Source organism: Giraffa tippelskirchi, chromosome 13 (assembly GCF_054371585.1).
Source record: "Giraffa tippelskirchi isolate mGirTip1 chromosome 13, T2T-mGirTip1v1.2.pri, whole genome shotgun sequence".
Classification (NCBI taxonomy): Eukaryota; Metazoa; Chordata; class Mammalia; order Artiodactyla; family Giraffidae; genus Giraffa; species Giraffa tippelskirchi.
Window position 1 is genome coordinate 37,448,329 of NC_137287.1, and position 102,883 is coordinate 37,551,211.

The window sequence follows — 102,883 nt, forward strand, 5'->3', positions numbered from 1 at the left end:
TTGGATGACTTGTGTGGCGTTTCACTGACAAAAGGCAGGCTCCCAGGGGGCCTTGCCCATTTTGCCGTCTGCTGGCACAGCAGGCACTCGGTTCACAGCAGCGGGATGAACCGGCAACGGGCACGCTGATGCCACTGGCACACCTGGGGGCCCGGGGCTCCGCCAGCCGCTCAGGAGGCAGGGCCGCAGTCCGAGGGTCCCTCCCTCCTTTGCTCCGGGCCCACAGTCAGTACGGTGACGGCCAGAAGAGGAACAGCAGCCGTCCTCACGGCCTCCTGGAAGCTGGAGGTCGCCGGCATCTTAGACACGAGGGAACCGGGGCTGCAGCCACGAGTGGGCTCCTGCACCACCATGGGGGCGATAGCTGCCGGCCGCCACCTGGCCTCCCAGGAGGCGACCCGAGCCCGGCGAGGCTGGGCACAGAGGGAGCGGGCGGGATACTGCTGTGCGGTTTTATTACTATAAATATACAGTAAAAACAAACAAAAACTAGCCAACCAGAGTACGTCAAATGACAGCACGTGTGAGTCCAAGACAGGCCAGTCTGCACCCTGCCCTCCAGAATCACTGACACCAACACAGATGGTGAGAGATTGGGGTGCTGACTGTGAGAGGAGTGAGTGGTGGGACACGGCCTCCCCACCTGTGTGTGCAGGTGTGCGTGTGTGCATCACCACATGTGCACCCAGGAGCACACGGTGGCTGAGAGGGGAGGCATGCAGGGAGCCAAGGGGCTGGGGCAGGTTGCCCTGGCCGTGGCCTCTGCTCACAGGCTCGACCGGAGAGCAAAGGGGGCGTCCACCCCGAGTACCCCAGGCGGGGCTGCCGGCCACCCCAAGACCATGCTCCTCTCGCTGGCCGAGTGTCGGCTCCTGGGTGTTGCAGACCCACTGGCCAGGCTCAAAGCCCTGCGCGGGCAGCTGGTCCAGGGCACCAAGGCCAAGCACCCCCTTGGCCTCTCTTCTGCCCAGAAAATGTATCTTTAAAAGATGAGGTCACCTCAGATGGGACCCACAACCCCCCGGCAGGTCCCACCACAGGAGCCCCAAACTGAAGGAATCAAGGAGGGACGGTAAGTCATGTATACATGGCAAAGAGAGAGCAGAGAAGCCCAGAGGCCTGTCACGCCCCCCTGGGGGGACAGCAGTGCCACCGGCAAGTGGAACCCCCACCCGGAGGGTCTGATAAGGTGGGCGAAGCTGCCTCTGAGAAGGCGCCGGGCTCAGAGAAGGGCCTGGACAGAACCACTGCCAATGGCCGGGCCCATGGCGGGTCTGGCTGCCCGAGCTGAGGGAGGTGCCCCACGGGGCCAGTGAGGAGGGGGAGGCCACACGCGCGGTGAGGGCACAGGCACTGTTTGCTTCATTGGCTGAGACTCGGACCCACTTCTTTCCCTCCCACAGAGTCCCACGTCGTTTTCCTGTCAAGGCTTGGGGGCTGTCAAGACTTGGTCCGCCACCAAATTCTCCACTTTGCTGTGTTCACTGGCACCGACGGGCCCCTCACGGGCTTGGGGGCTGTGGAGGCCCGTCCGGGCTTCTTGTGGGCGACCAGCCCCCTGGGGCGTGTGGGGGGAGCCCCAGAGCTCGGCGCCTGGGGCAGAAAGCCACCGTCCTTCATTGTGTACCATTGCAAACATGTCAACCGTGGAAAAGGAGGGTGGGCGGAGGCAACAGTCAGCTGTCCTCGCGGATCGAGAGTCACACGGCCCCTCGGAGCTGGAGACCACACCACCACACCGCCGTGCAGATTGGAGAGGCCAGGGTCACGCTGGGGTCTTGGCGGGGTCTTGGTGGAGCTGAGGGCTCCGTGCTGCCAGCCAGGCCAGGCTCTCAGAGCAGGGTTAGCTCGGCGGCCCTGGGGTTGGGGCTGGGGCCACCAAGCGGGAGCCGGGGGTGCCCAGTGGTGTGGAGGCTGCGGGGCGTCTCCATGGAGGTGGACCATCCTGCAGGGCGGGAGGGCGAGGGTCAGCAGGCGGCCCGCGGGCTCTGGGCTCCCGCAGCCGCCCAGCGTGTCCGTAGTGGGGCACACAGCGGGCCCGGTGACCTCGGCCAGTCGAGGGGTGCCAGCCTCTGGGCCCCCACCCACGCCCATGCTGAGCTTCCCCACTTCTGCCGGGCCACCGTCCCATCACCGCTGGGTTTGGCTGGAACTCGGCCCCCCGGCGGAGGGGCACATGCAGCAGGGCCCAGGGCGCCCTGGGAGGCCAGCCCTCCTGCTGCTCACTCGGCACCCCCAGGGTGCTGTGAGCTCCCCAGTGCTCAGGCCACCCCTCAGCGCTGGTGCCCGGGGGGCGGCACACCTTGCAGGCCCTGGGTGGCTTCAGGGGCAAACCCAGCTGCCCCCGGGAGCCGGCGACAGACCCTCAGGGACCCGGTGAGGGATTGTCTTCTTAGGAGCCATGGTGGCACATGGGAAGCCAGCTCTGCCACGCAGCCCAGAGGACAAACGCGGTTCTCTGCAGCCAGGTCTGACCCGTGTCCTGCTTCTGGAAGTTTTACCCAAGTGGCAACACTATCTCCCAAGGATGAGGCTGGGGCCAACGTCATAAAAGTGCCAGGTCCTATTTCAGTTGAGGGTAAGCATTGTCACAAAAAGCAACCAAGGAAGGTGAGAGAGGTCTGTGGGAGGAACGTCGGTGGCGGACCCCGCGGTCTGGGTCAGCACAACTGACTGGGAGGGGCGCCAAGTCCTCCAAGGCCGACAGCTTGGGGTGTGACCCCACCAGATTCATCTAGAAACCCTGGGCCATCGAAGATGCCAGGTTCTCTCTCTCCACACTTCCCAGCGGGCTGATGTCACCTGGAGGAGGAGCAGGGGTCTCCCAGTGCGTCCCCCTCTTTGGGGGTGCTCTCAGAACGGCTTTCAGTAAAATGTCCGTTTGGGCTGTCCATGGAGAGGGAGGTGGGGAGACCACTCACAAGCTGACCCCAGAGCATGCTGGTGTTCCAGAAGGTTCCAGAGGTGGGGGCAGGGACAGGCTAGTTGTCAGCAACAGCACGGTCCTGGCTAGTGCTGAGTCACTGATCCTGGGACCCTCGAGGCTACAAGAGCCTGACTGGCTGCCCGGTCCAAAGGGAAAGTCCTCCGGTTCCAAAGGCTGGTCGGAACCTCCCCAAGGACCACCTCTCTGGAGCACCCCTGCTGTGGCCTTCAGAAGCCTCTGGATTCAGAATCCAGGGCCCCGGAGAAGACGCAGAAGTGGAAGCAGCCCCCCGCCCCACGTGCGAAGGCATCACGTACCGGCTTACTCCTCTAAACCACCGGAGCAGGAGCCGGGCCCCAGGGCTGCGCAGAGGAGGAGAGAGACGGAAGCTCGGTTAGCAGGGCGCTCCAGGGCAGAGGCGCCGGCCGCGGACAAGGTGCAGGCATGGGGGCAGGGTGTGATAGGAACAGGCTGATGCAGAAGAGAGGTGCCAAGCACCTTTCCCGAGGGAGCGCCCGGGCCTGGTGCTAAGGCAGAAGACGCCAGGCCGGGGAAGGATGCGGGCAGCTGGCAGGGACGAGGGGCTGGGCGCGGCAGAGCCGCTGAGGCGCCTGGCATCACGGGTCTCTCCATTTTATGGGTTTGCCTGCCCCCACTTAATTCTATCTGGCAGGTTACACTAAGATCCACTAAACCACGCTCCCTCCATCCAGAGGACGCTGTGCAGTTGCTGAAAAGAAGACCCCTCCCCATCACCCCCGTGTGGGGGCTTGCGTTCTTAAAGCCACACAGCGCCATGGGAGATGTTCAGGGTCTCTACTGAGGGAGGAAGCTGGGGGACAGAGGCAGCGGCGGGGGGGGGGGGCGCTGGCGGTCACAGAGGCAGTGGGTCCCCGAGGGCCCCGGCCCGCCCCCAGGAGCAGGCAGCCGAGCTGGGGGGAAGCGGGAGCAGGACAGCCCAGTGTGGCCCCCGCTCCCCTCTGGATGGAGAACCAAGCCCACCCTGCTGTCTGGTTGCGCACCAGGGCCAGCCTGTGGCCTCTGCCGCTCTCCCCGTCCCCGCAGCTGGCCGAGATCCACAGGCCGAGATCCATCTGAGACACGCTGGGGGTCCCGATCGTCAGAGGTCCCAGGCCCACCTATGGGCCAGGCCAGGCCTGCAGACGCCTTGATGCTCTGTGGGCCACTGGAGGGGTGAGCAGTGGGAGGCGGCCCTGCACTGGCTGAGTGTGCTCGAGGTGCCCCCCAGCGGCACCCAGGGGCCAGCATGAGAGGCCGTTGGCAGGATCAGGATCCGCTCAAGGCTCCGGGAAGCGGTGTCTCTCCTGACCCCTCCTCCCCACCCTGCCCGACCAGGTTTTCATCCTCAGGAAACACCAGGTCCTCTGGAGTCCCGAATCACTCTAATGTGCTGGACACAGCTTCACCTGTGGGTTCCTCTGGGGGGGGCCTGTGCGTGTCAGTGACACGCTGCCCTGCTGCCCTGCTTCCTCACACCAGGACCCCGACCGCCAAGCCCCCTCTGTCTGCACAGGCTGCCGCTCAGCCGGAAGCCCCGGGACAAGAGGCCCTTCCACACCAAAGCCCGTCTCAGACCCCCTGACGCCTGGCCATGGCTCCCGGGGCAGGCGGGGGCAGAGAGGAAGGCCTTCCCTGCTCCCAGGAAGGAACCAGGCTCTGAGGGCAACGAGGCTACTCGTCTTGACTCCAGAACCTCAGGTGTGGCGCCCTTACCTGGCAGGTAGACGTCAGCAGGTGCGCTGGGCTGGCTGCGGCTGCAGGGCTCAGGGCTGCCGTCCTGCAGGACATTCTCAATAGACGGCACGCGGCTCCCTGCGGAGGACAAGGCAGGTGGGGGGCCTGCAGGCAGGAGGTGGTCCAGCCATCCCCCAGAGCCCAGACCCCACCCCGACTCCCCCCTGCTCTCCCGGGACCCAGAGGCAGACGGTCTATTATGTTTCTTCCTTTTGCCTTTTCTCTTGCCCCCACCAGCATGGGATTCTGTTTTGTTTTTATTAGAAACACATCTCATGCCTACATTGAAAAGACCGTCTGCTATCTTCCAGGAGGGGCAGGTGGGCGCACAGCTCCAGGCCCACAGTGGGGAGCTCACGTGGGGGGTGGATCCTCCTCCTTATACATCAGACCTTAGCTGGGACCTGCCCTGCGCTTGTGGGGCACTCAGAGGGACCTGGATCCCATGACAGGGCCCTGGAGGTCCCCGGTCCCAGCGCAGTATGCAGGCAGGAAGGAGCTGCCGCCACCGGGGGGGGGTGAAGCTGAGGCCTGAGGGGCAGAGGGGCCTGCCTGCATGGTGGACAGGAAGCGACAGCACGACTCCCAGGGGGACACCCCCGTCCTGGCACCACTCCCAGTGGCCTGCAGGCCATGGTCTCCCAGTGACCCTCGGGACCAGGGGCCACGCAGCCGGGAGGGCTCACAGCGCCAGAGTGGCGGCAGGGTGCTCTGGGGATCCTGACCACACCTGGGCCTCCCCTGGTGTGGTCAAGACCAAGCCTGAGCCTCTGTCTCCTTGTCTGGCGCAGGGAGGAACCACCAGGACAGCAGAGGGACCGCGTCTCCACGTCGCATCACTTCCCTGGAGCCCCTGCGGTGGTTTGGGGGGTCCCTGCCCCACCCAGAGCCAGTGCCTGGCAGCGGCGGCCGGGACTGGACCCCAGGGGCCAACTAAACCCTCTGCTCAGGAAGGGCGCCAGGACCCCCGCACAGGAACTCGGGGGACATGCAGGGGAGGGGCTGGCTGAGCTGTGCCCGCACCCCGGCCATTGGCCACACCAGGCCCGAGTCCCAGAGGCCCTGGGGGGACCCCGCCCCAGTGGGACAGGCATAGCCCCAGGCCAAGAGCGTGGGGCACCAATCACGGCAGAACCGTCCAGGTGGGAAGAGAAATGGGTGTTGCTACTAAAGGACGGGCAGGCAGAGAAACTGGGGCAGCTGAGGGCTGTTCTCTGGGAGACCGTGTAGGAACCATGGTGTGTGGTCGGCCCACACGGTTCGGAGAACCCTCAGAGGAGAGGGAGGGAGCACGGTGGGGCTCAGGCTGAGGAGGACTCACCTTGCTTCAGTGACGAAGTCTCATCCACCGTCTCCGTCATGAAACTCTAAGACACACAGGGGAGATGTGCTTGGGCCCTGGTGTTGACAGCCGGGCCCCAGGCACGGGGGCCCCCATGGCCTTCACCCACCAGCGCCCACCCCACAGACGAGGAAACTGAGGCTAGGGGAGATCATAGCAGTCATGGTTGCCGAGTGAGGGAACAGCGGGGGCTGGGAGGCCAACAGGCAGGCAGCAGGGACAGACGGACAGGGCAGGGGCCTCACCTCAGGGGAGCTGCTCAGCGCCAGCCCCGCCCCGCCCGGTGGGGGCAGAGCCTCCGAGTCGTCCTCCTCGTGGATGGGGGATGACGGGGACCGGAGGGTGCTGGGGACAGAGGCAGCAGAGAACAGGCGGGTGAGCTCAACCAAGCCAAGCCCCTGGTGGGGGGGTGCCGCCAACACCCTGGGGGGGCCAGCACCGGTGCACCAGGCCCGGGGGGTGCGTCGCAGGAGGCCCCTCAGGGCCCGCACACGCCCGTGTGCAGAGGGGAAGGGAACCGCATGGGCAGAGCCGGGGGGAGCGTTGGGCAGCAGCAGGACAGGCCCAGGGCCTCCCCCATCCTTGGAGCCGTTCTGTGACACGCAGAAGGGGCCATGGGAGTTCTACAGAACCTGTGCCTCCTTCATGCTTTTCTAGAACACCAGAGAGCATCTGAGAAAAACAGCCCAGCAGGGATGGTCACCAGCACCTCTAAGGGTGGCCTGGAGGGACCACGACTGACTTGTGGCCGGACCCTGGGCACTTGGCCCCCGTCGGCGATGGCAACCCTGTGCTTGCTGAGCGGGCCGGGCTGGCTCACAGGGCACGGGCCGGGTGGGGAGGTGCAGCTGGCAGGGCCGCATGCCCACCGCAGGGGGCTGCCGGCGCCGGCTCACCTGTCGGGGGACTTGCTCCGGGGCTTGCCCTTCTGCAGGCTGCTTTCCACCATCCGATCGATCCCGGCAAGTGGACAGCTGGCCTGGGACAGGCCGTCTGAGATGCCAGAGTACGTGATCTCCTCGTAGAGGGGAGCCGTGGGGATGGCCGGGGGGACGGCCGGGGGCATCGCTCGAAGGCCGTTGAGTGCCTCGAGCAAGGAGATGGGCTCGTAGCCTGGCGGGATGCTGTCGGAGCTCTGCGGAGGGAAGGGGGGGTGAGGCGCCAGCCAGCCAGGAGCCTGCCCACTGCCCACGGCACCCCCAAGACGGTCTGCTCCCCAGAGCCTGCTCTCTGACCATCCCCTGTCCACTCCACCTTCTAGGATCTCGTCCCCCGCCCTTGGAGGGGGGCACCCCTGCCCAGGAAGGCTTCGGCCATCAGCAGCGGCCGCAGCCCTGGAAGTCCAAGTGTCCAAGTGGCACCCAGAACGGAGGCAGAGAAGGCATCCAGAAGGCCGCCCACCCCGGCCTCGGCCAGCTCCTGCCTGGCTTTCTGTTCCTGCCCGGTGGGCACAGAGACTGGGGGGGTGGGGGCAGTTAGTAAGAGGAAGGGCCGGAGCAGGAGGGCAGCAAAGCTGCGGGAGAAGCCGGCGGGAGCGCGCGGTCTAGGCCAAGAGGGCCTGCCCGACACAGGGTTGGGCCTGGAGACCCTCCGGGGCTGCACAAGCACTGCTGGGTCGACACAGGCTCCCGGGAGTCTAATGGGCCCAAGACCAGTACTGCCCGCGCTGGGAGGATCCAACCAACGGGCTAAGTTCAGGGCTAGAGGCAAAGGGGGTGGGAGGCCAGGCGCCGGGGATGTTAGTTGGGCCTCTGGAGCTGCGGGTGGGACGGCCGCCTGCCGTCAGCTTGTGAGTGAGGTAAAGGGCAGCGCGCTCTCCTCGGAAGCCCTGCTTGCCCTGCTGACCTACAGGAGGTGACAGGGTGACCCTGGGGGCCAGGGGTGGGGGGGCAGAGGAGCCGGCTGGGGCTTCCTGTCCTCAGCAGGCACCTCTGGGCCACCTGGGACCACGGCGCCGGCATCTGCTCCCAGGCTGCCTGCAGGTGCAAGTTATTACACTGATCTCCCTCACCCCTTGGAACAGGGAGAAGAAAAGGAAATCCCTGTGCCTAAGCTGACCCTCGGGGACCCCGACTCTCTGCCTTTTACCAAGGGGGGGGTCCAGGCAGAGGCCCGGCCCGGCCACCACTCACTAGCTGACCCCGCCTGTCCCCGCCCCGAGATGCAGGGAAAACAAGAGAAATATGAGTGTCGGCCCGCAGAGCAGGGGTGGAGGGCGAGCAAGCGTGAGGGGCATTTGCAACAAGAGCGGCAGCCTTAGTTCCACCTCCGACATCATTCCACTGCCAGCAAGAAAAAAAAGGGAAACAGGGCATTCGGGAGGAAGCAGAGCTGGCGAGAGGGGTGCCCGGGGCTTCGTGCCGACAGACCTTGTGTTCTGCTTGTTCCACAAAACTCCCTTCCTGGGCGGGCACGCTGGGACTGGGGAGAGTGGGTCTGACAGGTTAAAGGAACTGGACACATTGGCCTGGGATGAAAGTGCTTCCCCGTTCCTGTCACTGTGCAGTCATCAGGGCACGGGGCAGAGACGAAGCCACGGGGCCAGACACACTTACTGTTTCCCTTTTAGGTTTCTTGCTGGCCAGTGAGGTGGGGTGCGACTTTGATTTTTTAAAGGGACACTGTCAAGATAAAAATCATAGGTTTTACTGCTGCCACCCCCCGTGCGGTGCCGAGCTGGCTGGACGGGGTCTCCCTGGCCTGCTGGCCTCCGGGCGGGCTGGGAGCCAGCGCTTTGCAAACTCTACCAGCCTCTGAGCTGCGGGGACCTGGCTGAGCACAGGTTCTACCTTGGGGCCTGGGTAGGCTGGGCCTGCGCATCCTCTTGACACTGGAGGATCCGGTCCCTGTCCCCAGCAGCCACTCCTGGTCTGGGCCACACCCCCCCCACCGCTGAGCAGCAGGTCCTGGCTGGGGCAGGCATGACAGTGGCCAAGCACTCCCCACGAGGGGGCCCGGCTGGGCACACAGAAGGGACCTGGAGGCCCCAACACAGCCTGGTCGACTCATTGCCAAGCCTGACTCCTAAAGATGGAGTTAAAGCCCCCGATCGCTCCATTCGGTGCTGATCTTAAGATTCACTGCAAAAAATGGCTCACGTGGGCTCTGGTGCTTCGTGAAAACTGCTCATGCAGGGAATGTGGTGGAGAATGAGAGCCACTTACTTGGGATCATAACCTCTAGAGAAGGTGGCGCTGGCCCTTGGGAGCGTGCGAGGTTAACCATCCATGCCCTGGGCTGCCCTGCACTGTGGGAGGCGCCTTGGCCCTCCGGACGAGAGGGACAAACACGGGAGGGTCCCACCTGACCCTCGGACACCAGGGCAGAAACCGGGAGTGGCGGCAATAAGAACCCACTGCCCGAGCCCACCCTCCATGGAGCAGCCAGACTCCTGCCTCGGGGTGGGAACCTCAGCACTGTTCTCTCCACCAGAAACACGGGCGGTGCTGGAGAAAGTGCCCACTGCTCTGAAATCAAATCCACCGTTAAATAGCCGAGGGCCTGGTTTCCAAGCTGGAAGCCCTGGTGCTCATGGGCCTTGTGGGATCAACAGCATGGCTGGCCCAGGAGAAGCGAAGAAGATGGGCAGCCCCCCTCAAGAGGCATCCTTGCCCGTGATCCAGGGGCACACGGCACCTTCAGATATTGAAAGAGAAGCCAGAAAGCTGTCTCTGGGAGGATTCTCAGACTTAAACACTGGCCCAGTTCTCAAACACTGGGGCAGAACTCGTCACACCTGCTGGCCCAGGGCAGGTACCATCTGTGGGGATGCCAGGCCAGGCGGCATTGACTCATCTCCCTTTCAGAGCGTTGGTAGGGCCTCTGAGAATCACGAGATCCAAACAACTCAATCGAGAGCCAAGAAAACAGGCTCACAGGCCAACAATGCTCGAAGCCAGCGGGGACCCGAGAACTGGGCCTGCCCCACGTCTGTCCTCCATCTTCTGCCCCTCTGCCCATCTCGGCGACCCCTGAACCCCTGCCCCGTCTGTGTCTCTCTCCACATTCCTTCTGCTTCTCCGCCTGCCCTTCTCTCAGCACCTCCCTGTCGACCTTCATCCTCATCTGCCTATGTCTCTGCATTTCTGTGTCTCTCTTCCTCCCCATCTCTCTCAAGGTCCCTGAAGCCTGATCTAACTCCCCTTGTCTGCTGCAACAAGGTCTGACCCATGGTTCCTCGGGAGCAGGTGTGGTGGATGGCTGCGGGTGCCCTCCTGTGTGCCTGGGCAGGGGCTAGGAGGGCAGGGAGCAGGCGAGGACGCACCACTGCCGCCCTTTGGAGGAGAACTCCCTTCCTAAGAGCACACGATGCTCCTGGCTGTCTGGTGTGGTGGAGCAGAGGTGACTGACACCACGACTCAGACTCAACCGAAGGTCACCTGAGTCTCAGAACCTTGCTATTGTCAGAAGCAACGTCCTCATGGTGGCCGGCGCTCACCGGGCTGGGCCAACCCCCCAACTCAGCCTCACCGCTGCCCCCTGGGACCAGGCAGGTGAGCCAGGGGCCCCAAGAGCTGGCAGATGGGGGTGCTGGCCAGACAGTCTGGGTCTTGGCTGGGCACGGCCCTAAGGGCAGAGCCTGGGCAGCCCCTGCTGACCGACCAGCCCCACCAGGAGCCCTCTCAATCCGAACTTGAGGGCGGGCCTGTACGGTGGGTGGGGCTTCTTCCAGGCCCCACCCCCCGCCCTCTCCAGCTCCGACACAGAAAGGAAGAAGCACTTACAGAATGTTCGTCGTGGTCCATGCTCTGGGCCAAAACGGGGCTGAAGGAGATGGGGGACAGGGCCCCCGGCTTCTTGCGTACCGCCCGGATCTGCAGAAGAGCCCGGAACGCTGCGGGGGAGGGATGGGTTCAGGTTAGGTGGGGGCAGCACCCTGAGACCCTTCCGAGTTTCGGGGACCTTGACGACCGCCCACCCCACAGTGATCCCAGGAGAGGCCCTGGTTGAGGTTAAAGGAGAAAAAAAAGAAAAGAAGGGAAAGAATATAAGTAGATTCCTCCCAGTAGAAAGCCAGAGGCTCAAGGGAAACATGCCACCTTCTTGGAATCGAATAGTAAGAATGACTTCCTAAAGACCATGATTCTCAGACACTGAGGAATTTCACTTAGTCCAATACAGCTGATGAAATAGATGACCACCATTCTATTTTAGTTTTCAGGAGGATGAAGCATGTGTTTTGTGAAGAGTATGGTAGTCATGAAATAATACTTGTTATTGAAATCGAAACAGAAATGATTTAATCACAACAAAGGCCTTCAAATGCCCTGCCTTGTTCTCCTTTGACTGTATATACAAACAACTGAACACCATTAAGCTGGAACGCAGTTCACTAAAAACAAAAGTAAATCCAACTGGGAAACAAAGTAAAATGACATGTTGTTAATAGGATTTACTGAATGTAAGTTAGGTTTTTGAATATGCTAAATGATTCCATAGGGCAAAAAGCATTTAGTTACAAAGATCAATTTGCATTAAAAAAAAACAAGCTAGACTTTGTTTTTTACCAGGCCTTGGGGCACCAGCTTGTGGGATCTCAGTCCCCACCAGGGATTAAACCTGGGTCACAGCAATGAAAGCCTGGAGCTCTAACCACTAGGCAACCAGGGAACTCCCTGAGCTTTGCTATTTGTAAATCACACTTTCTTTTTCTCTGCCAGGGTTTCCCAAGGCCATGAATATTGATTAACTGGTCTGAAGCATGATTTTAAGGTAGCTATAAACTATCCAACAAAAGAGCTTTCCAGTAAACAGTCACCAACCAAAGAATTAAACACAACAACAAAGACATGTTTTTACGAACTGAATTTCAAATCTACCGATGCATTGCTTCTGAAAGCAACAATACACCTGACAGCCATCTATGACTGGAAAAAAAAAAAGCCACCCTTTATTTATTCAGAGAAAATGTCCCGCAGCAGCCACAGGAGGGCATCCTCACTGCCCACACCCAGCACCCACTGGGACCAGGCCAGGACCCCGGAGCCACCAGCAGGACCCACGCCCTGAGGAGGTCCTGAGGATGCTCATTCTCTGCCAGAGGATGGATGTTTTCCTCAGAATTAGGCCTGATGTGACAACTTTTTCCAGATGCTCCAGGAAACCAAATTTAACTCTGATCATTTACACTCAGCACACTTTCCACTTTATTGTCATCTTATCAGACTCACTTGAAAAGACTCTGATGCTGGGAAAGATTGAAAGCGGAAGGAGAAGGGGACAACAGAGAATGAGATGGTTGGATGGCATCACCGACTCCATGGACATGAGTTTGAGTAAGCTCCAGGAGTTGGTGATGGACAGGGAAGCCTGGCATGCTGCAGTCCATGGGGTCGCAAAGAGTTGGACACAACTGAGCGACTGAACTGAACTGAACGGCTCCGAGTCCGTCCCACATACTCTTTGAGGAGAGGCTCTGAGTCGCTGATTGCGTCTGTGCAGCTCCCTGCACACATGGGCCGCCAGTCCCTCCTGGACCGGGTCTGACCTCCCCCAGAGGTGCTGGCCGTGACCGCAGGGACCCTGCCTGTGCCCCCTCCGCCCATCCCACTCACGCAGCCGGCAGATCGGGCAGTTGCTGGCCTGGTAGCGCAGCGTGTCCGCACACGAGTTGCAGAGGCAGAGGTGGCGGCAGGGCAGGATCAGCGTGTCCCGCAGGTCAGACAGGCACACCACGCACTCGTTGCTGTTGTCACTGTTCTCCTCGTCCGAGGGCTGAGGGGACACGAGGCGCCCAGGGTTGGTGGCTCCTGTGGTCAGAGGTTGGGGGCTGGGGGCCTTTCCCCCGGGCGCTGCGGGGGCCAAGGGAAGCCCCCGGCGGCAGAGGAAGGTCATGGAGGAGCAGGACGCCCCCCCCAATCACCCCCGAAATCGAGAGAACTCAGGTATGTTCCCCACAATTGAGGGGGGCTGTGCCCGGGCTCTGTGGGCCGCCAGGCTCCTCTCACGCGAGCTGAGCCGCTGCTGTGAGCGGGGAAAGGCCAGGGCCGCCTGGGCGAGGTCTAGGGGCGGGAGTGGGCCCGGCGTACCAGGCTGCCCTGACAGCCGGAGCCCAGTGATGGTAAAGGGGCAGCATATTTGCTGGGAGAAGGACAAAACGTCCCACAGACTCTGCTAACTCAAGAATGAAGGAAAAGCAATGGAGCCTGGGGTCCTGGGGGCCTCCAGGGGAAGGCACCGCAGGGCCTTGGCCAGGATGGGGCCCCCAGGCAGGTCACCACCTCTGAGCAGCCAGGGGAGCACAGGGAGTACGCTGGCCTGGACCGCCCGCGGGGCTGCGAGCACGCACCTTGGTCTCCTGGTTGTTCTTGTTCTCGATGCCATAGATCTCCTGCAGCAGGTAGCTAACCCGGTCCACCTGGAGGGCAGAGTGGCCTCTGGGCACCCGCCCCCCCGAAGGGCTTCTCTGCACCCCCCAGCCTGACACCCCTCCTAGGGGCCAGGCTCAGGTCCTGGGGGCAGGCGTGGGCGTCTACTCTGTCGAACACCCCCCACTCCAGGGAGCAGGCACTGCTGGAGACAGGCAGGGCGAAGTGCCCACAGGAAGCATGGACACTGGGCTCAGCCAGGTCCTGCCCAGCCCGGAGGGCGTGGAGCCAAGCTCTTCTGGGCCCGGTGACCACACCTTCTGCTCACGCTATCAGGCCCAACCCCACAGGAAAACGACTCCGGACCCTTCTATCACACACCCCCCCACCAGACTGATCAGAGTCAGACCTCAAGCTGACTATATTTCAAAGTGGTCTGAGTTGCTGCATTTCCCACCACTCACAGACCACAAAGACTCTCCTGAGAGCCATGGTGTGCCGCCTGAAACCCATGCCTCTGGGGTCTCCTGCCCTCCGGCCACCTCCAGGCGTTGGCCCTGCCAGGGTTCTCTCAAGCCCTCTTAAAAAACTGAGCACCGCCAGCCCCAGGCTGTGGTTGACACGCCTGAGCAGCAGTACACAAGGGCAAACTGATCATCGTAGCCCTGGAGACAGAACCCATCCAGGCCCAGTTAAACCAGCCTCCAGGCTCGGCTCAGGGGACTCTGGCCTCTAAATCCTCACAGAGAGCACGGAAGCAGGAGGCCGTGATTCTTCCTGGGGCTGGAACATGGAATTACTGACTGCAAAGAAAGGCTGTACTGGTCTACAGCTCCCATGGGTGCCAAGAGATTCCATCCTTCCCTTAAACATGGATCAAATCGATTCAAGTCTTTATTCAACACAGAGGTCATTTCAGCAAGTTGGAAGGAAGAAGACTGCAGTGTTTATTTCTTAATTTCTTTCTTCCTTCCCTCCCTCCCTTCTCTCCATTCACATGTTCAGCTAACGTTTACGTAACGCTAAGTTTAAGCTGGACAAGACTCAGGGCTACAGTGGTCAACGCAGGTACGTGGTGGGTATGCAGGACACACAGACACATCCAGTGACCCTGACCTTGACTTCTGGAGCCCAGGGCCCACTGCAGTGGTGTCACCAGCTAATTCTGCAGCAGCCATGGTGGCCTTGCAGAATAACCCACAGAGACCACAGGGTCACGTGTGTGCACGAGTCTCAAATCAAAAGGGCTCCCGGCGTTCCCTCTGACAGACTTACGATTTGCTTCTGCTTTAAAGGCTTCACGGAGAAGCTGCCGTCCATGTGCTGCGGGGGAGAAAGACCCAGAGATTAACTCGGCCATGCTCAGGCCCACCCTCGGTCAACCCATGTCCCCGGCTGAAAAAAGGAAGGACCCCATGAAGACGCGAGAGTCAGGCCAGGGATTCTCAAATCAGCCCTCTGACCTGGCTTCGAAACTACCAGGAGAATCTTCTAAATATACCGCCACCTGGGTTCCACCCTGATCGACAAAACCCAACTCTCCCTGGGTAGTTAGTGCTCAAGTAGGCTCAAATTCACCACCATCAGCCTAGTCCCGATGACGGACAGGTGCCTCCCTAGGGGCGAGAAGCAGCACTTGGACTGCAAGAACTAAGGCGGGTGGCTCCCGCCCTCAGAAAACCTGGTCTAATCGCGAAGACAGCAGGAGGACATCACACGCCCGCGTCTGCAGGAAAGCCCAAAGCTCTGAGAACCGTGAGGACAAACGGGTCAGGTGGGAGCTGGGGAGGCACACCGCTCTGAGCCCAGTTAACCAATCACAGAGCCTGATCTGAGCTCCTGCTCCCCAAACACCCCTTCTGAGTCCGAGACCAGCACCCGGCCTTTTCTGTAAGGCTGGTAGGTTCTGAGCGAAGTTTCTAGTATACTGCACCCCCAAAATTAGGCCGTTTCTCATGGGGCTCTAGACGCAAAGCACAGAATGGGACGTCTGCCAGCGACGGCACCTCACCGGCCAGCGCAGGCACCTCACTGGCCAGCGCACATGGATGGGTAAGCAGCCACCGTCCCCTCTGATGAGGCCAGCCCGGGGAGTGCAGCCAGGGGCCCAGAGAGGGAGAGGCCACCCCTGACCCCCCCCAGAGGGGCCTCAGGCCGGCTGACCGACCCCGAGGGCATCGGCAAAGGCCCAGATCACAGGGAGGAGCTGGGCTCCCACGGGAGGCTCTTGGGGCTGCATACGCACAGGCTGAGGGACCAGGGTCCCGCGGGACATGCAGAGGTCAGAGGCCGGTGTCTTAGTGGGGTCCTTCCTCAGCCACCTGGGCCACAGGCTGATGCTGAAACTGGCCCAGGGCTGGCCGATGTCCACTGGGAGACGGGGGTCGGCCATGGCCTCTGCAAACAGGGGCCACACCCCACGACTTCGAGCAGAGCTCTCAGTGAGCAGGCACCCTGTCCCAAGACAGCCAGGCCCTCGCTCACTGCGTGGACAGATACACGGAATTGCCTGGCCCCCAGGAACAACAGGGCTGGCGAGAGGACCATTCTGAGACCCCAAGACTCCCTCGTGCAGAGTCAGCAGTGAGGCTGACTGTAAGTACCCCACCACATACTGAACACGTGAACAGCCAGGGCCTGGGCACTGGGGTCTGGGTGGGAAGAAAGGGGCAAACACCTAAGCTCAAACACACATAACACTAGTAAGTGAATCCTTCAGTGTAAATGGTGTCTTTCTATGCGGGGCACCCCCAACTCGGGGCCCCCAGGAGGGCATGGGCCTCCGTCTAGGGCCATGCCAGGCAGACAACAGACCCTCAGCCACCCCACCAGCATTCACTGGGTGCTTACTGTGTGCAGGACATGACAGTAAATGAGAGGTCAGCAGGGCAGTAAGGGGCAGGACGGGACTTACCTTTTCAAAGGCAGCCAAGAGCACGTGGGCGTGGCCGGTCACTTCCACGACTGCCCGGGAGAGAGGAGGGTGGTCAGAGCTGGCCTCCGCCGCCCCGGCCCCAGCCCCAGCCCTGGGCTTCTTCTCTCCGGACGGCGCTTCCCCAGCTCACAGCCTGCACGTGGAGCCCACCCTGCTGGGGCCCACGGCAGCGGTCAGCGTGGTCAAGGTGCTGATGGCTTTCGCCGCTCCCCCACGGGGTGGACGCCAGCACCGCTGGCCTGTCTGCCCTGCGCTCCGCCCCGGGGTCAGCACTGCCCGCGGGCGACAGGGCACCTGGAACCCTCAGCCTGCTGAGCCACGTGTTCTTGGACTGAACCACCACCACCCCCCCGCCCTGCCCCCGACAGATGGGGTGAGAAGGTTCTCGTGCCTGGAAGGGGTGTTGAGGGGAGACACCACTCACCGTCCCCTTCGTCCACCACAGCCTGGATGACCACTGGGAACACGCCCCGGTCCAGGTCAAAATTCAGCTGAGGAGGGAAGGAGGGGACAGTGGTCAGAGCGAGCTGGGTAGAGCAAGTGTTGTGAGCGGGGTTGGGGGGGAGTGGAGGCGACGGGGCCAAAGCATGTACAGACGCCCAACAGAGTAAAAGGGCATGCTTGTGTTCTGCATGTAACTCGGGGTCGCTGGGGATGTACCCGCCACCTTTTCCAGAATGTCCTCACCCGCCCTCCCCGGGACCTCCACGCTGCCTGCGCGCGGCCCCAACCACCGTCCTCCCCCACAATGGTCCGAAAACACAAGCGGGGGTCAGCCCCCTGCGGCGGGCGCCCCCACACAGCCGCGTCGTCACAGCGCAGCCGCCGCCCAGCGAGGCCCGGCCAGGCCGCGCCGTCTCCTCCACCTGCTCACAGATGCAGGGCTGCGTGGGGCGGCCTCTGCCTGACCCTGCTCAGTGAACCTCCAGGCACTGGGTGCCGTGGCGACCCCGCGTCTAAGCCTGGGAAGAACAGCTCCCCGCCTGGCCCCAGCAGAGACGGACGCATAGTGGAGGAGCCCATGTGGCTGTCTGGGCTCACGGAGGAGGCTCCTCTTGCCGTCCCTCCCCTCCAGCTTCAACCGCCTGCCACCCCCGCTGCCCTCCGGCTGTGGGCCACGCTCCGCCCACGTGTCCACCCGGTGCAGCCCATGTCTGCAGCCGGTGGGGCCTCACACGGCGCCCGCGGGGCGTCACACAGAGCCCACAGGGCAGAGGCGCTCGGCAAACACACCTGCCTCAGGGGGGTGCCCGGCGGGTCCCCAGCTGCGGGGGGCGGGGGGAGCCAGGGCTGGGACGGGGTAGACAGCATGGCTGGGTTCAGGTATGGCTCTGCAACCCGAGCCTCTGGTCCCGGTCCTGACCCAAAGACTGTGAGCTGGGAGGGCACACGGGCCACGGCTGGAGAATGGCACGTCCCCCGAGCACCATGGGACACAGGCCAGGACCACACACCTCCCCTTATCTCAGGAGCCAGCTGAGAGTGCGGTCAGCTCAGCAGGGGCACACCCGTCCTGACAACATGGGACCTGGCACACTGCCATCCAGCTTTTCATGATCGATGCCACTAAGTTCCTGATTTTCTTAAGCCAGACTGAGGTGCTTCTGCCACTTGTGAACAAAGAAGTCCTGACAGAGACCCGGCTTTGAAGGCCCCTGCAGCCTCCCTGGTGCTCCCATGAGCACTCAGTGCCAGGAGCGCGGGGCAGCACCCATCACAGGACAAATGTCCAACAAATGGACCCTGCAAACCCCGAGGGTGACTACACTGGCTGACCCGGGGCTGAGCCAGGGGACTGGGGTGGCGGCGACAGGGCACTTCAACCCCACCGCCCCCCAGAAACAGGGACCTGGTAGGGTCCCCAGGGAGTGTGGGCACCCAGAGAGCAAGGACCACCTCCCCGGAAACTCCTGCTTCCCAGAGTTCAGCACGAGCCAGAGCCAGGCATCGGGAGAGGACACAGACATCCGCCCACCCAGAGGGTCTGCGGGAAATGGTTCTTTCCTTAAAATTCTTTTTTGTCATGCCACACGGCATGTGGCATCTTAGTTCCCTGACCAGGGATGGAACCTGCACCCCCCTGCGGTGGAAGCATAGAGTCTTAACCACTGGACCACCAGGGAAGTCCCGGGAGATGCAGATTTTTAATGCAGGGGGCGAGGCTTTCTTAGGGAAAATGGGGGCCAGGTGAGGAGCTGGAGCAGCAATGAAGGCCAGAGGGAATCCCACTAGGCTCTGCTGTCACAGAGGAGCCACCGGACAAGGGTCTGCGAGCCCCAGGCCAGGCGGACGCGGGGAAATGGGGGAAGGCGAGGGGTAGGGGAGGAGGGGAACACGGCTGTGACTGAAATAAACGGAGGCCCATGAGGGGCTGGTGGGGAAACTTTGAAGAAGCCCCGCCAGCCACAAGGAGACCTGCAGGTACCGACTTGGAAAGACCACAACGTGGTGCAGGAATAAAAGAAAATGACACACGTGCGTGGCAGGGGGCCACGTGGGGAATCTATGCCTTCCTCTTAATTTTGTTGTGAACCTAAAATCACTCTAAAAAGCCTTTAAAAAGCAAACTAAAATAAAGATAAATGAAAACACACATCTAAAGACTTGCGTGCAGATATTCACAGCAGCATTATTCATGATAGGCAAAAGGTGGAAACAACCCAAATATCCATCAGCTGTGAATGGATAAACAAAACAAGGTCGCGTCCATCCGCCGGGATGTTATTTGGTCACACAAAGGGATGAAGTACTGATACGTGCTACAATGTGGATACAATGTGGACAAGCCTTGAAAACGTGATGCTGAATGACAGAAGCCAGACAGGAAAGGCCACATTGTGTACAACTGCGTTTATGAGAAATGTCCAGGACAGACAAATCTGAAGAGACAGAAAATGGACAAGTGGTTGCCAGGGGCTGGAGGAGGAATGAAGCGGGACTGCTAATGAGCAGAGGGTTTCCCTTGGGGGTGACGATCATGTTCTGGAGCTAATAAGGCAGAGACGATAGCCACACAAGTCTGTGAAAACAGTAAATTCCACCCAACTGTACACAGGCTTCCCAGGTGGCGCTAGTGGTAAAGAACCCGCCTGCCAATGCAGGAGATGTAGAGAGATGCAGGTTCGATCCCTGGCGGGGAAGACCCCCTGGAGGAGGGCATGAACATCCAGCGTTCTTGCCTGGAGAATCACAGAGGAGCCTGGCGGTCTACAGTCCACGGCAAAGAGTTGGACACGAGTGAAGCAACTTAGCATGCATTAATATTGTTATAATCTTTAAATAAGCAAATCTGGGCAAAAATGGCTTAAAAAAGGGAGGACGGCCAGGTTTCTGATGCCACAGTGCTCGCCGCCGAGGGGACATCTGGCTGCATCTGGAGGCACTTTCAGTGTCGCTATTGCAACAAGGCACGCTCCTGACACCCGGCGAGTAGGGGCCAGGAATGGTGTCCCCACAAGGACCCAAATGTCAACAGCACCAAGGCTGAGAAACCCCGGCACAAAGGAGAAGCCAGGTTTGGTGCCAGAGTATCTGTCATGTCCCTAACACCTGCCGACGCCCTGTTCCACGCCCTCAGTGGGCAAGGATGTCATGCCAGGACGTGACAGCATGGCTCTGTTCCCCATACAGCCTAACTTCCGGAACCTTCTATTTATGGCAGAGCTGAGCCGTTTCCTAGCTACAGTGATGACTGATGAAATTTCCACTTAAAAATAATACACGTAACAGAGGGAGGCATGGGCGTGACTGCGAGTGGGCGCAGGGCTTCCCTCCGGGTGATGAGAATGTCCCAGAACTGCCCGACGGTCATGCCCTGTGAGCCCACTGTGTGTCACTGACGTAAGTCTATGCTGTGTGTATTTTATCACAGTAAAAAATACGTGCAAGGGGCCCAGCCCGGCAGTCCAGTGGTTAAGACTCTGCACTTCCAATGAAGGGGGCACAGGTTCAATCCCTGGTCAGGGAACTAAGATTAAGATCCCACATACTGCACTCCACGAGCAAACCAAACAAACAAAAAAACCACATGTAAGAAAAACTGAGCAGATTTCAAGAACATGTCAGCTGAGTTAATAATCAGAAAAGGAGAGATGGGGCTAGGGTCCCAGGATAACAGTGCTGGACAGGTCAAGTGTCCACGCCCTGGACCCACTAGGCCACACGCTGACAAGTCAGGGATATGGATTCCCTGACGCCCCGAGGGAAGGAAGGGGGCAAACCTGGGAAGCACCCAAGGCCGGCCTGGTACGGAGCCTCTAACGGCCGCAATCACCCGGTCCAGGCACCCGGCGGGGCATGAGACCCCAGTCAGCAGCCACAGCCGACGCTTGTCGATCACCGAGGAATCTGAGCAACAGGCCACTGCACTGGGCCCCTGTCAGGGGCAGGAATGCGGGGTCCAGCTGGGAGGCGCGTTACCTCGTCGTCCTTCCACTCCGAGAAGTCGATCTTGAAGGACGGCAGGGAGAACTGCTGGCTCACGCCCCGCTTGTAGTGGACGGTCTCGGATTGCAGGGCCGGGCTCCTGGGGCTGTACCTGAGGGGGCAGCACGGGAGAGGACGGTGAGACGCACCGCCGTGTCCCCGAGCCTGCACCCGCCTGGTGCCTGCTGCCTCTCCGGTCGGGGCTGCACCTCTGCATGCAGCTTTCATGGTTTGTGCACTTTTCTGAATGAATAGGGGACAAAAAATGCACAGTGACCCCCGTCCCCTGCCTCATGCTCATTTCTGGCCACCCGCCCCCTACCCGCCTCCCTCCGGCCCACCCACACCCACTGTCCCCAGGGCCTCACTCCCTCCCCAGGACAAAGGACACTCCCGAGGGTCTTGGTACGTCTGCTCTGAGACTGGCCTGGGGGTGGGGGCAGGGGCAGGGGGCTGCTGTTACGTGATCAGGGACTCAAAGCCTGGGCTCTCAGAGCACTGACCACTCCGCCCTCAACCACATCTGGCCTCCGAGGGGACTTCTCCAGCAGGATGGGGCGGGGGGTACGTGTCTGCTGTTCTTGCCGGGGTCTGGCCCTGCAGCCTGGAGGCAGCCCTGCCGTGGTCCTGCTGAAGCTGCAGACTTCAGACTCTCGGGGCCAGCAGGACCCTTATTTCCAATAAAACCTCAAACAGCTAGAGCACAGGACACAGAACAGAGTGCCTGGGCCCCGAGCCACGGGGGGACTCACGCTGCAGTCCCGTTCAGAAACTCCTCCACCGCCTGGCAGTAGACGGTGATAGCCACCCGGGCATCGGCATCGAAGGTGAACTCCAGGCTGTAGAGGACTCGGGGCTTCTCGCCGTCCCCAGTGGGGCTGTCGGCACCGTCCTTGTACCTGCGGGGACGCGGAGGGACAGGGCAGGTGAGGGGCCCCGCCTCCAGGGCGTCCCCACCCTGCAGGGGACAGGACTCCCCTCCCTGGGGGGCCTGGAAGCAGGGGTCCCCCTTTCGGGGAACGCGGAGGCCATGCCGTATTTGGACAACGAAGCCCAGCGTCGCAGGGTCCCCCATCCCTTGCCTCCTGCCCTGGACAGGTAGACTGACACGTCCTCATGGTTTGGGTACAGCCCCGGCGCCTCTGGTCTCCCAGGTTGGAGGCAGTTCCTCAGGCCCCCGAGGTCTGTGCTACATCGCCCAGCACAGTGGGGGCATCCTGTGAGCTGTGGGGTGCTGAGCAGCACCCCAATTCCTGCTTGCCAGGGGCCGGCAGGACCACCCCCCACCACCCACAGCTGTGACAACTAAGACTGTGCCCAGGCCTGGCCCATGGCCCCGGGGCACAGTCGCCAGTTGCGACCCTGGGTTACAGGCTGCAGCCCCACAGGCTGAACCCGGCAGCCCTGCCCCACCCTCAGCTGGGCAGCTGATTCCAGGCCTGATTTTGCACGCGGGCGGGCAGCTGGGAACCACTCTCTCCCAAGCGTAGGGTGCCCCTGGGGTGGGGCAGGGGAGCCCACCTCACAAGCCTGAGGGAGTCTTTGCGGATGTTCACCAGGCTCCTCAGTGTCTTCACCGGCTCGTGGGGCGCGGGTGTGACGTAAGGGAACTAGGAGGGAAAGAGAATTGCAGGTGACTCCCAGGGCTCAGCAGAGGACAGAACACAGGGCTTCATCAAGGGGACGGTCACAACCCTGCCTGGTCAACCCCAGGCCCTCGCACTGACCACAGGACAGCACCACCCTCATCCGCATCCGAGGAAACCACAGGTGACGCGGCCAGCACGGGGCACAGTTGGGACCAGAACCGCCCAGAGGTTTCTGGGTCCCCAGTTCCGGGAAGGACCCTCCGCTGAGCTCCTGGGGCAGAGGTTAAGGCTGGGGCCAGGACAATGGTCAGTACAGATTCTAGTAGGGACATGTGCTCACACACACACACACACACGCTGTAAAACTGGCAGTCTCTGGAAGGCGTGGGAGTGAGGTCAGTCTTGGTGACAACACAGAGTCTTGGGAAACGCTGTCACTGGGAAGCCAGCATTTCTGCATTAACGCAGGTGATGCTACAGTGGTCTCGAGATGAAAGTCTCATGGGACAACAGGTCTGCAGGACGCCTGCGGGCCAGGCCCTGAGTCAGAGCCAAGGCTGCAGAGACACAGAAGGTGGGTCTTGCCTGCTGTCATGGACGCAGGAGGATGGGCAGCTCAGTGGGTCGTGGAGGCCCCGCCAGCTCTGAGAGTAGGGGGCCGGCGCTCTGGGTCCCCCTCACCCCCATCGGTTAAAAGAATCAAGACTTAGTGTCAACCACAAGTTGGCTCCATGGCTAAAACAGCCTGGAGACCCCTGGCCCAGGGGACGCCGCCCACCAGGCCCACAACTCTGCAGCCTTAGGGGCTGAGTCATGACTCCTGAGAGAGGGCCCCCACCTGACACCCCCCCAGTACCGGGGACCATCATCTCAGGATGCAAAACCCAGGGCAGGTCCCTGCTCAGTAACCCCCCATGGCCCTCTTTCTCTCGCTTTCTACTCTCCATCCATCGAACATTCCCTTCTTTATCGTCTGTACCCCTCGCGCTAAACGGGGCAGGGTCTGTCCCCTGCCTCCAGCCCCTGGGAGAGTCCTAGGCACAGGGCAGGTGCCACAAGAAGTCACTTCTCTGGGGACTCGTGGGGGCAAACTTGCAGAAATGGTGCTGGCCGTTTTTCTGCGTTTTTGTTTGGATCTCGTCTCTCGCTCACTGCTCCACGGAATGTGGATGAAAAAAATACAGTCACCCGTGGGGCCTGGGATGAAACCCAGAGACTGGACGTGCCAGGTTCAGGGATGGCTGCTCTGTCCCCCAGGGACCCACCCTCGGCTGTGCGGCCTCCAGGGGGCCCAGGCTTCACGCACACATCTCGGTGGCACCTCTGTCCCGTGGAGAAGACTTGGTGCCCGCTGGCAGCCGGCAGCCTCACCACCACCGCCCACATTCCCAGCCCCCCTGAGACCCACCTGGACTGGGCGATTGCCCAGGAAGTTCAGGTCCATGTTCTCTCCAAAGAGGTAACCTTCAGGGTGAGGGGTGTCGAATTTCTCACCTCCCATGAAAAAGTGCGATGCGAAGTAGTTTCCTGGAGAAAAAAGGAGACACGGCTGTAGATGATGAGCCCCAGCACAGCCCATTGGGAGCATCTCGCTGCTGAGCAGCTCCGCCTGAGAGGGCCCGGCTCCAAATAGGGCCTCAGCCCCTCCAATGGCCCGCACGGCCCTCCTCGCTCAGGGACTCATCCTGCTCCAACACCACTTCCTTCTGCAGCAGGTTGAGCTCTGTGCCCGGCAAGGACATGTCCCAGCCCCAATCCCTGGCACGTGTGTGCCTGACCTTGTATGGAGATACGTGCAGATGTAAATAAGTTCAGAAGAGGTCAGACAGGACAGGGGTCCTAAACCCAGAGATACCGGTCTCTAAGAGAAAGAGGGAGAGGTGGACACAGACACACAGAGAGGCGGAGGCCCTGTGAGGACGGAGCAGAGACTGGAGTGAGGCAGCCACAAGGCAAGGAAGCCTGGAGCTGCCGGAAGCTGGGGTGGGGAGGAAGGTGCCTTCTGCAGAGCCTTCAGAAAAAATCAACCCTGTGGACACTTGATTTTGGATCTGTGGACTCCAGAGCAGTGAGCATAAATTCTGCTGTTTTAAATCACATGGTCTGAGGCACCTCATTACAGCAGCCATAGGAAACAAGTGGGCTTCCCTGGTGGCTTAGACGGTAAAGAATCTCCTGCAGTGCAGGAGACCCGGGTTCAATCCCTGGGTCAGGAGATGACAACCTACTCCAGTATTCTTGCCTGGAGAATCCGGTGGACAGAGGAGCTGGGCGGGCTGCAATCCATGGGGCCGCAAAGAGTCGGACCTGACTAAATGACTAACACACACACACACAAACACCCCGGAAACGAGTACACCTTCTCTGACCCCCAAACTAAGTCAGCGCTCCCCTCCACCTCAAATCTGAACCCCAAGGACCTTTTTCACCTCGGTACTGACCACAGTATAAATTGTGTGGATCTGAGTTATCTCATTTCTACCCAACTCCCTACAGGAGACCTAAGGCTATATATCCCTGGAACACCTAACCACTAAATCCATATTTCTTATAAAAATAGACCCTCGGACATGGGTCAGCTTCAAAGGACTGAGCTCACAGTCTCACTGGGGAAAGGCTGGAAGTACCACCTCTCCCAAGCTCTCTGATCGGATACCTGCCCACTGTCCCCCTTCTCTCTCTGGCACAGAGAAAGGCAGGGTGACCACAGGACCCTGTGGATTCTGTGAGCCAGAGGTAATTCTGGGCCCTCGGGCTCTGCTGGGTGCCCTGCGTGGATCCCAGTGTCCCTCCTAAGAAATGCAGCCTTGGTTACGGGGGACACAGCCAAGGCTGCCTAGGCCAGAAGTCTCAGAACCAGGAGTCCAGCCTGGTGGCTCCAGCCTGTAGGGGACACAGCCAGGACGTATGAGGCCACGGTGTACTCCCAGCCCATGTGTGGACCAGGAACCAGAGTAAACCGCGGTAAGAGAAAAAGAATACAGAGGTGACAAGTTAAATAAATATAACACCCCTGATTTTATGGAACATCACATGCATGTGCTCAGTCACTCATCATGTCCAACTCTTTGTGACCCCATGGACTCTAGCCCACCAGGCTCCTCTGTCCACAGAAGTCTCCAGGCAAGAATATTGGACTGAGTTGTCATTTCCTTCTCCAGGGGATCTTCCCGACCCAGGGACAGAACCCAGGTCTCCTGCATTCCTACCAACAATGTAAGAAGGTTCCCTTTTCTCCACACCCTCTCCAGCCTTTGTTGTTATAACAACTATGTGTGAAAGTCGCTCAGTCAGCGTCTGATTTTGCGACCCCATGGACTATATAGTTCATGGAATTCAACTTCATCAACTATAGAATATCAACTGTACTTTTTAAAATTATGGCTAAAACAAATCCAGGCCTCTGTCCCCTCTCTGCTGCGCGGCTGAGGGACACTTGGCCTCAGACGGCTCGCCCTATCTCTGCCCGAGGGACTCAGACTCTGCCCAACTTACGGGCGTCCCAGTGACCTGGATGACAAACAGATGAACGGCCACCAAAACAGAGACCCAGAGCGCCCTTCCCAGGAGGCTCCCGGCACCTTTGTGCTCAGCTGTTTTCCTTTACACATGTCAGGCGTGGAAGGACAGGTCATGTGTAAAGCCTATTCGTGTTCACTATCTTCCAGGATGAGGAAAATCATGGCTGTATCCATGACAACCCGTGGACGCGGGCAGCGGACTTCTGGGGTTCCTTTCTGTGTTGTGTGTTCACTTTCACATGTCTGGCTGTACACACGTGTGTGACCATCATTTACAAATGAAAATTGGAAACATTCTAGTTTCTTAAACGAACTAACCCTGCTAAGGAGCTAGGTGCCAGGACATGCAAAGATCTCCCTGCGATCAGAGTCAAAAGGTGAAGTGCTGGTGAGCATGGAGAGTGAGCCTGACTCAAGTGGAATGAAAGGGTTGTGCAGGATCCACACCAAACAGTCAGGCATCTTCAAGGAGGTGCAGAGAGTGGGAACGTAAACCACACCCTCAATGTTCTCCACAAAACATCGGCTGGGCACCCAGAGTGCTATCAAAACCCGAGTTTACCAAGAGACCAGAGTCTGAGACCCCACTGCAGAGTGAATGTTCATGTCCCCCCCCCGAATTCATATGTTGAAACCCAAGCCCCAAGTGATGATGTCAGGACGTGGGGCCTTCGGGAGGTGATCGTGTCATGAAGACGGAGCTCTGATGAACGGGCAGTGCCCTTGTAAACGAGGCCCCACAGAGCCCCCCACCCCTCCTGCCATGCGGGGACACAGAAGGCGGCCGTCTGTGAACCAGGAAGAGGGCCCCCCAGACAAGCAATCTGCTAGTACACCGTGTTCCAGCAGCCCCAGGGGACGAGGACAAATTCCGCCCCCCTCCCCGCCAGGCCAGAGCGTCCAGATGTCTGGACCCACGTGTGAGTGGGCGTGCTCAGCTGCTTAGTCTTAGACTTTCCAAAGGTCACCTCATTAATATAAACTCGAGTGTGGTTGCAAAGGGTCTGTTAAGAAGATTAAAAGACACCCATTACACAGTATCACTCTTCCCCGAGGAAAGTCCAAGGGTTTGAGGAATTCTGCGCCAGAAACGGATGAAGAATAAATGTGTATTTCTTATTACAAATCATGATGCCCCTGCCAGATGAACTGTGATATGGACTGAGATACCTGGGAGCCCTGCTAAGAAACACAGCTGCCCTGGAACCTGGGAGGCCAGGTGTGGGCTTCACTCAGCCGCCCGGGTGTCTGTTCCACTCGGACAGAGGAGAGCAGGAAAGGCGAGAAGCCTGGGAACGGTCCATCCGTTCCCCTGGCCGAAAATCCTTTTCGCTTTACCACCGCACAGAAGTTCCTGGCTTGCTGACATCCACTGCCGACAGGCCCCAGCCGGGGCTGCCCCCCAGGGGTCAGGACAGCACCGTCCGCAGAGAGGGCTGAACGTGGAAAGCCTCTCCAGGCCCATGAGATCACCCACCAGGTGGGAGATAGTCCCTTGGGCTACGAGCCTGTGCCCCAAAACTCAGAGGCACCGGAACCCCGGGGCCCACCCGCCGTGATCGGCCTGCCCAGGGAATGAATTCCCAGGGTCGCGGTCACACGTGTACACGGAACATCTCCTCTGCTCCCCACACTCGGGGGACTCGGTGCAGCCCAATCTCCTGGGGCCTCAGCGTCCTCACTGGGGTAACACGAGGCCTCGATCAACAACACCGGCTGCGGATGGGAACACCCTGAAGACAGAAGGAGCTGATCGTGCAAAGGAGCTTCGCGTGGGTGAGGAGACACCTGATAAACACCGGTGCTTCCTGGCCTCCCTGCCACGTGAAAGCCGTACCAGAGTAGACAGGGTAAGTGAAAAGCTCACACTCGCCCTCCACGGAGGGAAGAACAGTGAGCTGGGAAGGGTTCTGACCGAGCAAAGCCTCCGCTTTGCTGAATCCCCACCTCTTTTGGGGGGAGGGGTCCTCCCCAGCTCACATACACACCTCTTTTGTGGACACGGCCTCCACACACAGAGCTGGGCCCCGGCTGCCACCAGCACATCCAAGTCCCAGTCACTGGACACAGCTAGGGGCTGCAGTGGACACCTGTCTGTGCCGAGCCAGTCCCAGATTCTGCCCCCACCCCCGGGAGCTGGCCCAGGACCACAGGACTTGGTCCCTGAGGGCCCCCAGGGGGTGAAGCCGGCTCTGTCCCTGACACGGCAGCACGACACTGAGGCCAGAGTGGACGGGGCTCCGTGTCCTCCTTCTGGGTTCCCCATCCTGGGTTCTGCAGACCACCCCCCGCCCCCACCCCCGCCCGGCTGTCAGTGCATATTCCACTTGGGAGAGCTGGTGTAAATGCCAGTCTCCAAAGAACTCACAATGAAATAAACAGCACTTAGGAAAACGCTCCTGCCACTGCGTGAGAAGAGAGAGGAAATCCAGTATTATTTTTTTTTAAATATGCAAAAGATCCCACAAAAAGAGGAAGAGAAATGAATGGCAATTTATATACAAAAACATACCCTAAGTAAAAATAAATAAATTAAAACTACAAGATATTCATAGCTAACTTAAAAAAAAAGCGACATCACACACACACACACACACACACACACACACACACACACAGGCATGAGCGCGCACCCACGCACAGGTGAGAATGCAGAATCCCTGCAGCTCTAATGGGGGTGTGAACGGGCTCCCACCACACTACAAAAGTTTCGGACTTTGCACACACGCATGCGAGAGTGCCAGACCCACGGCCAGGAATGAAAACAGCCCCAGATGGACAGGCATTTAGGGTTATCAGGACCAGACACAGAAAGCAGCGTGGGGGCTGCCAGGGGCCAGAGGAGGCGGCGACAGCACAGAGCTTCAGCTTCACAGGATCCCACACAGCCGTGGACATGTGCTTAATGCTTCCGAACTACACACTTACAATGGGTAGGATGGTAACTGTCACATGGAATTCACCGCAATTACTTTAAAAAGTGAAAAAACCAAGGGCACCCAAGGAAATCAGACTGGTGGGCACAGAAGCCAGTCACAAAAGTGTCCTCAGCGGCATCACTCACGAGCCCAAACTGGAGACCACCAGCGCCCTCCACGCGAGCTCAAGGCTGAACACACGGCGGCGCCCACAGATGCCAGGCCGTCACGTGGCAGAGACGGGAAACTGGCTGCCGCCCTGCTCACAGCCTCACCCTTCGCATTGCCTGACGCGCAGCCAAGAGCACCTGCTTCCATTCATACCAAGTTCAGGAGCAGGCAAGACTCACCTCTGCTGGAGCCCAAGCGGGCCTCCCAGGGAGGAGGGGGCAGAGACTGGGGAGGGGCACGGGGGCTTCAGGGGCTGCAGCTGCTCGGGTCCATCAGCCCGCCCACCGGGTGACAGCCCAGCACGTGGGAGCCCCTGTCCTGTGCGTCTCCTCAGTATGTGACACTGTGAGTGCGGACAGACGTGTGCATGTGGACACACGTGTGTACACACCGCATGTTTCTGCAGCACTGAACTGAACACAGTTCCTCCTTTTGGGTCCTCCTAAAGCACCGAGGGCATCCGGTCACTCAGGGCCACTGCAGGATCGCAGGGACAGGACCCCTGGGTAACAGAAAGTGGAGGCTATCTGAACAGTGGACCCCAGGGCTGACCGGGGGAAGCCAGCACCCTCTCCGGAGGCCAAAATCTCAGGCACTGGGCATCCAGGACCAAGCCAACACCGCGTGGGATGAAAGGATGAGAAACCACCATTCCCCAGCTCAGGGACAGTCGGCCAGTGATTTCTAGATAGCGAGGGACCCCCACTCTGCTCCACACCATCAACTCGTCTGCAGAGAGCCGGGCTGCGGGCCGGGCTCCCCCAGCTCCCAGGAGCCGAGCAGACGCTGGGACAGTTGGCAGAACTGAGGGATTCCACTGCTGTTCACTGAGCCCGTGCCCAACACTGCAGGGGTGGCATGCAAAGCCCCACTGCCCTTTATTTTACAAAATAACATGGAAATGAGAGGCTCAATGCCTGTACCAGACCACACGGAAACACACAGGAACGGCCCACTGGACGGGGCTCCATGCCAGCATCTGGCTGCTGGCGGTGGTCACCACCCAGCAGGTCATCCAGGAAGTGAAGGACTTTCCCAGGAAGCTGCCAGGCCTGGGAACACTTGGGCCAGGGCTGGGTCCCGCCCGCCAGCTCCCATGGACTCGCAGAGTCTGGACTGAGGGGCCTGGGCACCAGAGGTTAACTTAACCCTAGAGGCGCGGAAGTGGGGCCTCAGAGCAGGCGACCGGCCCAAGGTCACGGGGCAGCTCAGGGCGCAGGGCCTCTGGACCCCAAATCCAGGGCCCCTCCCGTCACGGCTCCACAGGCAGGAGGTGACTCCCTCTCCCAAGGCTGGGCCGAGCTCTGTCTGTGCCTGCCTGGTGCATGTGGGCAGCACAGCTAGGCCACCCCAACCGTGAGGAAGAACACACAAGTGCACACCTGCACCCCTCTGACCATGGGCAGCCGGGCCCACCACGCCACGGCCAACCTCCAGGCACAGGGTGGAAGCCCACTGGTCAGCCAGCCTGCCCAGCACAAGCCCGGGCTTCCTCCCCTGGCACCAGCTGACGGGACAGCACAGCGGAGCCCAGGAGCCATGTAAAGGATACACGGACCCCCAGGCCCTCAGAACCCCGAGGGCAAGCGACACGGCGAACCGCCACCCCAGCGGCCACAGGGCACACGCATCCGCCGCAGGCTTCTAGACCCAAGAGACCGATGGCTTCTCCTTCAGGGAGACAGGTCCTCGGATGCCCACCGCCACCCACAAGGGTTTTTGTTTCTGCTTTTACCTAAAGCAGAAAGGTTTGTTGTTGCTGTTTTTACCAAAAAATGTTAACCACCGAAGCTCGGAAGATACAGCTTCTTTATATAGCTCTTTCAATGACAGAATCCAAACCAAGTTCACGTGAGCCGAAGCTCAGAACTAGCTCTGCCATATGAACAGTGCAAGGGGCATGATGCCAGCAACGGTGGCACGGGGCTCTGAGCGGGAAGGTGAGACCACCGAGAGCAGGTGCAGCCCCTTCCCCACCCCTGCCCCTCCACCACCGACCTTGGGGCTCCAAATACAAGCTCACTGCCCCCGGTACAGTGATGGGGTCCAGGGACCCAGAGGGTCTCCAGTGACAGAGAACATCCTGGGGGACACAGAGAGTCCTCCCTCATCTGGAACACCTGCCTCAGTTCTTTCCTTTAGGCACCAAACTAACCAGAGTCAGCAAGGCGCCATTCAGAAAGGGCAAACCCACCACAGTTGGCAGCGGTCACAAGTAGATGCCTCTAGATGCCACCAACACAGAAGCACACACCCAAAGTCTCCTGGCACGCACAGCGGGCCCCTCATCCCAGGAGTCCGTGGACCCCCAACTGCCACCCCAGGGAATAAGATGCAGCCCAGCAACTCCTCTGGTGGCCCCGTGGCTAAGTCTCTGAGCTCCCAATGCCTGGGGCCTGGGTTTGATCCCTGATCGGGGAACTAGACCCCACATGCCACAACTAAGACTTGGTACAGTCACATAAATTATCTTGAAAAAGGAGAAAAGGTGCAGCCCAGTCTGAGCAGCCTGCACACTAGAGAGGGGGGTGACTTCTACAAGGCCGGCTGCACAAGCATTTATTAAACACCTACCATGTGCAGGCCCGGGTGCTGGGAGACAAAAGGCACAGTCTGATTTCTAGCTCCTTTGCCAAAGAGAACAAAAGTCTAGTGTCACGAGGACATGGCAAAGTTCCAATGAGATAGCGAAAGTGCTAGTCGCTCAGTCGTGTCTGACTCTTTGTGACCCCAGGGGCCGTAGCCTGCCAGGCTCCTCTGTCCCTGGAATTCTCCAGGCAAGAATACTGGAGTGGGTAGCCATTCCCTTCTCCAGGGGATCTTCTGGACCCAGGGATCAGAACCGGGTCTCCTGTGTTACAGGCAGATTCCTTGCCATCGGAGCTACCAGGGAAGGCCCTCTGATGAGATAAAGGAGGTGAAAATGCTCTGATAGGACACACACCTGATACACACAAGGTTCAGGTCTGGGGTGTATTTCATGTCCACCTGAGGGGCTGGTGGGTCAGGTGGCTGGCGGCCCCTCCTGAGACTCCTCCTGGGTGTCATCCCTACCATGACCTCCCTCATACACCAGGGCAGGGCCGCAAAGACACACAGGGCTGGAAAGACATGTGAGTAACCCAGAAGGAGGAACAACCAACCGTGGAGCAGCAGCCCACGACCAGGCACTTCTGTGGTGACCCTGTGCGTCCCAGGCTTCCCCTGGCAACGGCAACCTTCTCCTGGCAACGGCAACCTTCTCCTTAAGGGCTCGAGCCAGGACTCCTAATGCTTGCTCTAGCCCTTGGCTGAGGACCGGCCACCTGCGTGATTGGGGCAAGGGACAGCAAGGCAACGGCGTGCAGAAATTTACCCTCAACTGATTTCTGATGAAGGTACAAAGGCAATTTGATGGGAAAAGAGAAGTCTTTTCAACAAATGATGCTGAAGTAACTGAATATCCATATGCCAGAAATAAAAACACAAAAACCTAGATCTTTGCCTCAAACGACACATTAAAAGAATTAACTCAAACTGGACCACAAACCTTAATGTTTCAGCTAAAACTATAAAAGTTTAAGAAAAAAAATATAGGAGGAAAATCTCTGTGGTTTTGAGCTAGGCAAAGATCTTTAAGGTATAACTCCAAAAACATCAACCGTCGAAACAATTAGGGAATTCCTTGGCATTCCAGTGGTTGGGACTTCACATTCTCATTGCCAAGGGTCCAGATTCAATCCTTCCTTGGGGAACTAAGATCCCACAAGCCACAGGGTGTGGCCAAAAAAAAAGAAAAATGATAAACTGGACTTCACCAAAATTTAAAACTTCTACTCCTCAAAAGACACCATTAAGAAAATGAAACAAGACAACCGCAGACTGCCAGAAAACATTTACAAATCACAGAGCTGATACATGAATTGTATCATTGTATCCAGAACCTATAAAGAACTCTCACCACTCAGTAATAAGACAATCCAACTTCTCAAAGTGAACAAGCCTAATAGAGCCACGTCCACCCCATCCCTAACCTGCACCCCTGTGTTTGGGGTGGCACACAAGGATATACAAAGGCCAATAAGCACATGAAAAGACCTCAACATCATTAGTCATCAGGAAAATGCAAATCAAAACCACAAGATACCACTTCACACCCACTAGGACGACTATAATTAAAAAGGTAGACAATAATAAGGGTTGACAAGAATGCTGAGAATCTGGAACCCTCATACACTGCTGATGGGAATAAATGAAGCAACCATTGTATTATGGAAAAGTCTGGCAGTTCCTCAAAAGGTTAAACAGATGACCCAACACTTCCACTCCCAGGTGTATACCAAACAGAACTGAACACACTACACAAATGTCCATGAATATTGACAGTGGCATTATTCCTAAGAGCCACAAGGTTAAAACACCTTAAGTGTACATTAACTGGTGAACAGATAAACAAAATGCACTACAACCACACAGTAAAGTACAACGTGGGTGAGCCTCAAAAACATCATGCGAAGTGGAAGAAGCCAGACACACACACAAAAGGCTGATTCCACCATCTGAAATGTCCAGGAAGGGCACACTTTAAAGACAGAACACAGATCAGGGATGGGGCAGGGGTGGGGGGTGACGGCGGAGAGTGCCTGTGAACAGGCACAAGGCAAGGAAACTTTGAGGGGTGATGGAAAGGTCTGAAACTGACTGTGCTGACGACGTCACGATTCTGTAAGCTTACAAAAAATCGCCAGATCACAGGTTTACAAAGAATGAGTTGTATGGCACAGGATTTATACCTCAATAAAGTTGTTACAAGTAAAATAAATAAATACAATGAAAACAAAGTGAATGCTGTTAAAGTCAAGCTACGTACTGTTACAGTGTGCGCTGAAAGTTTTGAAGTAAAAGAAAACTGGACAGGAGATTTTTAAAAGTCTTCACCTCACCGGACCCCCCCCACACACACAGGTAACCATATTGCAATAATCATTTCCCTGATATATACCCATATCAAATCCTTACACTATATACTTAAAACTTATACAACGTTATGTGTCAATTATATCTCAATAAAGTTAGAAAAAAAATTAGACAGTGTTACAGAGATGTTAAAAATAAATATTAGCAGGGCTTCTTGGGTGGCTCAGTAGTAAAGAATCCACCTGCCAATGCAGGAGACATAAGTTCAATCCATGGACTGTAGCCTGCCAGGCTCCTCTGACCATAGGATTATCCAGGCAAGAATACTGAAGTGGGTTGCCATGTCTGGAATGTCAGCCTCCAAGGAATCCCCACACCAGCCTGAGCTGCCCTGTCCTTGTGCCAGGGACCAAGAAGGCATTAAGGTCTCCCATGCCTATCAGGGAACAGGGCCCTATGCCCAGCTCTGCCTGGCCCCAACTGTGCTAGTCCCCACCCTGTTTATTTCTGGTGGTCCCAGACACCAGAAGTCTGAGGCAGGGCCCAGGGAACACACCTTAAACAAGCTTCCCCATGGTCCTGGACCATACTCAGGGGAAACCTGGCCTGGGGGATGCCCGCAGGCCAACTAGGAAGCCAAGAAACCACCAAAGGGATGCAATGCTTCAGAAGCCAGAATCAAAGGCCCCAGTCTGAAAGTCCCCATGATGCGCAAATGCCCCGTCCTCCTCCGGGGCAAACGACCAGACAAGGAGATGGAGTGTGAGGAACCCGAGCTAAACCTCTAGGTCAGGCCACTCTCATCATGAGAGGCAGGAGAACAGTGTGTGTTGGGGGGGAGGCGGGGGGGGGGGGCTGGAGGGGGACAGCTGGCCTGGGAGTTGGACTCCTGGTCCAGCTCTGAGACCCTGAGAAAGTCACTTCCTCCCTGGTGGCCCACGTCTCTCAGTCACAAAAACGGGAGGCTGGAGAACCGGGTAGGTCCCCTCCAACTATCCCTCGGTTCTCCAGCAGGGACTCCGAGCCCCTCTCCCAAGGACAGTAATGCCTCCTTGGGCCCACGCCCACTCCCCAGCTCCCTCCCACCCACCCACCCACTAAACACACGCGCCAGGTTACAGGAGAGTTAACTCCTATCCAGACGGGACGGGAGAGTGTGCAGAACCCTGGCCGGGTCTCCACACAGCGCCACCAAAGAAGGCGAAAACCCGCGATGGAGTGATGTCGATCCCTTTGACAATGCCTACTTTGTAAGCGCAAGCAAAGCGCCGGGCACGGGGTTAAGTCCTCGCCAGCTGCGCGCCCCAGAACCTCACCCCGGTCCTTGAGGAGGTTTCCTATCGGGTGTCTCCCCGGCGTGCAGCCATGGGAGTGTGAAGCGCGCAGGGGCGAACTGACTGACCCAAGGTCACCCGACCGGGCCGCGGCAGTCAGCGCCTGGACGACCCTCGCCTCAGGGTCCGGGTGGAGGGCGCGTGGAGCCCCAGACAGGGAAGCTGCAGGGAGGGCCGCGGGGCCGAGCAGAGCCCCCAAACCCACCCTCCGCCGAGGAGCGCCCCGGCCCCGCCGCCCGCCCCGCGCGCTCCAGCCCGCGCGCCTCGCCGTCCGCGCCCGGGGCCCGGGCCGGGGCCGGAGTCGGGGCGGCCACTCACCGGACTTTGGAGGGTAGCGATAGGCCGAGTTCGCTTGGATGTCGATGTCCTCCACGCCCGCGATGCGGCGGCTCAGGATGGAGCCCATGGTGCGCGGCGAGCCCGGCCGAGGCTAGGGCGACGGTGGCGGCGGCGGCGTCCTCACGCGGACACGGCCCGGCCCAGGCCGCACGGACGCTCGCCCACGGCCGCGGGCGCACGGCCTCCCGGAGCCCCTACCCCCGGCTCGGCCCGGGGCCCGACGCCACGGCAGCCCTCCGCCCCCCCCGGGGCGCGAAGCACCTCGGGAAATGGAGTCCTCTCGTCGCAGAGGGGGCCGAGAGGCGGCGTGGAAAGCCCGCCTGAGAACTACATCTCCCGGGAAGCTCCGCGTCCGGGCTCGCCGAGGTGTTGATAAGCGCTTCGGGACAAACCAAATGGACCTGAGTCCAGAGGGGAGGGACCATCAACCGCCATGCAAACTATCCATCCCTTTGCATTCCAGAGCACAAGACTGACATCGTAATTCTTTGGCTTTTTAATAGCTTGTTCGTACATACACCTTTCGAGGAACCGACGCCTTCCATTTACTCCCTCTTTGAACTACATCCCTAAGTTACCATGGTTCTCCCCACTTCCCAGGGTTTGATCTCCTGGCCCGGCCAGCAGAGGGCAGACCCTCACCTTCCACCCAGCCAAGAAGAGCTAGGGGTGGAACCCAAGATTGCTTGGAGGAGTGCCCACACGGGAAGCGAAGCAAGCACCTTTTCCAGAACTTAAGGCATCTCTCCGCCTCCACGTCCAGAACAATTATTTTGAAGACGTCAAGTCCCCCGCAGAGGCAGTAAACCTCTCCCCATTTTAGAGACAGGGAAACTGAAGCACAAAGAAGAGAGGGCTTAAGGGTGCTTATGCCAAGTTCAAAGAATCCAGGTTAGACTCTAACTGAACCGCCAGGGAATTCCCCAACTTTCCATTTGAATAAATATTTATAAATAAACAAAAAGAATCAGGGTTAGAGTTAAAGCCCCCTCGCAGGTTGTAAGGTACTTTCCTGGCTTTTGAGTCACACAAAACTCTGTAAGCAGGCAAGTGAGGATCTGTTTTTTACCAACTTTTCAGTTGAGAAACGGCTCTTCTGAGAAGAAAGTGGCTTCCCAAGACAAGCCTGTTCTATTAAGAAAGGAGCTGGGGGACTTCTCTGGTGGTCTGGTGCCTAAGACTCTGTGGTCCCAATGCACAGGGCCTGGGTTCCATCCCTGGTCAGGAAATTGGATCCCACATAGTGCAACTAAGAGTTTGCATGCCTCAACTAAAACACTACACATGCCTCAGTGTAGACTGAAAGATCCTCTGTGCCACAACCAACACCCTGCGCAGCCAAACAAATAAATTATATATACATGTATATGTATAAAGGAACTAGGGAGGGCAGAGGCTGGCTAGGAGTCTTAGACGGTAAATTCACCACTGTCAACATTAAAGTGAGTCTTAACACCTTTCAGGACTCCAGAATCCAACCTTCCTATTTTCAGGGGGCCTGGGAAGCCAAAAGTCAAAGGAAGTGAAGGACTTGTGTGATTGTAAGGGAGAGTGTAGGTCTTGGGGGAGCCTGATCTAATTAGTTAGAGGTTAGCCTCTCTGCCGTGCAACCAAGAACCCCATTTACTGAACAGCTACTATGTGCCACATGTTGGTATTGAACACTATCCACATATTCTCTCTTCTAATTCTCTGCTGTAGGTTCTGTTTTCATTCCCAATAAAACAGAAACAGGAACGGGAAAGAAAGAGGCTGGCAGAAGTGAAGTATCCCACTCAGCTTGCATAGTAGATAAGTGGCAATAAAGCTGGAATGTGAACCAAGCCACTCCTTTTAACGTCACATTCCCCTGCCACCCCCAGCCCCCATCACCCAGACACAGGAATGCTCCAGTACCAGATTTCTTGCCTCTTGCTCCCAGATGGGCCTGAAGATACCCCCACCCCATGCGACCATTCTTCCTTCACTTCAAATTTCTTTCTGTTGAATCACATAACACTGTTGACTCATATATACACAAACAGGTAATACCAACACAGCATTCAGTTGATCCGTCTCCCTACTTGCAGGGAGGGAAGGAGCGTATTGTGGTTCTAGATGTTCCCACTGACAATTCTAAGAGAATGTCCTCCCTACAGATCGTGCCCAGGGCAGTCATTTCCAAGGGCTGATGTTAGATCAATTAAAACACTCCTCTTAATAGAGCTTTGGACTTTAGGTATACTTTTCTGTGCTTATCCATGCCCCAGTGGGAGACGGGCACTTTCTGATTTGATACTGGTTCTACTATCAACATCTTGGCTGATTCATTTATTTACTCAACAAATATTTATCATGCAGCTACTATATGAAGAGCAGTGAGCCAGGCAAAGAGCCAGGCAATAGAGATTAATTGGTGAAACCACCAGATACGGAACATCTAGTGAAGAAACAGACACTAAAGATGAGTAAGTATATAAGTAAAATACAGTGGGTGGTACAGGGGAGTGGCCTGCGGTGCAGTGAAATACCAGGAGAGACCTACCATTGCTAGGGGAGTCAGGGAAGGTTTCTCTGAGGAGGTGACATTTAAGCTAGGACTTGAAATACAAGGAAGAGCCAACCAGGCAAACTCTGAGGGAGTGGGTCAGCCCAGGTTCCAGGCAAGGATAACCACCTGTGCAATGGCCCTGAGGCAGCAGGCCCTGAGAAGCTGAGTAAGATGGATGAGCTCAAAGGCCAGTGCAACTAGAATCTAGTAGGCATGGAGAGTTCAGGGACAGGGATCAGAGGTCAGGCGGTGGCCACATCTCAAGGCCCCTCAGTTATTCAGGGATTCCCTGATAGCTCAACTGGTAAAGAATCCACCTGCAATGCAGGAGACCCCAGTTTAATTCCTGGCTCGGGAAGATCCATTGGAGAAAGGATAGGCTACCCCCACTCCAGTATTCTTGGGCTTCCTTGGTGGCTCAACTGGTAAAGAACCCGCCTGCAATGTGGGAGCCCTCCGTCTGACCCCTGGGTTGGGAAGATCCCCTGGAGAAGGAAACCGCTACCCACTGTAGTATTCGCAAAGAGTTGGACACAACTGAGTCACTTTCACTTTCAGTTAGGCAGCATTCGGTCCTTTGAAACACAAAGACCCCAGCCACACTTCAGGGCCTCAGAGTGTAAGTCCCTCAAGGCCCTAGACTTCTCAAGCCTTCCAATGGTGCACCTTCCCTGACTAATTCTAGGCACACTATGGATGTCTGATAATTACATCTGTGGGGTGATTGAAAGAATGAACTTGGAGAGGAGGAGGCTGGGATCCCAGGCCTTCCATAAACTGGCAATGCCAACTTTGCCAAGAGCCTCAACCTCCCTGGATCTCAGGTAAAAAGAAGGCACTGCCGGAAATGCCCTTTATACCGCCCTCCCCCCATCTACTGGCCCCAGCTGTCAGGCCCCATCTGAGCCTGCTAAGAAATCCAAAGTCCACTCTCTAGCCAGCCTAATCCTGGCTGAAAACAAGATTGTTTTTTCCCTTCCCCACTGCCCCTTGGAAAACAAGTTGGCTGGGGGGCCACAGCGGGCAGAAGTGGGGGCCACAGGGGGGCAGAAGGGTGACCTTTGCTCCTGCTGTCCCCACCTGCCCCACCCCAGCCAGTGGGATGGCCTGGAAAAGTGCCTTCTGGGCTGGGCAAGTCTGGGCAGGTACCTGAATGGTGCTCAAATGAGGGTGAGGGACGCGCAGGAAGGTACTTCCTGCCTCTCTAAGCAAGAAAAGTCCCCAGTGGGCCTTGCCAGGACAGCACCCACCCTCCTGTGCCAGGAACACAGGGCCCACTGGGCCCACTGGGTGCCTGGTCCTCTCCACTGGCTCTGAACACTGTTAAGAGTGTAAGGAGGTCTGGATCCCAGCCTCAGTTTCCTTATCTCTAAAATGGGGCTTGGGTTCCCTACAGTTGTCCAGATGGAAGCACAGAGGTGAATGCAAGAAACGGTGTTCTAAACACCACAGGCATTAATGCCCCAGAGTAGTCCTGGGGCTCAGAGCCCTCCATTCAGTCCAATTCTGCAACAAGGCCCTGGGCAGGGACGGGCTCCCCTGGAACCAGATAACACCCAGAACATCGTCTAACCGTACTGGACCTCTCTACCACCATTTGGTCTCCATACTGTTCAGCCACAGTGATTCTAACGCGGACAACAGATCAGATGTACCAAAACCCCTCAATGGCCTTTAACCCGCCATCTCCAGGGCCTGTCCCTGCTTCCTGAAGGCACTTTCCACACTTGCAAATTCTACACCTGTCCTAGGAATTTTCGACACACGTCCCACTCCACCCTAGGCACCACCCAACCCTTCTACTAGAGTTTGTTCTCGGCATGCTTGGGGCCAGGTGAGAGCCAGAAAGAGTAAGGACCCAATAAAGAGTTGCTCAACTAATGAGACTGGGGTCCAGGCAGCGCGAGGAACCGGAATAAGGTCAATCAGAGCCGGGGCGACTGAGCCCCCCACCCCAGCTCCAAATATGCTGAGCACCCTCCCCCCGCCCCGCACACCCGACCCGCGACCTCAACCGGAAACGGCGTGTGTGGAGCTGTAAACATAGCCCGCAACCCCCCCACCCCCCCCGCGCTCTTCAGCCCCGCCCCCGCCCTCCACGTGATGCGCCCCCGCCCGCCCCTACCCAGTGCCCGCCCCCGCCGCTGCCTCATTGGGCGGCCAGCTTTGTTTACCTTATATGGCCAGGTCCTAACACCTCGCGGCCATCCATTGGCCAAGGAGCGGCCTCACTCACTTGACGTCATTCGGGACTGAAAGATGCAAATAAACCGGGGCATCCTGGGAATGGAAGTTCGGGGGCAGCCCCGGAACTGGCTCCGAGCGGTCCTAGCGCCCTCACACTAAGAGTCGAAATTTCTGGCCAAGCGCATGACATTTTGCGTGGGAAAGTGAGAACGTCGCGCGGAGGGGTACCTCGGGGATCCAGAGCCTGCGGGCCTCCCCTGTCAGTCCCAGCCCTCAGCCTTTCCTCCAGCGTTCTTCAGGCCTCCTGTGCCTGGCCCAGCGTCGGGCCAGGAAGGGACCAGCGTCCTAAGTGGGAGACGCAGGCTTCCAGTCCACGGGTGTTGGGGAAGATTTGGAAGGCTCCCTGGAGGCGGTGACTCGAAGTAGAACCCTAAAGGGCAGATTCATTGATTCACTTAACAAGTATTTGTAGGCGCCTGATGGACAGGGAGCCCTGGCATGCTGCAGTTCGTGGGGTTGCAAAGAGTAGGATACGACTGAGCGACTGAACTGAACTGAGTGTGCCAGGCTTTCGGGGCCTTACGGCCCTCGTGTTGATGATTTGTGGGAAAATAGAGCGCCTAGTCAACACGGGGGATGCCAACCACACTGGGGTTCGGGATCCTGGGGTCTTGGCAAACAACCCGCGGCCAGCGTTTGCGCCCGTGCACGGTCTGTAGCCCCCGCCTCCTGACCACCACCGTCCCCCCCCTCGCCCCAATCGGTGCAGTCACGACTTGGGCACGCGCCCGTCCAGCTTCTGCACACTAAGTAGGCGCTTAACACTCAGGACACACCCTCGGGCCCGGAACGGCCCGCACGCCCGGCCAAGCGCGGCGGAAGCGGCGCGGGACTACATCTCCCAGCATGCCGCCCGGGGCCCGGAGCAAGGCGAGGCTCGGTGAGTCAGAGCCGCACAGTAAATATTTGTATTAGCCGGAGCCGGCTCGCTAATGGTGGACGCGTGAGGCGGAGGAGAGCGCCGTGGCGGGAGGCTGGAGCGGGCAGGCGGCGGCGGCGCCATGTCCGTGAACATGGACGAGCTCAAGCACCAGGTCATGATCAACCAGTTCGTGCTGACGGCCGGCTGCGCGGCCGACCAGGCGAAGCAGTTGCTGCAGGCGGCCCACTGGCAGTTTGAGGTGTGCGGCTGGGGCCGGCCTGGGGCGCGGGGTGGCCGTCCCGCGTGGCGGCGCGTACTGTGGGGCGTGTGCGGGCGGGTGTGGACACGTGCCGCGGCGCGCTCCACCGGGGCCGGGCCCGCGCTCTCGGCCCCGGTGTCCCGGCGGCCGCGCGCCCCGGCGGCCGGGTCCCGGCGCGCACACGCGGCGTGCGGGTCAGGCCCAGCGGCGCGGCCGCGACTACGCGGCCCCCGGAAACGCCGCCCGCGCGGGGTGGGCGGCAGGGGCGGCCTGCCCTCGCCGGGCCCGGAATCCCCGCCCCTCAGATTCCCGGGCGATCGGGTTCCGGGGACCCCCTTTTTTGTTTAGTAGCGGCCAGGGCGGGGCGGCGCTGAGGCTCCGACGGACGGTCGGCCCAGCAGCCGGAAGGAGGACGCCCGTGGCCTGGGCCGAACTGGGCCCGCGCCGCCCCCGCCTTGGAAGCCCTGAGCCCGCGCGGGTGGAGCCGTCCGGTGTGTGTGGGTCTGAGGGTCTGCGTGCCCGGTGGGCAGCTCGGCAGCGCGTGTCCACGTACTTGTGCATTTGTATTTACGCACGCGCCACGCTACGTGTGGGCATGTTGGCGTCTGTGTGTGTAAACACGCAGTCCACCCGCTGCGCGGGTGCGGGCTGTGTGCGCTCCGTGTACACACAGGTCACCGTTTTGCAGACGGTACTCAGGCGTGCCCAGGTGGTGTGTCAGAGCCCCACACGACAGCTAAGGGTGTGATCTGTGCACCCCGCTCCGGAGGCGTATCCAGGTGCCCTGCTCGGCTGGCTGCCGAATCTGCCTGCACAGCGCACGGCTTGGTGTACACGGTTCAGTAGCTTTCGGCCAGCTGGGCGGGAGGTGGGGCTGCCTCAGCCCGGCCCCCACCTCCCCAGGTCTCCCTAACCCATAGAGCACTAGTGCCCAGGGCTTGTGCTGCCAAAAGGCCACCTGGCCTTCCCAACTCAGCTGCCCCAGAAATAACCCTGGATGGTATCTAGGGATGAGGCCAGAGCCCCTTGAGCTCCACCCCTCACAGGTGTAAGGTCACAGTCATAGTCTGTAGAGTCCGTGCCCAGCCTGGGCTAGGGAGCCTAGTTTCTAGATGGGAAGCCGGCCCAGGGAAGGTACTCCGGCCAGAGGAGGGACAGGGAGCCTGGGGGCTGTGGAGTTTATCTTCCTGCGGGGGTGGGACGGAGATCATAATTCCTGCCCCAAGGTTGGAACAGTCTGGGGAGGCAGTGGCCTGTCCACTCAAAGGAATCCTTGCTCACTTGCCCACCAGAGATCTCGGGGACCCGAGAGCTAATCCTGGGGTGGTCCCATCACAAGATGGGACACTGCTTGCTCTCTCTGGGCAGGTCCCACCCTGGGGCCTCAGTTTCCTTCGCTGTACCTGGGTGCCGTGAGCTGACCTCCAAGGAGTGCATGGGCAGCCCCCCTTCCCACCCCGGCAGCCCCACCCTGCAGGAAGCTTCCTAATCTAGAACTGGATGTGGCAAAACTTGCAAAACCACATTCATGGTAGTTTGCTGGAGTTCCACATCGGCATACACGTTCCCCCCCCCCCCCCCCCCCCCCGCTCTGGCTGGGCGGGCAGGTGTCCGGTGGGAAGTGGCCCTGCCCACAGAGCCTGGCACAGGCCGGCAGTCACTCAGGGTTGGTGTCTCCTGGTCACTGGAATTGAAAATGTATCTTTGAAGATTAAAATGCCTGGGGAAGCTCTAATCTCAGGAAGGGCAGGAACAGCTTGCAGACTGGGGGGTTTTGATGGCCCTCACAGTACAAGTCCTGGGCTCCCTGAATCTCAGCTTCACCATGTAAAATGGGGACGTGGTTAGTAGGGAGGTTCACTTAGGGTAAAAATGGGGTGTGAACATCCAGCCCTTAGGTCTTCCTGGGAGTGAGTGGGGTTCCTTGCCTCCACCCCCAACTCTGTGCCCTCTGCCCCCAGCTGGCAGCCACTTGGGCTGAGGGCTGGTCCAGCAGGAGGCCTGTTTTTGGGTCATATTCTCTGTGATTCAGGTGTTAATGGGGACAGAAGGCAGGTGGGGGAGGGGGACCTGTGTGCTCTAAGTTTGGGGATGCTCTAGGAAGGCAGGAAAAGGGCAGCCGCCTCTCCCTGGAATGCTCACACACTGCAGCTGCCTGTGGAGCTGCTGCTGGGGGAGGAATGGGTTGGTGTCCCTTGGGGCTCCTGGCCAGGGAGGTGTCACCAGGAGGTGCTTAGAGACTGAGGCATTCTCTCCCCCCCAACCCCGCCCCCAGCTCCCACACCCCTGTTCGGGGACATTGGGATAGGGCGTCTCCAGCAGGAAATTCCCAGAATAATTCAGTTGAATTTACTCTAGTAATAAAACCCCTAGGGTAAGCCTAGGAGCCAGGCTGGGTTTCTGGGTGTGTTGGGAGTGGGGGAGGGGCTAACAGCACTGGGCCGCGGTGGGCAGGGAGCCTGAGGGGGGTGGCGTGGAGGGCAGAGCTGTCCGCAGACCCTTCACATACTTGACGGGCTCCCTCACCCCGCACTTTCGCAAGAGCAGCTGGTTCCCTTATTTTCCTGGACGCCTGTCCTGCAAGGGGCCGAACCAGGACACACCAGTACCAGAAGCCACCGCCCTGGGGGCCCCTCCTCCCAGCCCTCCAGGGCCACTTGATGAGCTGGTTTGACCCGGAGTGGCTGCCACCCCCTTTCCCGCTTCTCACAGTCCTGGGCGCGAACCCCACTGTGGCCTTCCTCTTGCTCCACCACTTTGCGGGAGGTTCAGACGACTGGATAGGAGTGTGAAACCCACAGCACACTACTTAATCCCAGCCCGCCGCATGGACCTCAGGAGCACTGCTGCCAGGGAGGGAGGCTGCCAGCCTCCTAGTCCAGTGTCCCTTTGGTGCAGAAGGAGAAACCGAGTCAGGGCAGGGTCCCTTGGCTAGCCCAGGAGAGGAGTGGTGGGTTACACACTCTCAACATCGGCGTGCCTTTGCCATCCTCTGGTTCATAGATGAGGAAACTGAAACTCAGGAAGGAGTAGGGACTTGCCACCCAGGGAGTTGGTGACTGTAGGGCCAGAGTCTCCTGGAGGCCTTTTCCCATGAGACAGGCCCTCATGTCGCTCATGGGGACGAAACCAGGTAAGCTGGAAGCACCTGGCAGCCAGCTTGCAGGCAGTGTCCTAAGGGTCCTCCCCGCCCACCAGCCCAGCCCAGGGCTGGACAGCACCTCTCTAGGCGGTGGTGAGAGTTGAGGAGGGCCAGGCCAGGCCAGGGCCACTGGGGTCCTGAGGGTAAGCGTGGGCCTTTCTTCCTACAGACGGCCCTCAGCGCCTTTTTCCAAGAGACCAACATCCCCTACAGCCACCATCACCACCAGATGGTAAGTGTTCCCTGCAGCCCCAGGGTCATCTGTGTGGGACTTCTACCAGTTCGGGCGGTGGGGTGGGGGCAGCCGCGAGGGCCTGAGGAAGGGAGCTGGGAACCGGCAGCAGGCACCGTGGGCCAGCCCACGTGGGCACCACTCCGCTCCCCTGTGAGCTTTTGGCTGGTGGACCGCCCCCCGGGGTGGGGTGCACTGGGGAAGGTGCCCTTCCGGAAGGGGCACTCACCCCCCACCCTCTTCCCCCCACAGATGTGCACTCCCGCCAACACCCCCGCCACGCCCCCCAACTTCCCCGATGCCCTCACCATGTTCTCCCGCCTCAAGGCCTCCGAGAGCTTCCACAGCGGAGGCAGCGGCAGCCCAATGGCTGCCACGGCCACGTCGCCGCCGCCGCATTTCCCGCTCACCGCCACCGGCAGCTTCGCGGCGCCCGGCTGGCCGGCTCACCCACAGGCCTCACCCCCAGGGGGCGCACAGCACCAGCAGCCGCCGCAGCCACCCCTGTGGACTCCGGCCCCCTCTTCCCCGGCGTCAGACTGGCCGCCCCTGGCCCCCCAACAGGCCGCCTCGGAACCCAGGGCCCACCCCGCCATGGAGGCCGAGAGATAAGGGAGGCCCCTCCCCCCTCCCGGAGGCCAGGACCCCGTGGGGCGGGGGAGAGGACGTCTCTGCGGGCCCCCTTCACCCTCCTCTGTCTGCACCCCCTTTCCCCGAAGCCCTGGAGGGGAGAGACTGGACCCTCGAGCCAGCCCACAGGCTGCCCGCACGCGTGCCCGGCAGCACAGGCCTGCGGCGCCCCGCTTCCGTGGATTCGGTTCCGAGTCACCTGGGTGCTGGTGGACAGAAGCTCGGAGAAGAAGCAACCTTCCCCAGAGGACTCGCCCGCCTTCCCCCGCCGGCCCCGGGGGCAGCGGAGCATCGCCACGCCGGAGATTCCGCCGGCTCCTTCGTTGGAGCTCCCGGGGCCTGCGGGCCTAGATCCCCACCCTCGGGAACGCAGAGCCTTCTCCGCATGTGTGCGTGTAGCTGTGTCTGTGTATTTATACGTATGTCGCTCTTCGAGAAGCAACCTAGTTTATGGGGCAGCTGGACTTTGCATGTTAGAGTGAGCCCCCGTCGCCCGCCGCCCCTCCCCCCAGGGCCCTGCGCCTCTCCCCTGCTCCCTGGGCAGCCAGCCTTGCTCTTCCCTGCAGAGAAAAGGATTGTGGGAAACTCCAGGACTCTTCCCACCCATCCCCCAGCGCCTGCCTGCTGGGGCTGCCTGCATGCATCCCCAGAGCCCAGGGGTACCCCATCCCCAGTTCCTTTCCCCCTTTTAACAAAGGAGAAGAAAGAGTTCCAAACCACCAGCAGGCTCTGTGGTCGTGCCTCGTATCCTAAAATTTGCTGCTAGCTGGCTCCACGTGGAGGGGGAGGGTGCCAGCAGAGGCCAACCCCCCAGTCTTGCCTGGCTCCACACCGCTCATGTCGGTCGCTGTCTTTTTCAACCACAGTGTGCTCCGGAGTCTTCCTGCCCACCCCAGGCTTTTCCCATGAAGTTGGTTTTTGCCCTGTGTTCCCAGAACCCCTGCCTCTTCTCTGCTCACCCTTCCCCCGTCTGACTGGACAGATCCCGACCTCCAGGGCTAACAGCTGCCTTCTGGTCTGCCTGGGTTTCACACAAGGACTTTTCTCGCTGTCTTTAGAGCTCCAGCAACCAGTTGCAGGCTGGACCCTCGGCCCCACCTCCAGCAGCCACACTGGGTGGGGCAGGGCCCTTCCTTGGGGGAGGCACAAGCCACAGCCCCCTGCTAAGATAGCGGGTGTGGATGCAGAGCTCATGGACCAGCAACAGGGACCGGATGAGGCTGGGCAGAGTCCAAGCTGCAACTCAAACCTTTGGTTGCTAAGGAGACAAACCACTCAGGGGCAACAGACAGTGGATCCCCAGCTGCTCCCACGCCAGGCTGGGCAAGCACCTACTCTTCCTCTAAGGGAGAAGCCAGCCACGACTCTGCCCTGGGCAGCCTGTACCAGGGAAGGGTAGGTGTCCCTGGGGCAGCTTTGGGAGAAGGCAGCCTAGAACTTACACCCCTTGGTGAGGAGCTGAAACTTGGAGTAAAGGGGTGTGGGCCCCTGTGCAGATGGTCACCAGTGGCGTGACTCCCTAGTCAGGAGGCCTACCCTACTCGGCCCACTGGACAGTGCCTGGGGTGGAGAGTTCTGTTCTGGAAGATCTACCTGGCAGGCGCCTCAGCACCTGCCGGCAGCAGCCCCGCCGCTCCCACTCCCTGGGGTCACCAAGCTGCCATGCAGCCTGGTCACTGCCCTGTCAGGTCTGGACAGCCTCTGTGGACCACTGGAGGCCCCCACTGGTCACAGGACTGACTGCAGCACCCCTGCAGCAGCTGCTGCTTGTGTCCTCACCTTGAAGCCCACCCTTCTAATGGCCTTCGGGGGTGGGGGCACAGTTCTGCTTGAGGTGCCTGTGGGGAGAGGGAGGAGGCTGTCCTGAGCTCCTGAACCTTCACTGCAGCTCTTTCATACTTTTGGAGGGAAGACAGTTCTCAGGAAGCTGCCACACCGGCCTCCCAGTGTAGGAAAAACCTGTAGAGGCAAGGAAGTGCTTCTGGGGGTGAGTGAGCTCCCCAGTGGGCAGACGACTGAGGCGGCCATACCCACTGGAGCCACGCAAGAGGGTGCACAGTCCAGAATGTTCACTCCGGCTCCCCACCCCCAGGCAGGCCTTGGGGTGGCCTGTGGGAACTACACCCTCAAAAGTGTGGTCGCCAAACCAGCAGCATCCCATGGGAGCTTGTCAGAGATGGGGGACCTCCTCTCTAACTCCAGCCCAGACCTCCTGAGTCAGAATCTGCTTCGAACAGGATCCTCATGTGCCCCGTGGACATTCAGGGTTGAGAATGTCCCAACCTGACCAAGCCCACTTCTGTCTCCAGAGGCCAGCGGAGGCCGGGCCTGGAGGCCCCAGGAGGAGGTCTTGGAAGGACCTAAGTTTCCTGTAGATGAAGCTTTTCCAGTGTGGGCACTTTGGACACTGTGGACACTTTGGACACTGGGGCGTCCTGTGCAGCACCCCAACCCCTTTCCACGAGTTCAAACCAATAGCAGCGCCCAGTTACGACAACTACAAGTGTCTGCAGGCAAAGGTGCCGCAGTGGAGAGCCGCAGGGCCTCTGGGGAGCCCCCTGGGGCCCCACAGCATTGGTCTCTGGGGTGCGGCCCTGACAATACAGTTTTAAACATTCCCCAGGGCATTAGTGATCAACTTGTGAATGTACTAAAAACCACTCAATCATACACTTTAAAAGGGTAAACTACGGCACGTCACTTATGTCATAACTGTTCGTTGAAGCAGCTTCCAGGTGACTTATGGGACACAAGGCCCTCGTGGCAACTGGGAGCCCACTAGACTCGTGACCCTACAGCCTGTAGAGCACAAGTGTCCCCTGGGTGCTTGAGGCAACTGTTCCCGAGGAGGGCCCAGGAATGGGATTTCTAACAAGGGCCCCAGACATGGTGGGAACCAGAGCAGGAGGGAGCGGAGGGCGGGGCTGGAGCTTTCCATCACTGCCCAGGCCCTGCCAGGTGTGCTGGAAGCCCCACGCAGCTGAGCATCTCCCAGACAGGCAAAGGGCTGCAAAAGGGGGTGGGAAATGTGAGGGGAGGCAGAGGTGGGCCCACATAGATGTCAAGCGCCCCAGACAGAACTCAAGGGCAACACAGAACCTGGAACTTCAACTTCCCCAAGCCTGGAGGCTCAGAAGCAAGACCGGAGGAGTCAGTAACCACCTCCCACCACACGTTCAAGTGTAAACTGGCTAAAATGCAAAGATGAGGTACAAACGGAACAGTAACATTTACAGCCATTCTTAGCTGTCCGTTTCGGCACTTCCTGGGAGCCGCCTCAACAACACATGGAGAAGACCAGCCTGTCAAAGTCTAGCCTGTCAAAGTCCAGCCTCTGGGCTTCATCACCACCCACCTGACCACCAGTCTTGAGCTCCATTACTTTGTTTCCAAAAATTCCACTCTGAAAACACCATTTGCATCCCAGAGTTTCCTGGGAAGAATGTGATTGGAGCTCTCCTTTCTGAAGAGGGAATGTGACCGCAGGTGGGCATGGAGGCCTGGCCTCCCCATGTGACTTGACCTGGGTGGGCCCTGTTGTTCAATGATTGTGAAGTGAAGTGAAGTCATTCAGTCATGTCCGACTCTTCACGACCCCATGGACTGTAGCCTATCAGGCTCCTCCGTCCATGGGATTTTCCAGGCAAGAGTACTGGAGTGGGTTGCCATTTCCTTCTCCAGGGATCCTCCCCACCCAGGGATCGAACCTGGGTCTGCTGCATTGTAGGCAGATGCTTTTACCGTCTGAGCCACCAAGGAAGCATGTGCACATGTACAAAGTCAGTCATGTCCGACTCTGCGACCCTATGGACTCTAGCCTGTCAGGCTCCTCTGTCCATAGGACTCTCCAGGCAAGAATACTGGAGTGGGTTGCCATGCCTTCCTGTAGGGGATCTTCCAACTCAGGGATCGAAACCGTGTCGCTCATGTCTCCTGCGTTGGTAGGCAGGTTCTTTATCAATAGTGCCTCCTGGGAAGCCCGTTAAATGATTGGGCCCGGCTGTCTTAAGGGTTTTCAGACTCGGAGGCCCCTGGTGTGTGCCGTTGGGCTCGGTTTGTCTGCCAGCACTCTAAAATCAGTTTACATGAAAAGCTCCACTTCGGCTTACCTTGGACGTTTGTCACATCTGGCCCAAGTTCCCTTAAGGCCCGAGCTGGTTGGGGTTGACCCATCACGCCGGGGACACCTCCCAGCCTGGCCCTGGCTGACCAGCCACCCCTCTGGCCACCATGGTGGCTGTGTCCGCCTCGCACCTCAAGTCAGCTGGCATCTCTGAAGGAGACTTGCTCTTCACCAGGAGCATCTGTGAAAGGAGATGTCCTGCTCTGTGAGGGGAGAGGGGACCGGAGGGGTGAATGGAGGCTCTGAAACGCATTCTACGGGCAGGCAGGGCACCTCCTTCAGAGCTGTGAAGAGAAGGACTTGTTCTGAGATTCCCCTGGATGGAGGCAGACACTCAGGGCCCCTGAGAACACACTGTGGCCGAAGCAGAAAACCACGTGGCTCCCAAGACTGGCCCCCCAGCCCGGTGGCCGGCGGGGCCACTGTGGCCCTGGAGGTCTCTTAGGGTCTTTTCATAGCCGGGCTCCTCTAAGGACAGACGAGGGCTTTGACTCCAGTTCCTCCTGGTGTCTGTGTTGGGGAGGCCACCCGGGTTGGCCAAAAGATCTTTTGAGGCAAGGGCTATTTCCAGTTCCTGCATTTGGAAAGGTCTCCGGTTGCTTAGCCACAGCTGATGTTTGGGAAATATATGTATTTCAAGTAAGTCTTAACGCAGCTCTTTTAGGGGTGTAAGGGTGCTGGGTCCTGCTGGGGAGGGTGGGAGAGGGCCCACTCCCTGGATGGCCAAGGCCTGTCAGCAGCCCAGCACAAGGCACCAGGAGCCTGCTGGCAGAGTTCTGCTCGGCTTTCTGGCCATTTCTCAGCTCCTGGGAAATATGAGGTGCAAATATCGGGGGGTGGGGGCACTCATTTTCTATGGATCTAGGGAAGTTGAGAGCAAGAGGAAGGGGAGAGAGAAGAGAAGCCCTTCTCTGGAGGTTGTGTGTGTTTGGAGGGTCTCTGCCTAGAGCTCTCTAATCCATGGAAAGTCAGGGCTCAAGCCAGCCAAGGGAGTAGTGCCAGGGAGACCCATGTGCCGCTAAGATGTCCCTGCACAGAAGGCCTTCCCTCCGGTGCCCCCTGGTGGCCTGCTTTGGGGTCCCGAAAGTGAAAATCCCTCAGTCTTGTCTGATTCTTTGCGACCCCATGGACTATACAGTCCATGGAATTCTCCAGGCCAGAACACTGGAGTGGGTAGCCTTTCCCTTCTCCAGGGGATCGTCTCAACCCAGGGATCGAACCCAGGTCTCCCATGTTGCAGGCAGATTCTTTACCAGCTGAGACACAATGGGGGGTCCTGGTGGTGCCTTTTCCCAAGGCAGACCATCTTGTTTGGGACACACGTTTGCTGTCGTCAGTTGTGCATACCTTAGGGTTAATGAGTTTGTGGTCTTTGAAAGGGAGAGAACATTCAGTGACCCTTTCACTTGCATTGGTGGGTTGTGGGGCTGGGTTTGGGGTGCAGAGCAGTCACCATGCAACGCTCCGAGGTAGGACCCTCTGCTTGGCCAGAGCCATCTCATCTGTGCCCCTCGTGCCAGGCCAGCCCACACACCTCCCTCTGCACAGGGCTGATTCATCTCAGTCTTTTTTCTCTTGGGTGCGCCTTGGGGATCTTAGTTCCCCGACCAGGGATTGAACCTGGAATCTTTGGCAATGAAAGCCTGGAGTCCTAACCACTGGACCTCCAGGGAGGCAAGTTTTAATGTGTTTTTTTTCACAGCAACAACACCAACAAAATAGCCATTATGGGGAATTTGCATTCCTGAAATATTGAAACCTAGCAAATGTTTTCATAAACAATTTTCTTTTTTTTTTTTGGCTGTGCCACACAGCTTGTGGGATCTTAAGTTCCCCAACTAAGGATTGAACCCAGGCTTTCGGCAATGAAAGCCTGGAGTGCTACCCACTGGCACGCCAGGGAATCCCCTCATCTGAGCCTTGAAACAAAAAGTTCCAGGGATCCCCCTTCACTCGAAGGCAGACCAGGACAGTTGGTCACGCTACTCTTTGTCCAGCCTGGCCCAGCCAGGAACTGTGGTCCCCTAGCAGAGGAGAAGGTGGGACCCAGGGCCTTCAAAAGTGCCCCCTCTACTGACCCCACCCCCGGTTTCATCTGCTCCCCAAGCACCTTCCCCTGCTGGAGGGGGTGGGCCCCCTGCTGAGCATCGGCCCCAGGAGGAGATGCAGCACTGCCCTCCCAGCCGCCAAGGCCAGCGGGTCCCCCCACCCCCGGGGGCTGGAACAGGACAGGGGGGTTTCTGCCCTTCTCCTTGGCAAGGATTCTGCCTCCAGCTCCCACCTGGGATCAGGCCAAAGGCTGGCTTCCCCACCAGCCCCCACAGGGGACAGAACCGTCATCTTCAAGACTGTTCCCGGCTGGCTGCAGGGGGCTCACCGCCCCCCTCCTTCCTGAGCACCCAGGAGACCTGTCCCTGGACACCGGGTTACCCAGGGCCCTACCTGGCTTACCCCTCAATCCCTGGTCTGCAGGAACCCACTCAAGCACTGACTCCATCGGTAAATCGGAAAAACGGGCTGGAAGGCAGCTACCAGGGGCTAAGAGAGCAGGGCTTGGCTGCTGTGAGTTCCCACAGGTCGAGGCGGCAGGAGACAAGCCTGACCGCTCCTGGCTCAGGCGCCTCCCCCGGGGCCTCCACCTCTCCTCTTGCCCGAGCCCAGGCCACATGGGAGAGGTGTTGAAAATTGGACTCCTCACACCAGTGTCCGGCACCCAGGAAGTACAGCCTCCTGGGCAGGTGGCCGGAGAGCTGAGGCCTTAACCGTATGAGCGTGGGTAAGTCACACCACGGCCTCTGCCCGGGGGCCATGCTCTGCCCACCCACCACTCAGGGCCGGGGCTGCACGGGGCACTCTGCCACGGGGGTGTGTGTGATGGGGGAGGGGAGGTTTGTCATGATTCTCTGTGGAGACTCACCCCCAGTGGGGTGGTGGCTGGAGGGGTGGGTGACAGGCCCACCCACCCATGTGGGACAGGCAAGGCCAGCTGCCGCAGAGGGCATGGGGCCAGTCACCCTCGTTCACAGTCAGAAAAGTAAAATATTTTATTCTGGGGAGAAGCTGATAAAAATACTCATCTCTACCAAGGGGGTGGGGCTGGGGCCGCACTGGCTGGTGTCCCCAAGGCAGCGTAGGTCATGGGGGTCAGGAAGTGCCCGGCTTCACTTGGATGCAGTCCTTGGAGAAAGAAAAGAGAAGTCAGGTCCAGAAGGGGGTGCGTGGGAGGGGAGGCAGGGCTGGGGGACCACTGGGGGTGGGGGGTAGGCACTGAGCATCCAGGACGCCTTTGGCCACCGGTCCAGAGGATCCTCTGTCATGCCAGCACCCTGACACCCCCAGGGTGGATCCCCGGGGCAGCTCGACCCCCACTCCCTGACTCGCTCCACCACCCCAGGGGCCTCTGGTGGATGCTAGGGGGAGGTGTGCCCCAAAACCAAGCAGAAGGAAGTTTTCTTTTTTAGTCTTTGTGGAATGTGACAGAAGTGTCAGGAAGCATATAAAGGGTAGAGGGTGCAACTGGACAACCTAGGGGTGAAAAGGGAGAAACAGCCAAACTGAGAGGGAAAAGCGTGTGTGCTCAGTCACTTCAGTCGTGTCCAACTCTGTGTGACCCTCTGGACAATAGCCCGCCAGGCTCCTCTGTCCATGGGATTCTCCAAGCAAGAATACTAGAGTGGGTTGCCGTGCCATCCTCCAGGGGATCTTCCCAACCCAGGGATCGAACTTGTGTCTCGTACATCTCCTGCATTGCAGGCGGAATCTTTACCACTGAACCACCAGGGAAGCCCGAGAGGGAGAAGAGGGACCAATAAACCGTTCAGGGACTTCCCTGGTGGTCCAGTGGTTAAGACTCTGCGCTTCCAATGCAGGGGGCAGGGGTTCGAACCCTGGTCGGATAACTAAGATTTCCCAAGCCCTGTGGTGCAGTCACACACACAAAACCATCCCAGGGGCAGAAACCACATGGGCTGAGGGACCCACCAGGCAGGTATGAGCGCTTCGCTCTTCTCCCCGGGGCCAGTCACAGAACCCCAGATGAGCACGCTTTGCTGGTCAGTCCACCAAACACACAGACAGTGAGCACATGAACCAAAGAACCAGCAAGACGCCAAACAGGATGGAGTGGTCCTGGAGGATTCCAGGGCTTTTGCTCCAAGTGCCTCGTGGATTAACCAGAAGTAAATACAAACAATCAGATTCTTTAAATACCCAACTCATAACAGTGATTACTAGTGGAAACAATCAACAGACAGTAAAAAGGCACACATGCAGTAAAATCTGGTTCCCATGAGAAAACCAGTCCTGGTAGAAATAACACTCGCTAAAGAAAATGGACAGCAATATTGGCTGTAATTGGAAAGCATTCTGATGAAATCATTTCAGCAAAATAAAAAAGGAAAGTGATTGTTTTTTTAAAACCACTGTAACTGTGCTGTATTGAAAACGGGTCAAGGAATTAAATTGGTTTAGTGGAAAATTCAGTCTAGAAAGAAAGCTGTATCTCCATGAAATGTAGCATGAGATGGATTGTGTTGTGTGTATCCATAGGCAAGTTAGAAGCAGCTACTGGATCAAAATGAGTCCCTTATGGAGACCCCTCCCCTAAGCCCAGGACCCGGAACCTTTCCCAGGGCAGTGTTTCTGCCTTGGGGGGAGGGTGGAGATGCTGGTGGGGAGGGGATGGCACAGGGCTCACAGGTTGCTGGGCTCCTTGGTGGACTGCAGGCTGGCTCGGGACTCCAGGCGCAGGGACCGAGGGTGCCTGGCAGACCCTGGGGCCGGCTGGGGGGCCGGCTGGGGGTCCTGCAGAGATGGCGTCAGCGGTGGCAGCAGCAGCACGGGCAGGAGAGACGGAGGCTGAGCGGGCATCGTTGGCGGAGGGCCCGAGGCGGCTGAGCCCATGCTGGCACAGGGGGGAAGGGCTGCGGGGGGTGGGGGAGGGCAGGAGAGACCCACGATGTGTCCCAAGAACATTCTGGAGAGAGGCTGGCCCGACAGGGCCATCCCCACTAAGGAAAAGAGAAGCCCCAAGACTGGAAGTGTTCACCTCTGATCACCCAGCCCAGGCATCTGACACTTCCTGGGTGGGGGCAGGAGTATCCATCCTGGGGGATGGGCAGTTTCATCTATCCATCGGGCCCCCAGTGGAGAGGCCCAAGGGAATGAATGGCCCCCTTATCCCACCCCTAAAGCTGGTTGGACTCCTGGAATACAGACACCAGCCCTGGGCCCCAGGGATGGCGCCTGGACCATGAGGCCTGACTGGAGGGTGAAACTGGAGCCCTCGGTGGCTGGGAGCCCCTGCTCAGGGCACTGGGTGCCACGAGGCAGTTATTCAAGGGACCTTCTCTGGCCCTGCGGGTCTGGGTAGGGGAGAGGTGGGTGAGGTGGGGCAGGAGAGCCCCAGGCTGGGACTGGGGGCCCAAACAAGCTGCTGGAATCCCAGCTAGGCCAGGGAGTTGGAGGGCAGCTACTCACTGGAGTAGATGGCACCGAATAGGGTGCTATGGCGCGCACCCTCATACGGGCTTCTGGCCGGGGGATGTGGGACCTTCACAGCTTAGCGGAGAAGAAAAGGGAAGAGACAGGTGTGGGTGGGGGCACCACCAGGGCTCTGCTCACCTGGAGGCCCATGTCCTGTCCTCTGGCGCCCGCAAAGGCCGTTCACTCCGGTGGGACCTGCCCTGCTGCCCCTACCCCACCTCTTCACATACCCAACCCCACCTATTCGTGCACAGAAGTCCCTTCCTCCCTCCCCGCCTCCCCTTCTTAAGGCTGAGGTGTTAGGAAAACCCTTTCTGAAAGTAACTCAAGGCCGGGGAGGAGAGAGACCTTATTTTAGCATAGAAAGATACAGGCGGTGTGCTGGTCGGCCTGCCAGTTCTCAGCGATTCCCACCAGGGCCGGCCACCACAGTGCCCCACCCCACTTCCTGTCCTTCATCTCCTGTGAGTGCATTTTTTTTTTTTAAGGTACATGCATGCTAAGTCACTTCAGTCATGTCCAACTCTTTGCGACCCCATGGACTATAGACCGCCAGGTTCCTCTGTCCCTGGGATTCTCCAGACAAGAATACTGGAGTGGGTTGCCATTTCCTCCTCCAGGGAATCTTTCAGACCCAGGGATCGAACTCATGTCTCAGATCTCCTGCATTGCAGGTGGATTCTTTACCACTAGCGCTACCTGGGAAGCCCTTTTTTGATGTAAAATTCACATAAAATTAATTATTCAAAGTGAACACTTCGGTAGCATCAAGTTCATTCACAAGGCTGTGCGGCTGCCAGTTCCCCATCCAGTTCTCGAACATCTCACCACTCCCAAAAGAGACTGGTACCCACGAGCCAGTCACCCCCGTTCTCCCCTCCCTCGAGCTCCTGGTGACCACGAACCTGCTTTCCGTCTCGTGATCTGCCTGTTCTGGACACTTCATAAGAGGGTGTCGCACAATACGTGGCCTTTGGGGTCTGGCTCCATCCTTCACTTCTGAACCCCAGGTCACCCTTTCTGAACGGGGATCCAGCCAAGAATCTCCATGGCTGGCCACCCAGACCAGAGGCCAGTGCATGAGGTGGGAGCATGCAGGGAAAAGAGGCCGTGAGAGTGAAGGTGCAAGAGGATGAGGGGATGGGGAGGGGTCACAGACGGCCGTTCACCCAGGGCTGGTGAGGACAGCAGCTGGGCTGGTGAGGTGCCTCCGCCTCCATCTGTGACCCAGGCGCCTCCGCCTGCCTCAGCCCTGTCTGTTCTCAGCCCTTCCTGCACTGAGACTTCTCTGGAAGTCCAGCCTCCTGCTGGGGGCACTGTTCACTAGGCACTTGGGGTTCCTCTGGCCCGCCTGAGATCCTGGCCACAGTGTGGGCATCGGAGGGGAGGGCATAGGCTGGCTGGATGGCCCTCAGTGGCCCTGTGGGCAAAGGACAGATGGATGCATGAGACCAGGCTGGACCTGGGCAGGGTTCACATCAGCTAGTTTAGGTTTAGATACTGAGTGTGTCTTGGATTGGGCTTCCCAGGTGGCACTAGTGGTAAAGAACCCGCCTGCCAATGCAGGAGATGTAAGAGACGCGGATTCGATCCTGGGTCAGGAAGATCCCCTGGAGGAGGAAATGGCAACCCACTCCAGTATTCTTGCCTGGAGAGTCCCATGGACAGAGGACCCTGGCGGGCTACAGTCCATAGGGTCGCACAGTTAGACAAGACTGAAGCGACTTAGCACGCCCAGATGTTCTTTCGAGTTCTTTCGAGCGATAAGACAAACTGGTCAAGAAATCCAGCCACAGGCAGGTTTTAAAGCGATCCCAATTGGCAGTTAGACTTTGTGGCCCCCAAGCAGGATAAAGCAATGAGGAGTCCTGGTTCAGTCCTGCTTTGTTGCATGGAACTGGAGAACAAATACATGCTGGGGAGAAAAGCCCCTTGCTCCAGATGACAGTCTAGGGGAGCTGGGTGGAGGGGGTCACTGTCTGACTGATGATGGGAGACGAAGGTGGGGTCTGTACGTCACTCTGGCCCCTCCACCAAGGGTGCGCTCCAGGCAAGCAGCCCTCACCCGCTTGTTTGTGCAGTGCCTCCCTGGCTCTTGCAGGGTGAAAGGAGGCAGTGCAGGGCGTGGCAAGGAGTTGGATTCATTAGAGACTTCCCTGGCGGTTCAGTGGTTAAGACTCTGCGCTTCCACTGCAGGAGGCGCAGGTTTGATCCATGGTTGGGGAACTAAGATCTCGCATGCCATGTGGCATGGCCAAAAAGAATAAATAAAAATATTTTTAAAAAGAAAGAAGTTGAGCTCATTCAATGTTGGCCACCATTGCTGTCATCCTGCCTGGTGGTCCTAGAGGCCCGGCCTGAGTCTCTTTCCAACAGCATCCCTCCCTGGGGGCCTGGAGCAGCCAAACCTCGTCCACGAGGAGCTGTTAACACTGAAGGGTCACATCCATGCTCTAGGGGAATTCAGGGCTCGAGATGGTGTCCTGCCCCACTGGACAAGGGCAGGGGCCTGTGGTGGGTTGAATGGCAGCCACCCAAAAGACATGTCCCCCGGAACCTGTGAATGTGACCTTGTTTGAAGAAAAGGTGCCTGCAGATGTAAATAAGTGAAGGATCTTGAGATGGGGGGAGGAAATGGCAACCCACTCCAGTATTCTTGCCTGGAAAATCCCATGGACAGAGGAGCCTGGAGAGGGTTGCAAAGAGTTGGACGGACATGACTGAGCAACTGAGCACACTCACACTTCTTGAGGTGAGGCCATCTGAGTTAAGAGACAGAAGAGGAAGAGACACGGGGAGAAGCCACTCAAAGATAGAGGCAGAGATGGGAGTGATGCAGCCACAAGCTCAGGAATGCCTGGGGCCCCAGAAGCTGCAAGAGGCAGGAGGGATCCTCCACTAGGGCCTTAGGGGGGCACACGGCCCTGCCCACACCTTGATTTGGGATTTCTGGCCTCCTGAACCGGCAGAGCTCATTGCTGTTGTCTCCAGGCGCCCAGCTGGTGGTCATCTGGCGCAGCCCCAGGACATTGAAGCAGGCCGCCGTCTTCTCCCACACACCAGTGCTTAGGCGTCTGGTGCTTGTTCTCAAGTCAGTGGAGGCAAAGGGGGTGATGGGGGACATGCGGGACTCTGTGGCTCCTGGACCAACTCCACTAGGGCAGTGTGTGGAGCCCCTCTTCTCAGACGGGGGAACCTCAAAGGCGCAGAGAAGGCGCCCCTTTGGGTGCTTCCAGCCCAGTGCTGGAGCTGAGTCCCCGGGGTCCCCAGCCAGAGCCAACTGGAGCCAGAGCCACGACGGTGCAGCAACCAGAGTGACTCATTTCCCATCTCCCTCGGGCCCAGCCCTCCCCAACTTGTGACAGTTGGGACACAGGCCTCTCGACCTGTCCTTTTCTCCTCCTCATCACGCCCAAGCCTGGCCCAGGTAGACTCATCTTCCTGAGTCCCCAATTGGGCCTGCCTCCCCCCCAGCACAGTGCCTTTGCACCTGCTGTTGCCCACGCTCCCTCCCCAGAGCACTCTCCTCCCACCTGACTCCTTCATCCAGCTAAGCCCTCTTCCCTCTTCAGAGGCCTCAGGACAGCAGCCCAGGGCCTCCTCCTTGGGCCATCTGAGGACCAGTGTCCGTAGTCTCAACTCTCCCGTCACGCCCAGCACTCCAGGGAGCCCTCTGGTTCTCCTCCCCAGCCGCTCCTCAGGACTGCGCCTGGCACACAGTAGGAGCCCACATTTGCCACTGGCTTTGTGAGGTGCCCCTGTCACAGGTGTTGCCAGCTCTGGGCCCCACCTGCCTCACACGGGGCCTCAAGCTGCCCAGCAAAGGCAGGACCCCGGGCAGGGGTGCCCAGGCAGGCTGACGCTCCTCACCTGCCAGCTCCTTCTCCGTGCCGGTCAGCGGCCGCGCCCTGTCCTTGCTGGTCATCCGGCCCTTGTACAGGATCCCGTCCACGCCCAGGAGGTCCACCTCGGCCTGTTTAAGGCAGCCCAGGCCCCAGGTTAGGGAGTGTCCACAGAGGGCGGCAGGGCCCGCCTCCCCCAGGGTCGCCCACCTCCAGGGGCCGTGGCCTGACTCACAGAGTCATAGTCCAACAACTCAGGGTCCCCATAGGGGTAGAGTGTCGATAAGCCATATGGCTTGAACTCGAGGTTGGCGTCATTTCTGGTGCCATCACCCCAGTCCCGCAGGGGGCCCAGTGAGTCCAGGCTCTCCTCAGGGGCTCCGAGGTTCTGGAGTTTCTGCAGCTGCTGTTGTTCCCTGGGGGCAGGACAGGGGGGTCAGCAGCCACCTGGAGGCACCTCCGCCCCAGAGGAGCCTCAGGTTGGGTCGAGGGCCTGGCCAGTAGCCAGGGAACTCTGGACAGACAGGCACCATTGGGGCAGAGAGCAAAAATTGAGAGCCATGTTCCCCCAGACCTGGGGCTCTGGTCTGGCCTGCCAAGAGCAGACTCTTAACCTCTGTCTTTTTTTTTTGATCACACCGTGGGCAGGTGGGATCTTAGTTCCCGGACCAGGGATCAAACCCAAGCCCCCAGCATTGGAAGGGCTAAGTCTTAATCACTGGACTACCCATCCCTCTTAACCTCTCATCTCACAAGACAAGATGGGTATGGGGGGGTGGGGGGGAGACACATCAGGCACAGACCCCCAGGGCCCTCACCTTCATGTGGCTGTGGCTGCTGTTCAGCCATCACTCTCCACCCTTGAGCCCAGGGGCCCGGGTATCAGAAGCACCCATGAAGCCATGGGATGTCAGCGGCTGAGGAGCGGGGCTGGGGCCTAGGGGGCCAGCCAAGGGGCAGGGAAACATGAAGGCTGAGGCGCCAGGCCTGCCATATGCTAGCTGTGACCTCAGGCTGGTTGCTGAAACTCTCTAAGCCTCAGTTTCTTCAGCTGTGAAACAATGACCTCAAAGGGAAGGTGTAAGGTTTCAACGAGGTCAGTGCTGTCAGAGCACTCGGCACAGAGCCTGCCCCGGACACAGCAAGCCCCCCGGGGACCCCGAGGGGTCATGACTCACTTCTTCCAGCAGGAAGCTGGTCTGTCAACCCCCGACCACAGGGGCGTGTGAGGTTTGAGACCCTCCCTCCCCGAACAGTTCTTGGTCCACAACAGACGCCTGATAACCTGTTCGTTCCTCTCCTCGTGAGTACCTCACGTGCCCATCTGTAGCCCCACTGCCCGGGACAGTGTTCCTCGCGATGGCTGCGGTGCCCTGGACAGTCTTTGCGTCTTGGGATTGGAGTTTGCTCACCTCATCTGTTGGCGCTGCAGGTACTCGTAGCTGTTGGCGCTGGCTGGCCGCAGCCGTGACAGCAGGTGAGTGTTGCGAATGGTGATGAGTTGCCTGTGGAGGACAAGAGCAAAGTGGGAGGTGCACGTGGCCAGCAGAGGGCCCGGATCCCACCTCCTCCTGGAAGCCTGCCCTCAAACATGGCCTTTCCTCCAGAAAGATCCACAGCGTGGGGCCACCATCCTCTTCATAGGTCATTGAAAACAACTGTTCTGATGATAAAAGGAAAACCCAGAACAGGTGAGTCCTAGAAATGGGATGCGGGTTGGAGGGTGCCATGGGCTCGGCGGATGAGAATGGAGAGTGACTGCTGATGCGCACAGGGTTTCCTTTTGGGGTTGGGCCATATTGTCAATGTACTAAATGTCTCTGAACTGTTCACTTTCTTTTTTTTTTAGGCCACACCACCCAGCATGTGGGACCTTAATTCCTCGACCTGGGATCAAATTTGTGACCCTTTCCTGTAATGGAAGCAAGGAATCTTAACCACTAGATAGCCAGGGAAGTCCCTGAACTGTTCACTTTAAAACGGTTAATTTATATTATGTATATTTGACCTCATTACAAAAAAATAAAAGCATCAGCCTTCTGAGGAGCTGGAACTGTTCTACATCTTGATTTGAGTGGTGGGGAGATGAAAATATTTTGGAATTTGAGGTGAATGGGCTTCCCTGGTGGCTCAGATGGTAAAGAATCCTCCTGCAATGCAGGAGACCCCAGTTTGATCACTGGGTCAGGAAGATACCCTGGAGAAGGGAATGGCTACCCACACCAGTATTCTTGCCTGTGGAATTCCATGGACAGAAGAGCGTGGCGGGCCACAGTCTATGCAGTCACAAAGAGTTGGACATGACTGAGAAACTTACACTTTCATTTGGGGTTTCCCAGGTGGCGCTGATGGTAAAGAACCTGCCTGCCAGTGCAGGACACATAAGAGACCAGGGTTAGATCCTTGGGTTGGGAAGATCCCCTGGAGGAGGAAATGGCAACCTGCTCCAGTATTCTTGCCCGAAAAAATCCCGCGGACAGAAGCCTATAATTTGGCGGGTTACAGTCCACAGGGTCGCAAAGAGTCGGACACGACTGAAGCCACTTAACATGCATACACGTGCACTAAATGCCACTGAGTTTTTCACTTTAAAATGGCTGATTTTGTATGTGAATTTCACCTCAATACATAAAGTATTAGACTATAAAACCGTGTGCAGGGAAATCCCACAGGGTTCAGCTTTCCCCGAGTTTCCTCTTACCCTCTTCCTCTGGAGTCCACCCTGTTCCTGGACACAGCGGGCAGCAGACAGGACTGGGGAAGGGAGAGGCACCAATACTGCCCAGGTCGGGAGCTAATGGGATCGTGTGCACAGAACGGTGTACACAGATGTTCCCGTCCCCGACCACCCCGGGCGGTACTCACGGGCTGGTCATCATCTCCACGGGCCGGTCGCAGGAGATGCATTTCACCCGCTCAAACAGTTTCCTGGAAGACACCCCACTCCGTCAGCCGCCACCCCAGCTGGGCCCCATGAGGCCACCCCCGCCCTGGGCAGTGCTTGGGGAGGCTGCAGGTCCATCCGTGCCTCAGGGCCAGGGCTTCCCCCAGATCCCACTCCCGCTGGCCTGGCCCGGCTCAGCTCAGCTCCGCTGGCCCCTGCTAACCACCACGTGTGGCCACTTGGGGCAGCAGTGGGGGATAAAAGTGGGCGTAGTTCTCTCCTCGCCCCAAACACAATGGAGGCCTTCATAACCGGGGAGAGCTACCCTTCAGAGTGGACACTGGAGGGCATGAGGGGTGATCTGAGGACAGGAGCCCTTCGGGAAGATCGGGTCCCTCTGCTGGGGGCTCTGTCTGGATGGGGTGGGGGCCTGGCTCTAGTTCCAGGTCTGCCCAAGCTCCCTGTGTGGCCTCTCAGGGGCCCCCTCCCTCTCTGAGCCTCCATTTCCTCATGAAAGAACGTGGGGCCGAGGCCAGGGGAGCCCACCTCTGAGCTCTGGTGCTCTCTGCCTCATCTCCCTCTCCACTGGGAAGCCCCACATCCCCCCTCCCCCGGTCCATAGGTCTGGAGTCCTTCCTCCCAGAGTCCAGAATCCACTGGGATACCTCTCTCATTTCCTCTCTGGAGGGAGGGCTGGCAGCCTCTGGGTGCTGCAAGGGCTGCAGGGGACCCCGCCCCCGGAGGGACTCACTTCCTAAAGCCGGCAGCACTGTCAGGGTCAAAGTGGAGGCCTTCCATCAGCAGCTTCTTGACAACTTTCCAGACCTCGTCTATGTCTTTCTTCAGATCGTCCAAATCGCTGGGAACCAGCTGCCAAAAGCCAAAGGGAAGAATGTTTAGTCAATTAAGTAAACACTCTGCCTCCCTCCAGCAACCTGCAAAGTTATAGAGAGAGTAACAAGATTGATGGCAAACCACTCCAGTATTCCTGCCTGGGAAATCCCATGGACAGAGGAGCCTGGAGGGCTAGAGTCCACGGGGTTGCAAAAGAGTTGGACATGACTCAGCAACTAAACAACAACAAACAAGATTAACCAAGAAAAGTGAGGTGGTTGTGGACTTCCCTGGTGGTCTAGTGGTTAAGAATCCACCTTGCAGTGCGGAGGATGCAGGTTCGATCCCTGGTTGGGGAACTAAGATCCCGCAAGCCACGGCGCAGCTAAGCAACTAAGCCTGCAAGCCACACCTAGGGAATCCGTGCACCTTAATGAAAGATCTCATATGACGCGATCAAGATCCTGAGTACTGCAACCAAGACCAACTTCAGTCTTTTAAAACTACACACACACAAAGACCAAAACTACACACAAGTTGCAAGAATAGTTCAAAGGACACTCCTATATCCACTTAAATTCACCAATTCTTAACATTTCACAATGTCTTCTTTATCTGTCCATATGTATGTATGTGTTTGTTTTCTGAATCATCTGAGAATAATCACAGACATCGCAATATATTACCCCTACAAAAAGTTAAACATGGAATTACCATACGACCCATCAATTCCACTCCTGGCGGTCACTAAATGAACACAGGTGATCATTAAAGGATGAATGGATAAATAAATGACCACTCCTGGTATCTACCCAAAGTTGTGGAAAACAGGTCGTCAAACAAAAACTTGCTCATGAATGTTCATAGCAGCATTATTCACAAGAGTCCAAAGGTGGAAATAACCCAAGTGTCCATCAGCAGATGAACAAACAAAATGTGGTCTATCTGTCTGACCATGTTTATTCAGTCATGGAAAAAAATGAACTTCTGATTTATGTGACAACATGCGTGTGTTAGTTACTCAGTCATGTCTAACTCTTTGCAACAGCATGGACTGTAGCCCGCAAGGCTCCTCTGTTCCTGGGATTCTCCAGGCAAGAATACTGGAGTGGGTTACCATTCCCTTCTCCAGGGGATCTTCCTGATCCTGGGATCAAACCTGGGTCTCTGGCATCACAGGCAGATTCTTTACCACCTGAGCCATCAGGGAAGCCCATGTTACAACATGGATGAACTTTGAAAACATGATGCTGAGTGCAAGAAACCAGACACTAAAGGTCACATGCTGTGTGATTCATATATATGAAGTGTCCAAAATTGGCCAATCCAGACAGTAGATTAGTGGTTGCCAGGGGCTGGGGGAAGGGGGAGTGAGGGGTGTTTGTCTCATGGGTCTGGGGTCTCCTTTTGGGGTAATGGAAACGCTCCAGAACCAGAGAGAGGTGGTGCTCACACAACACTGTCAATGTAACAAATGCCATGGAATTCGTCACCTTAAAATTATTAATGGTTAATTTTACGTCATGTGAATTTTACCACAATGAAAAATACACAAAGAAAAGGAGAGCAGTGAGGACAGGATCACTTAAGCCAACAAACAACAAAAAAGCTTTCAATCAGGAAAAAAATTTAGACACACAGAGGAGAAAAGACTAGAATCATGAACCCTGATATACCCACTATGTAGATTTAATCATTATTAACATCTTGCTCTATCTGCCTTTTTTTCTCTCTCTCTCTCTCTTTTTTTAGCTGTGTTGTACAGCTTGCAGGATCTTAGTCCCCAGACCAGGGATCAAAACCCTACAGTGGAAGCGCAGAGTCCTAACCACTGGACCTCCAAGGAACTGATGCAGTGTTGTTGTTTTTTTTTTAAGTTACAGAAATCACAAGATTCCACTCAAATATTTTAGTGATTTTCTTACATGACTGCAATACCATTATCCCATCTAACATAATGAGCACTCATGCCTGACTTTGATCTAATTTCCAGCTAATTCTCAGAGTTGAAGCAACTGAAACAAGGGAAGTCTCCTCGTGTGTTGCATTTGGTTGTTGTGACTCCTGAAACTCCTTTAATCTAGAACAGTTTCTGTCCCACTTTTTTTTCACCCTGCCATTGAATTATGGGAGAAAAACGGGTCAGTGGTTCTGCAGATAACTGAGTTACTTCGGCTGTAATTCTGCATTGATTTGTATGATTTTTATGACAATTGTGTCCCGTATCTGTTTTGCTTATCGTCATATCCTCATTAAGCAGAGCTACCCAATAGGTGGTTGATGAGTGAATAAATCCTCACTTTACAGATGAGAAAACCAAGGCTTGAACAGGTTCTGTAACTCAGGGCACAATGCTGATCACAGCTAGGGTGGGACTCAGACCCCGAGTGCCTGATTCTAAACCCCAGTGCTTTTATCCACACCAGTCACACCAGCTGCAGGAACCACACAGCACTGAAGGGGTTGGCCTGACTGTTCTTGGCTCTCTATTGGACGGTACAAATGAAGGCTATGACTCCTTATCAACGTTTCCCCAGGGTCTGGCTCAACACAGGTGGTCATTAAATGATGAATGGATAAATAAATGACCAGCAGGATGCCCCCTCTGCCCACCACGTCCCTTTGCTTGTCCACAGAGGAGCACTATGGTGGTCAACGTCCCAGACGCTCCCCGACTCTACCTCTTGGTATTCATACTCTTGTGTGGTCCCCTCACACTGAACGGGGCTGACCTGCGTAACCAACAGGATATTACAGAAGTGATGGAGTGTGACTTCTATGGCTAAGTCAGAGAAGACATTGCAGCTTCTGTCTTGCTCTCGTGGATCATGTGCTTCTGGAGGGGAAAACACTCATTGCCATTTTGTGAGGCCGCTCAAGCAGCCCTAAGGAGGCCACCATGTGATGAGGAAGTGCTGAGTATTGCTCACAACCACATGAGGGCGCTATCTTGGAAGTGGCTCTTCCAGCCCCATCAAGCCTCTGGATGATGAGGGTCCTGGACGACAGACACAGTGACTGCAGCCTTGTGGGAGGCCCTGAGCCATTCAGCTAAGCTGCTCCCAAATTCTTGACCCTCAGAAACTGTGAACTTTGCTGTCTTAAGGTACTAAATTGCAGGGTAGTTTGTTATGCAGGAGGTGGTGATTAATATAGAGCTCCTCACCTTGGTACGTATGTCTTTGTCCAACTGCTCCACAGCCTTCTTCCAATCATCCTCATTGGCAACCACCCTGAAGAGCATGCCTTGAATCATTTCGTTCAGCTCCATGGCCACTGTGTCCAGGTCAGCCCGGCTTGCCTTGCCTGCCAGGGAGCTCTTGTCGGCCTTCTGGGGAGAGATGGGACTCAGGCAGGCAAGGCTGTGGGGGTGGGAGCAGAGGGGATCTTGGGGAGGTCAGATCACTTTGGTCAGTTGTCCTAGTTTGGGACCCTGGATACCCAGCCTTGGCTTAAATTCAACCTTGGGGTCCGGCTCAAACACAGCTATTAGATCAAAGCCAAGGTTTTCCGGTGATGGAGAAGCTGAAGTATGGTTTTTAAGTTCACTTAACAAATTGACACAAACTATAATTCAGAAAGATACATGCATGCCTGTGTTCATAGCAGCACTATTCACAATAGCCAAGACATAGAAACAACTAAAATGAACAACCAAAATCGACGGATGAATGGATAAAGATGTTGTGTGTGTGGAATGGAATATGACTTGGCCATTAAGAAGAACAAAATAATGCCATCTGCAACAACATGGATACAGCTAGAGATCATTATACTAAGTGAATTAAGCCAGAAAGAGAAGGACATGTACCATATGATACCATTTATATGTGGAATCTAAAACATGACACAAATGAACCTGTCTGTGAAACAGAAACAGAATCACAGACACAGGGAAAAGACTGGTGGTTGCTGGGAGGAGGGGGTTGGGAGAAAGATGGAGTTGGAGGTTGGAGTTAGCAGATGTAAGCTTTTATAAATAGGATGGATAAACAACAAGGTTCTATCGTATAGCACAGAGAACTATATTCAATATCCTGTGATAAACCATAATGGAAAAAATATTTAAAAAAAGAATGCATATATATGTATATATACTGTGTATATTGGGCTTCCCTGGTGGCTTAGATGGTAAAGAATTCGCCTGCAATGCAGGAGGCCTGGGGTCAGTCCCTGTGTTGGGAGGATCCCTTGCAGAAGGGAATGGCAACAGACTCCAGTATTCTTACCTGGAGAATCCCACGGACAGAGGAGCCTTGTGGGCTACAGTCTATGGGGTCACAAAGAGACAGATACGACAGAGTGACTAGCACTTTCACTGTGTACATCACTTTGCTGTACAGCAGTAATTAACATTGTAAAACAACTATACTTCACTTTAAAAAATTGTCACTAATCCTGAGTCACTGACTATAAGAATTGGTGGGACAACATTTGAGAACTTCCCCCGGACTTTCTACACGATAAAGGTGGAAGGAAGCTTGGGAAGTCTGTCTGCCTGGCTTCGTCCTGGCTGGATGATTCCGTTTCCCTCAGTGGGAGAGCCGGGCTCAGGATGGGGGATGGGGTGGGGGAGAGGAGTCTCTGCTCACTCACCTCTTTCAACTCCTGCTCCACCTCATTTCTGTCTGCCTTGTACATTTCTAGGTTTCTTAGTTGAGCATAGACAACCTAAGAACAGAGGCGGAGGGATGTCAGTCGTCCTCGAACGGCCTGAGGACAGCCTCTGCCTTCAGCCTCCGCCCTAGGAAGGGACCAGTGGGGCCGGGTGGACTAGTGGGACCAGTGGGCGGGGTGGCACAGTGAAAGGCTTGGGCTCCAGGTTTCCAGATCAGAAGGGAAGGAACGGGGGTCTCGGGACAAGATGTCCCATTGGGGTGGCATCATAGAACTCTGCTACACAGGAAAGGAAGGAAGACCAGAGGAAGGAACGCACAAACCAGCGCTGATGCTTTGGGTCCCTAGATGTTTGAAGCAAGTGCATCTCTTCTGATCGGTAATGGAGTCTCTACATCAACCAAGCACTTATATGCAACACACATTGTGCCTCATGTCAGGCGAAAACCCTCACTTCCCAACACCATGACTCCACAAAGAACCAATTCCCTGCATCAATTCTGCCCTATCTCCACTGACTGGACCCTCCCCATGAGAGGAGCAGCCAGCTTCCCTACTTGGGAAGAGCCTCGATCTACTGGGCCATGTCTCCAGCAGTGGGGGAGGTCACTCTCCCTCCGAAATTGGAAACAGGCTTCTATTTCTTCCTTCATATCTGGTCTCCCTTTCATTCTCAGAAACAGAACCCCCATCTTTCAGCTGGCATCTGGCCACCCAGAATCATGACTGTATTTCACAGCCTCCTTTATAGTTTGATGTGACCACTGAAATATACATGGAAGTGGGTAGGTGTTCTCTTCACTGCTGGCTTAGATGCAGAGTTAAATCACTGGAGCACTAGCAGCTGTCTTGGACCATGAGGTGACCTTGTGAACGGAAGTCGCACACCAAGCAGCTTTATACCAGCTCTGAGTTTCTTGAATATAAAAAAGAAATACAGGGTTTCTCTGGTGGTTCAGCAATAAAGAATCCACCTGCCAAGGCAGGAGACACAGGCTCCATTCCTGGGTCAGGAAGATCCCTGGAGAAGGAAATGGCAATCCACTCCAATATTCTTTTTTGTTGTTGTTATCCGAGGTTTATTGAAAATACTACAGCACAGCAGAAAGACTCAAACAGCTCCACGTGGTGTTTTGAAGTTCATCCCAACTGTAGGCTGAGTGACCTGCAGGTTGGACAGACTGCCAAAGTCCAAGAGCTCCAGCATTTCCTTAGTGTCAGGATCTACTTCAATGATTTCCTGATCCAGGGCTGAGACCTCAGGCACGTAATTGTCTCTCCTCTCTCTCCCCTCCTCCTGCAGCTTGATGGAGATACCTCTCACCAGGCCTCTCTGAATCCACTTCATCAGATGTGTGACGTAGCCTACGATCTTATTGCAGAGCTTCTTGCTGGGAATAATGGCAATTTCCTCGTACACTCATTTGTTGGTGTGGAAGTCATTGCCCAGGTGCGTGTAGTACTTCTCAATGATGACCCGGGCCACCTTCTTTACGGTTTTGGTGCGAACGCAGCCCATGTTGGTGGGTCCTTGGTAAAAGAGCCACTCCAATATTTTTGCCTGGGAAATGCCACGGACAGAGGAACTTGGTGGGCTATAGTCCATGGGGTCGCCAACGGTCAGACATGACTGAGTGACTAACAGCAACAAAAAACAAAAAGAAATACACTTATGCCTTGTTTAAGTCATAGCTATTTGGGGGTTTTATGTTATTTGAAGATGAACCTAATTCTAATTAATGCAAAGCTCCTTCACATCCACCTTGCCCCCAGGTGGGTCTCAAGGTCTAGTACAAGTGGTGGAGGTGGGGATGGGAGCTCCTGCTTCGGCCTTGAGTCAGGCTGCTTCCTCCAACCCCATATTAGCAGGGAGCTGACCTTTTGGAGTCATCAGGCCCGACACAAACACTTAGAACCCCACTTGGCTGTTCCCGATTAAAATCTAGAAATACAGAGAAGCCGGGACCCTCTAACTTCTACTGCCAGGGTTATCTGTGCATAGGGTTGACTAAGGTCCTTCCCAGAATTCAAACCTTCCCAGAACCTGTGAACATGGCCTTATTTGGAAATGGCTTTTCGCAGGTGTAATTAGCTAAGACGTAGTCACACTGGATTAGGGCAGACCACATGGATGAGGAGGCCACGTGAAGACACAAAGACGTACACAGATAAGAAGGCCACGTGACAATGGAGGCAGAGACTTGAGTGATGAGTCTACAAGCCAAGGAACACCTAGAGCTGCTAGAAGCTAGGAGAGGCCAGGAAGGATCACCCCTGAAGTCTTCAGACAGCGCAAGGACCCGCCAGCCCCTTGATTCAGGGCTTTCAGCCTCCAAGAATTGGGAAGGGCACATGTCTCTAGTTTTAAGTCACATGGTTTCTGGTTATCTGTTACAGCAGCCACAGAAATGCCCAGTAAGTGGCAGAATCGGGATTGAAACCAGGCTTATCTAACCACAACGGCAGGCTGCCTCCCAACCGGCTGGTTACTCAGCCTGAATCTGTTTCCTCCGTGCTCAAATGGCATTAATATCACTCCTGCCCCGAGGATGCTGAGGGGACTAGAAATGGCATCTTCCTAGAAGAGTTAGCATTTGATCAGTCTCGTATCAGTCCTCTCCTGCACCAAGCCAGAGCCCTGGATATCATTGATTGTTCCAAGAATGGCTTTGGATGTATAACTGATTCACTTTGCTGTATAACAGAAACTAACACAATATTTTAAATCAACTGTACTCCAATAGGAATTTTAAAAAAAGAAATTAAAAACAATGGTTTTGGGGACTTCCCTGTTGGTCCTGTGGTTAAGACTTCACCTTCCAATGCAGGGGAGTGTCGTTTGATCCCTGGTTGGGGAGCTAATGGTCCCACGTGCTTCTTGGCCAAAAACAACAAAACTTAAAACAAGAAATACTGTAACAAATTCAATAAAGACTTTAAAAATGGTCCACATCAAAAAAAAAAAAAAGAAGTCCTGGAATGCAGCCTGTAGCTTATAAAAGATACCTGCCCGTTTGCAAAAGGCAAATAGTGTTTTCACATTTCCACACCGAGTCAGTAAGAAAGAGTTCTGTCCTCATTCATTTTCCTGCTGCGTTCGTTGTGAGAAACACTCTGAAAGCAGTCTGAGGTGATGGAAATGCTTCCATCTGGATGGTGCTGACATGGCTGTACAAAGAGGCAAAAATGAATCGAGTGTCTATGCTTCAAGCCTGTGCATTTTACTTGTGTAAATTATGTTTCGATTAAAGACAAACAAATGCTATCACTCTCCCGTGAGAAACACAGAAGGGCCTGGGCGTTGTCCATCTTCTTGACCGCTGTATCGCGGGGCCCTGGAAGGGCGCCTGGTGCGGAGCAAAGGCTCAGTCAAGTGGGCTGAATGACGCAGGGTTGATGGGGATTTCTTGTGCCACCTGTTATGTCCAGAATGTTTTCTCCCAGGATTCCAGGTAGAAGGCAGTGTCGGTGGTGTTTCTTCACTAGCCCCGCTGCTGTGACAGAAGTGGGGCGGGTGTCTGCCTCCCTCCTCCCTCTGCTGGAAGGGCTCCATGGGGCTGCTGATGATTCGCAGTCCATGTTCATTTAAGAACTATTTAATGAAGTGTGCTGTATACAAAGCCCCACTCTAGATCCTTCCAGGGTCCACTTTTAGAAGCAAGTAGCTCTTGCTGGCATGAGGGGCAGGAAGGAAGTCTGGACAAAGGCTGACTTGGTCCATTCAGCCTGTTGGGCCAAACTCCTCTTGAGCTTCTCTCAACAAGGGACCAGTGATGGCTTTCTGGAGGCAGATCCTGTGTCCCCTCCTCCTCCCCTGAGCGGAGTGGGATGTGGTGCTGGATCCACATCAGATGTGCTGGATGAACTGGTCCCAGTCTCCGACCAGGAAGGGCTCCAGTACGTCCCTAGGACACGGCATTCCAGCCTCTCTGAAAAGCAGTGGCTAAACAAGAGCCCAGTGTTGGCAGGAGACGGTGCACTTCCTGATTCTGGTACTCGCAAGAGTCTCGGCCCAAGACTGTGTATCCTGTGCCCACACAGGGCCCGGGCGCTCCCTTCCTCCCCACTCAGGCTGGGCATCGGCTCGCCTTCGATAAGCTTCCTCCTGTCCAACTTGCCCTGTGCACGCTGGCCTGGTCACTCTGTGTGATGACCTTGGGAGGGGAGCTCTGCCCTCCCCTCTTGCTCCCCACATCCTAGTGCATCCCACCAACAGCCCCTGACTTGGAATCGAAAGCCCCCATGGGAACCACCCCAGGTGGCTCTGTTTGGGATTTTGTCTCATTACACCCCAGGGGAAAAGGTCACCTCCTCCCCACTGGGAAGGACTGTGATCTTTTTTCTGAACATCTGGGATGCCTCCGGGACACGGCTCAGACCGGAATGGTACTGAGGACCATCAGGCCGGGGTGGTCAGGGCAGCCCAGCCAGCCCATGGGAGGAGGTGTCTGGCTGAGTGACCCCTGGGAGGTGCTTTTCAGGGTCCTCACATTTCTCATGTCAGACACCACTGTTCCATCCAGTGTCTGTGGCGTGAGTACTCAGACAACAAGCCAGTTTAGGAGAAAGGTTACAGATATGCACAGCTGGTGCCAGAAATCCTCTTATTCATTCATTGATTTGTTCAAGCACATTTTGAGCCTTCACTTGGCGCCAGGTGGGTGACCCCAGTGGTGAACGAGACAGACCCTGTTCAGGTGCTTTGGTGTATGTGTGGGGGTGGGTGGCTGGGTTGGTTTGCTTTTTGTGGCTGTCTACTGCACACACAGTGAAATGCCAGGACAGTGTTCCTGGTTCCCCTGCCTTCGAGGTATCTGTGAAACCTCTGGGAAGAGTCTCAACGTCCCGATGAGGAATCCTCCCCACTCTGAGCCTCCCAGACCTCCGGACCTTTAACTCATCCAGGCGAATCTGGAGCCTGTTCACTGCCCTGTCCAGCACGATGTGGTGGTCCTTTATCATCTCGATCTGGTGGCCCCAAACTCTCTCAAGTTCCTCCTCCTACACAGAAGGAGACACAGACATCTGAAACCTCTTCTCTTGAGGTCGCCATGGCCAGGAAGGGACTTGAAGAGGGTACTAGCCTGGGGTACCTGCCAACCCACAGCCTCCTAAACCCTTGTCGGGGGAACCATACAGCCACCCACCCTTGGGAGCCTCGCCCCAGCCGGAGCAGATTGGCCTCCTTTCGGCTCCAGGACAGATGGTGCTTCTTCATCTAGAAGGGCAGGATCTGCCCTGGCTCTGGCCATGGACTCTGCCGTCACCTCAAGCCATCATCTTCTCAATGCCTTTTCTGCCCAGGACACTGACCTTCATCCTGGATTCCTGGAGGTTGCCAATCTTTTCTTGCAAGATGTCCACTGTTGACCCAAGCTTGGAAGAGGCTCCCACGTTAGCTGAAAGCAAAGGAGTGGGTGGCTGTCGGGGACAAGGATGGGGAAAGATGCTTCTAGAGCTCTATCTGCTTCTGTTATGAACTATCTCAGATGATGTCTTCCAATAGAAGGAAGCTGTGAGCTTGGGGGCCTTTGAGGTCATCTAAAATTTTCTAGTGACATCTTTTAAGAGAAAAATCTAAAAATAAGCAGGTGAAATTAATTTTAAAAATCTTTTTAACCCACTCTAATCCAAAATTGTACAGGAGGCAGTGATCAAGACCATCCCCAAGAAAAACAAATGCAAAAAAGCAAAATGGTTGTCTGAGGAGACTTTACAAATAGCTGAGGAAAGAAGAGACATGAAAGGCAAAGGAGAAAAGGAAAGATATACTCATTTGAATGCAGAGTTCTAAAGACTAGCAAGGAGAGACAAGAAAGCCTTCCTCAGTGATCAATGCAAAGAAATAGAGGAAAACAATAGAATGGGAAAGATTAGAGATCTCTTCAAGAAAATTAGAGATACCAAGGGAACATTTCATGCAAAGATGGACACAATAAAGGACAGAAATGGTATGGGCCTAACAGAAGCAGAAGATATCGAGAGGAGGTGGCAAGAATACACAGAAGAACTATACAAAGAAGATCGTCATGACCCAGATAATCGCGATGGTGTGATCACTCACCTAGAGCCAGACATCCTGGAATGTGAAGTCAAGTGGGCCTTAGAAAGCATCACTACGAACAAAGCTAGTGGAGGTGATGGAATTCCAGTTGAGCTATTTCAAATCCTAAAAGATGATGCTGTGAAAGTGCTGCACTCAATACGCTAGCAAATTTGGAAAACTCAGCAGTGGCCACAGGACTGAAAAAGGTCAGTTTTCATTCCAATCCCAAAGAAAGGCAATGTCAAAGAATGCTCAAACTACCGCACAGTTGGCACTCATCTCACACGCTAGCAAAGTAACGCTCAAAATTCTTCAAGCCAGGCTTCAACAGTACATGAACGTGAACTTCCAGATGTTCAAGCTGGATTTAGAAAAGGCAGAGGAACCAGAGATCAAACTGCCAACATCCGTTGGATCATTGAAAAATCAAGAGAGTTCCAGAGAAACATCTACTTCTGCTTTATTGACTATGCCAAAGCCTTTGACTGTGTGGATCACAACAAACTGGAAAATTCTTAAAGAGATGGGAATGCCAGACCACCTGACTTGCCTCCTGAGAAATCTGTATACAGGTCAAGGAGCAACAGTTAGAACTGGACATGGAATAACAAACTGGTTCCAAACTGGGAAAGGAGTATGTCAAGGCTGTATATTGTCACCCTGCTTATTGAACTTATATGCAGAGTACATCATGAGAAATGCTGGACTGGATGAAGCACAAGCTGGAATCAAGATTGCCGGGAGAAATATCAATAACCTCAGATATGCAGACGACACCACACTTATGGCAGAGGGCGAAGAGGAACTAAAGAGCCTCTTGATGAAAGTGAAAGAGGAGAGTGAAAAAGTTGGCTTAAAGCTCAACATTCAGAAAACTAAGATCATGGCATCTGGTCCCATCACTTCATGGGAAATAGATGGAGAAACATTGGAAACAGTGTCAGACTTTATTTTGGGGGGCTCCAAAATCACTGCAGATGGTGACTGTAGCCATGAAATTAAAAGACGCTTGCTCCTTGGAAGAAACGTTACGACCAACCTAGAGAGCATATTAAAAAGCAGAGACATTACTTTGCCAACAAAGGTCCATCTAGTCAAAGCTTTGGTTTTTCCAGTGGTCATGTATGGATGTGAGAGTTAGACTATAAAGAAAGCTGAGTGCCAAAGAACTGATGCTTTTGAACTGTGGTGTTGGAGAAGACTCTTGAGAGTCCCTTGGACAGCAGGGAGGTCCAACCAGTCCATCCTAAAGGAAATCAGTCCTGAATATTCACTGGAAGGATTGATGCTGAAGCCGAAGCTCCAACACTTTGGCACCTGATGTGAAGAACTGACTCATTTGAAAAGACCCTGATGCTGGGAAAGATTGAAGGCTGGAGGAGAAGGGGATGACAGAGGATGAGATGGTTGGATGGCATCACCAACTCAATGGACATGAGCTTGAGTAAGCTCTGGGAGTTTATGATGGACAGGGAAACCTAGTGTGCTGCAGTCCATGGGGTCGCAAAGAGTCGGACACGACTGAGCAACTGAACTGAACTAAACTGAATCCAAAATAGTATCGTTTTGGGAATTCCCTGGCGGTCCAGTGGTTAGGATTCCATGCATTCATTGCTGAGGGCACGGGTTCAATCCCTGGATGGGGAATGAAGGTCCCAGGAGCCGCAGGGCCCAAGAAAAAAAAAGCATCATTTTAACATGTGATCAACAAAATGATTAACAATATATTTCACATGCTTGTTTTCGTAGTAAGCCCTCAATATATAGTGTGCACTTTTAGATTTTTTTTTTAATGTGGACCATTTTTAAAGTCTTCATTGAATTTCATACAATGTTGCTTCTGTATTATATTTTTGGTTTTTTGGCCATTAGGTATGTGGAATCTTAGCTTCCTGACCAGGGATCAAACCCGTGCCCCCTGCATTGGCAGGCCAAGTATTAACCACTGGACTGCAGGGAAGTCACTGGTGTGCACTCGGTATTTGGACCACATGAGAACTTGAACTTGCCCCATTTCAGATATTTGACAGTCTTGTAGTATCCTACTAGACAGCTCAGGCCTAGGGAAACCTCTCTGGCATTTACTGCCCTTCCAGAAATGGTCCTGAACAAAACTGTGGAGTGTTTACTTGTGGGAGTTCATGAAATGTATTATCCCACAACAAGATGCAAAGACAGGTTTAACAAAAAAGCAGTGGGGTGACAACAAGTACCCTATATCCAGTTTCAGAGGAGAGGCCAAAAAACGATGTCCAGGGCACAGCTAGAAGGGTATGAGAAACTTCAGCCAAGACACATTCACAAGCTATCTTTAGTTTTCTTAACAAAAGTGGCAGCTGGTCAGAAGTAGAGTTTGGGCTACTACGACTTCATGTTTTATATTTAAATTCATGACTGTCATAATCTGAGCTGTGCCCCCACGATTCAGAGATTGACGCAGATCTTTCTGGCTGCTCAAAATTCTACTTTTTCAAGATCCGTGGGGCCGCACCTGCCCACTAAGGGTGGTGCCACATATGGATTCGACTTGGGCTAATTCAGCTATTACACTTGGCAGAGAGCACAAAAGCAAAATAATGATTCAAAGAGGCGAGGACAGTGGATCTCAAAGTGGGTTCCCTGGGTCACCAGCAGCATAAGCAGCATCCCCCAGAATGGGTTATAAAGAGAAAGTCCAGGGTCCTATCCAGATCAACAAGCCAGATCTGGGGCTGGGCCCAGCAATCTGTGACTGACCACGACCCCCAGGGATGCTGAGGCAAGCTTAAGGTTCAGAACTTCTAGGGTAGGCCACTCCCCACCCTCCATTTCCCACAGTGAACATATGCTCCTAGTGGGCATGAACTGGGAGCATTAAGTCTATTGGTCCTGTGTGCTCAGTCATGTCCAACTCTTTGCAGCCCCATGGACTATAGCCCACCAGGCTCTTCTGTCCATGGGGATTCTCCAGGTAAGAATACTGGAGTGGGTTGCCATTTCCTATTCCAAAGGATCTTCCTGACCCAGGGATGGAACCTGTGTCTCTTGCACCTCCTGTACTGGCAAGCAGGTTCTTTACCACCAGTACCACTGAGGAAGCCCCTATTGGTTCTACTGCCCCCTAGAATATGGCTGTGGCCTTTAAGGAAATATATGTTTGCCCAGCTATTGTTCCTAATCCCAAGTTGACCATATCATCTGGGGTCTGTTCAGTGCTACTAGAAACTCTGGTCGATCTGAACTTATCAAAACACTGTACAGCAGTACTATTTTATGGACAATTGAAAGGGAATTTCCAAGAGTAATTCTGACTTGTGCTTTTCCTCCTTAAGCACCAACTTTAGACTGTAACCACCCCTCTCCCTTAAGATAAGACCTCATTGTACATTCATTGTGAGAGAATAGACTAGTCAGAGGTTAATGCTTAAGCCAAAGGAATGAATAGACTAGTAAGAGGTTAATGCTTAAGCCAAAGGAATGAATGGCTAATGGTGGTATTAGCCAAATGGTAACATTTGTTGGGGTAGCTAAATGGAGAAAAGGTTCTTCTCAAAGGCCACAGGGAGGGCCTGAGCCCTCATTACCCTTCCAGGAATCAGGCCGGGCCTACCTAGATAAGTCATACGCTGCTTCAGGTTAGATGACAACTGGGCAAACTCTTCTTTCAGGGTGTCATGTCTAATGGGCATCTGGGCTATGTGGCTCATAGAATACCTGACAGCCTTCTTCTTGTCTTCGGGGGTCGTGGCATGTTTGGCAACCAGCATGGCCTGGGACAGGGCCGTGTTGGGAGGGACAAAGGAAGAAGAAAGTGAAGGATAGAGCACGTCCTTGTAGTCCACCTCCAGCAAGTCTTCCATCTCGTCCCCAGGGAAGGCCCCGCGGGAGGCCCCCGCACCCAGATATTCTGCAAAGACCCCTAAGGGCCCGGCTGTGGCTGCAGCTGTTGCTATAGTGGCCAATTTGGTGGCGGGGGTGTCCCTGACCAGCTTGGCAGCAGCCTTGGCTGCCCGGGCTGCTGATGTGGCCATTGAAGTGTAGGAGGCAGCATCGGATTTTATCTGCTGAACGGCAGACTGGAATCCCTTAGGGAGGCCTCCCGGGGGGACCTCAGCCCTCGGGGCTCTGTCCTGAGGGCCTCCTCCTTCCACGGAGGAGTATTCTTCCTCATTTTCTGAGAGAGTTGAGGGCTTGGACAGGTCTCCCCGGCGGTACATGGACCGCTGCAAACGAGGCCAAGCTGAGCCCAGCTCCATGGCTGGGGGTGGAGCCCTGAAGCCTCGGAACCTGGCAGATGGGAAGCCCATTGCGCCTAGGCCAGGCTGGAAGCCCCAGAAAGGCCCAGGGCTGGTCCTGGGAAAGCCTCTGGGAGGAGGCCAGCCTTGCGGTGGTACAACCCAGGATCCTGACGGTGTGGGTTGAAGGCCCGGGGCAGGTTCCCATTCAAGGGCAGGCCCAGGTCCGAACGCAGGCCCAGGTCTGGATGAAGACCCAGGTCCAGGCGCAGGCCCGGGTCCAAACGCAGGCCCAGGCCCAGGTCCGGATCAAGGTCCGGGTCTGAACGCAGGCCCAGGTCCGAACGCAGGCCCAGGGCCAGGGCCAGGCACAGGCCCGGGTTCTAACGCAGGCCCAGGCCCAGGTCCAGGCTCAGGCCCAGGTTCGGATGACGGCCCAGGTTCGGATGAAGGCCTGGGTTCGAACGCAGGCCCAGGCCCAGGTCTAGGCTCAGGCCCGGGTTCGAACGCAGGTCCAGGCCCGGGTTCGAACGCAGGTCCAGGCCCGGGTCCAGGCTCCAGCACTTGGGGCTGGTCTGGCCCCTCGGCCCCAGGGAGCAGAGCTGCTTGGCAAGACTCCTCCTCCAGCAGCTGCCCTGGGGCCTGGTACTGCCAGATGGTCTCCAGGAACCTGGGGTGCTGGATGGCCTCTGAGAAGTGGCTGAGACCCCCTCCTCCATGTCCCTGGTCTGTCTGGGCAACGCCGGTCTCCGAGGCGAGCTCCGAGATCTGCCACAGCTCGGAGTCTCCCAGCAGTTGTGGAGCAGCTCCCTGTGGGATGTGAGGCTGGGCTGGTGGGGCTGCTGCAGACCAGCTCATGGTCACCTTGCCCCCTACCCTGTCACCCATCCCTCCCCCACCCTGTTCCCCCTCTGCCAAGTCCTTCACTTACCGGGTTGAACATGGCCTCGTGGAGACTGCTCCAGAGCACCAGGTCCTCGGGTTTGGGGATGGTGGTCACCTTGCTCTGGAGAGAAGTCTGTGGGTGGAATGGGGAAGGAGGTAGGGAACAAGGGTTGTGAACCCAGAGGGTGCGGTGCTCTCAGTGGCTTCCTCCTCCACGGCTGCCCTCCACACTTGCAAATAGAGGGGCCTTTCCAGACTATTCTCCTCTTCCCCTCCTCCCTGCCGCCACGCACCCCTGGGCCTGGAGGGCATGGATCTGGGGTGGGAGTATGGGGCCGGGCCCTCACCACTTCCCGCTGCAGCACACTCATCTTCCGGTTCTGCCCTCTCATATCTTCTGAGAGGGCGTCTATTCTTTCTGGACTGATCTGTCAAATGAGCCAAGCCTGTGAGCCCGAGTGTGCAGGGTCTGGTACCGGCCCAGTTTTTTCCCCAGTGCAAATGCAAGGCCTTAGACTGAGAAACCAAGAGGAAAGAACAGATTCCAAAACAAGTGTTTCCCATGGAGTGGGAAAGGGTTCCTTGGGCAAATAAGTTTGGGAAATACTAGGCTTAAAAATCATGTAAGGGGTTTCTGTACTGTAGGACATTGTAGAGCCTTCAGTGGACCAAAGTACATTAAAAATCTCCAAGAAGCAGACTGGGAAGACATTGTTGCCAAAAAGATTTGACCAAGGATCCTATTTAGCATTTCATAATACAGTTTCCTGACAGTCCCCTTGCTGCTACAGAGGGGAGCTACCCAGCCCAAGAATGAAGTTCTCAGAGTTGCCATAATGACCAAATGTGTACACTGACCTGTACATTAGGGATGATGAGGTAAATAATGTTATTTGGGGGCAAGTTGTAAAACCTCAGCCACAACACTAGCTGGAGGGTGTGGAGGCCTGGCTTTTGAGCCCAGATCTAACTCACCAGCTGTGACCTTACATTTCAGGGATTCCATATCCTTTCACATCATGGTAATGTCTGAGTTGATATCGTTATGGCTACAGAAGGAGCTAGAATATATGCCTATGCTAAGTTTACTCTACTTTTCAGTGTGAACAAAGTTTTCCAGACAAAGAATAAGTATTCTCTTTCTGCTAAGTTGATGGACTTTAAGTCTGGAGCTGCCAGGACTTGATGAGTACCTGTCTGAGAATGAAGCCAACCCAGAGGAAAGCACCACTGAAGGAGAAACCTTGATGTGGTATGAGCACCTTGATCTGGCTGTACCTGACAGCATTCCTGACATTTTTAGTAAATGAGACAATCAATTATTTTGCCTAAGGCAGAATGAACTAGGTTTCTGCCACTCACAAATGTCTTTTCACAGCAGGGTGAGGATCATGGTGGAAACTGCAGAGAGTTCAGTGGGATGGGCCAAGTGGCTGGGCCATGTCAGTCCCCTTCTCTTGCCCCCATAGCTACGTTCTTTGACTAAGAATAGGCTTCTTGGGTTTATCCGGTGATCCCAACCGCCAGAGGTCCAAGCAGCATGACCACTATGAGGGATGCTGGGGAGGGTCTACCTTCTCAAACACGTCTTTCAGCATGGCCACCTCCTTCCTGAGGGTTTCAACGGAGACCTTGAGTGCATAAATGTCCGTGAGCAAATCCTGCAAGGTTCTTATGGACTGAAGAGGGGAAGAGGAAGGGAAAATGTGAAATTGAGTGTAGTTAGCGGAAAAGACAGGTAAAGTGTGGAAGCTCTCTGGTGATGGTCATGGTTCTAGAAGTCTTCTTGGCTCTTCCAAGGCCTAGGCTGGAACATATTCAGAGGTCATAAAGTGACATTGAAGTCAATCGTGCTCTGAGCTCTCAGGGGGCCTAAGTGGGAAGGGGGCAACCCTGGGTTTGAATGTGTTCAGTAAGCAGGAGTCATTCATCATGAAGCATCTCATGCCCTTTAGTGAGAACCATTGGAGGATCAACAAGGCAGTTACTGGATTTACATTTTTAAAGGGTCCTTATGGCTGCATGTGTAGATTCACCCTGGGAGGGTAAGGGGAAGAGCCAGAGGAGGAGGGAGGAAACTTCAAAGCAAGAGCTGATGGGTGCAGTACTGCTCTTATAGCTCAGCTTCACCAATGACTGGGGCTGTTACTGCATTTTCCTGATTTTGAAGTCCTCAATCATTAAATGGGTATGAAAAAATGTGATAATGTATATAGAGGGTATAGTGCATAGTTAGGCATTCAGATAACAAAAATAAATGGTGAAATGGCAGAAGTCCTTCTGGTAGTGGTGGTGGTTTAGTTGCTAAGTTATGTCTGATTCTTGCAACCCCATGGACTATAACCTGCCAGGCTCCTCTGTCCATGGGTAATTACATTAAATGTAAATGGTTGAAATTGAATTACATTAAATGTAAATGTAAACATTAAAAGGCACAGATTGGCAGAATAGATAAGAAAATATGACCCAACCTCATACTATCTATAAGAGACACATTTTATTATCTATTTATTAATTTTAGGCTGCGCTGTGCAGCATGTGGGATCTTAGCTCTCCAACTAGGGATCTTTTACTTGTGGCATACAGGATTCTTAGTTGTGCCATGTGGGATCTAGTTCCCTGACCAGAGATTGAACCTGGGCCCTCTGCATTGGGAGTGAAGAGTCTCAGCCACTGGACATCAGTGAAGTCCTAAGATATAATAATTATAAACATATATACACCTAGTAGTGAAGCCCTAAAAATATATGCAGCAAAATCTGAGAGAATGGAAAGGAGAAATAGTTGAAGACTTCAATATCCCATTTTTAATAATGGATAAAACAACTAGACAGAAGATCATCAAGGAAACAGGAGATTTGAACATCACTATGGATCAAACGGATATAACGGACATCTACAGGACACTCCACTCAACAGCGGCAGAATACACACAGGACATTCTACAGGATAGCCTATACTAAGGCCATAAAACAAAACTCTATAAATTTAAAAAGGATTGAAGTCATACAAAATGTATGATTTTTGTATAACAAAAATATACAACAATGGAATTAAATTAGAAATCAGTAACATTTGGTTTGGAATTTGAAAGTTCACAAATATATGGAAATTAACAGCCCTGTCCTAAATAAACAATGGGTCAAAGAAGAAATTGCAAAGGAAGTTAGAAACACTTTGAGATGAATTAAAATGAAAATACTAGGACTTCCCTAGAGATCCAGTTGTTAAGACTCCCTGCTCCCAACGCAGGAGGCCTGGGTTTGGTCCCTGGTCTTGGAACTAGAGCGCACATGCTGCAACTGTGAGTCTACATGCCACAACTACAGATCTTGTGTGCAGCAACCAAGACCCAGCACAGCCAAATAAATCAATAAACTGGTTTTAAAAAATAAATAAAATGAAAACACAAACACACCAAAACTTATGGGATGTAGCTAAAACAGTGCTTAAAGAGAAATTTTAGCTGAAAGTGACTATATTAACAAAGAAGAAAGATCTCAAATCAACAGTCTAGCCTTCAACCTTAAGACATTGGGGAAAATAGATCAAAATAAACCTAAAGGGGGTAGGAAAAATGAAATGATAAAGATTGGAGTGGAAATTAATGAAACAGAAAATGAAGAATAACACAGGAAATCAATGAAACTAAAAGCTGGTTCTTTGAAAACATCAAAAATAAACCTTTTGCTAGATTGACCAAGAGAAAAAGAGAAGATTCAAATTACTAGAATGAGAAATGAAATAGGGAACATTGCTATTGACCCTACAGAAATAAAAAGAATTATAAAGGAATACTATGAACAGTTGTATGCCAACAAATTAGATAAGTTGGATAAAATGGACAAATTCCTAGAAAGACATAAACTTCCAAAGCTGACTCAAGAGAAAGATAAATAACCTGAATAGACCTAAAACAAGTACAATGATTGAATTATCAAAACAAAAACAACACATGAAAAAAGGCCAAGCCCTGGTGGCTTCACCAATGACTTTTATCAAACCTTTAAAGGAGAATTAATACCAACTCTTAACACATTATTGACTAGAGACGTATTAACACCACCGGTGTTAGTTTCTGCAAAAATCCCTGGATCAGTAACATGTTAACAAACTTTTCCAGGGACTTCCCTGGTGGTCCAGTAGTTAAGAATCCACCTGCCAATGGAGGGCACGCAGGTTTGATCCCTGGTCCAGGAAGACCCCACATGCCACAGAGCAACAAAGCCCATGTGCCACAACTACTATGGGCCACACGCCACAGCTACTGAAGACCACTCACCTAGAGCCCGTGCTCAGCAACAAGAGAAGCTACTGCAATGAGAAGCCCACACACCACAACGAAGAGTAGCCCCCACTGCAACTAGAGAAAGTCTGTGCACAGCAATGAAGATGAGTGCAGCCAAAAATAAATAAATAATAGGTCTGGTAAGAAAAAAAACAACCCCAAGCTTTTCCAAAAACCAGAAGAATTCCAAACTCATTCTATGAGGCCAGTATTGCACTGATAAAAATCAAAGACACCACAGGAAAACTACAATATGGATGCAAAACTCCTCAACAAAATGCTAGCAAACTGAATCCATAAACATATAAGACAAACAATCCAATTAAAAATGGGCAAAAATCTGAACAGACATTTCTCCAAAGATGATATACAAATGACCAATAAGCACATGAAAAGGTGCTCAACACCATTAGTGATAGTCACTCAGTTGTGTCTGACTCTTTGCAACCCCATGGACTGCATCCTATACAACTGATAAATACAATTATTTAGAAAAAAAAATTACTGATACATGCTACAGATAAACCTAAAGATATTATGGTAAGTGAGGAATGGGACTCAAGGAGGCACAGGAATGGAGAATGACAGCTAATGGTTTAAGGGGGTTCTTTCTGGGTTGTTGAAAATGTCCTAAGACTGTGAAAGTTGCACAAGTGTGAGTATACTAACATCACTTCATTGTATGTGTGTGTGTGCTAAGTCATTTCAGTCATGTCCAACTCTTTGAGACCCCATGGACTGTAGCCCACCAGGCTCCTCTGGCCATGGGATTCTCCAGGCAAGAATACTGGAGTGGGTTGCCATGCCCTCCTCCAGGGGATCTTCTCAATCCAGGGATTGAATCCATGTCTCTTATGTCTTCTGCATTGGTAGGCAGGTTCTTTACCACAAGCACGACATGGGAAGCTCATTGCATTGTAGACTTCATTTTAAATTGAGGTATAGGGACTTCCCTGGCAGTCTCGTGCTTAAGACTTCGCCTTCCAATGCAGTGGGTGCAGGTTTGATCCCTGTCCTGGGAGCTAAGATCCCACACACCTCACAGCCAAAAAAACCAAAACATAAAACTGAAGCAATTTGGTAACAACATCAGTAAGGAGTTTAAAAATGGTTCACATTAAAAAAAAAACTTAAAAATAAATAAATAAATTGAGTATAATTGATATATAACATTGTTATACACTTTAAATGGATGAACTCTCTGTTATGTGGAATATATCTCCATAAAGTTTTAAAAAATAGCATTTTTGTTTTACCTGGGGGAAATTTCAACACTGTCTATTGGATAGTATTCATGAGTTATTGTTAATTTTGCTGGGAGTGATAATGGTATGAAGAGACTGGTTTTCCAAGGCCTTATCTGCTGTAGGTGGAAAAACGCTTTTCAGAGAAATTTACAAGGACCAGGTCCCCCATCTATTGCAGGACTCTTCCCCCTCCCCTTGTCTCTCCATGTGTAACCAGGGGGGCCGAGTTACCTGAGCAGGTATCGATCTCCCTCCCATGGGGAAGTGCAGGGCAAACCCAGAAAAGATGGCCTAGCTGCCCTGTGGGCAAGGGCTGCACCAGAGAGGAGGAAGACTCTTCTCAAGAGGCGCTGGTCTCAAAGGCTCAGTGGTAAAGAATCTGCCTGCAATGCAGAAGACTCAGGAGATGCGGGTTCAATCCTTGGGTTTGGAAGATCCCCTAGAGGAGGGCATGGCAACCCACTCCAGTATTCTTGCTTGGAGACTCCCAGGACAGAGGAGCCTGGCGGGCTACAGTTCTTAGTGTCACAAAGAGTTGGAAATGACTGAAGCAACTTACCATGCACAGTGGGACCCATGAGTGTATTTATGGAAACAGGGTGAGCCCGAACAATTTTAATATTAAATAACAAACAGTGGCCCCTCACTTTCCCCTGTGAGGCTGGTGGCCGGCCAGCAGGGGTTATCATCACAGATGAGATAACCGAGGCCTCAAGGAGACAGGCAGGGGCTTCTGAACAACTTTCTAAAGCTCCTGGTCAGGGCTGCCTGGGAGGTGCGGGCATGGCCTGGGAACCTGCGATTCTGGAAGACTCCCTGGTGCCCAAAGTCTGGGTTGGCACCCCCATGGAAGTTATAGAGACGATGCACAGTGAGCCAGGAGCCCATGTTTTCTAACTCAGCAGTTCTCAATGGGGCAATCTGGCCCCCAGCGGGCATTTGGCCAAGTCTGGAGACATTTCTGGTTGTCATGACTAAGGCGTGCCTCGTCCTCTAGGGGTTGGAGGCCAAGGATGTTGCTTAGTGTCCCTCAGTGCACGGGACAGTCTCTACCACAGAGAATCCTCTGGCCCCAGATGTCAACCACGCCGAGGGGTAGAAACTGCAATCTAAGCATGCTTAGTGAGGTCCTGCTGTCCCGCCCCTGAGCCCCCAAACCCGGCAGTGTACTGACCAGGAGCACCAACCCTCATGCCATGCCTGTAGGTCCTCCCAAGCCGTCCCCTGGGTGCCTGCCTGAGTCTCTAAGGCACCATTCACCCTGTCTGGGATGGGTGCTGGGGCTGGCAGGCTCGCCTTTCCCCATAAAGTGTGGCATTTGGTCTCCCAGACTGACTGATGCAGGCGGAGGTGGGGGTTGGGGGTAGGTTGCAGACTCTTAGCTAAGCAGCCTGCACCGCCCTAGAACCAGCTACCATGGCAACCCTGACAATGGGTCACCGTGGTAACCCCGGCATCCTCAGCCAGGCTGGGACTTGGTGACATTCTGTAAGGGTGGTGAGGATATTCCTAGGGGCACAAGCAGTCCTCTGAGGGCAGCATGACCAGTTCCGAACCTGTCCACCAGTCCGCTGTGTGAGCTGGCTGGGACATTCTGGGTAATTGTGATTTCTAAAAGCCTTCATCCATCAAGGCAGGCTGCTCTGGAGGGGCTGACACCTCAGACACTATCCAGCTCTGAGGCCTGGGTAACCTGCCCTTGGCCACCCCTGCAGCCTGCTGTGTGTCTAGTAACAATTCTTGTCTTAAGGTCTATCTGTCTGTGATTAGTGCAGTCACTCTGGTTCTCTTCCAGCTGTTACTTGTGTGCAATATCTTTTTCTATCCTTTTATTTCCAACCTGTTTGTCTTTGAATCAAAGTGTGTCTCTTGGAGACAGCATATGGGTTAGATAATGTTTTTTTTTTCTTTCTTTCTTTTAACTGATTCTGCCAACCCCTGCTTTTTGTGCATATGTTAAAACACACAAAGCAATACTAAAGTGCACAGTTCGGCGGCATTCGGCACATTCACAAGTGTGTACGACCATCGCCACTGTTTAGTGTTCCAGAACATTTTCATCACCCCCAAAAGAGACCCCATTCCCACCAGCACTCAACCCCCAGCCCCTGGCAACTGCCACTTTCTGTCGCCACGGACTGGCCTATTCTGGGCAGACTGCCTGTGAACAGTCATGCACCGTGCGGTCTTCTGTGTCCAGAGGCTTTCACGGAGCACGGGGATTTACGGTTCACACTGTGCCACTTTGCCCCTCATCTCACCAGGCCACCTTGGCCAGAACAGACATCCAGCTCTGTGCTGAGCAGTTCCCATGCTTTATCTTGCTTAATTGTTGTAACAATCTTGGAAGGAGGAAGCCACGGCCGCCTCTCACTCCTTCCGGGTGATAAGTGGTGGGGCATCTCAGCGTCCACATTCCTATGCCTTCCGCTTGCCCACTCGGCACAGGCTGACACTGGCTCCCCGTTTTCTAACCCTGACCTCTCTGCACCTCCACTTCCTCATCTGTAAGCTCAGGATAATGACAGCACCTGCCTTAGAGTCTCTAAGAAGATTGACGGAGGAACAGATGTAGTGCCTGGCTCACCTGGTACACAGTGTGTTCTTCTCAAGATCACTTCCCCGGGGATGGGGCCAGTCGGGGAGCCAGGGCAAAAGGGAAGTGAGGAGAAGGGGCGTGAGACCCAGCACAGTCATACTGGTGGACTCCGGCCTGTGCTTCTCGTGGCCCAGCGACTCTGAGTTCTAGGAAGGGAGTTAGGCTTGTCTGTCTCTGACTCCTCTACAGAACACTGGCACCGGGGCTCCCACCTTTCTCAGCTTAGCCGTAAAGCCTGGTGGTCCCTGTGTGTGGACACCATCTGGGCTGCCTGCTAGTGCAGGCAGTGGGAAGAGGCCCCGAGGGGCTCTATTTCTCAGGCACCACCCTGCCTGTCCAGCCAGGAGTGGACACCTGACCCCAGGTGTGCTGTCTCATTCTCTTACCCAAAAATTATAATCAGAAAACCTGGAGACTGGAGGCTGGAAGCTGAGACGGGTTAAAGCCATCTTCAAGATGCAGGTCTGTGAAGGTTTTCGCCCTATCAGGCCTGCCCACCTACTTCTTCTTTTTTTTGCTGCTGCTGAGAAACCCCTGCGTCCTTCAAATAATACACTCCTTTGTTTAAAAAGAGTCTCAACCCAAATGCCCGTCAACAGGTGAGTGGTTAAGCCCAATGTTGTCTGTCCCTACAGCAGAATACTATTCAGCCATAAAAGGGGGTGAAACACAATGTGGGTGAACCTGTGACATCTGGTGCTCAGAGAGAGAAGCCAGACACAAAAGGCCACATATTGTACAATTCCATTTATGTGAGATGCCCAGATCTGGTAAATCTTTAGAGCCAGAGAGCAGTGAGTGTTGTCAGGGGGTGGGGTGGGGAGTGACGAGGACCCAGGGTTCCTTTTGGAGCCACGGAAATGGTGTAGAAGGGGACAGGGGTGGTGCTCGTATTACATTATCAATGAGCCAAAATGCCATGCGGTTGTTCACTTTATGCTACGTGACTTGCACCTCAATTTTAAAAAGAAGAGTGTTGGGGAGTTCCCTGGTGGTCCAGTGGCTAAGACTCCATGCTCCCTATGCAGGGGGCCCAGGTTCCATCCCTGCGTCAGGGGACTAGACCCTACACGCCACCAACTAAGACCCGAGCAGCCAAACAAATAAAAATATTTTAAAAATAAAAATAAATTTAAACACAAGAGTGTTAACGTAGGACACCCTGGAATGACCCCTCCGTGTGATGGATGTTCTCTGGTGCCCCCGCACATCCTCCCTCCGCCCCCACTCAGTGCCCCCAGAAGCTGGCACTGGAGGTCAGGCACTGTGCCCTCCACATGGCAGGGTGCTCTGACTTCTGGTCCTGCTGTGTGGCCAGTGGGAGGAAGTGAGGAGAGAGGAGCTGGGGTATTTATTCCCCAAGATCCAACTCTTCCCCAAGGCTACAGCTCCGGATGGATAACTGTGTGAGGGGTGAGGGGCAGGAGAGCGAGCAGTCCAAGGTGGGTCCTGAACAGGAGGCCTCGGCTCACCGCCTGTTCCACTGTCACAGGCTCTGCACCCTCAGCCAATCCATGAGCGTTTCTGGCTGTCAGTTTCCTATAGGTCCTATGCTCCCCTGGTGGCTCAAACTGTAAAGAATCCACCTGCAGTACAGGAGTCCCAGTTTCAATCCTTGGGTCGGGAAGATCCCCTAGAGAAGGAAATGGCAACCCACTCCAGCATTCTTGCTTGGAGAATCCCATGGACAGAGGAGCCTAGCGGGCTGCAGTCCATGGGGTCGCAAAGAGTCAGACACAACTGAGCGACTAACACTTTCAGTTTCCTCACCACCAGGTCTTATAGGTCTTCGATTATTTTTTTTTTTCCACTGAGGTGAGATTCACATAACATACCATTTGAAAGTGAATGCATTTAGGGCATTCACAGTGTGGTGCAATCACCAGCTCTACATGGTTCCAAAACCTCGTCATCACCCCCAAAAGGAAGCCCCGTAACCACTAGGCAGTCCCTCCCACTCCCGCTCCCTCCAGCCCCTGGCAGCCACTCATCAGCTCTCTGTCTCTGTGTATGCGTCCCCTCTGGGCACTGTGGCTTTCTTTCCTCTATGCTGATGAAGGATGCAAACCTGGCCACTCAGGTTGCAAACTCAGGTTCCACCTGTGTCCAAAGCCGAATCCCTCCCCCTGTTTAAGGGAAGGGCCTCTCATCAGGGGTGGAGGGGTGGGTAGGGGTGAATGCCGGGCAGGAGAGTCAGGGTAAAGGGCCATGTCTGGAGGCTGGGCAGCTTACCTTGGCCACAGCCTCCTCGTTGCCCTCCACTTTCTTCCGGAGCCTGATCAGGTTCCACAGCTCCTGGGCGGGCTGCCTGGTGCCCTGGCTGCTCTCCAGCAGCTGGGCGGTGGACGGCATGTCCCTCAGCGTGGCCAGCTGGCTCTCCAGCCTGTCCACGCGGCTCACCAGGTGGTCGAAGATGTTGCCGAGCCTCTTCAGGGGGCTGAGGGTGGGTTGGGCGTCCCCTTCCCGTGGCGGGAATGTGACTGACACAGAGGCTTGGAGGAAGTCCTCATCCCCAGAGAGGTCCTTCTCGAGCTCTGCCATGTGGATGTGCTCCAGGATCCCGTGGAGCAGGAAGTGCAGGGCCTTGAAGTTCACCACCCCGCACTGCGGGATGGCGATGTTGACCAGCTCCGAGAACTTGAGTGAGAAGCTCATTTTGCCAGGGTCATGGGCTGGCCCCGGCCAGCCTTCTGGGCATGCGTGGGGATAAGTGGTGGCTTTCAGTGGACCCTCGGGTGGCACGGACAGGTCCTCAGGCTCCTGGGGGGCCTGCAAGTCACAGTGGTCAGGGAGAGAATGGCCTCTGCCCTGGCTGGAGCTCAGATCACTTTCCAGTTGCTAGGACACCAGAGAACGTGGGCGAGTGCGTGAGCTTCCGAGAGCCTAGGGTGGGCAGAGTAGCTGCTCAGTTAGTTGCTGAGGAATGTTCTGACAGACCCACGGGCCGTCTTTTATAAACACGCCGTGCGTGCTAAGTCGCTTGAGACATCTCTCCAGTTGAGGTGCACGGGTTCAGTAGTTGTGGCTTAGTTGCCCTTGTGGCATGTGGGATCTTGATTCCCTGATCCGGGATGGAACCTGTGTCCCCTGCATTGGGAGGCAGATTCTTAACCACTGGACCTCCAGGGAAGTCCCCAGTTATTAATTAAGTGCAATCACCAGCTCTATGTGGTTCCAAAACCTCATCATCACCCCCAAAAGGAAGCCCTGTAACCACTAGGCAGTCCTAGTGAACTGAACCCATAGCGCCTGCCGCCTCAGACGGAGGCCCCAGTAATTAAGGACTTAATTCAAGTCCTTCAGTTATGTAAGAGCTGATGACCCCTTCTGGGAAGCAGGCGGGGGTGACAGAGAAGCAGCTCACTCCTCGGAAGCCTCTAGAATCAGGACTCCTCCTTGGAGTTAGGAAACCCTAGGTTCCTGCTCTGGGAGCCCAACAAACTGGGTAAATGTCAGTTCACTAGCAGATACTGAAGCAAGCTCTGAATTTCTCCTTGTGTTACGGAAGAGAATTCATGTTGGAGCAGACACTTTTTGTAGCATCAGTGTAAATTTCACATAAACCATCGGTCAAGTATGCAGCTCATGACGGGCCTCCAAAAAAAAAGTCAATGGGGTCTCTCGGGAAGGACCAGCCTGACTCTGGGGTGGTTTTCATGGTATGGGTTTGGCAATCAAGGTCTCTGTCTTCAGGATCTGGTACCAGAACCAACAGCCTATTTTGTTTCTGACAACCACTTGCATTGTGGTGGGCGATGTCTACTGTCCAAAGCCTGAAGTGCAAGGCCTGCTCAGTGAGAGGACTGGACAGCTCACGTGTATGAAAGCAGGAGATCTAACCACACACAGTCCAGCTAATGACCTCCTGCTCGGCTCGCTTCTCTCTAGGTACTGAGATGAGCATCCTGGGGTTGACTCCAGCCACCCTCAGCTACAAGGGGGTGCAAAAGAGCAGAGAGGCAGCTTGGATGGGGAACTGGCTCTACTGGGGGGGTTCACTCCTGTGACTGTAACTTTCCAGGAGCCCTGACTGACAGGGCTGCTGTGCCCCGTGATGGGCTCAAGACCTAACAAGACCAGTCCCGGTCATGTCTGAACTCAGACAAGAACCGAACATCGTCCAAACTACAAACATGACCACATGTAACAGCGGCCTCACTGGTCCCAAACTGAGGCGTGGTGAGCTCTTCTCTCCTCTCTCTCTGGCAGGAGACACATGCCCTTAACCCAGGGGCCACTCCACTGAACCTCTCCCCACAGGGCCGGCCATGTCTAGTCCACCGGACCCCCACCCACCCACTGCACAAGCAGGCAGGCAGGAGCTGCACTCTGGGGACTCCAGCTTCCGGGCCACCTCATCAGTTAAGAACTGACCCTTGAAGCCAGCAGCGGGCTGAACCCATGGTGGCTGCCGCCTCAGACGGAGGCCCCAGTAACGGTGGGTCAGCTGCCTCCGAGTGGCCACCACCTTATCTGGCTGGTACTTCTTCAGACCTGGACCTTTCTGCTCAGGGTGTAATACCCACCAGGCACAAGCCACCCCAGCAGCCCCGCTCACCCATTGGTGCTGCAGTGGGCCCCTCCCCAAGTAAGCCACCCGATATTGAGCAACCGTCCACCAGCAGCCATTAGTGGTCCTGCTCAGCCACTGGTTGGTGCCACAGTGGGCCCCACCCCCTCCCGTATACAAAGGAGCCGGCTTTCCACTGAGGGAAGATGGTGTTATTGAGACACTAGTCTCCCATCTTCTCAAGTCTGCTGCACATGCTCATTTGCTCAGTTGCATCCAACGCTTTGTAACCCTATGGGCTGTAGCCCATCAGGCTCCTCTGTCCATGGGATTCTCTAAGGCAAGAACACTGGAGCGGATTGCCACACCCTCCTCCAGCATCTTTGCGACCAAGGGATCAAACCCGTGACTCTTATGTCTCCTGCATTGGCAGGCAGGTTCTATACCACTGGCACAACCTGGGAAGGCCTTCTGTCTGCTAGGTTTCCAATTTAAGTCATTATTCCTTGTTCCAACAACTCAGCTCCCAATTTACTGGCCTGTCGTGCAGTGAGCAGAAAGAGCTTGGGCTCAGTAACAACCACATGGCCCCTGTTCTGGCTGAGCCGAGTGACCGCTTCTCGACCAGTTAGACCGTTAGACTGGCTTTGTCCCTCCAGCCTTCGAGATAAGACTGGTTAAAACACCAGTCACAGAACCCCTGCTTCCCAACCGCAGCAGCCCATCCCAACCACATCACAACACTCCCCACGTTGCCCGACAAGGGCCGAGTCCCAGAACAAGTCCTTCTGCCTTAGCCCTCCTGTGAGATGCCCCAGGGGTCCCCACTGTGAGGTTAGACCAAGATTTCTATTTAATTTGGCCATGTGTGCAGCTGATGGGATTTCAGTCCTCCAACCAGGGATTGAACCTGGGCCATGGCAGTGAAAGCACCAAATCCTAACCAATAGACCACCAGGGAACTCCCTGTAGACTAACAGTTCAGGTGCTACCTACCTTGACATCCTTGGTCTCACAGGCTCCCTTGGTTTCCCCTGCTCCCAGCAGGAAAGCACCCTCTCACCCTGCTAGATCCCCCTTGAGCCAGACCAGCTGCACTCCAGCCCACCCTCAGCCTGAGGGTCCTCAATTTCCTGCCAGCCCATGAAATTTTTCAGACAACCCCACCTAAGAGTTCACCTGCCATAACTAAAACTCCTGTACTACAACTAAAGATCCTACAAGCCACAACGGAAATCAAAGATCCTGCGTGCTGCAACTAAGACCTGGAACAGCCAAATAAATAATGAATATTAAAAATAAAATAAAAATCGTGTCATTCACCATAAAATTTCTAGAAGAGAACATCAGCAAAACATTCTCTGACATAAATCACAGCAATGTTTTCTTAGGTCAGTCTCCCAAGGCAATAGAAATAAAAACAAAAATATACAAATGGGACCTAATCAAACTTACAAACTTTTGCACAGCAAAGGAAACTATAAACAAAAGGAAAAGACAACCTATGGACCGGGAGAAAATATTTGCAAATGATGCAACCGACAAAGGCTTAATTTCCAAAATATACGAACAGCTCACACAACTCAAGAACAAAAGAACAACCCAAGTGAAAAATGGGCAGAATACCTAAATAGACATTTTTCCAAAGAAGACACACAAATGTCCACTAGGCACAATGAAAAGATGCTCAACATTGCTAATTATTAGAGATTTGTAAATTAAAACCACAATGAGGTACTACACTGGTCAAAATGGCCAACATCAAAAAGTCTACAGATAATAAATGCTGGAAAGGGTGTGGAGAAAATAGAACTCTCATACACTGCTGGTGGGAATGTTAAGCTGATACAGCCACTTGGCAAACAGTACGAAGGTTCCTCAAAAAATGAAAAATAAAGTTGCCAAATGATCCAGCAATCCCGCTCCTGGGCATATATCTGGACAAAACTATAATTTGAAAAGATACATGCATCTCTATGCTCATAGCAACACTGTTCAGAATAGTCAAGACATGGAAACAGCCTAAATGTCCATTGACAGATGGATGGATGAACACGTTGAGGTACATATATACAATGGAATATTACTCAGCCCAAAAAGAATGAAATAATGCCATTTGCAGCAACATGGATGGACCTAGAGATTATCATGGAGAAGGCAATGGCAACCCACTCCAGTATTCTTGCCTGGAGAATCCCAGGGACGGGGGAGCCTGGTGGGCTGCCGTCTATGGGGTCGCACAGAGTTGGACACGACTGAAGCGACTTAGCAGCAGCAGCAGAGATTATCATACTAAGTGAAGTAAGTTAAAGATAAATACCATATGATATTACTCATATGTGGACTCTAAAATATGACACAATTGAACTTATTGACAAAACAGAAACAGACTCACAGACATAGAGAACAGACTGGTGGTTGTCAAAGAGGGTGGTGGGGGAGGGAAAGACTGGGCGTTTGGGATTAGCAGATGCAAACTACTATATATAGGATGGATAAACAAGTCCTACTGTATAGCACAAGGAACTGTACTCAATATCCTGTGATAAACCATATGGAAAAGAATATGAAAAATAATACTGTGCATATGTATAACTGAATCACTTTGCTGTACAGCAGAAATTACCACAACATTGTAGATCAACTATACGTCAATAAAATTTTTAAAAAATCATGTCATTTTTGGTCTGAAAATAAAACATTTGTTTTAAAAATGAAAGACTCAAAGACATGGCTACTGGTGGGGAAGAGGCCACTTTACAGGGTGCTCTCAGCTTCCTGGAGGGTCTGCTCTCCCCAGGTACCCTACCCGAGAGGGATACTACCCTTAGGTCGGCAGACAGCCGTTGTGAGCTGGCACCACTCAGTTTTGGTGGCAGAACGCTAACTCAGACAATTTCGGTACAGACTTGTCACTGAGACGTTCTCTGAGTGGCTGGTCAGAGCCAGAAGCCAATCAATATGATTGGAATCAAACAGGAACATTTTTTTCCCTCCCAACTAAATTGAGGTCAATGATTAAATCAGTTCTGTAAAGTTTTGTTCTGCTTTGCCCAGACAAACCATTTTTCTCACTAGATAAACAGATAAGGATGGTAACTAGTCTTATCTATAGTGGTCCTTTCCACTCTTGCTCTGGGAAGAACCCAGAGGAGGAAAGACTTGGGTCACTGGTGGAGGGTTAGAGCTTGTGGTGAATGTCTGTACTTTCTGGCTGCCAGGTATCTGGACATTCTGCTTATTAGGGGTGGGGGGAAGGTGGGGGATCTCAGGACAGGTGCAGGCAAGCTGCCCTCTGCTCAGAAGCTGAAGGTCTGGGAGTTCCCTGGTGGCCTAGTGATTAGGATTCAGGGCTTTCACTGCCATGGCCCAGGTTAATCCCTGGTAAACAAATTGAGATCCTGTAAGTCACAGGGTGCAGCAAAAGAGAAAAAAAAGCACTGGAGATTCCACTCCACCCACCGAGCTCTCCTTTGTAGTTAGATGTGAGAAATCAACAAGGCAACTGCTGTCTCTGGTTCTGAATTTTGAGACCAATATTTTATTTTATTTAATATTTACTTATTTTTTTATTTTTTGCTGCACTGGGTGTTCATTGCTGCCCGCAGGCTTTCTCTAGTTGCTATGTCCTGGCTTCCCACTGCCTGCGGAGCACAGGCCCTAGGTGCTGTGGGCTTCAGTAGCTGTGGTGCATGGGCTTAGTTGCCCCTCAGCATGTGGAATCTTCCTGGACCAGGGATTGAACCCATGCCCCCTACATTGGCAGGCAGACTCTTTCCCACTGGACCACCAGGGAAGTCCATGATCCCAATGTTTTTAAAAACTTCTTTCAATGCAAATGGGCTCTGGCCTAACCCACAGAAAGCTGTGGGCTAAGCACTGATCTGGGATGGTCTGTGGAATTCCAGTGACTCTGCCCCTCCTAACCATGTTGGGAGGCCACTCACCTCCCTGAGCCTCAGCTTTCTCATCTTCTCCTCATCTCACCAGGATGAAGGGCCGATGGACAGGGAAAGGGGTTTTGTTCAGGGACACTGCACTGTAGGTGAAGGTCCAGTGGCTGGGTCACCAGGTAATGGCAGGCTAAGCTTCCTCGCCAGGCTGTCTGGGGTGGCATTTTGGCCAGGCCCAGCTTCCTGGTTCTCATTCGAGCTGGGTTCCCAGCCAGGAACATAAGTTCATAAGTGACCGTGATCTTCCAATCAAATCTTTTTCTGCTTAGGTAATGTGAGTCAGCTTCTGTTGCTTGAAACTAAGAACCTCCAACTGGTCTGAAGTGCTCATTTGTGAGGCTGGCTGAACATAAGGAAACTACAAATGGAACTTGGTGGTGAGGAGCAGCTGGGTGTCCAGGCGAGGCTACAGCTGATCTGAGCCTGCACTTGCTGGGTCTCGTGATGTCCCCGATGCAGGAGAGCATGTCCAGCGGCGAGTAGGGGTTGCAGGGTCCACATATCTTCTTGGGGGAAATAAAATATAAGTGTACATTTGTACGGGACTTGGACAAGGCACTGCCCAGCTCTCTTAACAAGACCTCAGACAGAGGTTTCCAGGGACTTGAGGGAGAAGCCCAGAGACCTTCTAGATGCAATCCCCTCCCTACACCCCGCCAGTCATCCACATCACGTCCTTCATCAAGCCCTACTGACTTTCCTTCCTCAATATCTCCCAATTCCATCCACTTCCCTCCTTGTCCGTGGCCAGCCCTGAAGTCCTGTGCTTAGGACAAAGACCAAAGCACTTGACACGGTCCCCTCGACCTCCAGGATCTCATGCCTGATGATCTTAGGTGGAGCTGAAGTAATAATAACAGAAATAAAGTGTAAAATAAATGTAATGTGCTTGAATCAGCCCCAAACCATCCCTGACCTACTACCCCATCCATGGAAAAATTCTCTTCCATGAAACTGGTCCTTGGTGCTAAAAAGGTTGGAGACCACTGGTCTACAGGGTTCAAGGCTGGATTCAAGGCTCTTTTCTTTCTTGTCACACCATGTGGCATGAGGGATCTTAGTTCCCCCACCAGGGATTGAACCTGTGCCCCCTGCAGTAGAAGCGTGGTTACTCCTAATCACTAAACTTCCAGGGAATTCTCCCCTACCCTTACCTCTTTGGCCTCCACACATAGCAGCTCTCTCTGTTCTCTGATTACAGCACATTAATTTTTTCCTTTTTTTTCAATTGTGATAAAATACACACAACATTAAACTTAGCATTTTAAGTACACAGTTCCCTGGTGGCTCAGATGGTAAAGAATCCGCCTGCAATGTGGGAGACCTGGGTTCAATCCCTGGGTTGGGAAGATCCCCTGCAGAAGGGAATGGCTATGCACTTCAGTATTCTTGCCTGGAGAATTCCACGGACTGTATAGTCCATGGGGTCGCAAAGAGTCCGACACAACTGAACGACTTTCACTTTCAGTGGCATTAAGTTCCTTCACACTGTGACCATCATTACCATCATCCGTCTCTAGAACTTTTCTCATCCTCCCAAATGTAACTCTATCCCCAGTAAACAATCAAATAACTCCTCATCCTTTTTCCTCCAGGCCCTGGCAACCATCCTTTTACTTTCTGTATCTGTCAGTTTGAGGAATCGAGGTACTTCATACAGTATTTGTTCTTTTGTCACTGGCTTATTTCACTGAGCATAAAGTCCTCAAGGTTTATCCAGATGGTAGCATGTGTCAGAACTTCCTTCTTTTGAAAAATTAATGAATTAATTAATTTCTGGCTGTGTTGAGTCTTCGTTGCTTCACGAGCTTTTCTCTAGTTGCGGCGAGCAGGGCTGCTCTCCAGCTATGGGCTTCTCACTGGGGTGGCTTCTCTTGTTGTGGAGCACAGGCTCTAGGACCCGCAGGCTTCAGCAGTTGAGGCATGTGGACCCAGAAGTTGTGGCCCGAGGGCTCTAGAACACTGGCCCAGTAGCTGTGGTGCACAGGCTTAGTTGCTCTGTGGCATTTGGGGTCTTCTTGGATCAGGGATCGAACCTGTATCTCCTGCATTGGCAGGTGGATTCTTTACCATGGAGCCACCAGGGAACACCCTCCTTCCTTCTTAAGGCTGAATAATATTCCACCGTATGTGTAAGCCACACGTTGCTTATCCACCCATCCCCTGATGGACAATGGACACTTGGGCTGTTTCCATATTTTGGCTATAGTGAATAATGCTGCTATGAACATAGGTGTATTTGAAATACCTGTTCAAGTTTCTGCTTTCAGTTCTCTTGGGTATATACCCAAAAATGGAGGTGCTGAATCATAGTAATTGCATGGTTAATTTTTTGAGGAACTGCCATACTGTGATGCATCATCTTACATCCCCAGCAGCAATACACAAAGGTTCCAATTTCTCTGCTTCCACACAACAACGCACCATTTTCTGCTTTTCTGATTATAACCATTTTAATGCTGCTGCTGCTGAGTCGCTTCAGTCATCCCCGACTCTTTGCGACCCCATGGACTGCAGCCCACCAGGCTCCTCTGTCCATGGGATTCTCCAGGCAGGAATACTGAGGTGGGTTGCCATGTCCTCCTCCAGGGGATCTTCCCGACCCAGGGATCGAAACTGCATCTCCTGTGTCTCCTGCATTGGCAGGCAGGTACTTTACCACTAGAGCCACCTGGGAAGCCCAATCATTCTAATACATGAGAGGTAATATCTCATTGTGGTTTTGACTTTGTATTTCCTTAATGAGCAAACTCAGGGAGATAGTGAAGGACAGGGAAGCCTGGCGTGCTGCTGTTCATGGGGTTGCAGAGAGTCGGACAGGACTTGGCGACTGAACAACAATTAGGGATGTTGAGCATGTTGGCCATCTGTATGTCTTCTTTTATAATATATTTAATTTATTTATTTGGCTGTGGCGGGTCTTAGTTGGGGCACTTTGGCTGTTTGTTGTGTCATGCAGGATCTTTCAAGCGGCACAGACTCTCTAGTTCTGGTGCAAGGGCTCAGTAGTTGTGGTGCATGGCTTAGTTGCTCTGCAGCCTGTGGGATCCTCCTGGGCCAGGAATCAAACCTTTGTCTCCTGCATTGGCAGACAGACTTCAACCACCGGAAAAGAAACGGAAACTGAAATTGCTCAGTCGTGTCCGACTCTTTGCGACCCCATAGTCCGTAGCCTACCAGGCTCCTCCGTCCATGGGATTCTCCAGGCAAGAGTACTGGAGTGGGCTGCCATGTCTTCTTTCTAGAAAAACCAGCTCTTGTCCCCTTTAATCAAGCATCAGTAATTTGCTGGTATCTTCTTAAGGCTTCTATTCTTGCTCTCCCAACTCTCTGCATTGCCAGAGACCAAACCCTTGAGGAGAGGGACTGGGACACAGTGTGACAGAGGAGCCACTGGATCAGAAGGTTGGAAGTCAGAGGACTGAATTCTAGATTTGCCCTGTGAGCTTCCCTAGTCATAAAAATGAGCAGTCAGTTCCTTGCATCAGGGCCCGTTCTCTGTGTCCTAGCCTGGGATCAGCACAGGGGATGAAGCATGGAGTCAGATGGCCATGTGAACTTGGGCAAGCCTTTAATTTCCCTCTGGATTTGAGCCTTGGTTTCTTCGTCTGTCCAGTGGATGGGGTTGGGGGTGGGCAGTGGAACAGCAATATAAAAGAAGGATTATTAAAGGAATCAAATGGTATTTATCAAATGCCTGACATGGTTTTTGACAAATGGCCAGCTAGCTATTCGACAGATAAAGAAACTGAGGCCCAGAGCACTAGTGGTAAAGAGTTTGCCTGCCAATTCAAGAGATATAAGAGATAAGGGTTCAATCCCTGGGTCGGGAAGTTCCCCTGGAGGGGGAAGCAGCAATTTGTTCCATATTCTTGTCTGGAAAATTCCACAGACAGAGGAGTCTGATGGGGTATAGTCCACGGGGTGGCAGAGAGTCGGGCACGACTAAGCACACATGCACACCCACTGCCAGAGTAGACAGGTGGGTGCTTGCTAAAGTGGATGTCAGGTGCGAAGTGGATGACATGTGAAAAAGAGCTGTTAACTCTCATGGGCCATATTAATGACAGAATTGTAACAAAATAGATGTTAACATTGAAATCACTCATGTGTCCATTTAGAATCATTTAGCATTTAGATTCGAACGTCTGGCAATACCAAGTGTTCTCGAGGATACGACCAGCAGAACCCTGGTGCTCTGGTGGGGTGTAAGTTGGCAGAAGGACTTTGGGAAACCCTGTGCCAGGATCTACAAAGCTGAACCAAGGAGCACCCTATGACCCAGCCACTCCCCCTCACTGGGCACCTGATAGAATTATACTCATGCCATGCACTAGAAAGCTTGTGACAGCACTATGAGAATAGCCAAAAATTCCCACTTGGGAATTATCTGGATGACCATGAGCAGCAAAACAAACTTCGGTCTATTCACACAATGGACCATCACACGACTGTGAAAATGAACACTGACAACTGTGTGACTCATAGGTGCAAGACTGAGCCAAAGAAGCCATAGTCAAGAGCTCATACTACATGAATCCATTTCTATAAAAATTACAGAAAGGAAGAAAGCTAATCTTTGCTGCTAGAAATCAGGGGCGTGGTGACCCCAAGGTGACCTCGTGCTTGGGAGGGAGTGCCAGTCAGGTCGCTGGGAAGTGGGCCCATTGGCATGTTTGGTTTGTGAAAACACATCATACTGCACCCTGCTCTTTTCTGTGTCAAAGCTCTGGGAACCCGCAACGATTCAAACAAATCAATCCCCCAACAGTGTGGATCCCGCAGGGGTGGTGGGTTCCCCTCCTGTCCCATGCAAAGTGTGGGCCTGCTTTTGATGGCTTCCTCTCTCACCCCTTCGTGCTAGCTCTCGTTACCTGTGGAGGGCAGCAAGGGTGCTGGGGAATCAGCCTAGAGCCACAGGAGTTGGCTCTGCCGGTTAGTGGCTCTGAAACTGAGCACACCACCTCTCTGCTCAACTTAGGTGAACTCGCACAGGATCCTTGTGAGGATGGAGGGACGAATGTGTGTAAAGAGCTTAGCCTGGGGACTTCCCTGGTGGTCCAGTGGCTAAGAATCCGCCTTGCAATGCAAGGGACCTCAGTTCGATCCCTGGTCTGGGAAGAACCCACATGCCGTGGAGCAACAAAACCAGTGTGCCATAACTACTCAGCCAGCGTTCTAGAGCCAGGAAGCTGCAACTGCTGAAGCCTGCACGCCTAGAGCCCGTGCTCCACAAGAGAAGCCTGAGCACCACAACGAAGAGTAGCCCCCATTCACCAAAACTGGAGAAATTTTGTGCACGAAGATCCACCACAGCCAAAAAATTTACCAAAAAAATAAATACATCTTAAAAAAAAAAAAGACTCTGAGCTTCCAAGGCAGGAGGCCCAGGTTTGATTCCTCATCAGGAAACTAAGATCCCACAATCAGTGTGTTGTGTCTGAAAAAGCTTAGCATGGTACCTGGAGCAAAGGAAGTACTCAGTGCTGTTAGCTGTGTCTCTCGAAATGATCACAAGATTGTGTTTGAGGCTTTCAAGCCAGTGTACATCAGCCTGGTGGGTGGAGGCGGGTTGGTAAGGAGGACGTGGAGAACTGTGGGAGGAGAGAGGCACCCACAGGGGCTCAGGCTCTGTTCCAACGGGGCGAACCCTCTAGTTACCTGGAGTGTTACATTACATAGCTATACTCAATTCAATCCAGTTGCCTCCAACCTGTAACAGAAGATACAAAAACAGGCAAGATGAATCTACGCATAGAAGCTGGGCTGGCGGCTTCCTCCTGCGGGGGGCCAGTGAGTGGAAGAGGGCACGCCCTGTGTCTTGAGTGAGGTTCGTGAAAATGCATCAAGCTCAGTACTGAAGATGTGCACCTTTACTTGGGTCTCAATGTCAGAATCGGGCCCAATTTTAGCTCTGGCCTAAGAAAACTAAACAAAGAAGGCCAAACACTACCCTGGCCCCCTTGTTCTATAACGCAGGCTCCAAGTCAGGAAGGACAGGCCACAGAGGAAGCCATTTCCCACGTGTGTCATCGTTTTGCCAGCAGAGGGCGCTAGTTTAGCGAGGATGGAGGCGCTCTGATTTTCCCCACTATGGGCTATTTCTGCACAACCTGGGAAGCAAACAGGAAAGTTATCTGGAATCCCATGCGCCGCCCAATTGAAGGCCGACAAGGGTTCATCTAGAGGCAGGATGACCTAATGGCAGGGGCTGAAAGGCACCCATGGCCGAAGGCGTGCTGGCCCTGAGGCACTCCAGCTGCCCCAGTTCAGTCGCTCAGTTGTGTCCAACTCTTTGTGACCCCATGGACTGCAGCACGCCAGGCTTCCCTGTCCATCACCAACTCCTGGAGTTTACTCAAACTCATGTCCATTGAGTTGGTGATGCCATCCAACCATCTCATCCTCTGTTGTCCCCTTTTCCTCCTGCTTTCAATCTTTCCCAGCACCACGGTCTTTTCAAATGAGGCAGTTCTTTACATGAGGTGGCCAAAGTATTGGAGTCTCAGCTTCAGAATCATCCTTCTGATGAATATTCACGACTGATTTCCTTTAGGATCCCAGCTGCCCCAGTTAGGGTAAAATCAGGACTAAAAATAAAGGGCGGATGGCTTTGAAGTTCAGGTGTGAGGTCGGTGGCAGGTGGAGAAGAAGGTGGGTTTGGGTGCATTAGGCAGGAGGGAGGGGTCTGCAGAAAGTGAATGCTCCCAGGAAAGGGTGAGACAGGCAGATATCCTGCAGGACAGCTAATGACAGCTCTTGCCACTTCCTGGGATGGTCGGATGTAGCAACATGTTAATAATGAATAAATCTACACAGTGGGTATATTGGGGTTCATGATTCTCGTCACCTCTCTATGTGTCTGAATATTTTTTCCTGGCTGAAAGCTTTTTTGTTGTTTGTTGGTTTAAGTGATCCTGTCCTCACTGCTCTTTTTTCATATATTAAAATATATATATTTATTTACTTATTTGGCTGCACTGGATCTTAGTTGTGGCATGCAAACTCTTTAGTTGAGGCATGTGAGATCTAGTTCCCTGACCAGGGACTGAACCCAGGCCCCCTGCACTGGGAGCACAGAGTCTTAGCTGTTGGACCATCAGTGAAACCTTCTATTAGTTGATGGGCTGTTTCCACTCTTTTGCCTACAGTGAACATGAACATTCATGCTATGAGTATGAACAAATGCTATGGACATTAGCGTATGGGTTTTTGAGTGGATGTATTTTCCATTTCTCTTGGGTATATTCTTAGGGGCATAATTGCAAGTGACCTTATATTTAATCTTTTGATGAACATCTGCCTTTAGTTTTAAGTCAGATACAATTCAGTCATCTCATTTATTCCTTGATTCCTTTAATAGCAAGGGGGAAATGGCAATTTCATTTTTGTGAGTGAAGGAATGGAGGCCCAGGGCATAGAAAGGACAGCAGATACTAACAGCTACCATTTGTATTGAGTGTCAGTAAGTGCCAAGACCCATGCAAAGTGACCTAACTGCAGTAACCCAGTCCATCCTCACAACAGCCCCATGAATTTGGTCTTATATTCAATCCCATCTTGTGGTTGGAAAAATTAAGTACTTTGAACAAGGCCACATGGTCGTACAGTCCAAGACTTGAACCCAGTTCCAACTTAATAAACAGGCTTTCAGTGGTGCTCAAAGTGAAAGCGAAAAGTGTTAGTTGCTCAGTCGTGTCAGACTCTGCGATGCCATGAATTGCAGGCTGCCAGGCTCCTCTGTCCATGGAATTCTCCAGGGAAGAATACTAGAGTGGTTTGCCATTTCCTTCTCCAGGGTATCTCCCCAACCCAGGGATCGAACCTGGGTCTCCCTCTGCCCTTTGGTGGACTCTGGAGGATCAGCAAATCCCCACTAGCCTCTGGCATGGTAAGGTTTGCTTGTACTCTTCTACTGAGTGGGACACTCTGGACCACCCTTGACCTTCCTCTCTGACCCTTCTCAGTCTCCACAAGTATTCCCTCTGGATTCATCC

At 54.6% G+C, this 102,883-nt stretch overlaps 3 protein-coding genes and 1 pseudogene across 16 annotated transcripts; 1 reads left to right on the top strand and 3 right to left on the bottom strand.

Moving 5' to 3' along the window:
* Positions 1-438: 438 nt before the first annotated feature.
* Positions 439-35,705, bottom strand: MGRN1 (mahogunin ring finger 1). 12 transcript variants are annotated; one of them, XM_081554858.1, is made up of 18 exons: positions 35,438-35,705; positions 23,688-23,806; positions 22,212-22,300; positions 21,443-21,589; positions 20,685-20,802; positions 16,690-16,756; positions 16,245-16,294; positions 14,606-14,653; positions 13,312-13,380; positions 12,578-12,737; positions 10,748-10,857; positions 8,579-8,644; positions 6,920-7,158; positions 6,269-6,368; positions 6,003-6,048; positions 4,661-4,759; positions 3,244-3,288; positions 439-1,945 (listed from the first exon to the last, which is right to left on the bottom strand). In XM_081554858.1, exons 1-17 carry the CDS (start codon positions 35,523-35,525, stop codon positions 3,248-3,250), a joined length of 1,656 nt encoding a protein of 551 aa, XP_081410984.1. In that variant the 5' UTR covers positions 35,526-35,705; the 3' UTR covers positions 439-1,945; positions 3,244-3,247. The 12 variants fall into 12 exon arrangements, 10 of the variants coding, with proteins under 10 accessions (XP_081410984.1, XP_081410979.1, XP_081410977.1 ...); XM_081554853.1 differs by having other exon boundaries at positions 16,245-16,323; positions 16,632-16,756; XM_081554851.1 differs by having other exon boundaries at positions 21,443-21,630; positions 22,142-22,300.
* Positions 35,706-41,143: 5,438 nt separating this feature from the next.
* On the top strand, positions 41,144-46,082 carry UBALD1 (UBA like domain containing 1). Of its 3 annotated transcripts, none has more exons than XM_081554886.1 (3): positions 41,144-41,358; positions 44,668-44,730; positions 45,450-46,082. In XM_081554886.1, the coding sequence occupies exons 1-3, from the start codon at positions 41,237-41,239 to the stop codon at positions 45,709-45,711; spliced, it is 447 nt and encodes a 148-aa protein (XP_081411012.1). In that variant the 5' UTR covers positions 41,144-41,236; the 3' UTR covers positions 45,712-46,082. The 3 variants fall into 3 exon arrangements, with proteins under 3 accessions (XP_081411012.1, XP_081411010.1, XP_081411011.1); XM_081554884.1 differs by having other exon boundaries at positions 41,144-41,356; positions 44,983-46,082; XM_081554885.1 differs by having other exon boundaries at positions 41,144-41,356; positions 45,058-46,082.
* A 6,430-nt stretch (positions 46,083-52,512) lies between these two features.
* C13H16orf96 (chromosome 13 C16orf96 homolog) lies at positions 52,513-89,221 on the bottom strand. Its single transcript, XM_081552269.1, has 18 exons — positions 88,656-89,221; positions 79,864-79,968; positions 78,637-78,717; positions 78,336-78,422; positions 77,739-78,214; positions 76,780-77,708; positions 72,458-72,543; positions 72,035-72,145; positions 67,124-67,198; positions 65,694-65,858; positions 62,445-62,563; positions 61,675-61,737; positions 60,222-60,314; positions 59,045-59,225; positions 58,838-58,940; positions 54,962-55,042; positions 54,180-54,405; positions 52,513-52,660 (listed from the first exon to the last, which is right to left on the bottom strand). The coding sequence occupies exons 1-18, from the start codon at positions 89,076-89,078 to the stop codon at positions 52,645-52,647; spliced, it is 3,420 nt and encodes a 1,139-aa protein (XP_081408395.1). The 5' UTR covers positions 89,079-89,221; the 3' UTR covers positions 52,513-52,644.
* Positions 68,200-68,673, bottom strand: LOC145531715 (small ribosomal subunit protein eS17 pseudogene; annotated as a pseudogene).
* Positions 89,222-102,883: the final 13,662 nt, after the last annotated feature.

Excerpts from the sequence above, each read along its gene's own strand:
- MGRN1 (XM_081554849.1), bottom strand. The coding sequence starts at position 35,525 with ATGGGCTCCATCCTGAGCCGCCGCATCGCGGGCGTGGAGGACATCGAC. Across the intron at positions 20,803-21,442 it reads TTTCTGAACGGGACTGCAGC|GTACAGCCCCAGGAGCCCGG; the intron begins GTGAGTCCCCCC and ends CTGCCCCCTCAG. Across the intron at positions 16,295-16,689 it reads TGTGGTGGACGAAGGGGACG|TCGTGGAAGTGACCGGCCAC; the intron begins GTGAGTGGTGTC and ends TCTCCCGGGCAG.
- UBALD1 (XM_081554884.1), top strand. The coding sequence starts at position 41,237 with ATGTCCGTGAACATGGACGAGCTCAAGCACCAGGTCATGATCAACCAG. Across the intron at positions 41,357-44,667 it reads CGGCCCACTGGCAGTTTGAG|ACGGCCCTCAGCGCCTTTTT; the intron begins GTGTGCGGCTGG and ends TTCTTCCTACAG. Across the intron at positions 44,731-44,982 it reads GCCACCATCACCACCAGATG|ATGTGCACTCCCGCCAACAC; the intron begins GTAAGTGTTCCC and ends TTCCCCCCACAG.
- C13H16orf96 (XM_081552269.1), bottom strand. The coding sequence starts at position 89,078 with ATGAGCTTCTCACTCAAGTTCTCGGAGCTGGTCAACATCGCCATCCCG. Across the intron at positions 59,226-60,221 it reads CTGCAGCGCCAACAGATGAG|GGAACAACAGCAGCTGCAGA; the intron begins GTGAGCAAACTC and ends TCCTGCCCCCAG. Across the intron at positions 58,941-59,044 it reads AGTTGTTGGACTATGACTCT|GCCGAGGTGGACCTCCTGGG; the intron begins GTGAGTCAGGCC and ends TGCCTTAAACAG.